This window comes from Chlamydotis macqueenii, chromosome 6, assembly GCF_036417535.1.
Source record: "Chlamydotis macqueenii isolate bChlMac1 chromosome 6, bChlMac1.mat, whole genome shotgun sequence".
In the NCBI taxonomy this organism is placed as follows: Eukaryota; Metazoa; Chordata; class Aves; order Otidiformes; family Otididae; genus Chlamydotis; species Chlamydotis macqueenii.
Window position 1 is genome coordinate 22112314 of NC_141561.1, and position 101029 is coordinate 22213342.

At 38.3% G+C, this 101029-nt stretch overlaps 1 protein-coding gene and 1 long non-coding RNA gene across 4 annotated transcripts; both read right to left on the minus strand.

The window, feature by feature from the left end:
* Window positions 1-3889: 3889 nt before the first annotated feature.
* Window positions 3890-8929, minus strand: LOC147600204 (uncharacterized). The gene is made up of 3 exons (XR_015258887.1): window positions 8875-8929; window positions 4678-4773; window positions 3890-4045 (listed from the first exon to the last, which is right to left on the minus strand). It is a non-coding gene; the product is annotated as an uncharacterized LOC147600204 (long non-coding RNA).
* A 1734-nt stretch (window positions 8930-10663) lies between these two features.
* On the minus strand, window positions 10664-79509 carry TLK1 (tousled like kinase 1). Of its 3 annotated transcripts, none has more exons than XM_086751492.1 (21): window positions 79398-79509; window positions 55198-55316; window positions 51356-51427; window positions 45499-45574; window positions 42924-42970; window positions 42469-42555; window positions 41250-41339; window positions 40306-40398; window positions 38959-39069; window positions 37131-37267; window positions 35690-35878; window positions 26527-26593; window positions 22818-22915; window positions 21159-21240; window positions 20778-20869; window positions 20602-20691; window positions 19664-19833; window positions 18377-18512; window positions 16403-16514; window positions 16002-16109; window positions 10664-13027 (listed from the first exon to the last, which is right to left on the minus strand). In XM_086751492.1, the coding sequence occupies exons 2-21, from the start codon at window positions 55309-55311 to the stop codon at window positions 12851-12853; spliced, it is 2148 nt and encodes a 715-aa protein (XP_086607618.1). In that variant the 5' UTR covers window positions 55312-55316; window positions 79398-79509; the 3' UTR covers window positions 10664-12850. The 3 variants fall into 3 exon arrangements, with proteins under 3 accessions (XP_086607618.1, XP_086607619.1, XP_086607617.1); XM_086751493.1 differs by lacking the exon at window positions 79398-79509 and adding an exon at window positions 79210-79273; XM_086751491.1 differs by lacking the exon at window positions 79398-79509 and adding an exon at window positions 78609-78950.
* Between the last annotated feature and the right edge of the window lie 21520 nt (window positions 79510-101029).

Below are 101029 nucleotides of genomic sequence, written 5' to 3' on the forward strand. Positions count from 1 at the left end.
CCAGTTTATCATTACAAACCTGGTAACAAATATTATTTCTACCTACTTGACTTAGCCCAGTTACTAGTAGATTTCAGCAGGATTCTAGAAAGCCTCACTAAGTCTGGGTCTTCTACCAAGGGGTTCAGCTAAGAAAGCAAGGAGACTCAATTCCTTGCTCCCTGAAGAAAATGCCCCACAGCAAGTTCTCTGCTCACCTTAGCCCATGTACAATATACCTGCCCAAAACACCAGTGAGGGAATCTCTTCAGTTTGAGAAAGGTGGGGTTTAAATAAGCATTTCTTCACTAGCCAGTATTAAAAGGAGGGAATGTGGCAGCTCAGCAGGGAGAAGAGAAGCAAATACCCTTTTCCCCTTCTAAGCCTGGTTAGAAATTCACAGTGTTAAGCAGCCCCATCTAAGAAGAGGAAGATTTCCAAAACATCATCAGCATTTCTGAAAGCACAGTGAGTGCGAACATGCTGCCTAGCACGGCATCAGCCTCTGCTAATCCTTTATCAGTGGCTTTGTTTGACTCAGAAATACTATTAATTAATCTAACCACATATAAAGACTATTGATTGAGTGAGAATTTTACTGCCCTCAAAACTGCAAGTATTGCACTTATGAAAACATTTTACATTCGCATCCTGGATGAGTACGTATCTGCCAAGAACAGATGTAATTGCTTAGTCACAGTGCACAAAGGCACGCGGTGCTCAGCGTAGGCTCAGCTTTGGGTGTCCAAAGGGTAGTGAACATAGATGCAGTGTTAGATATGACCTTCAGATGCTTGAATTCATGCAGGACCTACAGGAATAATGACTTTCATGCCCATGGGATATGGGATAATTAGAACACCAGGTTCTTCCTACATTAATTTAGTCAGGGAATGCTTAAAAAAGATGGTGTGTTTTCGTAACTCCTACTCTCTATAGATAATTATACAGAAATGGCACTGAGTGCTTAAACGCTGGTAGCACCCAGATCAGGGTGGTGGCTGCCGCAATCGTCGTTTCTTGGAAATTTTGGTTCTTCGTAATCCCTCAGCAGACAGCACAGATCAGCATTGGCTGTGTGCTAGGTCTCTCCCGTATGCCAAAAAAGCATTGGTTTGGTCAAGTATTTGTGTGATGAAACAAAAGAAACACTAAACTAACCAGCTACCTGAGGGCCCCACGGGAAGTGGTGTTGACTCACAGGGGGGTGTTTCCCGCGTCTCCGACTGGTGGCTGTGCCTGCTGCAGAACATGTCTGCTGTTTGCAGTCTGTGAGGTGAGAGAGAATCTCTCCTCATCCTCTTGCCTTCCTCTGAACACAACGATTTTGGTCAGTGAATGAAGCTGGTATGCCACCCGCAAGGGGAGGATTAATAGCTCTCGCATGGAGGAACACTTTTTTCCAAGCCCTGGTTGAAGTTTCCTCCCCGTCAAACCGAGCAGAGCCCCACAGACAACACTGAAAGCAGACTCTAATCTCTGGTGGTTTAGAGGGGTGTAATGCAAACATGAAAGAACATAACTGCTGGAAACAACTCGTTGCTTTAATGAGAACATGCCCTTGGGGTTTATGACAAACAAATTCCAGTTGCTTTACTGCATTGTGTCTGAGTTTTCCTCTGTCGTTTCAGCTGGATACAGCACACTGTTGGATCATGCCTGGAGAAGGAAGTTATTTGTGCAACTGTGGAGGGAAGGAGAAAATCTCTGGCAAGATGTCCACACAACAAAAATTTGAGAATACTGGTAGGGTAGCCAGCAGACTGCTCCTGTTAAGAGAGGTGCTCCTCCTGAGGGAAAGCCAGTGCAGCAAAGACCAGCTGCAAGGGTAAGCCTACCTGTGGGGGAGCCCCTCTTCCTCCAGGGGCTCTAGGGGGAGGACAGCCAGGCAGTGGGGCAGCCTGTGAAGTGAAAGTGAAGACCTCTCCTGCACCAAGCTAAGATGCTGCCATTTCCAGAAGCATCTCTCCCTCTGCTCCCCATGACCACCAGTGCTCACACCCGCCTCCTGGCGCTGGTGCCCGCAGCCATGCAGCTGCTCAGCCCTTGGGTCAGCTCTTGGTCCTGGCTAAGAAATAACTCAGCCGAGGAGAGCATTGTGTTTTCACCAGACCCACCAGCATGCAGCTACATGGTCATTGATCTGGAGGCAAGTGGGGTTGAGGCTGCGAAGGCCTCGGGTATGAGCCCTGGGTTAGCTTACGTTGACGGCAAAAACCACATCTCCAGCTAGGAATATAAAACTGAGCAGTATTAAACCCTGGACCAAGACCAAGAGCATCATAGCGCTCTCATCTTTTGTGACTTTAGTCCAGTAGCTATAAAATAGCATTTTTCCCTCCAGACACACAAATGAGTGCAATCAGAATTTTTAATTATTACGATAGAAACTTCTAACGTATGACCACACCCTAATGGTATCAATCATGTGAAGCACTCAGATAATTTTCATATTAAATATTTGTCTTGGGTCAAAAATACAACAAAATCTTTAATGGTAAAAGGATATTTCATTGCCCTAAAACACAACAGCCATGCTATTCCAATTAGTAACTGCTACACTGTATTTTTTTAAGTGAAAAACTCTCTTGCAGATCATATATTGTAGTGGCTATCATTATTTCTTTCACCTTACCAGAAATTAGTTTAGAACTCTCTCCTATCATTAATTCACCTTTATCAGCACAGTGTTCTATGAATAACATGTTAGAAGTTGTAAGCAGTCACCATTACAAGGAAATGTGTGACTTGAAAATGATAAAATACTTTAAAAGGCTTCTGAGTTGTGATCATGTTGTTTCAAATGACAAGAATGGCAGTAATGAGAGTAAAGTCCAGAGTAGAGAGAAGAAGAGCTGAATTACAATATTTCCAGCCATTTTCAATTATAAGCATATTCTGTGAGTCTTGCTTCAAACTATTATGTATCAATGAATGCATTTTACAGATTCTTCGTTATAGTATTTGAGCACCTAAAAGTCTGAAGTTTCTTAATAACAGGCTGAGGCTTAACACAAAAATTGAGGAGATAAAATGCAGAAATGTTAGAGTTAAGTTCTTTTACAGATCCTTTTCCCAAACATAACAGCTCAGTACTGCCTTGAACTCCAAACAGAAGTCAAGCTTCAGTCTGGAAGCTTTGATTCTTATTTCAAGACTCTTGTTCTAAGTCAGATGGATTGTATAAACTGGTAAGTTTTCCTCCACCCTATGTTACAAGCTATTCCTCCCTGCCTTACATAAGCTATAAGAGAAACAGTTTTCTTTTAGTATTTGTTGAATCGATAGCTAGCCAAGTACAGCTGAATGCTGGCAGATACTAATATCCCATGCCAATTTCTAGGAAAATTAGTGTCATTAGTATTTAAATCCTCTGCCTGCAGGAGACAAAGAAGCCCTGGTCCAGTGTCCCAGAGGGATGAGCAGTCCTGGCCACTTAGTCACAGCATCCACTGCTCTGATATTGCCATGCCCAAGCTCTGTGTCACGCCAGTGTGAGGTGCAGGCAGGTAAAGCAGATGTTTAGCAGTCTGAACCCAGCACCTTGCTTTGCCATCCAGTGGGCGCTGGGAGCCCGTGTGCTTCCCTCTCCCCTGGGCTGCTGGCCAGTGTGTCTGATGCAGACCTGCACCGGCAAGCTGAGTTTTGATGCACCTCCCTGAGTCTGGATCGAGGCCGATTTGCAAGCAGCAAAGTGCTGTTTACAAAGTTGTGATGGTTCAGGCACCACTACTTTTCCTGTTGTGCCCTAGGCTTGCTTTCTGTGTATTTGAATATGAAACACAACATAAAACTTTGCCACTAGCTATTATAGCAATTCAGCTTATCTCCACCCAGCATGTGGTGACTGAGACTGGAAGCGTTCTGGAGGTTCAGCAGGTTACCTAAGGGAGCACAGCTGAAGTGTCATTTCAGTCACATCATCCATCTGGAGCCTTGCCTGGCTGAGTCCTGCTCGCTTTCCCCAGTTTCAAATAGGAATGGCTCATACTGGCTTTTCTCCATCATCTCTGTGCTCTGTCTGTGTTGCTCCTTAGCATAAAACCAGCAAAATCCTTCGCAAAACCTGAAAGGAGAAACACATCACTTGACTCACTGAATTAAAAAAAAGAGGCCTTCCCATCATTTCCTGATGTTAAGAGAGCACATGAAAACATCCCCCTACCTCAATGTAATTCAGCTGAACTCCTATCGGTGGTCTCCGAGACAAGGAGAAATAAGACCAATCTTTACAGTTTTGACCATTAGGACCATGTTTTGTTTAATTTGCTATCTATAGAGCAAATATTGTCATTTTACTAATATATTAAGGTATTAATATAAATGGAAAAAGATGAGGTTTATTAAAAACATAGGAATTCTGACAGATGAAAAAGGATGAGAGAGGAGTAATTATTCTATCTGTATGGATTTTGTTAATTGCATGACGGGACAATAACTTTCATGATATGCTAATTTGTTAGATTGAATGTGTTTGGGCTCAGTACAACTGTCCTGATGTCTGACAACTCTAAGACGACAATTTATAAGATCAGGCTCAGCATACGATACATCCTTACGTAACCCTACAAGCAACATGAGGATCTTGTGGTATCATATAAATGTAAGTGAACTGACATTTAACTAAAGGAATAAGGTGCTCCAAATTCACTATGGGCAAGTGCTTATGTGTTGCTTGCCAACTGGTCCGTTGCTCACCTGGCTTTGCAATAGAAGGGCATGCAGGGAAGGTATTCCAGTGCTTGAATCAGTGATGAGAGCTCTGCCAACTGCCACTGAGCCACAGCTGCAAGCCTGAAAAGAACCATTTGTGCACTAGTTAGAGTGATTATTTTTGTCACGAAGAAAGTTTTCCATTATGCAAATGTACAAAGCTGTGCAATAACTCTTCATGTGGCTGTTTAGAGGGACAAACTTAGGAGAATGAAAGAAGCTGCACCTTCTCGCTAAGTCAGCAAGTATGCAACAATTTGGCAGGGCCTGTTCCTCCGTCATGCTCAGCCCAAGGGGAGATGAGGTAGAAGGTAGACATCTGGGAGCATGGGGGAACATGTTTTACTGCTTTGAATCCTTTATGTCCCTGCTAGGCCCATTGGTTTTAGTGGGAACTGCTGTTCTACCAATGAAGGCAAGCAAAGATCTACTGGATCTGCTCATATAGGCATAAAGCAGCACAGTTCTTGCTGCTTTGTCCTGCAAAGATCTCACCAGTGCTAATGGGGAGTCAGTCACCTTTTCCAGCTTTTCTTCCAGGCCTGCTAAAGTAATGAGCATGTCTCAACAGGTTAAGACACAAGAAATCATCTCTTCTCTCATTGTCTTGCATTCACACCACTCACAACTCTTTTCTGGAAGCACTAGTGGGATATGAATAGGAAAGAGCTCATGCTGCAAAATACATTCTTGGTATTCAAATAGCATTTCTTAGGGCCTTGCACACATCACCCTTTATTACACTGATTCTTACAGGAATCTTTGCTATCCATCCAATTGCTAACCATTGCACATTTCAGGAATGCATCCTCCAGACATCATGGACTATGGCTGCATAGAGTCACAGAATCATTAGGGTTGGAAAGGACCTTTAAAGGCCGCCTGGTCCAACCCCTCTGCAAGGAGCAGGGACTTCTCCAACCAGATCAGGTTGCTCAGAGCCCCGTCCAGCCTGGCCTTGAATATTTCCAGGGATGGGGCTTCCACCACCTCTCTGGGCAACCTGTGCCAGTGTTCTACCATCCTCATTGTAAAAAAAAAAAATGTTCCTAGTATCTTATTTGAATCTACCTGCCTCTATTTTAAAACCATTACCCCTCATTTTATTACAACAGGCCCTGCTGAAGACATATGGGAGCACTCCTGGACGCAGCACCAGTCTAGCTGTCCTAGAAGTTGCAAGACCAATGCCTGAGGGCTGGAAGAGGCACTTGGATCTCCTGATATATCCGAGACCTTACAAAAGCTGATGTCTGGTGGACCCCATGCTGTCTCTTACTTGAGTCTAGATTAGGGGTGGTAGGTCTAAATGTAGCACAGTTGTCAACTGTGAAAGATCAGATTTCCCAGGAGGGAAAAGGCCTGTGCACAGCTCTGAGGAAGGGAAGAGGGCACAAGGCTGGTTATCAGTATCACATGTATCAGCACAGCTGGGCAGGGAAGGAAAGCCACAAGGACGGTATAGACCTTGCTTCAAGATATATTCTCTATAACTTCACCCTCTGGTGCCCTGGCTACACGTATGTGCAGTAGGAGAGGACATGAGACGGCAACATTACAACTTCATTTCAACCAAAGAGTTCCAACATGCTCATAATTTTACTGGACAGTGGAAGGATGACCTGGTTCAGGAAGGCTGGGGAAGGCCACAGTGCCTGGAAAAAGAAGATACAATGGTCTTCACTTGTATTAAAAAACAAACAAACAAACAGTGCATAAAGACTCCTTTCCTTCTGTCCCGAAATATACATATTTCAGAATTTCAACATCAAAAATAAACTAGGATATTGATTCAGCAAGGTGCCAACAGGCACTTCTAAGCGCTGACGCACCGGATCGTGCTTATCCCTCTTTGAGCTACAGCTGCTCCCACATCTACCAAAGTCAACAACTCTGCTAAGGGCCGTCCTTCCACTCTCGGTGAAGGGAGCAATTACACACCCGTTGTGTGCATCAATAAGTAAAAATAACAGGAAGCCACAACCCCGGGCCACCTTCAAAACTCATTTGAACCCTGTGTCTGAGTGAGTACATAGCTTCCCAAGAGTGACAGCAAACACAAGGGTGATGTCCAGGAACTGCTTACATTTTTTTACACTGAAAGCACAACTGCCAAACTACAGAAATAGTACTGGGCTCAGGACTAAGGGCTGAGGCCATGGCATTCTCTTCCAGGGAAACACTTGTTTCACTGGGCTGCAGAGTTGTGGTCTGCTGAATACCACGGCATAGCTTCCGCACAAGAGCAAGAAAACACTTCACCTTGCTAGTTGACTTGCTGGACTGATGGGAGCATATCCTTTGAGGATACAGCAAATGAGGTTTTGATCTCCATCACTGCTTAAATAGAAAGTCCCTGTACATGTTTTAATGATGCACAGAAGACACTCACAGATTTGCACAAGAGGATTCTGAAATTCAAACATCATGTAATTTCTTAATGATACCTGATTAGCTCTAAAGACACTAGATACAAAAATGAGATTTCTAGGGAAAGTATTTTCCCTTGATTTATGCACAGAATTTTACTGGCTTGGGAAACAGCACAATGAAAAGATTGCAAAGTGACTCAATTACTTAGAGCATAGTAGAAAAAAAAATATTTTTTTCGACAGCAAGAGTTTCCCTAGCATTCTGTTAGGAATTGAATATCTGAAATAAATAATGCAAGAATCTCACTTGTTTGGAGCATAATGATTTTAACTCCGAAGGATACTCAAGAAGCATGCATGAAGTTCAAAATTAAATACATGAAAGTTGCACAGAAAGCAAGGCTCACGTATCACACTCGGCAGGGTACTGTTCGTAATGCCATAGTGCATATGACTGGAAATAATGGGCTTAATGAGCATCAAGACAGAGAGGATGCTAGTTAAACCTGGAGCACGTTACTTGGATAAGTAACGCAGCCTCTACTGATGGGCATCTTTAAGAATAACATGGACAAATTTGTCAGGATTTAAGTAAACTTGAGCCAAACTTGGGTACTGGAAGAGACTAGAAAGGTTTTCAGGGACTCTTGCCTAGTAAGCATTGAGGACCAAGTAAAACCTGTTTTGTTTGTGCAAAGGGCACCTGGAAACCCATCAGCCTCAGGTGGCAGGTATGCAACGCCAGGCCCCCAGGCTGATGACTTGGGGGGAACCCTGTTTATCTCATTAGATTCCTTTAATCAATCTGTGGTCACAGAGACATTAAATTGCTGGATTATTTATTATCTCTCTGAAAATGTTTGCAGTCTTACCTGTCCTACAAACACAACGCAGTCCTCAACTCTACAGTCATGGCTGCCTGGAGCCAGGTACGCCCCAGGCCTCAGGTGAGGGATTTACACTCCAAAGGCCATGGCAGGACTGCGCTGGGACTGTGGAAATGACAGTGTCCTGGCCCCAGCCATGTGGCAGCAGACAGACATGGTGTGCTGGCAGGCACACAGTGTGAGATCACAATGGTGAAATGCTGTCAGCCAGGCACCCTTCACCTGCGAAACCAGGGTCCTCCCTCTGGCAGCAGTTGATACATAGAAAAAAAAAAATTATTTAAAAATAAAGCAGCAATTGTGAGAATTAAGTGGTTTAGACACTGAAATTGGGAGACTCTCTTACCACTCTGCTCCAAATTATGAAGCTGTCTCTGCCCCAACACCCTGCCCAGGCCCACCCCCAGACCAGGCTCCCCAGTGCCATATCCCATTTCTGGAGACCAGCAAATCCCAGGGGCTCTTTGAAGAGAAATACATGTCCCAGAATTGAAAAATTCTCAGCCTTCCTGGTGGCCCCCTTTCCCCCAGCAGTGCCCCTCACCATTCCAGCCCTCTGTAGAAAACATGGCGGGGTGGCTGCCCCCTGCCCAGCCAGGGCCCCTCAGCTGCCACAGCTCCTCTGTGCCACGACTGCAACAGCTTCAGCCCCAGGAGAGCTGAAATTGGGAGCAAAACTGGAGCAGCAGCGCTGTTGGGGACCTGCGGCCTACATCCCCTGTATCCTCTCCCCAAACTGAACGTGCTGTGCAGCCAGGAGAGCTGCGGGCTGCGGCAGACAGGCCCGGCCAGGCTGGGGGCCTTGCCTCAGACCTGTGCTTTCCCCATGTTCGGAAAGATGTCAAAGCTGGAGCAGGAGCACCTCGAATGCTTCAAATCCCAGAGCGTCTTCCTTTCCAGGGCTTGCTTGTTCTAAAACACACCTGAGCAAGCCCCCAGCTCCCGTGGGAGGTCCCAGCAGCACAGAGCACCCCTCGGCAGCGGCTCGGCACCTTGCGCACCCGTGACTCGCGTACTGAGAGGACTCGTGGCTTTATGGGCTTTTGAAAGCCTCTCTAATTATGCACTGGTTTGCTCACAGCCACAGCGTGTGCGGTCAATAGCACGTGGGCAGCCGGCCAGCAATGCAATGCCCTTCCAGTCTTCTTGTGAGTGTTAAAAGCACTTAGAAAATTAAAGTATTAACTAGCCTGCATGAAAACAGTATCTCTCAACCAGCACAGAGGAAGTTAAGGGTGAATAGCATTCCACAGTGAAATCCGAACAATTTCAGTGCAAACATAAATAAAATAAAATAGTGCCAAAACATGGTTATATTCCAGAAACAAGCCAACCATTGTTAACTTTGTCTGCAATGACTTGTAGTACTATAATCATAGCTAAAAGTGCAGAACTTCTCTTACAGTCACCTCCATTTCATACATAGGGTTTTTTTTATTATACAGCAATGTAGTATTTTAGCATCTTCCAGTAAATGCAAAAATTTTAAAGTATTTATGAATTTAAAGGAAGTCTTTACTTCCAAGGTTCTTTAAAAACTGCCTGATGTTTTAACTTCATTTGTCTACCTGCTGCTAAATCGGAAGAGAGCTTAGAAAATCTAGTGATGGATGACACATGATGAAATTAGTAAAATGTGCATGAAATACAGATTGAACAACCAATACGTGACTTACCTAGGAGTGGATCAGCATTCTTCCACAAGCAGCAGTAACTCGGGCTTCTCATCTCAGCCTCAAGGGTACTTCTATCCCAAGCACGAATTGCTGAATACCAGGCACCAAACACATGAACTCAGATGTCTTCTTGTGACCGCAGAACGACTCCACATGGGGATACAGAACTTATTAACAGTACCGTAAGATGCTAACACAAACACAACTGTGTGTTTTGGAGGAAAAAACCTCACAACTTTGATTCAACAGATGAGATGCTGACCCTCCTTTTCTTCCATCTTTCTATATGGAACTTTGTTTCAAGTGAGTGTTTAAGTTTCAGAAATGCACAATTGTAAAGCTGGAAGAAGTGTATTCCACAAGAACAGCCTATTCCCAGATGCTAACAACAGGAAAAACAAGTCTGTATGTAATTAGTGCAACGCATAAATCCCCTTATTTTGAGGTAGCTGTAAAATTTCCAGTTACTTAAGTAGTTCTCTAATATATCGCCAAACTCCTCTTTACTAAGGGGAACCACAATGCATTCCAGATAAATAAAGATACAGTTAACACAATCCTACATCTTTTCCTTAGGCAAAACATTCTTCGATTTAACTTCTGATATTGACACACGCAGAATAAGAAAAAATGAAATCTAACATGAGCCTACAGCTATGGCACATTCTCCTTTAACCCTGCACTCGGTCATGGAATTGCAGAGGGTGAAAAGGATGCAGTCACAGTACTCTGGTGTCATTTAAGGTAGAAAGAGTCACTATTTGAGTCTAGTTTTATTCTATGAGCTAATTTTATTCCACAGCTAAAGAATTCTAGAAGGACCAGCTGAAATACTTGGAAGTTGTTTCTGTGAGGTCCTTTCAGTGAAATTGTATTCTTTCTTTACAACAGACATCTAAGTTTCATGGAATCCTCCCTTTTCACCTCCAATGTTACTTAAATTAATTATTGAGTTTGCTTTAAATAGCTAAGTGCAGCTCAGTGATCAGTTAGCTGATTTGCCCTTCCTTGAAGTGCAACACATGCAATGAAAACCTTGAAATTTCAACTGTCATTGTTTATTAATGTTTTGGCTACATTCTCTACAATTTCAGCAGCATCTTAAAAGAGACAGTTAATGTTTCTTTATATACAACGAAAACAAAATGGCTTGCAACATCAGAAACAAGAGCAACAGTTTAACTGTACAATACTAAATGAAAACCTGCGGTAATACAGCCTCCTTTTTCTGCAACATGGACAAAATTACATATAGGTATTCAGCATCAAGAATGAGATAGTAAAAAGAATAGTCAATGGGAGAGAGATACACTGTTCTGAAAAATAAGTTTCTACCATACAAGGCAGTTAGAAAATGTTTCACATTTTAAAATATCTGTACAAGCCACAAGAAACATTTCCTTGTTGACAGGAACTTCCAGAAATAGAGAATAACCATGAGCAACTTCTAGATCTAGTTTCAATGCGCTCTGCGGGTTGAGAACGCAATAAACCGACTTAAAGAACTGTACTGTCTATTGCCAACACAGATCTGTGTTACATGCCTTGCCTGTTAATGAATTACCTACTCTCAATCTCTCTATAACGTACAGTTGACTTGCACCTTAAGGAGGTCATTTGATTCTTTCGCAAAAGTAAAAGCAACTTCATTTAGCAGCAATTAAAAGCGCCTTGAGGGAGACTTAAAAAAAATACAATATCCAATTAGAAAAAGCCATACTTTAAACATTTGTACAGGAATAAGTCGCTGAAGTTTAACTGAAAATGTGACATCTGTACAACAATTTACAATAGAGCTAGAAGGGAATTTATCATTATTCCTGCATAGAACATTATACATGACCTGTTTGCATTTAGTTTCAAACTGTTGCTTGCTTTTATCAGAAGCCTGGAAAGTTTCACAAGTTTCAATACCACAGCAAGTATAGTATTTTTAGAAAACTGAGCGGATTTCAAAATTAGCAATCTATTTGAGAAATAAGTACCAGGAATTCCTTATCACCCTTCCAATCTAAATTCAGTGACGCACCGCCACATTTTTGGAGGTACAAGCCTGAGTTGCCAAATAAAATACTACAATTTTATCTGAGGAATCTGATACAGAACATATCTTTGACTGTCTCACACTCCTTACTTTGGTTTCAAAAAGATAAATGTCTTGGAAAGACGGCAGTTTAGTTTAGAACCAGGTGCCCTGGTTTTTGCAGGGACAGAGTTAATTTTCTTCTCAGTAGTCAGTGTGTTTTGGATTTTGTATGTGAAGAAAGTTGATAAACACTCTGATGATAGGAGTTGTTGTTAATGAGACGAAGGACACTGTCCTGCTTTCCAAGTCTTGCTAATGTGCAGGTGCAGGAAGCTGGGAGAAAGACGGACAGAATAATTGACCCAAACTGGCCAAACAGTATTCCATGCCATAAACATGATGCTCAGTTTATAAGTAGGGGTTGCCCATGAGGAGGGCATCCATCTCTCATCTCTTGCTCGCTGGCATCGTTCCCTCTACCTTGCTGGCTCCCTTTCGCTCCTTTGCTTGCTGCTCGGTTTTGTTTCCACGATCACTGCTTGGGATGGGCTGTATTGGTCATTGGGACATCGGGTGGTGAGAAATTGCGCATTGTTCATTTTGTAAATTTTAGAATCCTTATATTCTGTTATTACTGTAGTTTTCCTTTGTTATTCTAGTAAACTGTCTTCATCTCAACCCACAAGTTTTCCTTTCTTCCCATTTCTCTCCCCCATCCCACAGGGGAGGGGGAGCAAGAAACTGGGTGGTGACTAGGGCTAAACCACAACACCAGGCATGGAATTTTTCCTGTGTTTTCAAATTTGCTTACTACTCTTTTTTATTTAAATAATGAAAAACTACCCTTCATGTTAGAATTTTCCAGTATCAACCAAATGTACTTTATTAAAAAGATTATTTACAATGTTCCCCAGAAAAAACTAAAAACCTTTTCTTCAGTCTTAAGCACAGTACACCTGTTAGTGTGTAACAGGCAGTGTCATCCTTCAATGGTTAAAGGTATTTCTCAGAAGGGTACATTTATTCACAGTCCATGATCCACTCCAATCATACAAATGACACTATGTAGGAGGACTTCAGTCTGAAAACAGAGTTATCAAACTTGTGCTGTGTAAAAACACTCAAATGCTTTCAAGTTCAAGTCTGCACCTGGAAACTACACAAAGGTTATCATGCCATTCCTCGGTTGGAGAAATTTCAGTATGAAATAATGCTTGAAGTAGGTGGTGTAGGGGATGCCGCTAGCCCAGTCATATGCAAGTTTCCTGAAGAATTTGATCTCCTCATATGAGGAAGAAGATAAGGATCATTAGCCAGCTGGTGGACATCAAATCTATCCTCTTTTCGGTATGCTAAGCAGCGTCTGATAAAGGCCTAGAAAAGAAATGTAAAAATTCCAAATAATTATGTCTGCTTACAAGCAAGTATGTATGTCCTCCTGGATGAACTAGTTTCTAAGAAAATTCTTGTTCTTCTGTAATTCAGTTCAAATAACACTGTAACATTTTATTACTGAGTCCAATCAAAAAATGTAACATCACAGTGGGGGAAGAGGGGGGCAGGAATTCGCTTCAAATAATCACACTTCAAATACTTCAATGTTTAGGAACTATATTTACAAATAAGACATTCACATTCACATCTCACACAATTAGAATTCTGCATGTATTACCCCTGAACAGCTTAGTAAAAACCTGAAGCAAATATCAGGGGATTGAAACAGTAGAAAGGAGCGCCACGGAGCTTCTAAAACCATTCAGCTGTGTGGTAGATGAAGAAGATGGATGGTACATGGAAGATGCAGGGACAGAATTTCAAAGCTTTAGCTGACCTTTGAAAGCAGGCATTACCACATGTGCCACGACGGAATAGAGCAAAATGTGAAATTTGACAATGCTGGTTGCCATGTTCAACAGGCATTAAATAACTAACAGACTATTTATGAAACCTAGCTGGAACTCCTTTCCCAGAAGGGGGGGAAAAAAAAAAATAAAAAAATCTCATCCACTTAAAAGTATCTAATCAATTGAAAAATTCTGTATCTAGCTTTAGGTATGTTCTTGAGACACTATGTTGTCTTATGTTTAGGTCCATATGATGTATGCCAGTCATTCTGGGATGAAAGTTTCTGTCAAGTCTTATGTCTAGCATACACAGAACATTTTGTCTCCTGAGAGCTTGGGCTTCAACATTTAATGATAGAAAATCCTTATTATTGCTACAGAACTGATTAGCACATCATTACTTAATTTAGAACTTAATTTAAAAGAATTACATATCTTTTCTTTGATAAATCTGCTCAGCTGTTTGTTCTTTGCTCCAATTAAAAATTGGAGATTAAAGGAAAAAATCTGTGATACAAGTTCCAAAGAATCCTACTAGAATTTACTTCTTCCATTTACATATCCAGCATGAACAAGGTACAAAATAAAAATTACGCCCATGTGTTAATATATATTCACATGTTCTTGGACATTACTGATTTTAATAAAATTCTTCACATTAAATCCTCCATAACAAATGAATTGTTAAGAGTTGTTTGCAAGATCCTCAGATAACAGTTTGTGTCTAAAATGTTTGTAAAATACTCATGCTTCTGTGGCACTGTAGACAGTGAGGAGGAGAACATTGCACAAAAGACGAAAGAGTGAGGAGGACCAAAGGACAGTTACAGTCTGAAAACTAACAATGTAATTTCAGGTTCCATATTTATTTAATCTCCATGTTTTCCAAATCAGAATTTGTTTACAAGCTATTCTTTTTAAACTGCCAGGTCTATAAATCTGAAAGACAATTTGGATTCTACAGTCATCATAAATGGTCTGAAATTACAAGTTAGTCTGAAATTGGTTTATAGCATTTCCTCCAGAGAATAATTTCTCCTTGTCTCTTACAGCTATCGTGACAATGTTAGTAAGAATGGAGAACACTGAAAGTTTATTTTAGTCTTTCAAACAAACAGAACATGGAATACACAGAGAATGTAAAATAAGTTGCCAATTCTCCATGTTGAACTGTCTACTATTTCCCCGATATCCTCTTATAAACTACTAATGACAAAGAAAAGCAAAGTCAAAAGACAGGAATATAAACCAGCAACATGTAATGTTATCAGTTATATGATGCATATTTGCCAACTGCATTCAAAGGACACAATTTTTCCAAACAGGGGATGAACAAAAAACCCAGAACAAACTACAGTTCTTCAACCAAATTCTCATAACCTTAACTGCAACTCACTCACTAAAACTACTTTTAGAAAATATAACCCATGGAAATACACCACAAATTGTAACAGCAGGTTTACGTACCCAAAAGACTTGTTTTCTTGGGAAGTTACACCCTCTAGAAATAGGTTTCCTTTCCTTTTAATCTTCAGAAGCTAAATCTTAACATTCCTAATTTTTTTGCAGCCTGTGTCCCAAATCTAAATATTAGTTATTGAAACTTGAATAGGCATTCTACTATCTTGGCTTTTTTTTTTCAACTAGCACATCTCTACTGCATCTGGCCATTAATATATCTTTCAAAAACTGGGACAGTTCTACAAATAGGTAACCCTTCTATAATGTTTTCTTCCATATTGACAGAACTGAACTTGTGTTACAGATATTCACAGCAGCAATCATTTGGGAAAATGCCTTAATCTGTTTCTAAATGGCTAGTCTGTGGACATAAGTTTGGTACTTCTATGTAACTTCAGATGTTTCAAAATAAGATTTTTAAATACAGGAAACATTGCCATCCAGATCTTTGTGGCAGATCAACTATTTTGGCAGTCTTATTTCCCGACCGAGCATCAACACGCCTTATAGATTCACATAAGAATTCATGAATAAGAATTCATGTTTCTACACTCAGCTTTGAGTTAATACACACATATTACGACCTTTCAAGGGGAAGAGTGTTAGCAGGCATATCCTCCAGGTATTTGGTAGTCAAATAGTTCTTCAAGCCAATAAGGCATCAGAGAATAACATTCACTATTTTCAAAAAGAGCTTGTAACTGGTAGCAGAAGTACTTCACAAGAACTTCCAGTGAGACAGCCTGAGTGAGACACGTAAGGTCCTCTGGGAAAAAGCAAAGCAGGCAATTTTTGAGACTGTCTACTTTAAAACTGCTTGCAAATTTCTGGAATACACATACAGTCTCGCTTTGATGTACATGATTTTGGGAAGAGTAAGTTTGCTTAAATAAAAACATCAAAATACTGTAGGTTCTCCATTATGTTTTCCTACACATTTAGTTACTATGTCCCACAGCATTCTTTAGTTAACAGCAATTTTATAGCTGAATCCTTTATGATGAAAGTTTTAACTGTTATTCAGACATCATGTAAAAAGTTACCTTGGCTTCATTGCTTACAACAGGTTTGACAGGGAACTGAACTTCTGTGGCTTTTAATATTGTATTTTCTTGTAAGATATCTTGCTGTGATTGATTGTGGCCAAATGGCTGAAAAATAAGCACATTATTTTCTTCATAAGAGTTATCCAACTACTTTGATTTCATAAATATTTATGCCATAGTAAGTTGTTGCAGTGTTAATATAAACTGCTAACCATTCTGTAAATAAGAAAGCTCGAGTCAAGATCTTCTACATTTCTTGCAATATCAAAGCACATCACCAAAAAGTAACATAATAAATTTTCCATGTAGATTCGCATCTTTATGACTACAATTCACAGTGTACTGGAAACAGGCATTTACTCTCAAACTCTAAGATTTTCAAACAACACTTTCCTTACCTTTCTACCATAAAGGCATTGGAAAAAGATTACTCCAACTGACCATACGTCAACCTTATTAGAAATCTTTGGAGGCTCTTTGCCAACTACAAAACACTCTGGAGGCAGGTACCTGGAAAACAAAACATTCATCTCAGTATCTGCAAGTAGATGTATGGCATCACTAGAACTTACTCAAATATCACATTAGACAAACCCTTCATGTACACATCTCTGATCTTTTGACAACTGTATAGTTGCCTTACAGTCCACATTCCAACACCTCGCACACCCATCAAAACTGAACTTCACACAGTATCACAAAATCTCTTCTGGAATACTTGTGTACAATTCTGATTACAACATTCAAGAAAAACTAGCTTAAAGTGATGCAAGTGTAAGGAAAACTACTAAGATGATGTGAAGAATTGAGAACCTGCAATTCAGCGAAAAAAATCTGAAGGCTATAAAGACACCAAGGAGCAAGTACCAGGAAGGGGAAACAACTTACTTCAGAGAGGACAGTGTTGGCACAGGAACAAACAAGTATAAACTGGCCACAAATAAACACAGTCTGTACATTAGAAGATTAGGTTTCTAATGATCAGAGAACTGAGGTTACGGAACACACTTCAAATCAGATTACTGGGGACAAAACACTAACTAAATTTAATACAAACGTCTGTAAGTTTACAAGAGATTATGTGACCTAACTGCCTGGAAAGGCAGGTAAATGAACACAGTAACTGAGGAAATCCCTTCCAGCACTATGCTGCTGACAGTTTGTGCAATCTGTTCTAAACAGACTTATCCTCCACCTCAAACTCATTCAAATACTCCCCTCCTTAATGAAGACTTTTAGGCTCAGAAAGTCTGAATTAGAAATGCAAAGATTCATCATGAACCTGTAATGGTCATGATCTCTTACTTTACAGTACCACTACTGCCTGTGGCACTTCAGATAAAATCCAAAGGCCAAAATTTTTTTACATACATTCCTACAATAAAATATTTAAATTGGTGTTTAAATAGGTAAAACATTAAGAAGAGTAGCAAAAGTCTAATGATTCTAAAATGTTTTAACTTGAATAATCATCTTCTTACAGCATGTGCGCATTGGCAAAAGTATGTGTGTTTTCTTTTCTAAAAATTCTGAAGGAAAAGGCAAAAACTTTATTATGTGCAACTTCCAAATATGGCAAAAGTTGCAGAACAAATAGGAATGACACTGGCTTCTCTGTTTAGAGTTAGGTTTCAGCTCATGACTCTGATCTTGCTACAGGCAGAATGAGGAGAGAAAGAGCAAATGAATTCACAGGCAATAACCTGGCCAATATAGGCTTTCTATTCCATTCACCCTGACACAGTTACCACACACCCTGGCTCAAAGAGCTATTGTATCATGAAGAAGCTGCATCTTTATAGAGAGCAAATTCTAGAAACAGTTTTTCTGTAAGCAATGAAATGCTTGTTGTCATTCCTGTTCTGTAGACAGCTCTAAAACTTCAGCTTTTCCGACAAGCATGCAAGGGCACACAGAAAATAAATCACAGCTGCTGAGCTGTCATTAACCTTAAGGATGGAAGAGTAAATACTCTTTTGTCCTAAGGATATTACCTGCTGGTAATCCCTGCTCTAAGATTTCCAAGGACTAAGCACCCACACTTAATCATCATAGCTCTGTCAAACGCCTTCAACTACCTGCAGCTAAAGATTAAACACCTGCTTCTTCAGGGAAACCATGTTTCTAAATCATAGTGATCATCTCCACTTTTTTTTTTTTAATATAGATACAAAATAAACAACACACACTCACACTCTCTTATGTTGTTATGTTACCATTCTAACATTTGGGAATATTAACATTCACAGTACTGCACAAAAATCTTTGTCATCCATGTTAACATTTTTAATCCTAGCTCTCTCTCCAAATTTGCTTTATGAGAGAGCATTTATGATATCTGAACAACGACTTAAACACAGCAAAATCATTACCAGTAAGTTCCCGCTCCCTGTGAAGTTAAATCCATTCCATCCACACCGTAGCTATCATCATCCATTATTTTGGACAGGCCAAAATCAGTAATTTTTATTTCTCCGCATGCTGTTCCATCTACAAGAAGGATATTACCTATTCAGGAAAAAAAAAAAATTACCACAAAAAAGCTAAGAGATTGCTTTATTTCCAAAACCTGGTTCAATTCTCAGGAACATCTAACTTCATCAGGGGTAAGTGACAACTTTACATCATCTTTACATCCTCAAGTCTAGCGTAATTTGACTATGACACATTTCAGTGCAGTCTCAGGAACTCTTTAGGTTATCATCATCACCTGAAATGGCTCCCTCAGCTGGGAGCTGGCTGGAAAGTGAGGAAACACCAAAATGTAGCAATATATCAGTTACAATGAAGTTTTATTTTTTTTCCCTGCCCAGAACAAATCCTACACTACAGGTTTCAGGGCTTGCATATGCCACAAAATCATGCCAAGAAATTGCTGCAATACTACAAATCTTACTCCATGTGCTAAAAGCTGTACAATAATTTCTTGATATAAAAGTTATTTGATGAAGTTCCTCTGAGAACAAAACTTAATGAGACTAAGAACACATTCAGTACAATTCCATAATATGAGAGAAATCTCTATGAACAATTTATGACATAGCAGCAAGCAAACAGGCTGGCACGTTACGAACCCCACGCTTGGAAGTGTAGCAAATTAAAGTACAGGAAGAATACAAGCATCATTCATCCAAGGTGGTAAAACAAAGGCCTTGGAATCAAGACAGAATACATTGTTTAAGACAATGCTCATTATTCATTGCAAAGAAAACTTCTCTAAGTCCTGCTTTGAAGTGCTTACGCTGGGATGCTGAAAGTGATTGATTACCTATTTCAATCCTTTACAGGCTAAGAAATACATAAGGGAAAAAATATTTACACATCAGCATTCCACAATGATCAGATAGGACTGAGCCAACTAATTATCTTATCTGTTTATATTGCTAAATACGAATGTATGTATCTATGTGCTGTCCGATTTTTTTTCCTACAAATTCAAATAAAAATAAAGTAGAAAAGTTATGACAAACATTTTTCCAAACAAAAGGCAGATTATTTTGGCAATAAAACTAGAAAGAAAAGTACACACTTTTTTTCAGTTGTTTAAAATAAGTCTGACACATGGATGATAATTTTGGTATTTTCAGGCATGAATTATAAACAAAATAAGGATTAAAAAAAAAAAGATTACATTTTCACTTGTGACAGTCCTCATTTACCTGGTTTAAGATCATAGTGTATAATAGGGGGCTTGATCTCATTGAGATACCGTAGTGCATTTACTATTTGCATTACAATGGACCTAGCTTCCTTCTCCGACATCAATTTATGTTGCTTGAGATAGAAATCCAAGTCATTGCCTTCACAGTATTCTAACACCGTGCAAAACCTAGGATAGAATTCAGAGAGGCAAAATTAAATAACGTATCAAACTGCACAATCAGAATCTGAGATATGACAACCTAGTTTGATATTGACAAGTTTAAGAACGGCTGTCTGAATATTAAACTATATGTATGAAATTGTTAACAGATCACATGGCGTAACTATTAGTTTATGAAACTTGACATCAATCGGAACATTCATACTCACCAAAAGAGAAAATGCATACATCCTGATGAGAGCTTAAGTTAAAAACCCCTTTATTTATGTTGGCATGTTTCTCAATAGAAAAATACATTCATGATCTCTTAAGATGTGACACAATTTCATGCAAAGAGGTGCAGCCCAGTGACCATGAGCTACACTTAGGCTAATAACACTCCTGAGGTCATTTAGTCTTGGAAACTTGTCTAAGCTACAAGCAGCCTTTCAGAGTCGCCCTCCAGCAGCCCTTGCCCTGCCCAAAAACATTACAGCACTGCATGTCCCTTTAAATCTCAGGACATCCTGTAGGTCTTGTTAGTCAGGTATTGCAAAACACCATTTTCATTGTGTTATAGAAGGCCTGTAGTATTTAACCGAGACAAAATTCTGCAACTAGTGTTTCGGCTTTTTTTTTTTTTTTTTTTTAAGTCGCCTTCAAGAAACCCTAAACACTTTGGCTGAAAGCAAGAACATACTACTTTTGTTCAAATACTCTTCACTTCTGTTTCTTTAATATAGAGCACTGAAGTCCTTGCCAAGTTCTAGAAAATGTATCATTTTGTGTACTTACGTATCTGTATCCAAGGAGAAGTAGTCATACAGTTTAACTATCCGGGGATGATCCAGTTCTTTGTGTATTCTATATTCTCTGCAGGCATGTCTAAAAGAAGATGGATACATTAACCTTCTACAATCAATAAAATGCTATTCAATTTAACATACGAAGCATCAGTCATTAATATTTACTTGTGATAGTTTTCTTTCTTTTCATCCCTCCAGCTTTTGTTAAGCTGGTGAATCTTCACAGCAGCGTATCTTTGTTCATAAAGATCAAAAGCCTAAAAAAAAAAAAATCCACAAATATGGGAAAATTATAACTAAAGACGATAAAAATAACACCCCATAAAGGGAGGAAAAAAATTGGCATGTAATTCACAAGTCTATTGGCAAGTCTATCGTAATGCTACCTCCCTCCACGGGTCAATCAAATTTTGCTCAAGCAGTGTTTAAAGAGTACGCCATATTACAGTCATTCTACTTATTTAGATCCCCTCCCTCCTCCTGAAAATTAAATGTACAAATGTACATGGTTCAAACACTACATTTAGCAGAACCAACACACTCTACCTTGTATACTTCACTGAAGCCACCTCGGCCAAGTAAATGGAGTAACAAATACCGTTCATTCAACGTGGGGTGATCTTTAAACCTTGAAGAAAAAAAAAAAAATCATTTAATGCCATTTAAGGTATATAAACAGAGTCTGAAATGCAAACCCCTGAGTATTACTTCTCAAATGGACCTTTCTTCTTACTAGCAACATCTAGTATGCTGAATAATATTACACCATGTGCAACTTCATGGCACAGCTATGCAGCATGGGCTTCAGTACCTTTTGATTATTTAGCGTACAAATGCTATTATAACAGCAAAGTCAAACCAGTAAATTCTGACAAACTTTTTGTTCTCTTCCTCTATTTTTGTGAGGACAACAAAACCACCCTTAAATTTAAACATGCAGTACAAGGGCTCTCTCCTTGTGTCAAGTTTTAGAGAAGTCTCAAACTTCAGCTTTCTGGAAGAGATGAGGAGGATATACTTTCAGTTTCAGACCTGTTGTACATACCTGCCTCTTTTTAACAAAATTGATTTTATATATTACTGAGAAGTTAACAAAAGTTTTCTGTATTCCTGCAGGGTAGGTACGTGGTACCATTAACATTAAGTATAACTTCACATTTTGTTGCTTTAAATGCTTAGAAGTCTTAGAGTACATGTATTGTGGCTAAAAAGTAAAAAATAAAATAAAATACTGAAGTTTTAAGCTACTGTTTCATGAACATTTACTACAGCAGAAAGAAAGAAGCCCAATCCCATCATCTCCTTCCCCCTGGCTGTTCATTCCACCCTTGCACTGCCCTCTCTCCTCATGGCAGCATAAGAGTTTTTGCAACTGGGGCAAAGAACTAGACCAGGAAATTGATCTGGGGTTAAAATTAATCCGGAAAAAGAAACCACAGGAGACAGTTTTAATGTGGATCAATTTCCAGCATCTGTACAGTGGCACTTCTTTACTGCAAGCATGTGAAACTAAACAGGGCAAAGGCACAACGAAGTAGTCAGGGATAGGCAGAAACAGTTCCTTTCAAGCAACAGTGCCAGCTAAGTGCTGGTGAAATTGTAGTGTTAGTGTTTGTATTCGCCATGATGGAAAACAGACAAATTTTTTTTAGTTACGTAATTATTACTTTCAAATCTACATAGTAATAGCTAATATTAAATAACAATTTAACAGTATGATATATTGCCATGCTAGCTGAAGTACAGAGTAACATTTAACATAATACAAAAGACTGCCATTTGTCTTTTTTTAGTATCTAGTAGGAATGAAATTACACTGCAATAAAGCCCAAACTAATTTTAACTGCATCACAAAATTGCTGCTGTTGCATCAAACCTCCCCACTCTTTTCTTGCATTATTGTCAGCTAAGTGAATTGCACTAGGTTCCCTTACAAGTATTATTTTTAGCCTAGTATTACTAGTTTTAGCTCTCCTGCACTATAAGCTGTGTACGTTATTTCTTGCATATTCAATAAAACCATTAATAAGTTTACCAAATTATAAATAATTATTTTTTAAGTTTAAGTTAGTTGGTGTTTAAAATATATACATAAAGAGAACCAAAGAAAAACTTAGGAATAAGCCTCTTTCATGTAGGTAAAATGTGATTTTAGAGCATTATTTTAAAAACAGACATGCAAAATTGAGACACTAAATCTCTTACTGTGAATTATCTTCATTATTTATTCTTTTTAGTTCTCTTATGTGAAGATTCCTAACTCTTTCCAAACGTTCAAGTTCTGCTTGTATTTCAGCTTCCTCCTGCAAATGAAAAGAATGAAATATAAAAGCTCATTTACTCCCTGTTTGAAAAGGATATTTTTACTCCTGCATCAATACTAGTGGTGATGGAGGAACATTACATTACAAAACCCTGCTGAACTACAACAAAGCACTGCTTTTCTCTTAAAGCCAGAAAAGTTCAGAAAGATAAGGCAAAAGCTTGTTTCAAGGAACCCTTCTGTCCATGAACCCACAGGTAATGGGATGTTCACAATTTTGTTCTGCACTGTAGGGATGCTATTTGAAATGAGAAGCAGCTGGGTTTTGTACCTCAGCCAAGACGAGAAATCATTTGGGAAGCGGTCTGAAATTGATGTACAAAGAAGAAAAAACTGAGATATATGCAGTTATAGATTCTGTACAAACTGACAAATTAAGAAAAGACATTTAAAATATTTTGAGGTTGAAGTGTAAATCAAAAAAAGAATAAAAGAATCATTACAGCAGAAGGTGTTGATACAAGACATCAAACCCAAGCTAATTTAAAATTATTTTTCCATTTATATCTTATTAAAATTACAAATGTAGTATGTCTATTGCCTAGAATTTTGAGTGCAATTTCAAAAGAAGTCAGTCAGGTATAAGCACACTCCCTAACTTATTTCAGCACTTAAAATTACTCATCTTTATGCTACACATTAGAGAACATTGAAATAGTTGTTTATTCAGATTCTCTAAAAAAGTAAAGAATTCACGATGCCTAATTTGTGGAAACCTATGTTTCTATACTCGAAGTGAAAAACATATACTCATTCAAAGCCACTGTAGAAAGGGTTATATTGATTTTAGAGTTAGTACCTCTAGAAGCTGAAAGTACGAACAAAGAGAACACAAAATTAGTCCATACCAGAAAGCTCATAATTATGGAATTATTCTAGCTAAAAAGGAAAAATTAGGGCTGGCATCTGATACGTATTTTTTTTTAGTAGCAGTGCCAGTGGAAGCAGTGCCCCACATCATCTCTTGTTATTTTGGCACAGCCTCTTGTACTGCCACATGGTGAACCAAACTGGAAAACTAATAAAGCTTTCCTGTTCCTTTTTTCTTTTTTTTTTTTTTTTTTTAAAAAAAAAAAAAAAGGCAAAAAGCAAGCTTCACAAAAAGATATATATTTGGTTTTCTGAATGCTAGATCAGTTCTTCAATCCAATTTATACTGTAACTGCACAACTAGGTGGTACTGGTAAAAGCAACAGGACAAGAAGTCATGGCACAAGCAGATGGAGGCAGAAGTCAGCAGAGGGGAGAGAAAATGCTGTAAAAAGTCGGTATTTCCAAACATTGTATACCATAAAACCACAGCCTGAAGCAACAACTGTATTTATATAATCTAAACCACACATTAAAAGACCACATTTCCAAGCAGTTGAGGAGTCCAGACCAGATTATTTCAGTGGATATCCTGAATCCCTCCTCATGAACTAAGGAAAAAAAAAACTCTCATCCCAAGACAAGACACCACATGAACCTACATTCAGAAAATGAAAACCAAATTCCTAATAATTTAAAAGCTGGTCTAAGTAACACTGATCCGCTAGCAGATCTGGGTGGACCAATTGTTCTTCCTCATACAATGTCAAAGGGTTTTTTTTTTCTCCCCTGTTTATACAACGTTAAATTTTTTTTTTTTTAATGTTTAGACTCATCCTTGCAGTTCTCTGCTAACTACCCTGAAATGATACGCACTTCCTCATAATCCAGTAGTCCTTTATAAAGAATTGTAGCCCTTCTTCCTCTGCAAAAGGCCACACACTTAAACACACACAATTGTCTATGTTCTTCCAAAAGGCTGACCAAAAAAAAAAAAAAAAAATCCATCAGTTATGCCCCTTTTGGGCTTTTCTGTTCATATATTATGCAATTCAGTGGTTCTCAAAATGTGGTTCATAGGCCAATGTTAGTCCAAAGAGAACTGGCTGGTTGCATTGTTTCCAGCTGTTATTTAGGACACTCAGGCTGTGAATACCTTTAAGCAAGAATGAACCAGCTTAGCTGCCTCAGGTCACTGCTACATAAAAGGAAGTGAGAAAACAAGAACCTCTCTCCAGGACCAAAGCTGCTAGCTGGAAAAGAATTTCCTGAGGAGCAGAAGGAAAAGAAAACCGGTGGTGGCAGCATGTACAGGGCACCAAAAATAAGAGCACCAGGAAAGCATCTGGAGACTGAAAAGGAAGAGGAACAGACAGCAAAACAGCATATGCAGAAGGAAAGAAGAAAAAAATTAACCAGCAATGAAGGACTAGGGAAGAAATATAGCCATGCAAAAAGAAGATAACAAAATTGGTTTTGTTAGTTAATGACAGAATCCGTAATGCATGCAAGGATTAAAATGCAAGTATGTATTTTTATTATTATTTTCAAATGTATTAAAACATGAAGGTTTGGACTTGACAATCTTAGAGGTCTTTTCCAACCTTAACGATTCTATGATTTGCTAAGAAATAACATTTGTTTCCTCTCTGGCATTTAGTCAAGGAAGTTCCTTCTTATACAGAGTACCCCAGCATTGATGCTCAAGGTGAAAAGAAAATCTGGGTAGTAAATAACTTTCTAACAGCTTCCTTCATATGTCACTTGACATGTCCATTAGACTTCAAATAAATTAAAACATGGAAAAAGCCTACAGAATTTCATGTAAAGTTGGTGCTATTTCTAAAGCATTAAGAACTATGTGGGCAGCCTACTTTGCTAGTGCCAATGCAGATTCCCTAACACAGATTCAGGTACTTTCTTGTCATATTCGTAAAAACAGCATCAGTGTTCTCAAGGGGCCCAGTTCAGTTTATTACAGTAGGATTTATAACAAGTGACTTGTACATTTGAAGGGAACAGGCCTGAAACATACTCTTGCTACATTTTAAGGGGAAAAACACTGTGACCCGTTTTAACTGAACATCTCAAGAACTAGTGCTCTGCAGATAAAGGTACTTTCCTTTCACACTTGTTGAGATATTTCTGCCTGCTTCAACTGTCATTGCTTTTCACGGGTTATTCCTCAAAAGCTTTGCTTGAATAAGCAATAGCTTGTTAATACTGTAATTATCTCACTACATAGACTTTTTAGAATTATGGACTTCAAGACTGAAGTACTGCTGTTTTTTTCAAAAGTCAAAAATTGGAGTAAAATAACTGACACTAAAAATAATTTAAGATAACAGAGAAAAGTTTTTCCATAATAGTAGGAAAATTATATTCTCTCTTGTGATAGGTAGTATGCTAATGGATAACAACTGAAGTGGATACTGTAGATGACCAAAACATTATGTTTATTCAGAAATGCAATGTTGTAAATTGGACCTTTTCAAAGGTCAAAAACTAACATAAAAATATATCATATATCAAACTTGGCTGACTCCACTTCCTCAGCTCTGAAACAAGAGTATTGCTGGCAGCATTATCACTGTTACAAGGATTCAAGGAAGCAGTACAGTATTATTAGGAAAAAAAATTGTACAGCACTTCTAGTATTACATTTCCTAATCACATAGCTCTCAACAAGCTCTTGCGTTACTTTGATAGTACTAGTTTTTATGGGTTTGGGCATGGTTAAAAAAAAAAAAAAAATCTTAGAATAACTGATTACATACATACCTTTTTGAGGTGTCCTAATCGAAGTTTGAAAATTTCTTCCTGCTCATGATACTCTGCTAGAGTCAAACTGAAAAAAAACCCAAAACAAACCAAATGTGTAATGATAGCTTTCATATGATAGTAAACAAAACAATAGCATTCTCACTTAGATACTCCAGTAAATACAGTATCTTACGTTTATTATCTACTCCACAATACCAGGACTACATTTTTGAACAATCTGAACATCTTGGTTTGTAATTTCAGGGTCAAAATATATTTACAGAATGCCTCTATGTTTGGTATTCTGGATTATTAACTGCCTCTCCCACTGGACCATTTCTATTTTCTCACGTGGCCTGTTAGATTACCTGGGTGCATCCTGAATCTTATCACCATCCCAATATTTTAGCTGATACTACTATACTGGTTGGTTCCCAACTCTTAACACTTAAGGAACCAGAAGATGGAGATTCAGAAACCAACTAGATAAGATCAATAACACTGGATTTTTGAGCTGTGATTTAAAGAATGTAGTGCAAAACCATACATTACAAGTTTATTAACACCACATTTTGCATGAAACCAGAAATTCAGTTTTGAATTGGCATGCAACTCTTACTTGTTGTCTTTTCATCTTCCTTTGAGAAAAGATTCCTGGCTACAATTAATTCAGTGGTCCCTCACTGTTTGTAGACTTACTAGGACACTAAGTCAGTTATCCTGAGGATCACAGAATCATAGAAAGGTTAGGGTTGGAAAGGACCTTCAAAGGCCATTCTAGTCCAACCCCCCTGCAAGGAGCAGGGACATTCCCCACTTGATCAGGTTGCTCAGAGCCTCATCCAACCTGGCCTTGAACGTTTCCAGGGATGGGGCATCCACCACCTCTCCGGGCAACCTGTGCCAGTGTTCTACATCCCTCATTGTAAAAATTTTTTTCCTAATATCTGATCTAAATCTACCTCCCTCTATTTTAAAACCATTACCCCTCATCCTATCACAACAGGTCCTACTGAACAGCCTCTCCCCATCTTTCCTGTAGGCCCCCTTGAGGTACTGGAAGGCTGCTATAAGGTCTCCCCAGAGCCTCCTCTTCTCTAGGCAGAACAGCCCCAACTCTCCCAGCCTATCCTCATAGCAGAGGTGCTCCAGCCCTCTGATCATCTTCGTGGCCCTCCTCTGGACTCTCTCCAACTGGTCCATGTCCTTCTTATCTTGGGAGCTGCAGAACTGGACGCAGTACTCCAGGTGGGGTCTCACGAGAGCAGAGTAGAGGGGGATCTACAGTAGAGGATCTAGACTGTTCATACAGATTAGTAACTAAGAAACCCATGAACTGACTGCAGGCAGTATCTGTCTGACAAATGAATAAAAAAGACACAGAAGACAAACGACCCAAGAAAAGAAACCAAAGAGACTTCAAGTTCCAGAGAAGAAACCATACACATATGATGAAGGGGAACAAGGGATGGGAAAGAAGAAAGACGTATGGCCTCCTTAAAACGATTCACACAAATCCCTACGAACAAATTAAAATTAAACATTTTATTGTTTTGCCTAGATCTACTATTTCTTGCATCATGCAAAGCTAAAACTAATAGCATAACAGGTTTTCATAAAATCCATATTTTAGTGGGTGCTATTATCAACTGTCCTAGGAAGACAAGGTACACAAAGTGTTCAGATGGCTAGACAAGCTGTTCATGTTGCAAGTCTAAGGAACTAGACTTTCTTGAGAATTACCAGTAGTTTCCCCAGAGGTGAATGATATCAATTCAGATTTCCCTTACAGCAAATGCCAACCTCAATAAAATTTGCAGAAATCTAATAAACTGTAAGACTTCTTCCTCCCTTTTAAATTTGGATTTAGTTTGACATAGTTTTCAGAATTCTAAACTTTGTATTTATTGCATCTCAAAAGTTGTTAATAAAAGAGTGCATCTTTTCAGGAAAAAATCTGGTGGTTCTGAAGCTTTCACAGAGTGCCTTCCTATTTCTGATTTCATAAATACTGAATTTTGCTGCCCCTTTTCTGACTTGTCCAGCACAGATGATTGAGTTGACCAAATATTCTCCAAGAATATTAGTGAAATTGCTGGATTCTTTTTGACCACAGCACCTAAGGTTCCAAGTACCTGGAAACGGTTTCACAAGGCTGTAGTTATCTCATCAACCTTGTGATCTATAAGATATAGAAAACCTCTTATCAGGTAAAAAAAGCACCCATGACCACGACCTGTTAGAATTTCAGAAGGAAGCAACCCTTTCTTTTAAGAAGCAACATACAAAGTTACCCTGCATCTCTTTTTCCTACTGGAATGAAAAGTAGCCTTGTATTCCAGTCAGACATCTCCAAACACTCTGAAGGAAATAAGAGTGAGGAAAGTTGCCTCTCCAAGAAAGGCAAAAGGTCCCTTAGTACCAGATTTCAGGGTTGAAGGTTTATATTCTTTTCATGGCAGAGTCTCCGAGTTTAGACAATTTATGCTACATCTTAGAAGGGGCATTAAAGCAAATGTGAAAGGTGGTGCCTCAATAGCTAAGAAAACTGGCATTGCATTCTCTGTACAGTCCAAAGAGCAGCAAGAAACTGAAGAAAACAATAGTCTAAATTCCTGCTCTGATGCATCTGCTAGACCTATCACAGAGCATCAAGGCCATGCCAGACAACTCACAGCAGCATCCCTGACATTTCTCCAATACTTCTACTCAAACAGTGAACTACCTTAACATAGATTAAGTTCTCAAATAAAAAAAGGCAACGAATCAATGCCAATGTGCATGAGGTTGAATATTATTCTTTCTAGATTCTTGTCTGCAGCATAAATTACAAGTTTGTGCATTTGCAGAAATGCAGCTAGTACTTGTCCTTCTCAGGAAGAAGAGTATTTAGGTGGCTTAGGAAAGCTGAATCACCAGTAAAACACAGCAAAAATTACAAAGTTTATGACATGACCTTCCAGAATTCTCATTGAACACTGAAAGCCCTAATACCACAGATCCCCTGAAACACTAACACAATATAGGAAATCTCGTCTTTTTTATAAAACCTCAGCTATCTATACAGACTTATGACAAAGTGCCTAGACAGCTCTAGCAAGTATTGCCTTCCAAAAAGTTCTTGAATAGCCCTCTTGAGCACAGAGCAGAAGTTAGAAGTCATATTGAAAATATTAACATTCAAAGTCACTCTTTCCACATTTCCATGCTATATCCCAATGAAAGACTGTTTTCCATTTTTCTGTTTCCTTACAGATCTATTAGAGAGAGGCACAGCGTGATTCATAGTAATTTGAAATTGTTGTTACTGACCACTACGTTTTGGAGGAAGGCATATAAAATGCTGAACTGTACACAGATGTAGTCATTTTGGATTTTGTTCATTTACTTACAAAAAAATAAAAACTTTATTACTTTTTAATCTATAAATATACTGTACTTTATATTCATATTAAAACAGTACATGACAAAAAGCAGTAAAACAATGACAGTGTGCATGTTGTCTGTTTTCTGGCACTAGGCCACCACCCTGCTGCACAAGCTGAAGACATCCAGCCTAGCAACTGCTTCCCATCAGCCCATCACTTCCCACCTGCATCTACTCGCCATCTTTTGCAGGGCAGAGGCATGATGGAGGCACCTTCTGAAAAAAGAAGTCACCTACAAGACACCATCATTTCACAGAATCATAGAAAGGTTTGGGTTGGAAGGGACCTTCAAAGGTCATTTAATCCTACCCCTCTGCAAGGAGCAGGGACATCTCCAACCAGATCAGGTTGCTCAAAGCCTCATCCAACCTGGCCTTGAACGTTTCCAGGGATGGGGCATCCACCACCTCTCCGGGCAACCTGTGCCAGTGTTCCACCAACATCATCGTAAAAAATTTTTTCCTAATATCTGATCTAAATCTACCTCCTCTATTTTAAAACCATTACCCCTCATCCTATCACAACAGGTCCTACTGAACAGCCTCTCCCCATCTTTCCTGTAGGCCCCCTTGAGGTACTGGAAGACCACTATAAGGTCTCCCTAAAGCCAGGTCTCCTCTTCTCCAGGCTGAACAGCCCCAACTCTCTCAGCCCGTCCTCATAGCAAAGGTGCTCCAGCCCTCTGATCATCTTCATGGCCCTCCTCTGGACTCTCTCCAACTGGTCCATATCCCTCCTACGTTGGGGCCTCCAGAGCTGGATGCAGTACTCCAGGTGGGGTCTCATGAGAGCGGAGTAGAGGGGGAGAATCACCTCCCTCAGCCTGCTGGCCACGCTCCTTTTGATGCAGCCCAGGATGTGGTTGGCTTTCTGGGCTGCAAGCGCACATTGCCAGCTCGTGTTGAGCTTCTCATCCACCAGCACTCCCAAGTCCTTCTCCTCAGGGCTGTTGTCAATCTGCTCTCTGCCCAGCCTGTACTTGTGCCTGGGATTGCCATGACCCAGGTGCAGGACCTTGCACTTGGTCTGGCTGAACTTCATGAGATTTCCACAGGCCCACCTCTCCAGCCTGTCAAGGTCCCTCCGGATGGCATCCCTTCCCTCCAGCATGTCAATCACACCACACAGCTTGGTGTCATCAGCAAACTTGCTGAGGGTGCACTCTATCCCAACTGTCACCGACAAAGATGTTGAACAGGGCCGGGCCCAATATCGAACCCTGAGGAATGCCACTTGTCACTGGGCTCCACTTGAACATTCAGCCATTGACCACCCCTCTCTGAGTGTGGCCATCCAGCCAATTCCTTATCCAGCGAGTGGTTCGTCCATCAAATCCATGTTTCTCCAGTTTAGAGAGAAGGATGTCGTGCGGGACAGTGTCAAATGCCTTGCACAAGTCCAAATAGATGACATCAGTTGCTCATCCTTTGTCCACCAATGCTGTAACCTCGTCATAGAAGGCCATCAAATTAAGTCAGGCATTTGCCTTTAGCGAAGCCAGGCTGGCTGTCACCAACCACCTCCTTCCATTCCATGTGCCTTTGCATGGTTTCCACAAGAATCTACTCCATGACCTTGCCAGGCACAGAGGTGAGACTGACAGAAGAACTACTTCTTCCCGCAGAAGAAGTTGCTCCTCCATAATCTGAGACACACAGGCCTCATCAGATGCAGATGAAGAAAAGTTGAAGAGCACAGGGGAGGGACGTCGGCCAGAAACAGCCTACTGCCATACACCAAATGAACTTCAATTGGATAGGCAGACTTGAGCCTAACTTGAGGAGTGCTGGGGAAGAAGGGCAGCTGGGAGTAGGTTGCATGAATGAATCTAGTAACAGTCTGGTCCTGACCACAATCTTTTCCACTCAAAATTATTGTGCAATAAGTCCTGTATTTTAATTGTCTACAGCCAAATGAACTACCATACACATGCAATGAATTCCTGAAATTCCCAAAAAAGCACTAGACACATTCTGTTCACACAGCGTAATCTTTCTGTGATGTGTAGGGCCATGGTGTGCCATCTTTACTTGTTGCTGGAAATTGACAGCTTACTTGGCCTGAAAGGCTTGATTATCACCAATTTAAATATTTTTTTAAACTAGCAAAAATAGGAATGCCAGTTGTTTAACAATGTTTGCATAGCCAAATTTCAAAGGCTTTGACACAGTACGCATGGGTAGACATAACCAATCTTCTCTGGACTTCTTCCTCACAAGTTCAGACAAAACCTTCTTCTATGATCTTTTACTAGTGAGTACAGACAAGACAGAAAACCAAAATGGTCACTTGCTCCTTAAGTGTGATGTTGATCAAGCCTGGCACATTTATAATCATCTCTCCTCCCATCTTTTCCCAGCTGAAAGATCATCCTGGATACATAGGCACAGCAGAACGCAGCCATGCCCCCCCAACAGCCATACATGCATCCAGTACAAGTTTTTGGCTACAGTTTCTGAAGCACTCCTTTTTTGGCCAAATCTTATTCTCACTCTAGTTCCTCGAATTTCTACAAGGACTGGCAGACCTGACCAAGTCAAAGCCTTCAATGAGGTCTTTTTGCCCATTGTTTCCATGTTTGCCTTAGAAAGAGACTGCCTCAGGAAAGGAGCTGTCTTTACTAGTTCTGTAAAGGCCAGACACATTGTTGGCACTTCAGTCTGAAAAAGTTTCTGAAAATATTTTTATTTGTTCCATACAGAACAGAATGCTCCCTTTAAATGATGCATTTGTTCAGCTATACTAACAAACTCTGCCAGCTCCCTCTGCTCTCCTATTCCAAATTGCATGCAGGGACAAGGATGCATGCAGACTTCCACAGAGGAACTGCGAAGCAAAGGAAGAGGTGACTGGGAAGGAAATACAACTGACACAGCTGAAAATGCACAGGAAGGACTATGCCACCTAAACTAAATAAAACACTGCTCCTAGAAATAATTGTCTAGTGAAATAAGAGCTGCTTCCAAGAAGTGGGTACTAGCATTATAATCTCTCAAGTCTCCAAATAATTTGGAATAGAGTTTTTGAACAGATTTTTCCAGGGCTATGAAGGCAACCACAACTTTAAATAAATGTTTTTTTCTTCAAGTAAGTTTCAATTTATTCCTTTCATGTACGACTAATGAATTTACTTTGCTCAATAGAAAGGAAATCTCTCAAAACTGAAACTACCTTTTAGTTTTGGTTTGGGCCACAGAAAGGGAAAGAATGATGGAAAACCAGGACAGTGTTTAGACTCATCTATTGTATGTTATTTAAACGCCAAACTCACCATTCACTCACAGGACACTGGCAGATGGCCACTTTTATACTAATAACTTCAGTGCAAAAATTTTGCTTTTAAATTCGTATCAGAGGTTATAGCACATTCAGCTAAACTAAACAATGTCCTTATCAAGAACGCATCAGGCAACAACTTCAATCTATTTCAAAACAGTTAACACCTTTTTTTTTTTTCCAGAAAGGGCTTCAATAATACTCTTTGTTGCAAAGCTATAGATCATTTTGTCTTGTCAATACCTGCAGTTGGAGTCATCTTCTAAAGCAAATAAAGCAGTGGTAGAGACACTTGTTGCTAACAACTGCTAACAAGCTGTTTGTTTAAAAAAGATCTGCCTAATCACTTGCATATATGTTGTACTGATTTACTACTAGTTTACTTCATTAATTTCAAGCAGCTTTGCATTTACCCATGCCTCTTATACCTCTTCCATTTGGCCATGCTATTCAAGATCAATGCTTTTGAAGTAACACAGGAAACAAGCACAAAGTAATAGGAGGATTACACACAGCAGATGACAAATTTACTCAAAAATGGAAGTGCACAATTAATAATTGTTATACCAAGATACAAAAACCATATTTAATTCTGTACTGTGAAGCAGAGAGAAGTCAATATATAACACTATTACACAAAATTATCATGAACGCTAAATAAAAACATTAAAAAAACTCTTTCCAGTAAAGGCCTAAGAGCATGATACAGCTTAATTTTTCTGTGATCTCAAGACACATTACAGACCTTCTCAAAGGTCTGAAACAAAATTTATAACCTTATTATATAGGCAAGCAACCTCATATCTAGATTATATAATGATCAAATTAGGATACTTAAAGGCAAAACTGTTTTGATTCAGTAACAGCTTACATTGGCACTAGTATGGGGTACAAAAGGAGAATTCTGATTGTTCTCTTGGCAAGTCCACAACCAGCAAGCATTTCCATGTGCCATTTAACATGTTAAGCCCAATTAAATGAAAATTTGAAAAGTTTTTAGTCATTTGGAAATTACTTAAAACTGCATAACACCAGAAACTATTCAAAAGTCTATTATCAGGAGTTCATCTTGTCCTACTTAATTAGAACACATCTTCCATATTTTTTCCCAAATGTATCGCCTCCTAAAGCAGCAACAAGATTATGAAAATTTAACATGAATGGACACATGGACAAAAGCTGGCAAATTAAAAGTTCTGTAATTTTTCAGGTCTTTTCCATTACTTAAATATTACTTTCATAACAACAGGTATTACATTCAAACACAAAGGTATTTTTAACATGACAATGATCTTTACTGTACTACTCAGCAGCATTAATTATGTTCTAAGAAGAAACGTAGGCACTAAGAATCAATTTGAGTGACGACTCTTCAGCTCTCTACCAAAATACAGGAGTTAACACTAATCAAAATTTTCTTGCACCACCAGTCTTACTAATGTATTTTCATGATATTTTTATCACGGACAAACAATTTCACAACATGACCTTTAAGAATGATGTATTATACAAAACATATGCAGCTGTCTTCAAACTGATGGACCAAATGAATGTATTTTACAGATCTAACCAGTGTAACCTATTTACCCCCCACCCCTAGAGGTATAAATTACTACCACAACAAGTGAGATGTGACAAGTCACCATGTTCAACACATGTAACCTACTTCTGCAAAGTTAACACAGATTAACTTGTTAGTCTTTTTAGCCCTATTTATTTACTTTTTATTTAAGCTGACTAGGCTGCAGCCTCTTTGCATCAAGGGCAGTAACTAATATCTCCAACCAGTAACTTCCTAAAATATTCAAACTATATGTCAAGAACACATTTGTCTGTGCCTTGAATTCTATAATTTCTGACTGCAGGAAAAAATGTTAATTGAAAAATGAAGAATTCTTTGATAGCTCTAAATTTTTATGTTTAAATGACAAAAAAAATTCAACATTGTCAGTATGGGAAATGGGATCAGTAACTTCTAACAGTTGCTCTCAGGATCTAGCATTCAGAAGGGAAAAAAAAAACAAATAAATTCTTCCATTCGTTTTTAAACACTTCTTCAAATACCAAAAGGCTGAAAAAAGCCTTTCTTACCAGCTAAAGACTTATATGAAAAATTAAATTCTCTCTAACTAAAGTAGAGGCTCCTAAACAAATGTGGATCAAGAAAAGTTCAATAGGTATCAGTGACAGTACAAGAGCAGGAAAGCAGAATAAGGAGTCACCTAGATCAGGAAAACAGAAAGAACATTGCATAAAAACAGAATGGGTCTTTCTCTGGTGACTTCACCAAAAATAAATTGGCAATTGTACGACATCTTCATTGGCAGTGGTGTAAATTTCACTAACATCAGCAAGTCCTCAGTGAGAATATAGCTGCTGAATATACTGAGTGTCTTTTTATGCTGTTATTTGAATAGAACTCACACAGACAATATCTGAGAATTTATGTAAAAGACTGATTGAAATGTTAAACTTACAGCTGTGGTAAATTGGGTCTAACAAAGGGATCGTTTTCTGCCCCATTCACAGCTTTATTTTTCCTCTGCTTAGGTTCAGAATTGGCAGATGGTGCCTGAGAATTATTTGTAGTTGGAGGCTTTCGCTTGGCCAGGAGCTTTCTTTGCCTTTCAATGTCTTCCCTTTGTTGATTCACCCATTCTTGTTGCCTGTAAACCCCCAAAAAAAGCTTTATTAAAGTTTCATAATTTTGCATTTTTTAAGGAACTATCTTTTTAACTGATAAAGCATTAAGAAATTTTTAGAAAGCTTACTGTACGTGCGAAAATGTTTCCTAGGAAAAGAACATCAATGTTTTTCATGAGGTGGAAAAGTTTTGCTATAGTTTTGGCACAATTTATTTTGGAATGGTTTCAACATAGTTTTACATTTTTGGTTTTGGGTTGTTTTGTTTTGGACAGTGTTAACATGATTTCAGCACTAGGGGAAAAAAAAAAAGTATGTGAGCTGGTGGATATCTTCTTTTATACCATCAAATGAAATGTAATAGTCAACAAAGAGTACTTAATTTTTATAGGCCAAATACTGAATTTGATTTGACCATTCCCAAATAAATAATCAGTTTGGCTGTATGGCAAACAATGACAGCTTTTTTTTGCAAAATACATACACAGATTGTTATTGTCTTTAAAAACCAATGCCCTAGGTAATCACATAACGCTAAGACTATATATTGCCCTTCAAAAACTAAAAACTTGGTGAATTATTTTTATATATATACACATACACCCCCCTGTACCTCCAAAGACTGAGTCAGACTCGTTACCAAAGAACATGTTTCGAGGCATTGCATAATTATTTCACCACTATCTCTGACAGTCTCCCAGAGACCTTTCCCTTGGCTCCATCTCTGCTGAAATACCTGTTGCAGTAGCTTTTTTCCAGGTGGCTGCTCTGCCCCATCCACTTGCACTAGACCCTTTCTGAGGCTTTCAGATGTGTCACTTCTCCTTCATGGCACTGAGGAGCTGGATGCCTGAAAAGCTGCCACAGTGATGGATGTGCAAGGCAGCACCTCTGTGACCAATGAGTATTTCACAGACCTCATCTGCCCCAATGATCACCAGTAATACACAGTTAGCAGCTTGAAAAAATACTGATTTAGTTTTACAGCTCTTTTTACCAGCTGAGCTGAATAATTACGTGCTGCTCATTTAGCACATTCATACTTTTCTAAGGATAGTTAAAACCAAGTGAAACCAAACGGCCTTTCAAAGATACCCAGCCTTAGCATTCTCTCAGTTGATTAAGGGAGTTCTGTACTGTATTCTCAGTCTTCAAAAGGCAAAGCAAAATACAACGTATGAAAAGCTGCTCCAATCCTAGAACTTTAGTAATAAAAAAATCCACTAAAGGGAACTAAAAATTAGTGAGAATTTTAAGAACATAGCATTGACTAACTTGACAAGATTTTGAAATGCAAAGCCATCTGTCCACTGTTCAGTAAATGAAGCACCATGACGAACTGTTGTAAAATGCCCCAGGCGTAATCTGTCTTGCATACTCTTCTCTCTGCTTGCCAGCTTTTCCTGTGTGCTCTAAGAAACAAACAAACAAAAAATCATATTTAGTAATATTAAAGTATCCAAAAAGTCAGTAAAACACTCAGTTATTTTTTCCTCCAACAAATTTCTAAGGGAATCAAAAGGAGAGTAGATTAAAATACCTTTCACTATTTTACTCCATTTAATTCTAATTTCTGCATAACTCAAGCATCTGCAGTTGTCAGAACTGGTACTAATGGTGATTTGTGCACCAAAAAAAAAATTGAGTTTGACTCAGTTTTCCTATAAACTTCACTGTTCTTCATCATTAACAAAACATTTTATTTGTATATACAACAAAAGCGACAGAGTACCAGCATCATACCAGCATCTAATTAATATTATGTCTGTACGTGTCTACTAGAGTGCACCTACTATACCTAGCCTGGAAACTCCCCTGACGGAGCATTTATGTTACTACTTGTACCAAACTGGCTGAGCTCAGGAATCTCTATGTGGGAATGCACTGCAGGTAGACTTAACTGCTATCAGACATTCACTTGCAGTAATAGAAACAGATGCCCTTTTCAGAACCAGCCACTACTACCACAAGTATCCTTGGGCTGTGACAAATGACTGAGTCTGCCTAGTCTGCTTCACCACAAGAAGAAAGACCATTGGGAACAGTACTGATGCAAAGAAACTTCTTAATTGTTACAAATGCTTGCTTCTGAAGAAATGCCTACAGCCCAAAATCACACACACACAAAAAACTAACAGAATTAAGGATCTTTATGCGAAGAGAATTCTAGACTGTAGAGGAGGCCTGCATTACCTTTCATGAAAAATGGCCTATCTGATATTCTCAGTCTGAAGATGCCCACTCAGCATCATGCTGGATACATCTGATACATCTTTTCCCTGCATTCACCTCATACTGGAACTTAAAAAGGGCTGCAGTAATTTATTTATGGCATACTAGCAAGGAAACTCTCCCTTGCCCTCTAATGGATCAGTTTGTGCCCTTGTATCTGACAGCAGCATCTAGCCACTAGTGACAGAAAACAGACTTGGCTGTTTACCTTAAACTTTTTTGTATCCTAATTTGAAACAAGCTGTTTTTCTATTCACTTTTTGTTAATTTTTTTTTAAAATAAGGTTATTTTAAAGAAGGAGAGAAACAAGGCATCCTTGTCTTTTACGAAATTGCTGCTAGTTTAAATATAATTGGCATTAAAGTCAAAAGAAATATTTTTTCATAGTGGCACGAAAGTAAATAGTCACCTTAATTTCCTTGATTCCATTAATTCTGAGCTAACTTAGCATTTTATCATTTTACACTAAAAATTATCTCAGACATATAAGTGTCTCAAAGTTTTTATCCATCTCTTCTCCACAACAGATTAAGTTCAGAATCTTTTTCATCCACTGTAATCTTATTCTTAAAGTTTGTCCAGAAAATTGGCCACATCCTAAATTATCTTTTATACTTTGCTATATGTGAATTATCCATTATGGGAAACCTCCCCTTAAATTAAAAAAGGCACATCTTCCATGATCTAAAAAAGGCTCAACATTTCATTTTAAGTATTCGGCTTATGAAAACACTTAGCACCAGACAAAGACCATGCACATGAAGCTTGAGTCCCAGAGACTAATTGTGAAAAAGCGAAAATTAAGGAATCAACCGAGTTCTACAGCACTCGCTCAGTTTTTATCATAGATTTTAAAAGCAGTAAACTTACCTTTTCAATTAGAAGCTTCTTGCTCATTGAAATACATTTGTTTAACCTTTCTTTATATTTTTCAAGTAGCTTTTGTTGTTCATCTATTTGTCTTCTAAGATCACAGTTAGCCTAATAAATATATAGAAAATATGAACAGATATATCCAAACACTATTATTTTAATCAGCTGTCACAGCAAATAAAGGTATCTACCTTCACATGACAAAAGTAAGGAACATGCATAAACATAAATACGTATATACAGGCAAAAATCTAATTTCACAGATCTATCCCAATCTGTAGAAGGATGGCTTGCTTCCTTTTTCATTTCCTTTACACTGAGCTGCATTCTGTATTGCAGAGCATTGAGCACATAAAGAACACATAAAAGCACTGCATGGCTCAATTTTCCAGTTCTCTACTGTTAAACTGACAGTTTAATTTTAGCTCCAGATGCTGAATATCTGATTGCTTAAGTAATGTGAAATCCTAATGTTTGTAATTTAAAAGGAAACAAAAAATTGACAATTATAAAAGCTTCAGCTATTTCAGTACGAAGTTCAACAAGTTCCCTACATTCCAATTATATTTAACATATTACATTAAAGAATCCACAGCAATATTATTTTGTTTAAAACAAATGTATTTTCTTTTTTTTTTTAAAGGGTTAGGTTTGTCTATCCCATACTGTTGAACATGTGCTAAAACAGTCTACATGCACAATTTTGTAATGTATGATTGCACGGGTTAATATGTACTTGTCCACAAATAAACCCTGAACAGACTATGACTTGTGAATACAGGTTCTTTTGTTTCATATTTCTAGACATCACCTCGCCAACATTTCTATCAAGAGCACAAGATTTTTTTTCTGAAAACAGGTCTTAGAGCACCGCATAGCATAGGTTTCTTATTAAAAGTAGTTAGTTATTGCCCGTAATAATTTCTGTCACAATCACCTCCATTCTGAAACTGTCAACAGCTGTCCCAGTGATAACTGCTATTCACAATTAGAACAAAAAACACCTCTTACGTGAAATTATATTACTAACTTAAGGAATTAATCAATTGCCTGCAAAACAGCATCAGCTTTCTTTACACCTTCAGAAAGTCTACAAACATATTTAATCATTAACCAGCTGTAGCACAAAAGCAGAAAAAACCAAAAAAACTTACGCGTTTCATTTTATACACTTCTCAGATTTTCGGAAAAAAAATAAAAACTCTTTTCACTTTTTAATTTAGGTAACTCGTAGTAATTTAAAAAAAAAAAGATTATTTAAACATTTAAAATATTTGCCTCAGGTTCACTGTTTCACTGTCTGTTGTTCTGAATAGATATCTTTACCCCATGTCTAACACTTACCCTGAGTAAGTCATCTATACGACCTTCTTTCTTTTCCAAGTCTTGATTTTTATTACTTTCTAGTGCAGCTAATTTCAGCATTGTGAGATCAGTCTAAAAAGAACATTTTGAAAGATTTATCCTTTCCTTTAACAATTACAGCATTATTTTTCTCATGTTTGTTATGTAGAGAAAGAAACTATTTTAAAACATTCAACAAGACCAGCACATCTTATTTTCATGTGTTTCAAAAGCAACATAGAAGGTTCTTACTCAAAACTGCTTTCCTTCTTCACAAGGACAACTGTCAACAGTTGGGACAAACCATTAACAGTGTTAAAAGATTTCATCACTAATCGAGAAGTTACCCTTCACAAAAAAACATATAAAATGAAGCAAGAATGTAAATGTCAGCTAATTATTTTAAATTCTCTGTATGTGGTCAACAGGTGAGGTAGCCTTGTTCTAACTTGTGAAAGATAGAACAGATCATGTCAGAAATGCCAGAGAGAGTAAAACAGTTGCTTTTGGCTTTTAAAAGTAATGACAAACCTATATCTTGATCATTTTGATTATCATCTCTTATTCCTTCTTCAATGTTGTATTTTAAATGTAGTATGACAACAGCAGCTGTCACTTCAAATACTGCCTGAAAAAGTAGCCTCTACTTCTAAGATCACACAACAGTTAAAATCTTGATCAAAAGTCTACCAATGACATGGTCATCTAACTGCTCATGAAGTGCAACACTGGAAACAGAGTAAGTGCAGAATACAAAACTAATCAGAGATATTTAAATTATGAGCTGCTGAACTTAACAGAAAAATGCTTTGGTGGATTTTAAAAAGCAAAGTTTTTTAAAGCCTTTAAGAGTTTAGAAGTTGAAAGACAAAGAAATAAAAATACATATCAGTTTTTTCTACACTCTGAAGCGACATAGGATAGCTCTACTCAAAAGTAGTTACCTGAGTAATTTTAAAAGATAACTGCTTTGGTTGCGTGATAGGGTGGTCCGCAAAAGCTAACGAAGTAGGAGAAGGACTATTCTGTCGAACCTGGAATGCATGAAAACAAAGGATTTTAGATACAACTGTAATATTCAATATTACATAGCCTTGTTTACAACTCTTGGCAGAAAAATAATACAGAATAGAGAAATAAGGTATCTTTATTACAGAAGATACTACTTGGAGCACTGCATTGAGAGCTAGCACTATGCTGTTATATATCCCTTGCACTTCAGAAAGGATGCAATATATTCTCTGAGAAAATTAAAACTGTCACTTTTGGGAAACAGAGTGAAAGATTTAAGACAATACAAGGCTGGCATAAGGTGATGTCAGCCTTACACAGACTTATTTTTCCGATTCTAAGCTTTCACAACTCAAAAATTAAATAATGCAAGTTATTTTTAGAGTGGTTATTTCCCATAGGAGAACCAGAAAGGGGACGCTAGTGCAGATCAGAACACAAATCTCATTAAGGAAACTTCCCAAAACCCACTAGTTTGTGTGAATGAGACTGTTTTCAAGCCAAAATCCACAATCTGTATTACACTTTGTAACATTAGCAAGAATAAAAGGATGCCTGAAGATGAAAGTACATGGAAGAAAAGCTGAAGTCTACTAGCAGAGAAAACAAATTGTTTCTGTAACCGGCAGAATCTGTTTGGCCATTTAGAATCACATGTGGGTATGCTTAACATTGAAATTGTGCATACAAGGAGGAAAAAAAAAAATTAACTAGCATGACCAATGAAGAGAATTTTAAAAGGATATAGGCAAATTCAGTGTCAATTATTTAAAAACTTATGATTTGTCAAAACCTGAGCTTTTAAAGTCCCAAATTAGGTGTTCAGTTTCTTCACAAGTAACAAAAATCCCCCCTCTTTTTGTGTGAGGCTTGTGAATAGATGTCATTAGAACATTTTAATATTTGTTCCACATTTTACATAATTACTTTGTATTTTCAAATTATGTTTTAGGAAAAAGGTCCCAGTGTTAACAGAAAATTTTAGTTTTAATATTTAACTTCATCCTTTTTTTCCATTAGCTGTCAAAAGAATGGACTCCTTCCCAGGATTCCTTCCACTGAAAATTCCTCCCTTGAATACAGATTCTTTTGAATTATGCTATTTTTAGACTATGAAAGTATCTCCAGCAGTTACGAAGTTCACAAACTTACAGAAGAGGGAGCGGAATGTGAATTCTGAGGAGATCGGATTGCAGGAGGTACACCTCGTACTGGACTAGAGCCGTTTCCACCTTGGTACTGTAGAGAAGATATCACCCTCCAATCAGTCAACCTTCTTATAAAAATTTGTTCTACATCTACTGAATGACACAGCTCACTTGCACAGAGACTTGTAGATCAGATGATACTACTATTATTAGTGTAGCCTTTGGCCATTTAAAGAAAAACGTGAAAGAAAACGGGTTTTGTATTTTAGCTCAGGCTGCATCAAAAGACCACTGCATCTCTACTTCAAGGTTTAATATTCATAAACTTATATAAATAATTTAAAAAAAAAATCCTCTCAAGAGCTGTGTCCATTACAAGCAAAGATTTTCTAACATCCAAAAGAGCTAGAAGTAAATTTTAAACATAAAGTAAATTTTACAATCACACAAAAATCTCACCTCAAAATAGTCACTAATCTTGTGACCACGTCCCCCAATATTCTTTCCTGAAAAAATAGATTATGATAATCTATTAAATATTATTATATTTAATATAATTATAATTAAATGTCTTATGTTTTTACCTATACAGTAATTATAGCAAATCTTTACCACCTGTTAATTTGTTTTCTTTGACATGTTAATACGTGATTTCCCTATGTAGATAATTAAGAGATTGGCCATGACAAAGAGATTTACATATTCAATTCATTGAGAAATCAGAAATTAAGTCACATTTCATTTCCTAAACCAGATTAGTGCAGACTTAGCAGAAAGCCTAGACCTCTTCTAGACAACAGGAAACTCATCTCTCATCCTACAGATCAAACTTTTAGCTCTAAGTTCCTTCCCTTTTCAAGCACGATCTCAAAGTTAACCCACTTCCAAAACATCAAATTAACCAAGGCTATTAACATTATATGCTCCAGGTGAGTTACTGTGCCCAAATATTCAACCCAAGGATTTCCCTAAAGGCCAAGAACAGTGTGGGCACGGAGGATGACAAGGATTTCCATTCCTCACAACATGATTCTGAATTGGCTAGCTCACAGGGTTAACTAGGGAGATAAATAGAGCAGAATTAGCGGGTAGAATTTACCTTAATCAGTACTGAGACTTCAGGAGCATCAACATGAATTAATCTTTCTTCAATGTGAGGACCTAAGCCATATGTGGCATTCCAGAGATCGCACCAATGCCCTACCCAATGGCATAAATGCTTTCTTCTACTTGGCCCTAAAATGACTGATAAATCTTAAGACTGTATGTGTCTCTTGTACAGGTCAGACCTGTTAGGAGACATCTTGAAAACAGGCCGTTGTTCAAAGCTTTTTCTTTATTGAAAGAAATTTTTGTTGTAAATTAGGAGATTATTACCCATAAATAAAAAAAAATGTAATTTTGGACTTTTTAGCAAAGATTGTCAAGCTTTTCTATTGCTTCAGCCCTGAAGAATATTGGCACTGCTGCATAACTCTGTGTCACAAAGAAATACCAGGAAGAAACAGAAACATTTGTCAACCCTTTTTGTATGAAGACTTTAAACAGAAATATTTAGATAAAATAATTCAAAGACCTAGGACAACACACAGCTAACTCCCCCACTAGTTACCTAGTTAGTCTACATATCACTGCTACTGCCCTCTAGCCAGTTCTTTATCTACCCTATAATTCTGCTAGTGATTTCTGTTTCCATGCTGAATTCTCATATAGTGCTTTACCAAATTAAAATTTGCTTTCATTCAGATTAATGAGACAGAATGCATTCCTTTCAGTATGGAAAAATCTATTCTGTGCCCTGTTACAGAACTCTGCACTGAAGAAATATATCAAATTATTTTGGAACAGCCAATTATTAACAGATTTATACTGATTTTCTCCCACTTTCCAATTACCTCTATTTTCTAAATGAGACTTTTCTTCAACATCTATGGATTATTTTGCATACTACAAAGTGAAAATCCAAGGTATGCAATATACAAGATACAGATATCTTCCTTTTTTTCAGTATCTAGTAGTTTTTGCTCTACTTCACTTGTACTGTACCACTCCAACAAGCTGCAGTTTCCTAGGCCAGTTCCTTGAGAATATTGCAGTGTAGGCTACTCAATTTCACTGTTGCTGACAGTAAAATAGTAATTCCAAGACATTATAATCATGTTGCCTATGCCAAAAAAGTATCTAAAATTTCTGTCATCCCCAATTTCAACTCTCATTGGTTGCAGGAAGGATAGGTTACTAGAACAATGGAAAATTCTTTGAACAAAGCAGGTCTCTATGAAGCAATACTTACAAAGAAATTAATTTCAGTCGAACTACATAATTCTACTAATGGCATGTTGTATCATGAAGACTTCCAGATATGGTACCCATTGATACATATCTGAAGTGACACTTCCTAGCTCAGTTAGAAACAAACAAAAAAAGCTAATACAGATGTTATTAAATCTATTTCCTCTCCCCTTTTGATGAATTTTTCCACCATTCCTCCCCCAAAAGTCACATTAAAGAGAGGAACGATAAAAACTACGCTTTGTAAATATTAAACTGGAAATTGGTCTCATTCTGATTTCCCCATCCCTCTAGACAATTATACTGTACCATAACCCATAGAAAAGGAAGAACAAAATTCAATTTTTAGATATACCTGAAAAACAAGCAATCAGATGTTATAATCTGTAATCACTTTTCCCCCTTACCTACTGAAACGAAATACAGACCACAAAGGTATTTTGGATGAAATGAGCTGCTACAGTTCCTAAAAAGGACAGAGTTGTATCATGGCTGCAAGTTACACATGCAGCAGCAGTGCAATTCTTATGGGCAATTACCAACCCAGTTCGGGTTTTACTTGCCCATCACTTCCAGTGACAAATGAGGTGGGGGATAATACATAATTTATCATCCAAAACGAAACACTTCTCTTATGCAAGCAAAAATACAGAATTTTTAAGGCTAACAGTCAAAACTTTGTGCATTATAATTTGATTAAATACATGCAATAACTATCTCATTCATTTACATTTTAGTTTACCTTGGCTGCTTTCACTCTGATTGTCTGCTTTTCTTTTTCTTCCTCTGGAAGGTTCAGACTGTTTCTTCTCTGGAGTCTACAAACAAACAAACAAAAAGAATACAATCCAACAGCAGCTCTATTTATTTACATTACTGCTATATTATTGTGAAAGAAATTTAAATTCTCATTCAAAAAACATGATTTCACAATTCAGCAGGGATGTAACTTCAGATCTTAGTTAAAAGTACATAATATGATCGTTTGTCAATCAGATAAATACAAGCTAGAAAAGATATTTAAGAAAGGGAGAAAGAATTAAAATTTCTGAAAAAGCAATTCTACATAACAATTGTTAAGCAATTACACCTTTTCATCCATTCTGGAGTTTATGAACACCCAATTTGGTTTCACTTATGGCCAAATCTCACCAAGACCTTCAAGACTATAGTTGTGGGTGAAATAAGCTGATTCTTGATGGTGTTTTCTACATACTGCCTCAGTATAAACACAAAGTTCTAGTGCTCCAATATGAAGCCAATAATGTTACTGATTTTTGGAAGTGCAGAAATAATCTCCAAAGTAACAAACTCTAGATTTCTAGAATCTGTTTAGGATTAGAAAGGGAAAAAAAAAAAAGAAGAAGAAAAGATGAGGGGGGAAAAAAAGAAAAGGGGGGGGGGAGAAAAGGGGGGGAAGAAAAGGAGGGGAAGAAAAGAGGGGGCGGGGGGAGAAAAAAGGAGGGGAAAAAAAAAGAAAAAAAGGAAGCAGTTGATCAAAATCTGAATATCTATCCACTTTGCAAGTGTCATTCCTCCGCCATTATATTTGTACGTCAAGAAAGTAAAAGGAAAACATCAATGATAAGCAAAAAAAAAAAATAGATCTGTTAAAAATTTATTCCAGAAATATTATATATAGTTGCCTAGAAACTACAATCAGCATGTACAACACAGATAAACAAAACGGGCTGTGATCAGAAGCATCTCTGAATTCCATTCGCTCTCCCTTTACCTGAGGATTCAAACCAGTTAGTCTCCCCAGTGTAAGTTAAATTCTACAAGCTGCCCTGGTTCAAGGTGCAGCTGTGTGTGTGTTCAACCTCCAAGTAGCCTCATACCAGTAACTGGAGCAAGCACAGAAGCCATTACAGGAATTCCATTTTACAATCATGAAATCAAGGTCCCTAATATCTTGGACTTAACTTCAGATCAGTGATGCGTCATTTTTTATGACACCATCATTTTATCACTTCACTATATTTATCACTTTTTGCTCATATTATTCTTTCTCAGTACAGCAAATGATATCAAAATTCAAATTTCAATCCGTCACTAAAAGCACTGCAAGTATGTTTCAGTTCCAAAATCTTCAAATGGTTATCTTCAAATATAAATTTACTACAAATATCCTAAACATATTTATTTTGCCAAAGAATCACTTTAAGTTACCTGCGATCTGTAGAAAATTATCAGTTTGTAAAAAAAAAAAAAAAAAAAAAAAAAAAAAGGCAGGATAAGAAAGGTCTTTCTTACTTAGACCATATATTTTTAGAAGTTTTAGGTCTGTGGATAGTGTCATAAAAACATCTTTGGAAGTTTTACAATTCTAACTGCTGTATGATCAGGCTACAAATGAAGTTCGAATTACATACTTTTTATTTTAAATAAACTCTTCCAACCAAAATCTGCATCTTTTACAGTGCTATCGTACATCAGCAAACTATACAACACAGATTCCTGGATATGAAGTTATCCTAAGACTGTATAATTCTAAAAGTAGAAAGCATAGCTTTGAAATATTACTTGAATAATTTGCAATTACTGCCAGGTAAATAGGTAACATTATAAATTATAAACAGGTAACATCTTTCCACAAAGCTAAATTGCAACTATTTAACCAAACACTTTCACATTATTATTATTTTCCAGCTTTCAGTTTTACAGTTATCATTCTAATGGAGGCAGTTTTACCTACTATATCAAGCAAACAAAAAGCAGTTTAAAAGCTAATTACTAAATATTTAAGATTTCCTGCACCAAAATTAGTTTCCAACTGCAGTGACTGACATCTTGTATTTAAAAACCAGACATTTAAAGAGGTTTAGAGTTTTCAAACTGAAAATAAAATAATTCATAAATGTCTATTTCCTTAAGCTCTGCTGATTTCTTTCAGAGTTTAATTTAACCTTCCAAACTAAAAAGTATTAACACACTAATGAAGTTATTAATGAGGTCACCCAACAAGGTCACGTTCACCTTTGCAAGTACAATATTTTCACATGGCAATGTACAGTGTGCATCAATCACTAGAAAATGTTCTCCAAAACCCTTTCTAATGAATGCAACCATATGAATTACAAGAAATTGAGCACTAATGGGGCTGAGGAGTATCCTTCTGACAAACAAAGACTGAAGCTGCTTTCAGTCACTTCAGGAGGATTTACATATGACCAAGACTAAGATTAAAATCCCACCAATTCATAAGCAAGGCAAAATAGTTTTGTAGTTTTCCAAAGTTAGATTGTAAATCTATGTACCTGTAGCTTGGCATATTAGCAGAGCCTCGTACATCATGGTCTTGATCCTAGTTTACCCCTCAATGTTAATGTGCTTCCCCTGAGTCTCTTCACATGTACAGTTTTACATCTTGGCTTTTCACATCCTCATTTATAAAAGAAACATTTCTAAATACCAATTCTCAACTAGTTAATCTCCTTAAAATATATATATACACACACACTCAGGTAAGTATTGTTATATATTTTACGTAAAGTTAAATATTTTCTACCATTAATGTAAAACTGGTACCAGCATAACACAGTTATTTTTGTAGAGGGAAAAATAAATTATAATAATGTGTAATAAAATCAATTTTTTTTTTGTCTCTCAACACTTGAATCTCCAGTATGCTTAATAGTTACAATTTTTTAAGTTGTTAATATTTTTCATATGCATAATGAATGAGTTGACAGTTTTCCACATTAATTTTCTTCTAAATCCTACCCTCCCCACAAAGCTTTACAACTACAGTAAACAAATACAGCAGTGGTTTCCCTCTGTAAAACATTATAAATTCCAATTAGATCAAACCTTCAGTTACTTCTGAAGTTACATTTATAATGAGAGTTCTGTATTATTGGGAACCACAGCAACTAAACAGCTACAAGCAAGCAGAGCAAAATATTTAAATAACTAATGAAACTGGACAAATCAAGCCATAGACAAAGCTATCCTCCTTTAAATAATTCTTTATCTACAGAGAACAGAAAATACCAGCTATAACTAAAAGAACGTATTTGTAACCAAGATAAGGAGGAGTGATTTACTTCAATGAAGAACGGTAGGGAAGGCCAAAATATTGGAAGACTACCAGAAGCACTTGTTCACAAACTGAGGTAGCCAATTTAGGATTTATGTTAACTACAAGTAGCTAATACACATGCAAATTAAGACCTATGTACCACAGCAACAAAACATTTAATAAAAAAAAGGTAATGTATACATTTAAAAATAAACTGAAATACAGGTCTAGATACTAAGATCAAACATCCAGCTAATCTTTATCACTCACAATGCTGAAGTGAATCCAGAATAAAGCCTGGTTTCAAGTTATTTTGCAGATCAAAGCTTACCTCTGTGAAGTATCTCAATTCTAACTATTATTCAGATAATTTGCCCCTCTTCAAACATCCATCAGACAGAAAAAAAAGAGAAAAAAATACAGTTCTAATGGTTGTATTTTCTGCAATCCTGTGTGTAAAAAGTAAAAAAATTCACACCAGAAAAACAAGAGATGTGTGTGTTAGAAGCCTGCCTTATTTTGAAAACTCAACGTGAAAGACTTGCTTTTTTAAATGTGCCACTTAGTGATGAAAGCACAGAATGACATGAATGTACCATCACAATTTGATCAGAAGCTGACATTCTTGCTAGAAATTCATTTCAATGATTCTGAGATTTGCATTTCTACTTTTTTTCCTCCCAAAATCTACTGTAATACAACAATGACAGCACTGCTTCCCATATGAGTAAGTCTTTGGATTTCTACACTACTATCCACACAGGACTTCCCTATTACTACAGAACCTTCACTGTCACCCCATCAAAAAAAAAAAAAAAAAACAACCCAACAATACCCAACCAAACCCACAACTCACAAAAACGCCTACAACCTGTTAGCAATATTAAGAATTAAAGTGTATTTTTCATAGGATTACAGCAGGTAAGTAAACAGATGTTATTTTAAGAACAAAACTCTTAAAACTTATTAACATATTTGGTACTACAATTGCAATTTAAGTGAATACAACTGAGAACTTCTGAAAATGGGTCAAGAACTCACATTCCATTATTCAATGTCATTAAGACTCATCTTTCAGAAAACACAGAAGAAATGTGGAGCACTGCGCACTGGAGATCTGTGCAGGGATTTTTTAGAAAATACCTCTTTCTCTTTTAGAATCCTAGTTTTAGAATATTTAAAAAAAAAAAAAAATTATCCCCACCCAGAAGCATGGCTTGAGGTTAAAACACTGCGCAGAGACTGAAGATACAGGCTGAATTTCAAAACTTACACATCTTGGAAAAACCATATCTCATCTATCCAACTGTAAAATAACATTTTTGTACACCAGAAAGTTATTTTATGTATAGTCAGTATTCTGAGATCACTCAATTACTCACAGACATGTTTTTCTGTCAAGGAATTGCAATAATGCATTGTAACGTTCAGGTTACTGCAGTACATTTCCATTCCCACACTTACATCAGAACAGAATCACTGCAACACTGCCCAAAATATTTCTAGGAAAAGCCATGAGGAAAACCAAAAGGCAGACAAACTCTTCTGCTTAAGAAAACGAATCTACATACAACTAAGGAAAATCCAGCTGGGAAAGACAAGGGGGAAAAAAACATAGCACAGCCTTTTTCAAAGATGAAAACATGAAATCACATGTACAGAACATTTATTTGTAAAGTATCATTCTTGGGGATCAACTAAATTCACTTGCTAGTCAGCCCAGTATAAAAGCAAACATCAGACAGCATCTCGTAGCAATAGAGTGAATGAACAATTAGGCCCAAAACAAAGTTTTAATATGTGAAAATAACATTGAAAGCACATTCCAAACAACTCTCCCTGCAGCATGACACATACTCAAACACAGGTCTAGCCTGGGCTAGAAATATGCTCTTGCTTACAATGGGTATAACCTTATCGACAAAATCTGTGACGTAGGCAGGCAAAAGTGTCAGAGGGACTCATTGATCTCAAAACAGGTATATTGTAAGAGCTGCATTAGTGCAACTGCATCAATGTTGGTCATTAATACGAAAATTTTCTACTCCAGGGAAGTCTGCACATTAAAACCTAATAAAAGTATGAATCCTTTTTTGGACTATGAAGTGATACTAGCTAAGAAAATACACAGTGACAACTGCAGCTTTTACAAATGCAGATAATAGCTACTGTCTGACCTTGGAGTAAATCTGTATTTTTAAACAAAACAGAGCAAACCAGTTTCTAGAGTATTTTCAAAGATGCAGCCAAAGACTAGTCAAAGCTTATCTGTGTTGATGAAAACCTCATTACTTATTAAACAACAGACATCAAACTGTTTTAAGCATTTTCAGCTCCAAAACCTGTATATATCCTCACAGAATGATTACAAAGAAAATAAAGAAGCAGAAGCAGCTAGTTTCACGACCAAAAATCCAAATAAACCTTTATGAAATCATGTCTCCTCCTATCTAGCTGTGTATTTTGGATTTTACTTTAGAAGCTTCTATATAAAATAAGGCAAAGTAGAATACAAAATTATGACTTGTTAGCACTAAAATTCTGAGGTAATAATGAATTTGCCCTGCATACTTACCTCTGATTCTTTATCACTTAAAGATCCCAAGCTTCCAAAACTGTGATTTGAGCTTTCGTTATTTGTTGAGGCCTACCGAGACAAATAAAACACTAAATATCATATACAGATTTATAAAACAGCTAATCCAATATTATCAGCCAACAAGTAACAGTAACAAAATTTCATGCTTGCAAGGAAAAATTTATTAACTATAAAGAACCCTAGAACATTCAAAAACATTGAAGTCTTATTCGGGAATGGCAAAACATCCAAGGAAAACCCCTACTAAATGATTCCACAGAATGGGCTTAAAAAGCCAATACTACTGGAGGTGCCGGAGACTACTAAAAATGTTTATTTTTCAAAGAAAAAGAGGGTTCAATTTTCTCCAAGATAATACTAGACTACTGCAGGGATTATTTTTTTAATCCACTCAATGACAGAAATCTACAAGCTACTGACAATATTATTCTACATTCTTAAAACAAACATTTCCACCAAAGTAACAAATTCAGACTAGCGGAGGGGTTAGATAAAAATTGTGAAATAGTATCAAATTGCAATATTTATTTAGAAATTTTCTAAGGTTGATTTATTCAAAGATCTTTTGAACACAGAATGGTAGCAAGCACATTTTATTGAAAAAGTCTGTTCCACGTTCACATAAAAAATGCTAACATCAGTTGAGCTTCTTTTTATTAAAAGATAAAAAAACACAACAAACTTATACCTCTGGATTATTGTCTTCCATATACGAAGGCAGAAAAAATACTTTTATGTGAAACAACAACCAGTTCAAGGCAAACACTCAAGCTTCCTTCAAAGCATTAAATTCCAGCACTGCATCAGTTTGCAGGACAATACTGATCTGTGACATCTTCTGAATAACTAGATCACCTCTGAATTAAAATTTCTGGAGAAATGTTAACTAAAACCACAAAATTTCCATGTGTCTTCCCCTCCCTCAGGCAGCCACTAGTACAGAAATGCCTAGATGTTGTTCTTCCTTGCAATGTCTCAATATCTGGTCATCAGAGTTAGCTGAGATAATAATTTCAGTAACCTATATTCATATTTCCACCCTTGCTTCCTGAAAAAGCTTGAAAATGATGGGCTTTTCCTCCAACAACTCCAAAACTCTTCAGCAAAACAGCAGATAAGGGTAGGCTTTCAAAATAGTGGTCCTAATCAATGAAAGTCCATCTCAATATAATTACTAGAAGAATAATGACCTAGCATGTTTCCAAAAACAACCAGTAAGTGCAGTTGCAACCTCCGTATTGTCTTGCTAGGTTAGGAAAAGAGAATTTGGTACCTGTGGATTTGAGTATGTACATGAAGAGGAAGTTTTCCCATTTTTGCCTTCAAAGTGAAAGCAGACCAATGGAGATCATATTTATACATCACATTTTCACAGTTACCTCTGCACATGAGATCAAAATTGGTTTATTATGTTTTTTTTTTTTTTTAAAAAAAATCAGATAAGCTTCTCACGACATCCCCCACTAAAGACTAAAGACCTCATATATTTTTTAAAAAAAAGTATATTCCGAACACAGCCCAGATTAGCTACTACACTTCATGTTAACTGCTTGGATACACTGAATGGTCAGAAATAAAATAAATACAAACAAAACTAATATAATTGCCATTTTACTGATAGTGGGATAAATCACAGGACTAGATGTTGGTATTCCTCTACCTCCCTGCCTCCCAAAACAAAACAAAAAGCAAGCAGGAAAAAGAAGGGATATTGCACTGCATACTGAAGATGATTTGTGGAACATTTCTGGTCAAAGGTAAGAACAACAGTGTCTTAGATGAGGATCTGCATCAATTAGAAGACAGTGGTAGTACTATCTTCTGCAAACAGTTATCAAAGCATTTGGTAGTATTAAAACAAACAAACAAACAAACAAACAAAACCAAACCACTTTATCCAGCTACCCATTTGGAAACCTGCTGGATGAGATGTAATTATCTGTTCAAACAGATCTTAGAATGTATCAGGGACAAGAAATTTATGATTTACATTTTAGAGTGAAAGAGGAAATTAGGTGTTTTAAATTTCAATTTTTTTTTCTGGCTAATTCGGATGCACAAACTGAGAACCTCAAAGTGGAATGTAATTTGGGTAAAAGTGAAATCAGCTGAACAATAGACAACAAAAAATAGACTTGAACAGATTTATGTAAATGGTAAGCAGCAACTCTCGGGTGATCAAAGTTTAAAGAAAAGGAACCCCAAGAAACTTGATAATTACTTTTTTTAAAAAAGGATTACATACATAGCAGTAGACAGGTTCTGAGGAGGAAAGACTGGAAATAAGGCAAGGAACAACACAGCTGTATCAAAAACTAATAAAAGGGTTTTTAAATACACTAAAAGTTAAATGAAGTTAAAAGAAAGTACAGATCTAGTAATGAAAAAGGACAAATAGTCATTTGAATTATGAGCAATTACAATGACCTAATAAATTAGTGGAGAAAGTAGTATTAGAGAAATCAAGGAAGAAAGAAACAAAAAGATGGGCCTTAATTACTGGGTTTGTCTCTATCTAATTTTAATCATAAGATATGGCAAGTACACATTTTTGCAGTCATAATTAAGAGGCAACTAAATAAAAAGAGAAAACCACAATGCATCAGCCACAGTGTCAATCTAACCTGATTCCTTACCCTGACTATTTAACTCACTTCTTGGTTAAGACGTTAGTAACAGAAGTGATATGTTACCTTTTTTACAGCTTTGTGACAGTTACCTTCATGTCGCTCTCAAAAACAAACTAAGAGATATGATGCAAGATCGCTATGTACTGATTTCAATTCTTTACAGTTTGTTAATGATCATCAATACATCACATGTCTCCAGAAGTTTCATCAACGTCTGCTACCAGTTAGTATTTTGTCCTGTAATCTAGACTGGTAACTAAACTGTGGAATAGGAAGTGAAAAATACTAACCAAGTTTGTGTTAAATACTGAAAAATATGAGGGCACTGCAAACATGTTGGAAACAGAATTCAAAAGTACTTTGGTCATGGGGGAAATGTGCTCAAAAAAAATCAGTATTATATCTCTTTAACATCAGTTTATTAAGTATTACACTTTGTGAAGAACATTCAAATGCACAAGTACAAGACAGAGTACCTCTGGATAGGCGACAGTATTGCAGAAATCAAGTTTGGATGTTGAAACTAGTAACTTGAACAGAATTTGTAATAAAGGCAAATTTATTTTGCAGATCTATCAATTGAAGGGTAATATATGATATATGGAAGGTAATTAAGCCCTGCTATTCAATGTTCATAAGGTTTTGCCTCAAGTGTTGCATCCTGGTTTAGATACTAATAGACAGACTGCAAAAAGTCTACAATGAAAGTACGTAAAATTGATATAAATGTCTGGAAAAGTTGAAAGAATTTGGCTTTGTTAATCTAGATGTATTAGTCTTCAAATACGTTTAATCTTAAAAACAGAGGTCACACCAAACTCCCTGTGTCTATTTCAAGCTGAACTGTAAGTAGCTGGCCGTCTGCAGAAGGGACAACTCCACTCCAAATACTAGGAAAAACTTCCACCTCTGATCACACGTGCACTAGAGCAAAACCACAAGAGTCTGTATAAGCCCATTCTTTGTTGTTTTTAAAAACCATTCAATGTCCTTATGTCACAGATAGGTTCAGGATAAACAATCCTATCTCAAGCAAAAAAAACCCAAACTAACAAAAACTTTCCTGAGGGCCTCTTCCAACCCCGTACTTTTGCGAGTAAATCACATGGGCAATATACAAGTGAGATAGCATGAGATAAATTTGTATTCTGAAGATGGTAGATCTGGATGACTACTTTTAGAACTTACTTTAGCTCCAACACTGCAACTTCCAGTACTCCCAGTGCTGCCACTTACTACTCCTGTAAATCTTGCCTCTAACAATTCTTGTCTTCTTGGGTCCAGGCTATGAAGTTCATCCATCGCTCCTAAAAAAGATAAATAAATTAATTTTATTCCCTAATATCTGCAGTGAAATATTTTGCAAACAAGCCAAATATATGACTGGCCTATGCAAAGAAAAGACTTATACCTTCAACTTCACAGTGGTTCACCTCTGTTACCCAATCACCAATTTCTTCTATAAGAAGAGCCTTGTTGATTTTGGTGAAAACTACAACCTCTTAGAGGTGTGTAAGAGACATGGAGTTTGCCGTGTCTGATATGCCAACGAGGTAGGTATTTATAGATTAAAAACTAGCTGACAGGAGCAAAATACTTTCCAGCATAAAATCTCCTAATTGCAATCCCCATGTTTTCCATATTATTTAAATTGTTTAGGCTATCAACTTATCAATGTCCAAGACAAACAAGTAAGAATCACAGGAAAAAAAGGAAAACCAGAAGGTAGATCATAGTCCTCAACACATGCAAGGGAATGCAGTGTCACATGGACGTTCGACGGGCAGAGAAGCGAAGAGTGGGATCAGCAATATGAAAGGACTCAAGTGTAACAGAGACCCTCTGACAGAGCCCTGCTAAACAGAGTAAAACAGTGCTGCTGGCATCAGCAGGGAAAGTAAGGTGGAAGGAAATGGAGGAACAAAAGGAGTTTCTGACAAGCTCAGCCTACATGAGTAGGCTGCAACATGATGTGCAGCTTTCTGATTTGTATTTAAATCACTTACGGCTGTTTAATGAGTCTGAAAGATGATCTAGACAAATAGTCTTCCGTATTTACGCAAACTATGTTTTTTGTTTTTATCTTTTCCAACTTGAACATGCAGTTTATCTTCAATTGGCAACATTTCAGTTGCTTTATTTTAAATAAGATATGTAACGCCAAACTCTTTATGCACTATTTTAATAGCATATCCCTCAACTACCACTACTATAAAGTGATACAGCCTCATTTCTTTCAACCAAGACACAACTTACCACATTTGTGCTTTCAGTCTCACAGGACAACACAGCAGTTCAGAAAGGACTGCAAGTAATAACTATGTATATTCAAATGGTGCTAAGAAAAAAAGCTTTTGGAATTCCCATTTCATGAAAACAACAGTTCGCAAAGTTTAAGTGCTCCTATTAACTTCTTATCCATCAGCTAAGCATCTTGACAACCAAAGCATCAGCACAGCTTTCATCACAATTAATAAGACACAAGGCACTTTATTACACAACTCTCGAGTATCTCACAAACTTTTAACATTCAAGAACTAGATAGAACCTTCTGTACCACACATTTTGGCCACTCTTGGCCATGCAGCTAACCCTTCTGGTAGAGAAAGAACTGGGTCTGCTATTTGATTAATTCAGGTTGCCCTTGTTCCCATGGGAAAGGCAGATGATGGTGAGTGTGTGGTGCTAGTGCTCCTTTATTGCAGAACCTGGTACCCAGATCTCCTCTGATGAAGAGAAAAACGATCAGGAAGGAGACATTTGGGAAATGCGTATTGGCAGAGCCTCATTTTGAAAAAATCAAACCACAAGCAGCAGGTTAAGGATACTGCATTTTACGGGAGGTGGGGAGTTTGCCCAAACGCAGCCACACACAGGGCTGGAGGTCTCTTTTCCAACAACACAGGGGAATTACCCAGTTTGAAACTGCAGCCGGCTTATTATCAGCAGTTGTAATGCAGCTTCTGAACTTACCTAGTAAAAATTCCTCCAATTTCTATGTATTTTAGCCTGTAAGCTCTCTGGGGTAAAGACTGTTTTACTACATGCATACACAGTGCAGAACAATCAGGAATTTTCTTTAAATTCTTGCTTCCTGCAATGTGCTTGTGTACTGCTTCCAAGAGTTGAAAAACAAATTGTACGCTTCTCTTACACACAAAAATTATTTCTTACATTTACACATTGTGCAATAAGGCTTTTTTTTTTTTTTTTCAAAAAAAAAAACCTGATGTGTACAGCATACCTTTTCCAGTATGTATGTAATCTATACCTTAATGGGAAACTATTGCTCTGAAAAAGCATAAGAAACTAATCACAACAGATTTGTCAAGTGAGTTTAAATTATTATTATTTTGTTTCGGAACAGTACAAGTGCTTAATTGTATGCCACGCTGAAATAATCAATTTTAGTTTAGCAAAGCAACCCATTTAATGAAGCAAGACTGGCAATATTTTGATTTACTAGCCTACTTCATAGTCACTGTCCACAAAAGTTCAAAGCTTACTTCAAATTGCTAACATAATTCTAGCAATTACAAACCATGCTTATATTACAGAAACAGATACTCCCATACCCTATATTCTTTATTTTATGAAATATGGGAAAACACTAATAACTGTGGATAGCTAAGGCTCATCTGAAGCGCTGCAGGTAAAATTGGTAGTCCAGGTCTCACGTACTGTATCTAGATACTAATGCACTAAAGAGATCAGCACCCCTGAGTTACCTTACCAGTCAGAATGGTAATTTAGCAGGTAGAGGGGTACTCCACTGCACAGATTAAATACAATCCTCCATTTTTTTTTTCTGCTCATATTTTAGAGCCTACACACGCTAATGCATGCTCTGTATTCTCTTCATTATTTCTGCTGGAGATGATTTTTTTTTGTGTGTGTGTTTGAGATTTTTGGTTTGGTTTTGTTTTTGTTGTCAAATATCCAGAACCAAAAAGCAAAATACAATTAACATGTATACTCTGCCATCCTTGCGATCTGAAGGACAAGACAAAAAAAGCTGGCTTCAAACCTTCTTTCAACACAGAGCAAATCCTACGAAGATCTATTAAACTGTCTTGCTCATTCATGCTGTAATTTAAAACACACCATTCACTCTCAGACACACAGCTGTTTTTTCAAGAACATGCAGTTCTGTACAATTCTTCAGTTCTCAGCACAAATTATCTACTTTTAAAGGTACCATAAGCTTTAAGAGACTTTATGTAAAGGACAAAACCCAATTTTTTTTTAAAACACTAGACTTTATAAATTCTCCTGCTCACTTCATACCTTGCTGCTCACAAGATCGACATAACTCATAGTTCTGAAAACACACCAGACTTCTTACTTGAACTAACTTCACTCCTACCCCTGAGACCAAACTCACTAACTCAAAGGACATGCAATCACATTACACAAGTACTTACAGCATACTTAGAACGATGCAAAATAAAAAAAAAACTGGCACGGCTACCACCTACTGCCATTCAAACTTCTACTATCTTCCAAAGAGAATATCTCTAAGATTACCCAAAACTCACAGAAGAGCCCTAAAAAAAAATTGCTTTTCTTTATTTCTTGTAACTGCTATGACTTTAGAATGCTGCTTCTGGTAATTTTTTTTTAAAGTTACCAACATTATCTAGCTGTTATATTTTTTGGGAGTCATGGTATCTTCCAAATTAATTTATCCTTCAGAACCACAGACAGTCCCTCCTCTAAAAACTAATATAAAATGTATAGATTTCTTGTCCTGAAAAGGACACTTTTTGCAAGAACTCTTTTGAAAAGAACTCCAAACTCCTCTGAGAATTTGTTAAACAATGGGCTATGTCAAAAGACAAAGTTATAGATTCAGGTAAGTAATTTATAAGCTTTTCATGGCATTGGGTATAATCAATTATACCATACTCTACCTTAGCAAAACAGAGATGTAAGGAATTCTCCATGGCAGTTTGAATTTTTCAGAACTAGTGACCATAAAGTGCGACTACATCTGTACTCCAAGGCCTCACATCTGCAATTATTTGCAAAAGATCCAGTTATTTAACCAAATACTTACTCATACCTCAGTAAAACTGACACTTTAGGAGAAAAAGTTTAGCAGAGAGTTGCAACTGCAAGTCTTCACCTCCTAAAACAGGATCTTTTGGGATACACACCTACTATGATCTCTATCTCGAACACTGCTAGACTGCAGAGTACCACTGCAGGCCCAAACACAACAGCCTGACAGATCAGACATGTTTTTCTTCTCCACTAAACATGGAATTAAGCTCCAAGACTCAAATCTTTATCTTTGAATCTTATTACCCTGAATGGACTCTTGTTATCTGGCAATCAATTACAGCTTCAAGACGAAGAAAGATCAACAGCTTCACACATTGTCAGCTTTCTACAATGAAGAAACAGTTCATTCTGCAGAAGCCAGATTCTTCTTAGAACAACTCTCCAGATTAGGTTGAGCCTCCCTTCTCCTGAACTCAAGGCCTGCACAAACCACATTTCACTTAAGTGAAAGGCATACTGGTTTGGTCTAGTTTCTTTAACAGACTTATATGCATATAGCTTTTAATGCCAAAGCAAAATACTTCAACATGGAGACCTATCTATTGAAGTGAAGATGACAGCTCAACAATAGCCTAAATACAAATTGAATTTCCTGATGTGTTCCTACTAGGCACTCACATTTTATGGTATCACACATGGTGTGAGAATTACGTCCCACATATTTTCAGGAACACTTCACATTAACATTCATAATATTACCACCATGTAGTCTCTTCACTGACAGTAGCATCCTTTAGATCAGTAAACCTAACTAACATCCAGTTAAAACAGCAAGGGATGGGGAAAAAAAAGGAGGGGAAAAAAAAATAAAGAAAAAAGGTACACATTTTAAATGGCAAGAAATGGGCCTGGAAAGTAGCTTCCACCATTCTCTTCATATTTTTTTAAATCAAAATTCCTTTAAAGGTATCAAACAATCTCTGAAGTTACGAACGTCAGACTTTAAGCATGGTAACCATTCCAAGTACACAAACCACTGCTTAACAGCACTGAAGTGCTAGTATGATGGCATAAAGCCAAGCAGCAGTAATTTGAGAAGAGTTCAATTCCAAGATAACAGCAAAAACACAGCCCGCCCTTAGCAGAAGGCTCTGAAGTGCATCACCATCCAACATTAATCACAATCCCGAGGCCACATTCATCCAGTACTGCGGCCTCAGAAGTCAAGAAGCTCCCACTTAACCTAAATCAGCAGTCAACAGGTCAGACAGTAAGATACAATTTCTGAGATTTAAAGTAGAACAAAAAAATCACAAAACTATATTTACCTCCTAACAATAGCTACATAACCAAAGCGTAGAGTATACCATTTACCAAGGCCGCAGGGTTCCAGCTCTTACAAAATACTTAAGAGAATAATAACAAACAGCTACAGATTACCCATGACAAAGTTTAACTTGGAAATTTAGAAATGCTTATAATCACTGGCTTTCCAGGGAAGAGGATCAGCTTCTTTTACAGAGGACTATGTAGCTACTATAACCTCCAAACAGGTGACATGAAAAAGTTCAGGGTACTACATTTGAGTTGAAAACCTTCACTGTAGCTGAAATCAAATAGCAGCAATAAATGCAACAGAAAAGGGGAAAAATACATCCTGACGTTCAAGTGAAACAAGCTATTTGAAAAGATCTTAAGTGATACGAAATTCCTGCAGAGAGCAAGACATTGCTAAGCCTGGTGTCAGGAAAGAATAGAATCAATTTAATTAATCTAGAGTAGTTTTAAATGCACGAGGAAAATACAACATTTCTCAGCACCTGAGCCAGTAACACGGAAACACACAACACAGAAAAAGAAGTATAAAAGTGGTATTTCTCACTGAAGTCATCTTCTCCATTTAAGCGCTTCTCTTTCCACAAACATACATAAATGACTGTAGCTCACTTTTTAAAAATGCTGTTTGAACATTGTTCATTTCACTTTTCCCAACAGCTCAACAGTCCAGAAATTTCATCTAAAACAAAGAAAACTTTGACTGTTGGATAGGTAAGCAATTTTCTGCAAATCATTTTACAACAGAAGTCAATTTTTTAATGCTAAAAAAAAACTGTAATGATCTTCAGACTTCATCTCCGTGCTGCCAATTTTTGGATTTCAATTGTCTGGCCAACAACCTAGAAAGGAAAAGTGAATTACAGAGAAATATGTTCCTCAGAGAACCTCTGCTAACGCCTTGAAGAAAAACTTAAGAATAAATCACTTGGGCCAACTACAGATCAGCTAGGAGACATCTGTGGGTAACAATTAAAGAATGTTTAATTCACCTCACCTTCCAGCTAGGCACCCTATTCTAAGGACCCCTTGGCCATTACGTGTCTCATCACATGGCTGTAGGCACCAGAGGCAGAGATGAATTTACAAGTTGCCTACCAATGCCTTTATGTGGCCACAAATCAACAACATATACTCATGTGTTTGGGTATACACCACAAGGATGGGAACTCAGAATGGCTCATTCAGAGCTCAGTGAGTGATTCATACAACAGAGAGGACAATAGCTCCCCAAGGGTCTATTCCATTGTAATTGGGGCTGAACAAGGCATGCAACTATGTCCAAGGCAAGCAGGTGATGCCTCGTTTATGATGAGTCCCTCTACCAATCCTACCCCTTGGAAGTACAACTGAATTGCCTGAAAGCCACACATGGCATGAGCCTCCTGAAGCAATCAAGAGCTCTTATTTCCGAGTGACAGCATTTTCCCTACCTATTGCTTATAAGTAACTGCACTGTCCTTCAACACCACAGACCACAAACCTATTGCACAAGTGTAAATACAACCTGTTTGAGGTGCAGCACAGTACCTAAGAAAGAAAAGCACTAATGTAGGCAATAGAAAGACTTGAAAAGAAAGAAAAAAAAACAACTGACTGAGCACCTTAAAAATTACATCCCAAACCTGAAAAACTATAACGTGCATGTTTATGATAGCTTTCACGACTGAAGTCTGTCTAACAATTACGGTGCTCACGGGTCTGAAAGCTACTGAAACTTCTTTGCAATATTCACTGAAACAATAGCACGCCGTGTCTCATTCTGATCCTGTGCACTACTCAGAAAACCAGAGTCAACATCTAGTTTATTTGGCATGTGAGTCCTTGTAACATGTAAGTTTTTAGCTAGACTTTTCTTTATGCTATCTTTTCCCACAGGAATTCTTCTCATATCACATTTTCCCCCCACCTTCCCTCTGAAATTTCTAAGCTATTATTTTGCGGTGGTTTTTCCCATATTGATAATAGGAATTGGTAAGTACAGAATAATTAATAAAGATAAGATATAGCACAAAACATTCAACATTGCACCTACCTATCCATTTCTCAAAATTCTAGTATAACTCCATGTGCACCGTGTACAGGAAGCGTTAGCATAGCAAATACTGCTATGAGCAACAGAACCATAAGGTTCTTCCCAAGTCTGCTGAATAATGTTTAACACAATTAATGAAGGGAAAAAGGACAACTGAAAGAAAATACATTATATTACTAGTATGCCACCCCTTAAGGGCTGTGAGAAGACTACATTTTGAAGATTGCGATCACTGTATTTTGTCCTCTGCTCCCGCACACCTTAACTAGACAAAAGCTGAATTAAACAGATCAGTTCATGGGCACAGTTAACAGAAACACCTACTGTCCCCAAACAGCAGTCCAATTGGAGGAAGAATTGTCCACATGCTGAAGAATTTTGGTGGCTTTTTGACACCACTATCTTCTACCACTTAACAGCAAACTGGCAGAGCCAGAGTGTATGAAAGAAACAAATAGGTTTGCTAACATAGTCTTCACTGACCATTTTGCACTCTTCACAGCTAACAACAAGACACACAAGACCAGGTTTATTGATAAGTTGACTCTCACTGCCTAAAGTATTGCTCTAAGCATTTAGTCTATTTAGAACAAACGTATAGATACCAAAAAACGTGTCTTCAGTAAAACTCTTTAACAACAGCATCTGATTTGAACATCTTCTACAGTGACAGAATAATCAGAGATACAAAGCACTCGTTTAAAGTGCTTTTAATAAAGTTTTGTTCAAGATAACTATCAGTTTGGCAGCAGCTGGGTGGCCAACTAAGACATTCTATTGATGTTTCCTGTCATCTCTGACCACTATAGTCTGTGCCTGCATAAATGTGATACTAAACCTCTCTAAAGTCACCCGTAAACCCTTAAACAATTACACAGAGGTCCCATGCAGTTTTCTCCTGGAAAGGGAAGATTCATTGCACAATGTATATACAATATACAGACAAGGAGTTTATGCTTACAATCACCCTATAAGATAGGAAAAGCCTATGTATATTTTTCAGAAAGCACCTAACATCTTGGCCAAAGTTATGCAAGACATCTGTGGCAGAAACACTAAAAGACTGTCTTCCTAGGTAGCAAACATCTGCCTCGAACACAACATGATGTCAAGAGAAATAAAAACTAATACAGTCTGGGCTGCACACATGCAGGTGACGCGCTGCCTGCCTGTCTCTACTAGCTCCCTTTTCAGCTCTATGCAGAGGAATCTGCAGCAATTACTGTACTTCCAGACAGCTCTGTAAAAGGCATCCAAATAGAAAGACAGAAGCAGAATTTGCTCATTTCGGCTTCATTTGTTGCAAAACCATACGCTCCCTACTTCCTTGGGGAAGAGGTAGCGAGCATGGAGAAGCACACTGCCAATTCATGGGTCACTTGTTGGCGATGCTGACAAACAGGTCACAAGGTAACACCAATTTTGTGATACCCTCAAAGTGTATCACACTCTGAACAAAAGCTCACTACTTTCCATCCCTCTATCTATTTCTATGATGAAAAGCACTAAAAGCCTGGAGTACTCCTGAGGAAGAAACACCAAAAAGTTCCACAAATTTCATTTGCTGCACTCAGTTATAAAGAAACAAACCAGGAGCTCTAACTGCTTGAGTCCACGAAATGGCTGTTCTGCAAGAATTTAAAATGGCACAGGTCTTTTGCACATATCAAAAATAAACAGCAGTTTCTGCTATCTAAGGAAGGAGTGAAAAGGAAGTTGAAAGCAGAGGTCACCTAAGGAGTAGGAAGAGAGCGAGCAACACCCCTTCCCACAGGGTTTTTGGTTCTCACCCTCACTCCTCAGAAAAAGTAAACCATGAAGGAATAAATGTAAATCGTGCACCTTTCCCCCAAACAAATTTGTCTGGAAGTTACTTATTAGGGCAGAAAGGCAGTCCAATCCCCCCCCCCACCCCCCCAATAATTTCACAGAGTAAGTGTATCTTATTTTTCTGAGCTACAATGCCAGTCATTTGGTATTTGGAAGCTGTGTTTGTGTTAGTAGGAGCGGGTTTCAGTTGTTAATTCCCTGAACTTTCTAATCTCCTTACTTCTATAGCTGTTACTGCCATTTCTGCCCTCATGATCTTCAAAACCTTCCCAGAGCAGACAGCCCACTGACCCTCGGCCAAGGCAAGCACTCTGCTCCTTGGAGAACACAGGACATTAATGAATTGCCGATCACAGTATCTAACTCTTAATCTACATTGTTCTTGCTGCTACATGGCAAAGAACATACTACAAATAAGAAACTGAACAAAAAACCAAGTTTCCAAATATATTGACCTATTTCACTCATAACATTGCGATTGACTAGAACTTCAACACCATATACTTATATAAGAGGCCATAGTTTAAGATCAAACACACACAAAAGCTTATTACACATCTAAGATTAAACTGGGACAGTAAATTCACCTCTAACTGTAACCACAAGACCAATGAACTATGTCAGCTTTTGAACTACACCATTTTAGGGAAAAAAAAAAAAGTATTAACCTCAAATAATACTGTCAATTTCCTCCTTTCAGAATACCAGAATACAGAAAACACTAAAAATTGAAAGAAAAAAAAAAATACATTAAGAGATTTAGACTGCAGAATCACAAGCTTCGTGAGAAGCCACCACAGCACCACGCAGCTCATGCAACGGGGACCTGCCCCCTGTACTGAGTAGGGCCATGCTACCTGCAAGATGGCTCACTATTTTTCTCTTGTAGGCACCCTGTCTAGAGGCCAGGCAGTAATCAAAGAGTCAGGCAACTAGATACCGTTCCTTAGTTTTGTGGGGTTTTTTGTTTTGTTTTGTTTTGTTTTTAATTTACAACTCAACCAGTAGCCTCTAAACTGACAAGACAATCCAAACTTTGCTGAACAGGGGAAGAAACTAATTTCCCCAAAGTCCCCTGTAGGGAGGAGCCTCTCAGAATACGGCTCTAAACAGATAAATTACATACACATAAAGCTGACATGTTAATGACAACATCTAGATCTTCCTAGGACCTTGCAGCATTGCTCCCGTTCAATGGATACGGAAAAAATGAGACTTGTATGAAATCGCACATAAATCAGTGAAAAATCAAGTTTAAGGCTAAGGGGAAAAATATTTCAAACTTTGTACTCATCCTTCTTACAGCACAGCTACAAAGCCTGTTGATACCAACAGTATACATTAAATTCAGTTGCAACTTTGTGTACTGAAGATTCTTAAAAATTCAGCATCCACCCAGTTCACAAAGAAACATCCTACGTAATCATGTCAAAATTTCAGTTTTAGTGTTGCTCAGCATTATCATTAAAGAAATCTGCATTACAGTCGTTTCTCCTATCCAGTGCTTATCGTCTAATTTTAAACCAGCTTTTTCTGCTATACTATCACTTTCATTCAAGTTTTAGAAGAAAGAAAGAAGAGATTCTTATTCTTTTCAGCATGGTCCCTCCCTGAGAATGGCCCATCTTGCTGGCTGAATGAAGAACAGACTTCATGGAACAAAGTCTGTGATCACATAAATAAAATTTCCTAACCTAAATGCAGTTTCTGAGGGCAACCAGAAATCAGGAAAGGGCAGTTATAAGTCTTTGATACTGCAAATTAAAAAAAAAAAAAAGTATATATTCAAAACATATTTCAAGACATCAGCAAAAATACTTGCGTGCAATTAACAACATTCACTACATAGAAGCACCTGAACACTCAGCTGCATAGTACTTACTACCCTACAAAACTAACCACACCACTTCTTAAAGGATAAAAGACGCTACACTAGCTTCTGTGTACCACTGCAGTCATAACTTAAGCAAAAACAAGTGTGATCCAAGTCCTCTTCCCCAACTGACAGGAGATAAAGCAAGACTTCTCCTTAAAATAGCTAATACCAGAGACAAAGGAGGACCATGAAATTCCTTGGATGGCTGAAGCAGGCTTCCTGGAGCCTCCTTCCTGCAGCCAATTTGACAGAGAGAACAGCCAGTCCTACCGGGAGCACATCAGCTGACAAATCGGGACGTGTTTACCTGGTGTACATTTAACACGACTGCTTCCACACTGCTGACTTTAGGAGTAACTAAACACCAAGACAACCACACAGGAGATTTTTTAAAAAACTGAATAAATCTATCAACAAATCTACAATGGACTTAAAGGATCGAGAACCAAGCCAGGATTACCTCCGTCAGTTAGAAAAGGCAGACAGTCCAAAAGAGACCAGTGCCTTACAGTCAGACAAGATTAAAACCCTGATGAGTCTGCAGACGTGCAGGATATATGCTGCACACACCACACTCCCTCCTGCAGCAGACCCAGGCCCGCTGCTGTAGTGGGTTATTTCAGCGACAGAAAGACAACTGAAATTTAAGAACTAGTAAAAGCAACTCAATAAAAATGCATCAGGAAAGATAAAGTTTTGCCAGCAGCAGTTCCCAGGGAATAAAGGAAGGCAAGTTGGAGGTCGCCCTCCTGGCCCTGCCGCTGGTAGGGCTGACACACACGACGCATCCCCAGAAGCAACAGCCGCAGCTGCAGCTGTTGCAGATACCACATTGCCACAGCTAATACCAAGGTGTGGTAAAGTCTACGCACAGGAACACTTCTAAATATGAGGTGGCACAGACAAACACAAAAGACTGAGTACACTATGCAGGTTTTGGTCTAACTTAGAAAAAAGATGAGGTTAGTCTCTAATGAAACCCATTTACATCCCTAACATCTAGTCACACTACCTATTTTGGTAGTTACCTGAATCACTAATTCACTATTTTCATTTACTGCCTTCACATAACAAAATACTGTTCTGTGAGTACTACATGCCAACACGATTGTTTACCAAATAAGAGAATTTGAACTAAAAATGTCTTATTTTGCCAGAAATAAACTCTTCCGCTTAGTAGCTTTGGATCATTTATACAGCACGCCCAACAGACTCACTGACTCAATGTAACGATCTGTCTTGACTTAAACCCAAAAAACATGAGGAATTTCCATTATTAAAGACTGAAAAAATACGAACAAAATCTGTTATTTCCCAAAAATTCCTCAATTGGATTCTTACCCACAACAATCTTAAAACCGGATTTCACCTTTTCTCAAGTGGTAACTGGTTGTCAAGCAGAACTTTGGCACCCAAGATAAATCAGTATTCCTCTCCAGTCTTTCTAGACACAGGCACCTGTGGCTGTGAACTCCTAACCACACGAAGCACTCCTCATCCCTGTCAGCTCTACAGCAGGAGAGCTCGTGCGTGGCACCGCGCCGTGGGACGCAAGTGAGAGAATCTTGGCTACATCCTTGCAAAACCATGTCACCAAGCACACCTCCAGCTGCACATGGGCAGTTGACACTTCAACGTCCAGAAGGTTCCTGCTTGTACTGCATTGCCTTGCTCCCTTTATCAAAGATTACCCTCCCCCCAGTAAAATCAAAAGCATGCACAAACAAAAGCTGAGCAGGGGTACTGTGATTTGAGGAGGAAAATGAGTTTAGGGAAGCACAGGGGAAGTGGAGGAGCAGGTCAAGACTAAAGGTCATCCTCGTGGCCCAGCACCCATCAGGAAGTGAGATGGGCAGTGGGAGGAGGCAGGGCCAACGGATCTGGTCTCGGAGACAGCACACACCCCACCTGGGGAGCCATAGGCATGGTGGCACACCACCAAATTCTGCAACTTCTAACAGTAACTGGCACTGCTTTCTCGTTGCTCACTTCCCTTAGAAAGATGGGATTTCAAAGCCACAAGAACTACAACAAAAAAAAAGTAAAAATAGCAGGTTCTCTCTCTCTCTCTCTTTTTTTTTTTGTATGAACAAATTTGAAGAGAGATTTAAGGAAAACAGCAGGAAAGTGGTGTCAGACACCGGCAGAGACTGGTGCCTGTTGTTTGCACTTCTCTAGAAGAGAAAAACAACTGAAAGGCTCTGAGAGAATAGCACATTGCAATTTAGCCAGGAGAACAAATCAGGTCAACTTTCAATCACACGACATGGGGCAGGGCGGGGGGAACACAGTGGGGAATAAAAAAAAAAAAAAATCACTATTAAGGTAATTTACTGGAAATTATTTTGTTGTCATAGCTTCAATATTTCATTCCCAAATTAAGATACATGTTGCAAGTATAACAAATGGGGAGAAAAATATAAGAAATACAATAGTTATACATAATCTAATACACAAGCAGACTGTTTTCTGTGAACTCTACATGTTTCTATTCTTCTGTTTAAAAGCGAACAGCAACATGTAAAGCTAAAACTCAAGACATGGCAAAACTAGTACGATTTATCTAGGAGCCAAATTCTGTAGCATCTGCAATATTCATCAGCAAGTTTAACACTACTATATATTTGAAAAAATGAAACAATAACAGACAACAGAAATTTAAAACATTTTTACTGAAAGGCAGCTGAAGTTTTTGTGCAAGCTTAGGCATATAAACTTAGTTTGTTTATGACACTACTATGGTGGATGTGGGGGTCCTAACAACAATATTAGTATTCCTCATGACTAGACAGACAGCACATAAAGACTTCACACACATTTTGTGCACACAAAAAAGTCTGTGCATGCATGAGATATGAAATTGCCTCTTCCTTAATACTAACCACTTGGATGTTCTGGATGTGACAGCATGTATCGAGCACGGAATTGAAGAAAAAAAAAAAGAAACTATGGATGCAGAATACAAAATATCATCTAACAAGGAAGCAAAGACGATGGTATTTGCCTTTCATAGTTTGAATACTGGTGTTACCCCTCTTAGGATTATTAGTATCACAACCATTTAATATACAATTTAATTAGAAAGGGGTAACATGCAATCTGATTATATAAGTAGAGGTAAATTAAATAGGCAACAAACTTCACAAAAAGCAGTCACATACTGTGGCAGTAACACGCACAGCAAAAAGTGCTTTTCGTATCTAATTTAAAAATTCTAAACCCACATCTTCAGGAAGTACTTCTATTTCTATCTTACAGTAACTTGAAAATATTAAAATCCCACTCCTCATAATGGCCCTTCATAATACTAAATACAAAGGTACTATAATGAGAATTACTCTACTTTATTCAAAATTAAAGCTTGTAGAAAACTTGCAAGATAGCCTTTTACCATAGTTCAGTAGTGTCAATAAAACTACTGGAACTAAAATACAATACTAACAATAAAAAAGTTTCTGACACAGCAACCACTCCCAAGCAACAGCCAACTCCAGGAATAACTGACTTGCAAAAGAAACCAAAGACAAAAATCTAGCGACTAATACTGATAAACCTACTCTTACTAATCTGTAATCACCACCATCACAACTAAACAACAACAAAAAATTACTTCGTGAAGATAATCACACAACCTAGACCACCATCACTCTTCTCACCACAGTTCCTTCACCAAGTTCTCACTCGGCTGGTGCAGGGAACACACTGGGTGGAAAAAAGCTGGGAAAGGGAAGGAGGAGACCTTCCTGGACATACCTTAGCAATAATAAAGCACAGAGAAGAAGGAATTCTGTCCTGAAAAAATAATTACAAAATCTCGAAGAAGTCAGAAGGGATTGGAGGATCAGAAAACCCAAGTCAAGATTTTACAGTCTTTGGGGATGATCTTAAACATGTCAATCACAAAACAAAACAAGGGATTATAAATAAGCTATGAATCACATTAATATATGTGGCATTTTAACGTGATTATTCCAATATAAAGTTATCCTCAAGAATGAACATCATACTGCAGTATGCACAATGCCAAACATAAAGAAAAACATAGCTGAAACGTGTTCCTTCAATGGACTGTGTATGATGCTGAAAACAGTATCTTCTAAATACCAGATCTGAACTAAGACAAAAGTGTGAAAATTCTCTACACACTATAGTTCTAGTTCAAAGGGCAGCAAACACAGGCTTAGTTGTCATCAAGTATTTCTGCCATTCCTTTTCAGACAAGAGCTCTTATTTAAAAGGAAGGAAAAAGACAGGAAAGAGGAACATTATGAAAAAACAACACAAAGGAGTTTTACTTTGAGAGGTTTCAAAACGGCTAGTTCATCTTTTAATATAACTTTTAACAGAACTGTTAAAAACAGTTCATTACTCATCAAGATGAAAAGAATTTGCAAATTCACTTTTTGCATACTACCTGCAAAATGTTTTCCCACATAAACTGACATATTTGTAAAAGATAAAAAACTACAGCTAGTTCCAAGTTACTCTATTTTTCACCATACATACAACATATTTATTAAAAGGTTTCATTACAAATCTTGCATGTGGAAATACAGTTGGTTTTTACAAAGACACCACTTTAAAAAAATCTAAAGCTTGCTGCAAGTCACCAGTGTCAATACAAAAAAAAAATTATCCTGTTTAAACAAATAAACATATTAATTCTGTATACATTAATTTACAAAGACATGTTTCTACTGATGTTGAAGATAATATTATTAATAACGTGGATTTTTTTCAATTGCTTTATAATGAAACTTGTTAAAGAATACTACTTCTAAAGCATAAGCTGAGAAACAGCAAAGACTGCAACCTCCACAAGGATCCAAATAGCTAGAAAGAGGGTACTGGAGTACAAACACATTAAGAAACAAACAACAACAACAAAAAAAAACCAACAGAAAAACACAACAACATTGACTGAAGTACAGCTGCAGAATTAAAGACAAAACTGTGGAACTTATGAGAACCCAGCATTAACCAGAAAAACACAATACCTAAATACAGCTATGCAGTGTACAGGCCACTAGCCTAAGCCACAGGAGTGACAGAAAGAAGCATTAGAAATCCTACTTGTAGCATCACCCAAGTTTGTCTCCATGGAATCAAGAGCTCAGTGGTGGAGGACGGAAATGGGAAACACCTCTGCTGTTAAAGCTGCATGATCCCAAGGCCACTCACTGAGTGAAGACCAGGATCTAAACTATATTCTTTCAGACTTGCAGGAGTTATGAAGAGCAACTTAAATATTTACTTGTATACTTAACATTACTTTCCAATTTGTTGCCCTTACACATACAGTTCAGAGGTTCTATTACTTACCAAAAAAATAAAAATTTGCAATCCACCAGAAGCTACAGCTGCAGGACACAGTGCCTGAAGCACCTACATGCTTTGAGCTCAACGTACAGTTGTAAAATGAGTTAACTATCTAAAAGGTTGGGTGTATGTGACATCATACAATGGATTCTTCTAAAAGGATCAAGATTTCCTGTTATTCCTCAAAAAAAGGTATTTTTCTTCCTTTTTCTCTTACAGGTATAGCTGTATTCTAAGTCCAAAGAAAGGGAATCCAGTACTTGCCAATTTCCAACTCATTATGGTCAAGCTTCATTTCCTGTAAAAGGCACTCTGGAATTTCTTACCATCCTCCTCATCTCTCAAAATCTCAAGTGCAGAGTGCTTTGTTCTTAAGGACAATATAAAGAAAGCACTGCGGCCTTTAAGTTCCACTCACTTAAAACTGTGAAGACATGATGAGGCAAGATACATTGCTTAATGCTCCTGCTGCCACCTCTCAGCAAGGTGGTCTCAGGGAATACTAGCCTTCCCCATGACGTTCAGTTTCACATAAAAGCTCCAGTAAATTAAGTTTACCATTCCAAAGCGACCAGATTCCCATTACAGTTGTGTAATCGTGCAAAAACCCCTAGCTTTCCCACTAAATCCTTGGAGGACACTTGTCAGTCTCAGAGCCTCTCCAGTTAAAGCTAAAAAGACCTTTAGAGCACAAGGTAGATAGTTTTTCCTATCTGTGTATTTTTAAAATATGCTTCAGTGTTAAATATTTAAGCTAAACTTGGAGTGATAAGAATCCATGGTGAGGTTTAAAGTTTATGATCTATTAAATTCATAAAAGGGAAAAATACATTCAAATGATACAAACTTTAATGCTGTGCTGGCAGCCAAACCATGACATTGCTGGAAGTCGCCACTGAGCTGCCTGAATGGGAGCTCTGAAGCACCTGATCAGTTTTCGCCAGCAACCGCTTCTGCCATCTTTGTTTGTTCAACCACTTCAACAGTTGGTTCACACAGAACTCCTGAAGAGCAACTGACAACTCAGAAAGCAGGAAAGCCTGGATTTCTTTTCCAAATGACGAATAAGAAGGAACAGTGACTGGATTTGATCTGTTAACTCCGAATCTTGCAAGGTGCGGTGACCAGAAATAATAGACTCATTTCACAAACTACAGACAATTCTACTTATTCTGGTTTATATGCAAAACACATTTGGATATATTTGTTCCTTCTTATCTATCTAGCACAATTAGGATTCATGTTATTTAGCTAATAAAGTTAGCTAAAAGCTGTCTAAAGCATGGGGAATTATGTTTCTTAAACATTAAGAAACTAAGCTGCATAACTACTTAAATAAATGCATATAGATGTGTACTCTCCTGCCTAGCAAGAGGTATGATGAAATTAGACCAATTAGAATCAACTTTTCTTTAGGAAAAATAATTAAGCACAAATGCAAAATAAAATTAAAAACAATTATTTAATCAGGATTTCCTGCTCCCTGATTTAAGTCATGATTAAAATTAGTAATATAATCACTCTGATTTCAGTTAATCCCTCCAGCACAGACCCTCTCCGAAGGCTCGCACAGCCCCAGCTCCCTTGTCAATCTTCAGCACGACCAACCTCACTTAAGCCCTTCTACCTTCTACTCCCCTCTTCTGGGACTAAACCTGACTGACATTGATCAAAGCTTACAAGCATCCATGTTCCCACCAGCTACCGCATAATCCCCAGGGAAAGGCTAGTTGCCAGAATTTTTCTGCTGGCATATCCCAGCACCCTGCTCGGGAACAAAAGAAAGGAGTGAGACCTCCAAACAGAACGAGCCTGAGAACCAAGGAGACTCTTAGTTTCTATCCCAAACAGAGCATCTCAATAAGGATGGAGTAAAGATGAAGGCAAATGCAGGATCCAAAATACCTTCTGATGCTCACTAGCCCTTCGCTACTGCTACTGAACTCAATCCTTAAGTACTGAACATGAAGTGCAGTACTTGTTCCTTGTTATCTTTAGCAACCATTAGAAATTTTCCACTTGCAAGCTCACCTGAGAAACTGGGTTATATTATGGTGGCCAATTTCTGTTTAACCACTCTCTAGAAATCACAACGGGAGCACTGGCATTCTCAACAGAAACCCTGACCACTCTTCTTCCTCTAGCCACCTTCACCTCCACTCAGAGCAATTTGGCAAACCAAATTTCCCTTTTCCTTTTACAGCTGAAAGACATCAAGCCAAACAGAAAGAACTTCATAAAGTTCATGAAGACAATGCTTTTCTTCCCCTTCTTGGGCACTTTATGTTTTAGGGTAGCTACATAGTTCAGGAAATAGTCTACTGCATAAACACAATTTACTAAGTTCAAGTCCAACATTTTCTTGTGTAAAAAAACTCAGCATGTGGGCAAGTAATTTACTATGGGAGTAATCTGGACTGGGAGCACATACTACCTCAAAATACAACCTTGTATCAAGAACACAGAAAGCATAAAGGATTATTTAAGCCTCTCACATTTCTGTAATCTCTTCAGGTAGCAAAATTCTACAGACCTAACTTTGACCGTGATGCACATATATATAAAGTAGCCTTTCCCAGGAGTCTCAACAGTATTTTACAATAATTTAGGATTACCAGGCTCTACAAAAATCCAAAGAAATGTCAAGACTAATTGCAGACCAGAGTTATTACTAATAAGCAAGTTTATTTCAGTTTGCTGCAGAAAATAAAAACATTACTTGCTGAAAGAAAAAGCAAACAAGAAAAAAAATACAGAAAAAAAGAATAAGAGAAATATCAAGTTTTTTGCTTGAATGGACATAATAATAAATAAATACAATCTATTCTTAAATATATTGATTCTCTATCCATTTAAAACTGAATAGGTTTTAACTAGGTAAGTTAAAACAGAATTAAAACAAAACAATCACCCAAGCACTAATTTACTCTATTCTCTGCAGCACTTGCCTTAGAAAACTAGATTCAAACAGGGGCTCGTCTGGTTTTTTTGGGGTTTTTTTTTTGTTTGTTTGTTTGTTTTTTTAAAAAAAGAAAGGTCATCTTTTCCCATTTCTCATTTGGGCATGCTATAAAATCTCATAGGAATTTGGCATAAGCATCAGCTCACTAAGAGAAATACATCTGCAACAAAACCCGCAATAATATCACAATCTAGAATCTGCGCTTATCAGTGGAACAACATGAAGTCTTACACAACACCTGCTCATGCTACAGCCAGCCTAAGTAATCTTTGATGATTGCTATGCTCATCCTAAGTAAAAATATACCATCATCTTTAAACGCAAAGTGTTCCCATTATTCTTCTCTGCCCCCATGTAAACTGGACAAACCTATAAAAATCTCAGTCTACAGTGGAATGATTAAAAGAACCACAAACTTACTCAGAATTTACCGGTTAAGCAAATTAAGCAACTGAGTTTTCACACTACAAGCAAAAAATACTTAAAAAAAAAAAAAATCCTGGAAGTTTTAGTGAGATCAGGTAGCTTTCATGTGCATCGACTAATACACTGTATGTAGCATATGTGACACAATCTGGCATCTAGAAACATTTTCTAGACTGAAAACTTAAGAAGGAAATAAACTGTACCTTTAGGCTCAGATGGACAACTACCATCACATTTTAAGTAACAATAAATACAAATAACACACATTTATCCTTTTTTTTTAAAGTCACCAACAAAATTTGTTACATCTACAACATTAGTTCTTCAAAGAATATCAAAATACATATAATGAGTTTATTTACAATTTTGTCATTCTGTATGAATTCAGGCTCAAATTTGAAAAATGAAATTCAAATTCCTGTCACGGTAATTCCGAGTCGTATTTGGCATTCTGTTTTGCTTTTAGTAAAGTATTCAAAGCCAACTGCACACACAAAAAACAACTTGCAAAGCATCTACTACCAGACACTGTGGCACTGCCCCCAATTTCAAAAGAGAAGCTACTCCAAGACACTCACATGCATCTCCCAAGATCTCTTCTGTCCCTCTGCCTTGTCTGCAATAGCCTGAGCATGCCCCATTTACAAAACAGCACTTTCCAGCTATGTGCTTTGGTCTTATTAGTTACACACATAAAGCACTCAGAAGTCAAGAAACTTCAAACATGAAGTTGAGTGATTACAATTACGTGAGCCCTGGCACAAGATTTAGCCACACAATCGCATACTGTATGTAAAATAATACTGCATAACAGTCATCTTAAACTCCTGATAGCACCTACTGCAGGGCTCTTGAGTAACTGACCACATATCCCACATGTAAGTTACTGGCATATAAAACAACTGACAGAACTACAGACATTTGCAAGCTATACTGAAATGCAAATAAGACACAGTTCCGGTACAATAAAAGTGTACAGATATAATTGCATGCAAGTCCACCCCAATCCTTTCATTTTAAAACCTTAAAACATAAACTTCAAATCCATACAGCTAAGCCATTATGCCCCTCTAAGTTAAGATACAAAAGATAACATCCAACAAAAAATGTTGCTGCAATGTTGTAGTGCATGTCAAATAAAGATTAATTATTTTCTTCAATTTCACCTGTATTTCCCAAGTAGCCCCTTTCTGATGCTGACAAGGCATTGCATATGTATTTTTAAATAGCTTTGTGCAATAGTTATATATGCCGGAGCTCTTCCTTTTGCTTTCTCCACATTAGAGCTTCAGAAAATATTTTTAGGACTTCCTAAATCAGGGTGCTGGCAGTTTCTGTTCTTAATAAATCAGAACCTTTAAAAGCCCATACGAGTGATGTGGGCTCATGCCAAACTTTCACAGTGAATCACGGGTAAGGTTGGATAAACCACAGGACATGTGGCGCACTCAGTAAAGGCCTGTGCATCCAAAGGCAACATGGGCATAACTGTCACAGAAACCAACCACAGGGATTCGAATCCTCTAATCAGAGGGCCAGGCCGAGCCACAAGCTCAGCTCAAGCACCAAATGCAGCGTATCTGGAAACATTACCCACTCAAAACCAGCACAGGCATTAGCAGCAATGCAGCTCTGATCCAGTATGGGCTGGCAGCCCCACGCACTGCTCCAAAGCTCATAACCTCTGCTAACATCACAAGGTATCGCAAGTTCAGAATCAATGGGAGCACAAACTCCTATAAATACATCACACTGCAAATATTGCATGCTTCTTAGTTTGATCTGACAGCAGTCTTTCAAATATATAAGCCAATGTCTACGAACATACTGACATCTTTATATTTCAGGGCCTATTGCTTTCAGGCAATATACTTCACTGTAAAAAGTACACACACAAAGTAAGGTGTGCTGATAACATCCCATGAGCATGAATACAAGATATAAACCCAAGCATGGCTGGCAGCTTATGCTGGTTTTCAAACAGAACTGCCTAGTGAGGATGCACAATTACCACAACCCAGGAATACTGTTCAAATACAGTACATTATAGTACCAAGTACATGCCAGGGTTTTGATTACTCTGTAACCTCTAAATCTGTATTAGAGGATGCAAACTACAGCACCCAGGGAAATCCAACAGCATGAGTCATAAGAAAGAAAAAAGTAAAAAGCATCAACATCATTGTGTTAAAAATTAATTTCAGAAAAATGTTTTTCCTTGCCTAAATAGAAGCACTTAAGGAACACTATTTTTCTTTAAAATAAATAGATATCTAAGTCATGCTGCAATAATAATTTCAGGCTTGTATGCCAGGTATCTGAAATACATCCAAGAATACCTCACGTATACACTCTATGTGAGTATTATATGCGTGCATATTCATAAGAAGTGTTGCAACACTGAAGAAACCTACTCTTGATAAACTATTTTGCCAGTGGTTGTTGTTTTTCTAAGAGCTTCAGTTTCCCAGAGAAGACGAGCACAAAATGCCTGCCACTTTACTCAGCATCTTTAACATATACCATAATTCCTTTCCAGGTATTTTCTAGAGCATTTCACGTCAATCTACCTGCAGGAGCGTGTGCAAAAGTGACACAGAGTGATACAAGTCTGACAACTACTGGCATGGAAAATGGAGAAACACGGACTGCGTTATATGTTTTCAAGGATGTTGAATCCCTGTTGCCAAGTCCTTACACAGCTTATCAATCAAAAAAAAAAAAAAAAAAGAGAGAAGCAAGCAAGCAGCTACACGAAGACTTGAAAAAGAATAAGTCCTAATTTTCACTATTATTTCTATTTTAAGGTAGCAGGTTTCCTGCCTGGGAGATGAGGTTTTGCAGATGCTACAAGAAATGCTACATGGCAATTATTAAACTGGGGCAAATCAAGTAAAATTATACAACTGCTCAGTACACAAGTATCCGTGTTTAAAAGTTCTCCTCCGCCACTAACCGGCGTTCAGCAAGTAGTTATTTTAGCTAAAAGCGTCGAGCAATTCACCAGCTGTATAACTGCTACATCTTGTGGCAATACATTTCAACGCAAGGAAGAAAACCAGACAATACCCGAAAGGGAAGAGCGAAGGGACTTGTTTGCTCATAACCTTCATACAGATATTCCCTGCAAACACCCACAACACCCTGCTGTCGCTGTCGGTGTAACACAAGAGGGGAGGAGCAGGGGAGGGAGGAGAAAAATATTATCATCTAAGGCGTGATGGAGGACAGGAGAAAGTTGCAGTCATTCCGTGGCGGCCGTAAGGCGCCCTGTCACTTCTGGCCGTAAAACCGGCCGCCCTCGCGGGCGCCTTCCCCACGGGGGCGAACCCTCCGGTGTCGGCCCCTCTCTCGTCCCCACCTCCATGATGCCAAAAGTGCCCGACTCCCTCCATCCAGCAACAACGGCCGCATCCTCCGGCGCAGCACTTTTACTTTGTGACTGGCGGAGGGGAACCCATTTCGGGGACGACGCGGCCAACGGCCGCCCGAGCAGCAGACGCGAGCGGCGGCGGGCGGACGGCCCGGGAACGGAGGGAGAGCGGCCGATCCCGCCTCCCCCCCTCCCCGCGGCCCGGCGGCGGGGTGGGGGGGAACAACGAGGCGCCGCTGCGTTGACGAACGGCCGCGGGAGGCCGGGCCCCGCTCGCCCAGCGCCGGAGGCTCTCCCCTTGCCGCCACCGGGCCCAGCGCTGACTCCGCGCCGCCGCCGCCGCTCCCCGCAAGCCCGAGACCGGCCTCCGGCGGCGGCCGCCGGGCCCCTCCCCAAGGGCCGGGCCCCCCGCGCAGCCCCGCGGCGCGCTGGTTACCTTCCTTGGGCGGCTTGCCGGGCGGCGCGCCGTGGAGCTGGGAGGCCGCCGCCGCGGAGCAGCCCTGCAGGCTCGGTGGGGACGTGGAGAGCCGGGACCAAGATGGCGGCCCCTCCAAACTTCCACTGCTACTTTGGACACTCATCAAGCTACTTTCCTGGAGCCCGGCAGCCGCCGGGGGCGGCGGGGGAGGCGGCGCGGCGGGGGGACACCCAGCGCCGCGCTCATGGCCGGGGGGCCGGCCCGACACGGGCGCGGGGGAGACCGCCGGCGGGGAGCGGGCTCCGGAGGCAGGCGGGGCGCGGGGGGGGAGACGGGACGCGGGGCCGGCGCAGCCTGCCCGCACCTCTGCACTGCGTCGCCGCCGCCGAGCAGCCGCCTGTGTCTGAGGCTACCCTTCCCCGCCGCCGCCGCTGCCGCCGGGGAGGGGAGGGGAGGGCGCAGGCGGGGAGGGGTCATGCGCAAACACGATCGCGAGCCGAGCGAGCGCCGCGCTCCGCCGGCGCCCAGCCGAGCCGTGCCGAGCCCAACCGTGCCGTAGCCGCCCAGGGGGCGGCGGGCGGGTGAGCGGCTTCCCCCGCGCGCGTACGCATGCACGCACCTGCCCCCGCGGCCTCGGCGCGGCCTGAGCGCGCCGAACAGCTCCTGCCTCCATGGCCACTCCCGGCCCCTGCCCTGGGGCCAGCCCGCAGCCGCCCCGCGGGCTGACACCCACCCCCCCACGCCCGCCCGTCCCGCGGCGGGGACCTCCCTCCCCGCCACCGCCTCTCTCACTGCCACAGCCCGCACCTTCCGCGCCGCGGGCACCGCTCCGCCCGCCGCCGCGGCGGGGTCGGAGATGCCTCCCCCGAGGCCGCGGCGCTTCCCTCCGTCTAGGTCTGCCGGTCTGCCAGCGCCGGGGCCCCCGCGCCTTCCCCCGCGCCCCGCCACCATGGTCATGGTGGCGGGGCGCGGGGGAAGACGCGGGGGCGGACGCGGAACCCGTACGCGCCGCTGCCGGGGCCGGGGCCGGGGCCGCGCCACCCGGCACCACCCAGACGGGGGACCGCGCGGGGCAAGCCCAGCCCGCCGCTGCGGTAAGTAGGGGCGCTTCCCAGCACGGTGTCGGTGAACGCTTCCCGTGTTTTCTTTTTCTTTTCCCGAACAGGACGGTGTGGCGGTGAGGACCCGAGGGCACCTGTCGTCCGGAGGGAGGTGTTGCTCGCCGGCCAGCCGTAAGCTGTAAAGCAGCAGCTCCCAACAGAGGAGCTGAAACTCGGGCGGGAGCCGTGGGCCAGGCCCCAGCACCTCTCACCTGCCTCAGCCCCACTGGCTAAGGCTGCCGGCTGGGCACCAGCCCCGGCCTCTGCACCTGGCAAAAACGTACCTCTCCGCCTTGAGTTAGGCTACAGCGCAGACCCAGCAGAAGGAATACCCAGTTTTCAGGTTTTACTTTCTAAAAACTAACGTAGTCTTCCCTGAGAATGTGAGATACATGGCAAAGTCAGTTCTGGAACAAAGCCTTTTAATTTATGAGTGCAGCTTAAGTATGACAGTGATTACTTTAAAAAAAACAAACATGGTTTGCAGATATATTGCATTCTGCATATATAAATAAGTATATTCATCAGCTGGGCATGGCGCTCATTTTGTGGTTGCTGTGTGGAGACATTCTGGCCATCTACTAACCTACTTTCCCCTCTATTTGGCAGGAATAGATTGCTGATGTTGGGTTGCAGATCTGTTCACAACACAGATATTACCAACTCTTTCTCTTCCTTTTGAAGTGACATCTGTCAAGTTATCTAAGATCTTCACCTCCCACAAGTATACAGCATAGCTGCAAGTTTCTTAGCAATTTGGTATTAGCTTGAAGTAAAAACTAGTATGTTTACTTGCTAAATAAGTCTGTTCCAGGACATATATTTAGTAACAGCTATGCTTTTTTTTTTTTTTTTTTTTTGGCAGAGAGAAGTGATCTGATACTTCAACCAACACTTATTCTTAAGGACTTGATCCTAGAGAAGGCTTCTCAGGCTTTACCTAAGCAAGTTACACCAGGAAATTGCTAGTACTTAGGCATGAAGTAAACCAGTGCTAGTTCACTCTGACTGCAATATTAATATTTAGTAGCTGGCATAGAAACTTCTTGAAAGGTTAAAAATGAAACATGCTTATAATCCCACAATCCAAACAATAGCATAAGTGAACGTGTACCTCATTTCCTGATGAGTATATCCTGCTGCAGCATGCTGGTTTTAAAATCTGCCAAGTAAGAACCAGTAAGTTAAAGAAATTCATTTGCATCCATTTAATACAAACCCCTGCTACCCTCACAAAAACGTACATAAACAAGCATTCTTTTTGCCACTTTTGCTAACAAACTGTTGCCCACAAGTCATTCCACTGATAGGGTTGGGACTCCTTGTTTAAATAAAACATCAGTGGTTTTGACTAGGGGAACAGGATATGAAGAGGATGATCCCATTCATTACTTCTTCTATCAGACATGCAGTTTAAATATAAAAATTCCAAGATGTGTTTTAAACTGTCATAAGTTAACATTATGAAAAATAATCAGATAATTGAAGTTTCTCATCATGTGTTAGAAGGCACCTCACTGAGGGACCCAGAGTGAGTGGGTACATACTGCAGGACTCCCCACCAGAGCACTCATTAAACACAGCACCTGTGGCTTGGCAGAAGTGGGTCCCTGCTGCAAAATTCAGGTGGAGTCTACTTTTTGTACTACATCAGAGCTATATCTCTTGGGTTTTGTGAGCTGTTGATATAGACTGAAAGCAGAGTGTGAATTATATAGATCATCTCCAGATGAGACAATCTATATAACTTTAAAAATACATGGAGCTGGTATATTTCCCCTCTGTAGTTCATAGGAAACCTACTTTCTTAATGTGTTAGAGCTGACACTGATTTTAAGGTGTCCCTTTACTTGTAAAGCTACATTGCTTCAGTGTTACCAGTTTAATAGTATCATGGCAGGAGAGAAGAACATGTTTATTAATAACTTTTAGAAATTTCCAAACATAATGTACATAAATGTACATAATGCTTTTCAGAGTCACTGGCAATGCCCTGCCTTCATTTTGCAATAAAACTTCATGGTCCAGCGGCCAGGTGGATGATACCTCTCTCAGAGTCGTGAGCAGTCAGCTCAGTGTTACCCACCCAAAATGTTAAAAACTAAATCAAACTCAGATAGTACTGAATAAGTATTACTAATTCTTTTTTAAAAAATACAATAAAGAGTAGATCTTTTTCTTTACCTTCTAGTTTTCAGGAGCAGAATAGTCTGCTATCAAGGTTTCCCATGTAAACACTGCATATCATCAACATCAGGCATAACTTGAGGTAGTAGATATGGGGAAATCCCCCTTTCAGTGGGATTGCACTGGATAATAATGAAGAAGATGCTACATACTGACCTACAAGGGAAAGCTTGACTCCAAGCGAAGCCCAAGAAAGCTCATTCAGTTTTGCTAACTGCTAAGGAAGAGGAACTCAAAGTTCAGATCATAACAGAGAGGAGTGAAATGCCTATGTGCTATTTTTCATCTGAGAATGTGTCAAATGGAAGTTAGCAAGGTTTAACACAGTAGTAACCCTCAAATCAAGGACACTTGAAAAACAGAAAAGAATAATGAAATTTCATTATTCCAAAGATAAAGCCAAGCAACAAAAATAATGAAAAACATTAAAATTGTGAGAGCTTTCAACTTTGCCACTGAAATTATTTGTGCAAGAAACTTTTGTCACAGTAAGTTCACGATCTACCTCTAAATCTTTAGAAAAGTAAGAGAAGCTAACTGGCAGATAGCGAAGGAAAGGGCTTAAAGAAAAAAACTGGTAGGCTGCATAGTGAAAATAAAGAAGACTACAGCAGGAGCAAGGTTCTCGAGACACCTGCATTGCATCTATAAAGATAACCATGCACTCAGGTCAAATGTCAATTTCAAAACTTTTACATATATCCTTAAAAGAACAAAGAGACATAATTTCAAACATTACATGCGGTAAAATTCAGAGTTTATCCCAGATGTTCTTGAGGAAGAATACGCTATGATTAGGGGACCAATTACAGAGAGATTATAGTTTCTTCCCTATTCTGAGACCTTCACTGCTCACAGGCACCAAATATATTTTGGTGTCCTTATGAAAAATATGTACTCTATTACATCAAATAATACATGTTCTTAGTTATCTGGGTATGTCTTATCTCTCTTTTTCCTACCAAAATCAATTTAATATTAGCTGGCTTAGGTTTCATGCAAGCAGCAGATACTGCAATACCTGGAAGTGGTGACTAGTCAGGTCAGGAAAGCAATTATATGAATAACATATGTTTGCATATAAGTTCCAAATAAGACCATTTTTTAATTATGTCAATAATTAGAAGGAAGGCCTGAAATTCATGGGACAATCTGAATAAGTAGAAGCAGGAGAGGAACTTGATTTAGCAGGCTTGTACTTCTAGGAATGAAAGTCAGGAGTTTCCAGAATTATGACAAATGACAACACCCCTGGAAAAGTATTAAACTATATGCTTGCGAACTTAAATCAGTCTCTATCAGCTAGAGATCAGGGAAATGTCAGGAATCAGAGATCATTAGTGTCTTCATGTGCTTTTGGTATCTATTTCCTTCATCTGCTTCTTTTGATTAAGAGTTCTAAAATATCCCCAACAAGGATATTACAACTCTTCTTTTTACCTTTTCTTATATTTAATCATAAATATTTAATATGTAGCCTTCTTCCATCTTGGACTTGGTGCAAGTTACCTTCTTTCACAGACAGTAGAGCAGTCCAGCCTTGTTTCTATCCTCTTCCCAGACAAGCAATGTTCTTCTGTAAGCAATATTGAAGTCCTTTGATTTAACCCATCAATTATTTGCCATGCCAGTAAAACTGAGGTTTTGGTTGTTAACAAGGCTTCAAATTCTTTGTTAGTTCCCTGTCATCCTGGCACTTTGGATAATAAGAGCTGTAGTGGTAATTTCTTAAAGCATAAGCTATTACACTATGCCACACTGTATATTTGCTAGTATATATGAATTTTATACATTGCTACATGTATACACACATGTACACAGGCACTCACCTACCCCATATATAGAAGGACATACACACACACTCTATAACTTTGCGAACACCAGCAGTCAATCTGATTTTACTATCGTAGCAGAAAAATATTCTTGTAACTAAGTAGACATACTGGTACAGCAGCTTGAGCAGAAAATGTCTAAATTATTTCATCACCAAAAGTATGTATTTATGACATTTCTAGGTTAGACAGAATGTAGTATGCTGGGAAAACATAACTTAGGAGAAGAAAATACTGTTTTCTATCTTGGTGAATGCTGGAAGTTTGTAGCTCATCGCTCTTGTCTTTCCTTCTGACAAAGCTGAGGACATGTATGGACCCTCCTTGTGTCAGACCAATGTACTCCTGGCCAGTCTGGGGTGGAAAGACGACTAGAATCTTCCAGTCTGTGTCTCAAAAGATTCAAAATGCAGTTTTGGCACGAGTACAAGGTAAAATGCCAAGTGACTGTGACAGCAAGTGCATTGCTCTGATAGAACACCATCTCAGATTGTTACAACTTCTGTACCCGATTCTCACATAGCATTTCTGTTTGTGAGCAAATAGGAATGTTGCAATTGTACTACCGTTAATTTTCAAGTTTAGTTGAAGTTATCTAAAACTGATTTAAAGCAATAGTATTTTAATAGGAAAAAGTTATTTAGATCTTGATTAAATCAATTTTGAGGCTCACTGAATTAGAGCTGTCTCCCTGAGCCATATACTGCACTACATGCTTTATAATTTTTTTAATATAGCACTTGCTAGCAGCTCTGAGTTGCAAGGTAACAAAAACATACCTAAATAATATACTACCAAAAATATATTCCCTAAATATACCAGCATATCAAGATGCAGGTAAGTCAAAATGGAAAAAAAAAAAAAAAAAAAAAGGTATCACATTAAGCCTACATTCAAGAAATAGACACAAACACCATGTTAAGTACAGATCTATTTTTATCATCCATGTAATTTTCATAAAAGGCATTTATCATACCTTTGATATCATCAGTCAGATCCAGTGATTGACCTCTACTATGATTATTTGTACTCCAAATCTTTAAGAAGCCTGCAAACAGCTTTCCTTCAAACCAAACACAAAAAATAAACGGTGGGGTTTTTTTTTTACCTTAGAAATGTTCCACTCGACTCCAGTCTTCCTGCTGTAGCTACTAAGATTTTTAGCTACATTCCAGTCAGAATCAAGGACACTTTTACAATCCCTTCTGGTGTGTGTCATTTTAATAAAAAATAATTTTGTTTTAAATGTTCCGTGGTGAAGAAATGAAAAACCCCATCCTGATGGATGCTACAGTCACTTTCTTTTCCCCCACCTGTCTGTTTTCATTTTATTCAATTGCTTTTCTTCCTGTGTCCCTTGCAATCTACTTGTTTGCTATTCCCTGCAATTTTTTCGTACACTCAGACTATCCCTTTTATAATGCTGCTCTCAGGTAAACAGGCTCCTCTTATCTGTCAGGCTTCCTCTTCATCTTTTTTTTTTTAAGTTCATGCTTTTCCACATATCTTTCATACTTGTCTCTCACTCTTTACACCTTATATCTTCTTTCCTGAAGTATCTGTCTTGCCTGGAGCTTATTTTGTTGCCTTTGATTTTAAGCCATTAGAGACAGACAGTGTTTGCAGAGAGCCATGTCTGTATGTGGTTTCTAACAGTAATGGGGCATATCTTGATGCTTTTTTTCAGGCAAAAGTCATACCAGTTTAGGGCTGTTGGTGTTTTGGTAATTGTTGAATAAGACCTTCAAATTTGGCCAAATAACATCAACAATAAGCCTGATAGATAATGAAATATTAGATACTAAAATTACAGTGTTATAATTTACAGATTCCTCGCCTCTGTTCCCTTCCAGCTCCAGCTGAGCTGGTCTACTGCTTCATTCCATCACACCCTCTGTGCTGGGATTAGGGGAGCTGCTTTGCTCCATCTGATCTGACACCCACCTAGTCCAGTGTCCTATCCCTGGTTCTGTCCAGACACATCTTATTCCTCCAAGAAAAAGATAACAGCCCCATAGTCAGCAGATTTGGGACAACCTTTCCTTCTCATTCACCACCCCTCCACACACACAAACAAGGTCCTGGAAAACAGCCATATGGGAGACAAGCTGCCCAGCAGATTCCTGAAGGGTACTGAGAACAACTACTTGTGATTTCAGCCAGCTGAGAAGACAAGAGAGGAAAGGCTGTTTTGCATATTATTTAGCTTATCAGTTAATACTTCCTGATTAAGAAAAAGGTGGAAAGTGTATATATAAAACTGACCACAAAACAATAAAATTAATGATGCCAAAGAAAGCATGGAGTGGCAGAAAGAGAACGGGCTTCCAAAAGTAGATTTTAGTTGGCTTGGGTGGGTACATCTTTTGGAAGAAATTCAGAAGGAAATGGGAGCATAGGAGAGCTGACAGTTACTGAAAGAAGTGTATTAAAGGCACAACAGCTGACTTCCCTGATGCAAAGCAAGCACCGAAAGAAAGCAACAAGGCTTCATCAGGAGCTACTTAATTAACTAAAAAAACAAGAAGGAATCACACAAAAATGAGGAAACAAGAACAGATGACTAAAAATGAGTATAAAAGAATAACATGCTCACATGGGGAACAAATCAGGAAGGCTAAAAGGCAAAATGAGTTAAAAGTAGCAAATGACCTAAAAGCCAATAAAAGGTTACACACACACACACACACACAAAGTAAGGGAGAAAAAGGAAGGTTCATATCCAATATGTAACAAGAAAGATAGCAAATAATGTGTCACAGAGAAGACTAAAATATTTGATGCTCTTTTTTGCCTAATGTGTCTACAAAAATCTTAGCATCATATGTGCAAAACAACAAATTTTAACAAAGGTCCAAGAAGCACAGACCAGAAAAGGGAGAGAATGGGTTAAGTGTTACAAGACATGCCAGTTTCCGATCCTGCTGACTTAAAAGTGTAGTTCAGAAAGCAGTGGATAAAGCTTGCCTCCCTGTAGCCGTGTGTCTCTTGTTTGGATTAGCCCAGAGTGAAAGCTCTAACTGAAATTTATGGCTGGAATATTCATAACAACATTTTGTGAGTTTTCCAACATCTGATATCATGGTTTCATTTACACTGGTTCCTTGTTGCCATGGAGGACACTCTACCTACCTGCTTATTTTCACAAAAACTGTAGAAATGTGGTACCTTTGAGACCACCATACTCAGTCCAATTCAGCTGGAAAGTGAGCAACAAGTTCAAAAGGCATAGTGCGGTCTGACTGGTCATACAGTGTGATCATATAAACTGTGTTCCCATAGGAAAATGTGCTCAAAATTACCCTGGAGCACATAAAAAGATTAAATAATCTCTGCATGATGATTTGGGTTTGGTTGGGATGGTTTTTTTTGTGGTTTGGGGTTGGTTTTTTTTGAGATTTTGTGGAGTACAAGGGAGGTCCTAGAAGACTGGAAAGGATGAAAATACTGCCTGTTTTAGGAATTAGAGTTCAATTGACCTAACTTTCATCAATACTTTATCCGTCTCTGAGGGATACTATCATAGGTTATTAGGCAGTTAGTGTATAGGCATGAAGAGAACAATAAGATAGAAAACAATTAAGCAATAAGACGTTCAAATGTAATCTTAGAATCATTATTGTGTCTCTAATTTCCTTCTTAGGGCAACAGGCCTACTGAATAAGAAGGAAGCAATAAATGTGGTATCTGCGCTTTAACAAAGCTTTTAGTTGAGTTCTCTCTAATTATGTCTGCAATACAAAAAATGGTGTAGATGAAATCAAGTAACAGTTGACACACAAGTGGTTAAATATTTCTCCCAAACAGTATTTATCAACAGTTTCCTGACAAAACAGGATGGCATTGCAGTAACATCCTTCAGGGATTTCTCATCGGTCCTATTCTATTCAATTTTTCATTGAATAGCATGGATAGTAGAACAAGGAACTTGTAAAATTTGCAAAAAATTTGGAAAGGGGTTGCAAACACATAGGAAAACAGATCAGAATTCAAAATATCTAGATAACATGAGAAACAGTTATAAAACAGAGTATATCAATATTATATGATGATGCTTTAACAAAGCAGCAGGATTGCAGAAAAGGATAGGAAAGTTTGAGTGGATTTCAAACTAAATATGAGTCAATAACATGATGATGTTGCAGAAAGGCATTTCGCATTCCAGGATGTATTAGGAAGTGTGCAGTATGTGAGATGCAGGACCTAATTATTTTGCAATCCTTAGTGCTGCTGAGGCCTCAGCTGGAGCATTCTGTGCAATTTTGGGCAATGCACTCCAGGAACAATTTCAACAATTTGGATGAAGTTGAAATGAAATCAACAAGAATGATAAGATATTTTTAAAATATGATTTACAAGGAAAGGTTGCAGGAATAGGGCTTGGCTTCCTCAGAAAAAGAGGACCGGGGGAAAACGCATATTTTAAAAGGCAGCACACAGAAAGCCATGATCAACAGCTCTTTGTACCCACCTGAATTATAACAAGTAATTGCTTAATTTGCAGCAAAGAAGAGTAGACTAGATGAAAAAAAAAAAAAGAAACATCAACAAAAAAAATCCTTTCAACTTAGATTAGATGGAGTAGGTTTATGGAGGTTGTGGAATCATCTTCATTTGTATTTTTTAATAGCAGCCTACACAAACATCTGTCAGGGATGACCTAGTTACCCATTTCCTGCCTCGGAACAGGGATGGACTGGATGACCTTTTAAGGTCTTTTTCTGCCCCTCTCCTTTTTTTTTTTCCTGTAATGATTTCACTACTAGAAAACATCTTTCCTTTATCTTGGCTGCTATAGGTTAGGCAGTACAACTGTTGTAGGCAGCCAAAGCCTTAGTAAAATAAAACAAATCTCCATGCAAAATAAGAATTTTTTTTGTAAAATTAAAAAATAAAGAACACTAATTTAGCAATTATAAAACATAAGTCTATCCAAAAAAAAGAAAAAGAAACAGATAAACTCCAGATTTTTATAATGGCAAATGCTATTAACATTCGTGAGCCAGCTTGCACGTATATATATTTACAAAAGCTTCTTTCAATACTCACTATAATCTGTTAAAAATTATTATAGAGTTCACTGTCATATTGAATGATATGATCAACCACATAGCAAAAATCATAGCGCTGTGTTAAATTTAACTAAAAAAAATACTATTCTTGATTAATTACATTATTTCCTAAAATACAGTTCTATTGTCCAAAACATCAATTTTATAACCATTAAGATGTCAACTGAGATTTTGAATTATTTTAAAGTAACCAAGGTAGTAAAAGGTATTTTGATTTTAATTCTTAATTTTAATCTGGGTTTATTTAAATATAAAAAGTAGCCATGATTTTCAGGAAGAAACAGAAGTGATACATGAAATACAGAAAAACAACTCACAGAAATACTGTGAATGAAGCTCTGTCAGCAACGCAGGGTTATGACGGTATCATAAACCACACAAGAACTTTTCTCCTGTGCTTTAGATGCTGTTATTGGAAACTTGTGCTTATCCATAGTAGCCTTAGGTATCACCGTTACCAGTACTTAGATGATATCAAGCCATGCACATGCACAGAGGCACGAAGTGTCAACCTATAGTTACAGCTGATCTGATGACACTTTCATCCTGAGAGCTAATGCAACCCCTTTTAAAGAAACAAAAATACCATTTGTGTTGAAGTCTTCATGACTACTATTAAACTTTTAGATAATTTCTAAGAGTTAATTTTTAAAAATGCATATTTCTTTTTCAATTTTTCATAACAACCAAGAAAGCCTCTTCCAATTATCTAAGCATGAAAAAAATTCTGTTCCAGAATAACTTTTTAAAATATTTGTTTAAAATCACTTTCCTAGAACTCTAAAATGGTTATGGTTTTAGACCAAGCTTGTCATTTACAAAACATACATAGCATAAGAGGGTTTTCATGTATTCCAACCAACCAATCAAGAAAAGAATCCAATTCCTCCTACTGGCCTGCAGCAGAATAAAAGGGAACAAGTCAATAAACCACAGAGATTTGCTTCAAAATATGGGATGTTGTGGCCAAAGGCCGTAACGTATTCTATATTACCAAGATACCCATCAAAAAATCCGATCAACCTTTCCAAAATAGAATGAACTATCAGAACTACACTAAATGGTAATTTATCCAAGATCAATATAATTCTTAGGTTTGGCTTCCCTGATTCTGTAGGCAGACGTGTTTAATTCTGTGTATGTTGCCTAGATGCTGCTAGGTGAAAAGGACCTGTGAAGGAATTTACTGAAGTAGCAAGACAAGAAAGCAAAATGCCTACTGCTTCAGTTGGTGTATGACATTCATAAGGCAATTGAGGAGATTAGCTTTAATTTCCACACAATTGCATGCCGGATTTTTATAATGCAGAAATGTGAGCAGGAGGACATTACAAGAACCCTAACACATACCAAGGAGTCTCTATTCATTTTCTGGTTTAGATTTTTGATTGTCCTGCATGACAAAATGTAGGTCTTTCTCCACGTTCCCAACCTTGTTTAAAGCACACAGAGGAGATATGAACTATATAATGTAAGAATTAGCGTAACTGTTTGTGAAATACTAAGAAAACAGTACAATGGTTATGCCTGTAAAAGTGAGTTCTTATATATGTAAAAAAACAAAATGTATACAACCAACTGTGCAGTTTCTACCTACAAAGTGAAAGTTTGTGCCTATAAATACATGTTTTTGTTGGTGCAACGTATGTAGAATTGCTTCTTTTTAAACCAGCTCAAATTGAAATTTAATTTTAGGCCTTGCCAGCTCTCCAACCCTCCGGTGTAATACTGCATATAGAATGAATGGCATCATAAGGGAATTTGTTTATATCTCATCTCTTTTTTCACCAAATTGTATTCCCAGACTGTTCCCAGCAGCTGTTCATCTAATTCATCAGCAAGAACCATAGAATATATTCAACGAGATTATACTGCTCTAATTCAGCCCCTTCGGAGAAGCAGAGGAAAAGTAGAGAAGTAGGAGAGGGAAGAATGCAATACATGAGTGTACAGGAAAACACAGAATTCCTACAGTCCACAGTCTTGCAATTCAGCTAAACCTTAGTTACAGGCAAAACCCCACCAACTGCCCTTTGATGTGTTAATTGAAATCTAGCTTTCCACATGGTCCCATTTTCTTCTCAACACAAGGGACACTAGCTGCTTGTGAGAAAGAAAAAAAAATTAAATGCTTGTGTGAGAAAGAAAAAAAAAAATAAATGCTTGTGTGAGAAAGAAAAAAATTTAAATGCTTGTCATATAGTTTTTCCTTGCTTACTTCAAGAACAAAGGGTTAAGACAGGCATTGAAAAAGCATCCAAGAGATTAGATAAACAAATAAAAATGCTTACGTATGTGTATATGTGCATATGATGATAAGACAATTCCTAGACATCTTTCCCTCTCCCCTTGCTGCAACACAGACAAAAGATGGTGTCAAGCCTGTTAGGCCTCCTCCCTTTCTCTTCTGCTGCAGCTTTCAGTAGGCACAATGCTATTAGTACCAGAACAAACAGGGATTTTGTAGTTCAAGGGAATCACATCTTCTGGGCTGTAATCAACGGCTCAATAAAAAAAGAAGAAGGTCATAAGTTAAGGACTTAAACTGCAAACCAACCCAGAAAGTAACAGCAGATATTAAAACATGCCAGAGTATGCAGAGATGACATTGACTCTTACCTGCACTGGATCAAAGAGGCTCAAAGATCAAACAAGACACATTCGTCTCTTGCTTCTAATTTGCTCTATGGCAGTCCAGCAGTGTTTCATAAAAGTATTCATAATGACGAAAACTACAGATGGAAAATAATTCTGCACGTCCTTCAAGTCAATGCAGGATTTTTTATTTTGTATTTTTCACTCCTTGGTTCAGTATCAAGCACTGGTGGTTTTTAGTGGTGGATCTGCAGCCCAGTAGCTCTCAGTACACTGGAGTATTTTTCATTATGGTCTGGCAATGTTAGCTTTGCTGATTTTTCCAGAAGGCAGAAGAGGGTTTTTTTTTCTGCACTCTCTCATTAGCTTGCTAATTCTCCAAGAAATATTAAGAGGGTTGGATTGATCATTCTTGCCAATTTTAGAAGGAAGCAGTTACAGTCCACTAATAATAAATATTTACATTTGCAGAGTTGTTTTCTCTCTTATGTTACATCTTGACCTGTAGCTGTTCTTTTCATAAACAATCCATATTTGTTGCATACTTGTAAAAGTCAGTATCAGTATGCACATACTGTAGCATATTTTGAGGATGTCCTGTTGCTGTTTGGATAGATGTGCAGTTTAAGTCCTCCATTATGACCTTATTTTGAGATATCCTCTATTTCCCATCTATGTTATATTTCAATCCCCCTTTTTTAGATTGTCTCCAATTTGTCGGCCCCATTCTGATAATGAAGTGTCTCTAACTGAATGCTTTCAGTCTGATCTGACAGATGTATGCCAGGATGAATCTAGGATCATAGTTGATATATTAGAGAAAAAGATCAAAACCGCATCCTCTGCAATATTGATTAAGGGACAGCTTGAATCTATAAGGCATTTCAGGGCATACTGCTAAAGATATTGCCTGTAAGAATAGGAAAATTGAATCTATTGCATGTAGTATAAAAAGCTAAATACTGGAGATACTCAGCACGCAGCCTGAAACACACTAGCATGAAATGAGGCAATGAAGTGGTCTCACTGTGCCAAGCTGAATATCTCAGGATGGTGACATCTAATACCACAATGCAGAACTTTGCCCAGACTTGAGTAAAACTTCCAGTACTTTCAGACTCTAAAAGGACACTGTCACCTCACACTATTGTTCTACTTCCTTCTAGTTTGATATACATTTTTTTTTCACTTCATTTTTAAAAATTATTGAATAAAATCCTTTTCTTCCCTTCTTAAGCTTTCGTTGCCGCGTGCATGCATTCCTTCAAGAGTTTTCTATTTGCAATCAAGAAAGCTCAAGTTTCTCAGGGAGGATTGCTGCAAAGAAATTCAGGGGGCCAGCATTAGTATGAGTCTTGTCTTACCATTTACAGTGAGAGAAGAATTCCCTAACATAGACAGCAGCCACTGTTTTGCCAAAAGGTTCAAATACCAAAATATTCCACAGAATTAAGTTTCACTTGATTTATTCAGATATAGAATGTAATAAAGGGTTAGTAGTGATCATCAACAGATTAACAGTAATAGCATTTAAAAGTAATGCATCTAATCATTACTACATTAAAACAAGTACAGTGATTAAGAAAGATACATCACCAATTGCCCTACTAATACGTTACCATCATCCAGATCCGCAGTCGCTGCAGAGCCACTCGTAGGTGAGGTCTCCCCCCTGCATGAGGGTCCAGCCTTTTACAGTGCTAAATAAACAAGTTACTTTCATTATTCTAAAATATGGATTCATCTGGATTCAGTTACCCTATTGGCCCCCGCACTAGAGCTTGGCCATAGCTCAAAAGAGGAAACGAGGGAGTTGCTGTGATGTAACGCTTCTCTCTTTGCATACCTTCTGTTTTTTCATACACAAGGCCAGAGTTGTTACTTATTCTTATGATGTACTTTCTCACACTCTGTGTATACTGAAGAAGTTAAAATTAAAACAACACAATCCTGCTGAACGTAGCACTGCGATACGGATCATCCATGGGTCAGCTCTGGCTCAGGCCTGTTAATCAGGCCCCATCGCTTCATGAGCTTAAAGCTACAAGTCACTACTTGATCTGAGAGTCAGCTGATTTTAAGTGTACAGTCAAATACAGGCAGGGAAAGACTGTGATGTGTCAGAGCCTCCGTAACTTGGAAGAATATTTTATACAGTGCACTGAAGCACCCATTATGGCTATCGCTGCATATGTGTATAAGCTCAGCAGAAGGTGGTCTCCATGGCTCTGGCAGAAGGCACCTAGACAACACTCAGAGAAAGAACAAGTGCTTCCATGTCATTAATTGGGCTGAGAGAAGCATTCAGAAATACAAAACAGAGATCAAACTTCGTAGGGAGAGGCTGAATTAAATTTCTGACTACTCTAACAAGTATCTGGGGAGCTGCAGGAAACTACTACGCAATATAATTTATCTACAGGATTCATTCTCATGCAAACACATAAAGGAGTTATTTTCTTAGCTGATATCAAAACAGCCCTATCAAAAAGAGTATGTTAGTCTTACCTGGAAGATACAGAGCAACAGTTTTCAATCCATAACTTGTAGGCAACATACTTGTCAAAGACTGTCTGTAATGTTGCTGATGTCCACAGCGCACTGCTTGCTGAGCAGCGGGTCAGTGAAGACTGGGATCTCAATCAAGAGTCTTTTTCCTTCTTTCATGAGGTGCAAGATACCTCCTAGAAATGCATGCATGACAATATCTGTTTTACAAAAGGCAAGACCTGAGGACAGGAAGCTAATACAAAAATAGATCCAAAAAAGAGAGCTGAAAACTTAAACAGTGCCCTGAAGGGCTTTAAAAACTTACTTAGTTATAAATTGTGTGCTTTATTAATAAAAATCAAAGAAGCTTTGCCACATCTGACATTCTTTGACAATTATTAAAAAAAAAACCAAAAACAAAAAACCAAATGCTAACCACAGTTCCACAAAGAATCCCAACTCATCCTGAGTCTACCTCATTCAGGCAGAAAGAAAATAATCTTACACAAACCTGGAAAGCTGGTGACTAACATTAATACACTGCTTGACAGGATGCTTGCAGCAGCTATTACTGGCTATGGACGTCATTCAGTATTCTCCTATTTCTATGCTATTGCATAGCAATACGCAATGATAATGTGCTGGCAGAGGTTGTATTTTATACATTAGCTTTCCTGGGAAAGCACAACTGGACCTTCGGGGTAAAACTGTGATCCTACTGAAGTCAGTAGCAAAGATCTCATTGTTATAAATAGGGCTAGAATTTCACATTAGGAGTTACTGTATGGCGAGATGTACTAATCCTTTATTCCTCATCTGTCTCTCTAGGGAAAACTTATTCTCGCTTTTGCAAAATCTTATATAAGACTCAGTGCTGACACATAGAAGAGCATATCTATCAGACCTGACCACTAAAAGACAATGCATCTAATTTTCTGCCTTCCAAAGATAGATTCACCATTCACATTCAACTGTCATAGAAACAACAGTGAAAGCAATGCCTGTCTCAGATGACGGGATTCAGTCAAGGTTTAAGGATCCCAGAGAAGCAAAGGGAACATAGTTTGCTGTCAGATATATTAAGTGTATTTGTTATTCATGTACTTAATAAAGCTCACTGACCTCAGGAACAGCCAAAATATTTGTTTCCTTGCCAACAAAACTTAACCTTAAAGCACTAACATCAGTCGTAAGACTCATACAGACAACTTTGTATACAATTTGTGTTCTTTTTCACAGAAAGTTCTACTCAGTTTTCCTATCAGACAATTCCACCTCAGGTAGTAAGGATAAATGCCTAATAACACACGTCTCCTTTAGTTGCTTGCATACTAACAACTAATATAATTGTGCCTAGCTTTTATTTTAAATGGAGACTACCTGCTTCACATAATAATGGTCTTCGTTAGGGACATATTCCATCATTTGTACGATACCTACCCAAGTTCCTAATGGGAGTTATACTTTGGATAATAAATGTAACTTCTTTGTTCCGTACAGAGTTTGGGCCAGTTCTATCTCCTTTTCACTTATTCTAGTCACTATTTTGTCTTCTTTTTGATGACGGTACCACAGTACACTCACAAATTCATATGCCAAGTTATTAAAAAGTAAAAAAAAAAAAAAAATAAATAACCACAATCCAAAGAAGCTATAAAATATCATGTACAACTTGATCCAAATCAAGTTTTTAGATCTTCAGGGTAAAAGATAACCCATGGTAACTGCACATACTCATTTATTTATAACATTATTTAGAGGCAAACAAAATAGCAGCAACACATTTCTGCACACTAGTTTCTATTTTTAATGTATTTCTGTATTGTTTCCTGACCATGTCTCAAGCACGCACAAAGCAACCCAACTGCTATCTATGCAGTTCTAAGATTTTGTCTGTGTGGAGCTGGGAAGTAGCAAGTCAGCTTGCTTTGTTTGGGATTTTTTCTTGTTTTACACGCACATGCACACAAAGATGGGTACTTATGTTAGCGCACACAACATTAAAGAAATGTTCCTTTTCTGTAGCTTCTGAGACAGAGCTGAACCGTTTCAAAAGAAGACACTGTTCTCACACAGTCAAGCTTTGCTATTACTGCAGAAAGATCTGTTGTTCTACATTACCTATGTTTTATTTCTGAGCTTAGTAGATCCCTTAAATACCCCAAAGCTCATTTTTGGAGTGTGCAGAGAAGACAGCAGGTTAGCGATGCTAATTTATTATTCTTTGAACATGCAGAGTGAGAAAGGGAAGACAAATGGGAAGTATCCTCCATCTCTGAGAATATGCAGCATTGTTCTACACTAGCTGTGAGTCTTACATACCGAACTTACTGCTACACGTTATCATATTGCCCTCACTCTAACCCAACCATGAGCTGACAGTAACTGAGATAAGATTACTATTCACCAGTATGTGACAATTTCTTAGGCAGCCTCACAACCAATAACAGTTAAGCAGCTGTACTGAACGCCAGGATTGCAGCCAGGCCCTTTTCGCTGATGCAACAGGTATAGAATACTCAGGTTGTTTGAGAATCCTGTGCTTATATATGGCTTTAGTGGTCCTTTATGATGGTGGTTATCCATGGCTCTTGTTATTTGGTCCTGATGCCCAGCAATGATAAACTGTTTACTGAATAGCTTCTTAGGATGGGATTCAACAATCTGAAAGCAAAGTCTACATAGGTTTTTTTTTTGGAGAAAAAAGGTATAATTTCTCTTCTGTAGAAGCTTTCACTTTTCAGTACTGTCATTCCAAACTCTAGCCCTTCTACCTTCACGTGGTAAAGGGTAAGACTAACCCTTTTGGCAAGGAATGCTGCAGGGCAGTGGAAGAAAAAGTCCATCTGAGGACCAGGACTCGAATAACTGAGACTAGCACATATTCAGAATAACTCAGGAGATCCCAGACTCTGGCTCAAAAGAGCAATTGCACTGTTATTGCAAAGTTCCCATAAAGAGAGTGTGAGGGCAGAGTTCACAAACGCCTTAGCTTTTTCCTGCCTTTCAGGATCAGAACTAAACTGTCACCCTGCCTTAATACAAGCAAGTAGTTATTGCTATGAATAAACTCAGAAATGCTACTTACAATCTTATGTGTCTAATGCTGGGTATATTAAGTAGAATATTAAATCCCTAATCCCTCTTGGTGATTATGGGCATTTTTCCACACAGCACTTCCCAAATGTAATTCACAAACTAGATTCATGTCTGATTTCAACACGACTTTGCTTTTGCATAAAAATCACAAACAAATCCCAAAATATTAAAGGTCTTAAAAACCTTGTTAACTATTACGTTGTCCATAAAGACTTTATACAAGATACCTGAGAGATCTACACAAAAATGCTGAAACAGAAAGGTACTGAAATAGAGGTCCCACATATACAGCGAGATGTCTCTTACACTTTTGATAGGTTTTCTATCTGACCCCCAGGGCAAAACTTCTCATGACCACTATCTGCAGGAAGATTTTACTGTCAACATATACTGTACTCTAGAGGAAGAAAAATTAGCTTAGACTACATTCATACCAACCCCACAGCTCCGTAAGACACTAATTTTAGAAATATTTTTGTTCAGTAACATGACCTTTTTTCAAGTTTCTTTATGGCAGGTCAGTAGAATCAAAATGAAGGCAGGCTTGCTAACCACTTAAAGCACTTGCCTTCTTTTTAATTTCTCCCAGGAATAAAAAGTATATTCAGCTCTTCCTCTTTTGGCACCACACTGCCCTCATGGAAGATTACTGAAACATGAATTTGTGAAGGTTGTTTCAAGCAGAAGCATGTTCCTATGTATAGGAATGATGTTAATTCCTGTCACTCTGAACATCCAATCGAAATTGTTGTTAAAGCTGCTTCTAAAGGACCAAGGGAATTTGCGCCATTCAGTTCAATGACTTTCATCACCTCTATTAGACTAAACATAAATGTAGCATAGCCAAGGCAGATTCCAAAGGTTAGTCTTTCATTTAGGCAAAGTACTGGAGATGCAAAAGCTGTGCAGCATTTACAGGAATCTAACACAAATTCAATAAACCAACTGAACACAAAAGGAACATCCTTTCTAAATGCAAATTATTCAGGTGCGATTTGAGTTCCTTAAAGGTTACACTTCAGTTCCCTCTCTCTGGCTAATAAATGAGAACACAGAACAGCTTCGTTTCCTTTTTCAAAATTCTTTGTATTAAGTCATCCTGCTGCTTCTATTACAGGCCTTTTTTGTAAGGAGCAGATACAGACTCTGGACTGCTTGTGTCCTGTGATTGCTGAACACCAACATTAATCTTTTACTACAGCACTTCTGAGAAGAACTGAAAAACTAATTTTAAAACGTGAGTTGGATGATGCAGCAGTGCACAGACATACTCAAGTTGCAGGATTTTATCTTTCCTTTTCATTTTGCCAAAAGATTCCACATTTTCCTATCTGGAAGAGTAAAACCACAAATATCAAGAAGGTCATGGAAAAAGCAGCCCAACAATACTTGATATTAAGCTGATCAAAGAGTCAACAGATCCACCTGAACAGGCATGCACAATAGCTGCAGATCTGACTATAAAATTTCTTTATTATGAGGTCCTGTCTTGACCGTGGTTGGTAGCAAAACTTCTACATGGTTCCTGTGGGTCAGAACAATATTTATTATATCAGTTTTGAACTAGGGTCTTAGCAATTGTGGGAAATAAAACTATGATATTTTATTTAAAATGTCATGTTAGAGATGCTGCCTACAAGAGGGACTATAATTGTGCATAAATTAAACACTGCATAATAGTAGCCACTGACTAGCTGTTGTAGGCACTTCGTGGCATTGGCACATTCCTTAGAGAAATCCGCAAGTATATTTTGTATGCAAAATTTGCATTTTGTATGGAAATTTAATTTCACCACAATTCATACAGTAGCATCTTCAGAATTAACAGGGATGAACTTCAGGGCTTTCAGATGAAGAAAAAGACTGAATGAAAATGGCATTGAATTCTACAAGAAAACAAAAAGCAAATGATACTACTGGGAATTACTGCCACCTAACTGGCTGTATCTCACTCTTAAACACACAGCGAGGTCACTTCCACTGGAGAAAACAAGCACTAGCAGTTTTGTGGATACAGGATATATTTTGCATTTTCCATGTTTCTTTTCATACAAGATTCAAATGAAATGCAGCAACTGGTCACACAATGTTAGATTTTAAGCTGGAATTATGGCTGCATTTTACACAATTACTAAGTTGGATTTCGTATCTCTCATCTCAGCTGCATTTTGTATTTCTTAATTGTACTGAGGCCTCATCCATTATATATTAATGGTAACACACATGAAATAGCTAGGGTTTTGAATGTTGTAGGTACAAAATAGACAAATAACAATAAAAAGGTCCATTAAGAAAAACAGACACATTCTGGTTTTGATCCTATGCAAAGATAGCACCCAAGATGAAGACTGGTAATAAAGTCACAAATCGGTACCTTCGGCACACCACACGTAATTGAAAGCAGGATTCAGTCCTCTCCAAAGAACATGTTAGAAAGTCCCACATAAAGGGCTGGATAATATAACATTTACTGATTTTCTTCCTAGTGGAATACAACCGGACTTTCTTGCTTTCTTTGTATCTATCACATGCAGCAGAAATGCACTTGTAGGTCACGTGTTAGGCATTTATCTTCTGGAGCCCAGAGATCTTGACTCCATCTACATGCTGCTGAGAAACTCCAAGAATTCAGCAGGTGTTGCAGAGCAACAGACAAGAAGCCTACGGGCTAGAGGCAGGCTAGTAACAGCACCTTTGAAGACAAGTGTCAGTGCAGTCCTCCACGCTAGTTTAATCAGAAACAGATTCTTCTCATCATCCTGCTGTAATATTGTCAAGAAATCCCCTTTTGTTGTAAAATTATCTGTCTTAGTCTTACACTACTTGGAAGGAAACTGATAAAACTGAGTTTAAGCTAGAAGCAAATTAAAAAAATACTCATTTCAAATTTTAACGTAAGTTGCTAACTTGTTGTGGTTTTGTAACTCACACACGGCTGACTAACTTCTAAAACCTCAAATTTTGCATGTTTTAAGTTCTCATAGAAAAGGAGGGCACAGTCTCACTTTGAAGCTTACATCTTACACTAAGGTCATGACTTTTTTTTTTACACTAACCAATCAGCTGCACGTGAACTGCCACTGTACAACAGCACTGCATGTTGGATGCAATGCCTACTACTTTGTTGCTTAACATAGCTACAGGTTTTTTGCAACTTGTTAAGAAGTTTTGTTCCCAGCTATTTAATCTACAAAAAATACCTCTTGAAACACACTGTAGGTACTCAGGATGAAAGTTTCATACAAAGTTCATACAAAAAAATATTTTCCCTCAAAACAATCTTTCCTATGCTGCTACCCATTTGCTAGATACCTTTCCCTTAATTAAAAAAATCACAAAGAGTTTTGTCTACCTGGACTGTAATCAATCTAAATAACGAAGCCTTTGCTTCACTCAAAGCGGAGCCACACACGGGCGCGCCCCTGGGCCCTAGGCGGCCTGCCTGAACAATACCCATCAGACCGCACAGCTTGTTCAAGGACTCGCTTTCCTGGAAGACCTGGGTAGCTGGGTGGGGACATGGCACCTATGCTGCACCCGCTCTGCGGCAGCAGACCCGTGCAGAGGGAGCCAGGAGTGCATCATGGCACCTCAGTGGCACCCAGAAAGCACAATGACGGAGGCCTGCCCTGGCAGAGAAGCGCGCTGCCACTGGTGGCAACGTAGGCGTGTAACCAAACTGACTAACTGTTGACCAGAGAGAATTTCTCCTTCCCCACCCCATATTTTCAGGTAGGGAAGCACTCAGCAAGCATCTCTTTAGCTAGCATCTCTACAGAAGGTACAGAATGTTGTCAAAAGAAAACACTGAATCATCAGTGTAAAACCTTGCTTTTTTAAGAAGGAGCTCCTCCTGTATCATACTGAATTATACGAATTTATCTACAGTGAAAGTAAAAACGCCTTTTTGTTAATTTCAATTCTCTGTCACAGCATTCTAAAGGTCAAATAAGGTTCTATTTTAGCCAAGTTCCCAAACAAACAGACCAAAGCCTGCAGAAGTTAATCAGAAATAAAGAAACCACACCAGCTCATGTACTAAATGTTGGTGTAATATACCAACA

Excerpts from the sequence above, each read along its gene's own strand:
- TLK1 (XM_086751491.1), bottom strand. The coding sequence starts at position 78,753 with ATGAGTGTCCAAAGTAGCAGTGGAAGTTTGGAGGGGCCGCCATCTTGG. Across the intron at positions 37,268-38,958 it reads AGAAGCTTCTAATTGAAAAG|AGCACACAGGAAAAGCTGGC; the intron begins GTAAGTTTACTG and ends TTTGTTTCTTAG. Across the intron at positions 20,870-21,158 it reads GCTTCAGTGAAGTATACAAG|GCTTTTGATCTTTATGAACA; the intron begins GTAGAGTGTGTT and ends TTTTTTTTTTAG.